The sequence below is a fragment of the Cricetulus griseus genome, chromosome 2, assembly GCF_003668045.3.
Source record: "Cricetulus griseus strain 17A/GY chromosome 2, alternate assembly CriGri-PICRH-1.0, whole genome shotgun sequence".
Lineage (NCBI taxonomy): Eukaryota > Metazoa > Chordata > Mammalia > Rodentia > Cricetidae > Cricetulus > Cricetulus griseus.
This window is the reverse complement of record NC_048595.1, coordinates 442,756,613-442,897,661: the sequence shown is the minus strand read 5'-3', so window position 1 is coordinate 442,897,661 and position 141,049 is coordinate 442,756,613. Positions and strand designations below refer to the sequence as shown.

At 49.7% G+C, this 141,049-nt stretch overlaps 6 protein-coding genes across 8 annotated transcripts in view; 1 reads left to right on the top strand and 5 right to left on the bottom strand.

The window, feature by feature from the left end:
- Ilkap (ILK associated serine/threonine phosphatase) overlaps positions 1-4,806 on the top strand; it is a 17,398-nt gene extending 12,592 nt beyond the window's left edge. The window contains exons 10-12 of the mRNA XM_035441136.1: positions 2,344-2,463; positions 4,241-4,322; positions 4,553-4,806. Of these exons, the coding sequence (XP_035297027.1) occupies positions 2,344-2,463; positions 4,241-4,322; positions 4,553-4,693 (343 nt within the window). The 3' untranslated portion in view covers positions 4,694-4,806. The remainder of the gene's footprint in view (positions 1-2,343; positions 2,464-4,240; positions 4,323-4,552) is intronic.
- Positions 4,807-7,739: 2,933 nt separating this feature from the next.
- On the bottom strand, positions 7,740-13,751 carry Erfe (erythroferrone). The gene is made up of 8 exons (XM_027397582.2): positions 13,611-13,751; positions 11,896-12,018; positions 10,875-10,977; positions 10,007-10,266; positions 9,816-9,927; positions 9,637-9,724; positions 8,826-8,904; positions 7,740-7,838 (listed from the first exon to the last, which is right to left on the bottom strand). The coding sequence occupies exons 1-8, from the start codon at positions 13,749-13,751 to the stop codon at positions 7,740-7,742; spliced, it is 1,005 nt and encodes a 334-aa protein (XP_027253383.1).
- Positions 13,752-17,727: 3,976 nt separating this feature from the next.
- Positions 17,728-27,485, bottom strand: Klhl30 (kelch like family member 30). The gene is made up of 7 exons (XM_035439273.1): positions 26,653-27,485; positions 25,064-25,199; positions 23,326-23,412; positions 22,868-23,023; positions 21,106-21,294; positions 20,680-20,825; positions 17,728-19,528 (listed from the first exon to the last, which is right to left on the bottom strand). Exons 1-7 carry the CDS (start codon positions 27,424-27,426, stop codon positions 19,271-19,273), a joined length of 1,746 nt encoding a protein of 581 aa, XP_035295164.1. The 5' UTR covers positions 27,427-27,485; the 3' UTR covers positions 17,728-19,270.
- Positions 27,486-36,350: 8,865 nt separating this feature from the next.
- On the bottom strand, positions 36,351-59,371 carry Espnl (espin like). The gene is made up of 9 exons (XM_035439272.1): positions 59,078-59,371; positions 57,792-57,982; positions 56,292-56,478; positions 54,017-54,199; positions 47,535-47,666; positions 41,622-41,739; positions 40,356-40,459; positions 39,621-39,815; positions 36,351-37,964 (listed from the first exon to the last, which is right to left on the bottom strand). The coding sequence occupies exons 1-9, from the start codon at positions 59,369-59,371 to the stop codon at positions 36,351-36,353; spliced, it is 3,018 nt and encodes a 1,005-aa protein (XP_035295163.1).
- A 1,142-nt stretch (positions 59,372-60,513) lies between these two features.
- Scly (selenocysteine lyase) lies at positions 60,514-82,596 on the bottom strand. Of its 2 annotated transcripts, none has more exons than XM_027397574.1 (12): positions 82,436-82,596; positions 80,388-80,500; positions 77,002-77,102; positions 74,063-74,243; positions 72,254-72,381; positions 71,893-72,057; positions 70,846-70,952; positions 65,302-65,338; positions 64,331-64,414; positions 63,803-63,902; positions 62,470-62,545; positions 60,514-61,660 (listed from the first exon to the last, which is right to left on the bottom strand). In XM_027397574.1, exons 1-12 carry the CDS (start codon positions 82,579-82,581, stop codon positions 61,507-61,509), a joined length of 1,392 nt encoding a protein of 463 aa, XP_027253375.1. In that variant the 5' UTR covers positions 82,582-82,596; the 3' UTR covers positions 60,514-61,506. The 2 variants fall into 2 exon arrangements, with proteins under 2 accessions (XP_027253375.1, XP_035297025.1); XM_035441134.1 differs by having other exon boundaries at positions 71,893-72,141; positions 80,388-80,519; positions 82,436-82,518.
- Positions 82,597-91,074: 8,478 nt separating this feature from the next.
- Positions 91,075-134,434, bottom strand: Ube2f (ubiquitin conjugating enzyme E2 F (putative)). Of its 2 annotated transcripts, XM_027397575.2 has the most exons (10): positions 134,286-134,434; positions 130,263-130,396; positions 119,767-119,796; positions 114,259-114,324; positions 102,516-102,583; positions 101,985-102,055; positions 99,718-99,775; positions 98,434-98,466; positions 95,910-95,972; positions 91,075-92,317 (listed from the first exon to the last, which is right to left on the bottom strand). In XM_027397575.2, exons 2-10 carry the CDS (start codon positions 130,378-130,380, stop codon positions 92,267-92,269), a joined length of 558 nt encoding a protein of 185 aa, XP_027253376.1. In that variant the 5' UTR covers positions 130,381-130,396; positions 134,286-134,434; the 3' UTR covers positions 91,075-92,266. The 2 variants fall into 2 exon arrangements, with proteins under 2 accessions (XP_027253376.1, XP_027253377.1); XM_027397576.2 differs by lacking the exon at positions 114,259-114,324.
- Between the last annotated feature and the right edge of the window lie 6,615 nt (positions 134,435-141,049).

Genomic DNA, 141,049 nt, shown 5'->3' with positions numbered 1-141,049 from the left:
GGTTCTGCTCCCTGCTGTGTGTCCTGTCTGTGAGCAGCTGTGTGAATTGTGCTTTTCTTGGTGTGATAGGCTGTCCCAGGCATGGCTGCTGGAGGCTCCTTTAGGGGCCTCCACTGTCCTGTTGACATTTGCCCAGCTTTAAGAACTGGAGCCTGTGCTGGTTGCTTATTTCAGGGTGTTCATTCTTTCTGAGCTAGCTCAAGGACAGATTTAAACACTGCAAAATAATTTTGTGTGTGGAGGCTCTCCACAACATGAGAAACTGTATTAAAAGGTGTCTCAACTTAGGTTGAGAATCACTGCTACATCATGCTCTCAGTAGCCACAAGAGGGCAACAGTGTGGTACCCATTGGCAGATGACTGGAGGATAAATATAAAGAACAGTGTTACCAGCCTTCAGGAGGCATGACAACCTCATAGAGGCCACATGGGTGAGTCTTAAGTACAGTGTGGGGAATGAATAAGACAATCGCAAAGAACACACACTGTGACTCTCCCTGTTGAGGACCCAGAGTCCTAGAGCCTGGGATTAGAATGAGTTAGTGCTTAACTGAGAACAGATGTTTATTTAGTTTGGGTAGAGAGAACAATTTGGGATGGACAGTGGCGATGGCTGTGTGCCTACATGATGTCTATAATGCCACCAGTTTAAAATAGTTTTTTATGGTTTATGTTGTGTGTCTCTTACTCCCTTACCACATTGTTAGAAACATAAAATGAGTGAAAGACGTTTAGAGAGGGCATGTTTTCTTCTCTGTTTACTGATATCTTTTCTGGCATTTCTTAAAAAAACACGCAACTTTGTACATGATCATTACAATGAAGATAGTGTGCAGCAGGGCCTCTGAGAGCACGGAGAGAGATTATTTTTATTTTACAGCGAAGGGTCTCGCCAGACAGGGAGAGGCTTTCTGACAATGCAGTCCATCAGCACTGTGCACCTGGGCCTGGGCTAAATACTAGTCTCATGTCCTCAGGGACCAGAGCTTATAGTCATATTCATGTTTACACACTGGCTTTGGGATCTGCTCTCCAGGATGGAGCTCCTGCCTCCTAGCCTGGCTGCACACAGCAGTATGGATAGGCTTCACTAAGATGGCTTCCCCACATGCTAGAGAAGTCAGCAGTCTCCTCCTCCTTCAGCAGCCAGATGAGCCCCAAATCCACAACGAGCAGGAGTCATAGCTTGGGAGAACTAGAGTGGGAAGTTTCTGCACACAGCTATGGTCTGAGGGCTGTTCCCTAGGTGGGTGCTCCCAAGCTGAGCACCCACACTCTTCCTGTTCAGTTGTGCTCCTGAGCACTCATGCTGTTCTAATTCTGTCTAATACTATGTGTTCTAGAATGCCCTACTTTCCCCAGGTGCCAGCAGAAGTCTTTAGGGATTAAAAACATTCAGGGTGGTTGAACTGAGTCACTGTGGGTGACTGGGACCCTGAGGGGCCAAGGCAAGGCTGGGCTGGATCCTGTCTCCCAGGAAGAACTGCCTGTCTGGCCCATCTTCCTGTCCAGCATCTCATTTGTGACTTGGGAACCTCAGTGACACTGAATTACCACACTGCTCTGGCATTTACTACATTTTAAGAATGATGGCTTGAGGGTCCATGTGTCACAATGACAGGGTGGGCCAGGATGTTTCTTGGGGGCAGTGGGACTCCACACTGGTTCTCTTGGGCCATGGTGTCTGCCCTAGGTGCCTCTTCCTGTTTACAATTCATCTCTTTCTTCCCTGCTCCTCACCAAAAAGTGTGGGTGAGGATATAGTGAGAGTATGAGTGTGACACTGCCGGTGTGAAGCGAGCACCTCAGCATCTAGGAGTCTCAGCCTCGGTGGTTCCTAGAGCCTAGCCTCGTCAATTAGAATGCAACCCACTCTTTCCTGGCCACTTTAGCACAGGCTGCATGCGTAGTCATTTAAGGGCTTAGGACCCACCCTATCCTATCAATGACTAACTAGGCATGGGAAATTGGGGGCAGGGTATAGGCATTGTAGTGAGATTCACTGTTGAGCCCACCAGCAGTTCTGTTGGATTATGCCAGTTGTCACCAGGACTAGAATGACCTAGGTTGTGTCTGTGCCTCACCTGAGATAAAGAAATGTCAAGCCAGCCGAGCAGTGGTGGCACACCTTTAATCCCAGCCCTTAAGGCAGAGGCAGATAGATCTCTGAGAGGCCAGCCTGGTCTACAGAGTGAGTTCCAGGACAGCCAGGACTACACAGAGAAACCCTGTCTTGAAAAACAAAAATGTCAGGCCCAACTATATCATGATCTCCCAGTTTCTGCTTTTGGGGACCCATGACCTGTCAAATTGAGAGTCTAACATTGTTCCCCTCATTTTAGAGATGGACGTGTCTTGGGCGTACTAGAAGTATCCCGTTCCATTGGAGATGGGCAGTATAAGCGCTGTGGGGTCACATCTGTGCCGGATATCAGACGCTGTCAGCTGACCCCCAATGACAGGTAAAAAGCACATGGTCACCAAAGGTGTTGGTGTACGTGCACAGGGGCTTGTTTCTCTTGCCAGCTTGACTCCAATCTGTGTTCCGTCTTTGCCGGGGGAAGTTGGGGTGGGTAGGCAATGTGCCTGGCCCTGCAGGTGCAGAGACAGACCATGGTTGCAGGTTTCCATGGTGGTGAGGGAACAAATGAGATGGACACTTGCTTTATCACAGGTGTTGTCGAGATCCATGTTAACACATTCAAGTGACAGCATGAAGCAACTGGTTCTGTGCTAGTAATGGTGTCTTGATGAATGGAGGGGGAGTGGGAAGAGTTCTGGGGACAGAATGAGCAGGATCCTGGGTTTCAGCTCATAAATGTAGAAAGTCACAGAGGCAGAGGCTGAGAAGGACTTTCTGTTCACGTGTTGCCTGTTGCAGGTAGATTAAGACCAGGTGCAGGCTTGTGAGGGCAGCACAGGGAGCCTAGCAAGGATGACTAAGGACCAGGCTACAGAGCAGGGAGCTCTCCTGACCCGAGCAGGATAGTGAAGGCTGAGCCAAACTGAGCAGAAAGGAGTGGAAGTAGCTCAGGAAAACAGGACTGAGCTGAAGCAGGGTGGGTGGTGCATAACAGTCTCCTAGGACAGTTCCCAGGCCTTCCAGGAAGTGCCCTGCTCTAACACCTGCCCACCTGTCCCATGTTGTTAGCCATTCTGGAGTCTTAGGGTGTGTTTCTGGAGGCCCCTTTTAGGGTTTTCTTGAGAGCCTTCTCTGCCCTAGATTGAGCCAAGCCTAGAGCTCTGCTTTGCTTTCGTAACTGCCCCAACTGTGTTACAAACACATGTCTATATGATTGATTACTCTGACTTTGACTGGAAAGAGAAGCCTGCTTAGACGTGTCCCCACTGTGTCACAATCTCAGGCTGTGTGCTTAGAAAATATGGCTGGGCATGTGCCCTGTCAGAAGAGGCAAAGTGGACAGGGTAGGATGCAAAGGCCAGAACAACAGCGGCTGCCACAGTGACACGGATGCTCAGAGGCTCCCTCTGGTCATCTCGGGGAGAGTGGGCTATGTTCAGATCAGAAAGGAGGAGTATCCACTCCAGAAATCTTGGGTCCTCAGGAGTGAAGCCCCAACCAAGGATGCCTCACTTAGCTTGCCCATAGTTCCCCATTCTGGGCCTGTGGTGGTAGATCACAGGGTATGCTCACTACACACCTGCGGCTGTCGTGGTTGTCTCTGAGGTGCCAGAAAGCAGCATCTCATGTTGAGGTGGATGAGGAAAATGTAGTCCTTCTTGTGGTACAGCATCCCACCCACAACTAAGTGGAGTTTTAGCTTTCTTAATTTTATTCCTGTAAAAAAAATTTGGCCACTGAGTTGTTGGACAGACACAAAGTTATTGGTTTGATTTTGGGTTTGTTTGTTTTATTTTTTGAGACAGGGTCTGACTATGTAGTCCAAGCTGGCCTGGGAATCCACCTGCCTCTGTCTGCTGAGTGCTGGGATTAAAGGTGTATACTACCAAGCTCAGTTAGTTGGCTTTGGTCTTTTGAGACAAGGTCTTCTGTGGCCCACCTGGTCCCAGACTTGCTCTGTAGCCAGAATGGCCCCTTCTCTACCTCCAGAGGACTGAGATTACATATGTGTGTGCCACTATCTTTACCTTTTATTTTTGTTTTTAGGATACTGAGTATGTTAGGCATCCAGCTACTCTTCCACAAGTTGTCCCTCAGATCACTTCCTTTTCAAGGTCTTCTGCCTGAAACCCCCTTGTTTCTTCCTAATGCTGTAGGTTCATTTTGCTGGCCTGTGATGGGCTCTTCAAGGTCTTTACCCCAGAGGAGGCTGTGAACTTCATCTTGTCCTGCCTTGAGGTGAGACATCTTAGAGGGTGTGCTACTTATCTCAGCTGCTCTTTACTTCTGTAGCCCCTGTGTCAAGAGTAATCCTTTAAGTCTTTCCCATATAAACCCTGTTGGGGGCTCACCAGTCACTGTCCTGCCAGTCTTTGTTAGGGACAGAGCAGGCCCTTCCCTGGCTGTAGTGTCTTGGGAGAACGACAAAGGTGGATATCCTGGTCACCCAGATCCCTTTCCTTCTGTAGGATGACAAGATCCAGACCCGAGAAGGGAAGCCTGCTGTTGATGCCCGCTATGAAGCTGCCTGCAACAGGCTGGCTAACAAGGCAGTGCAGCGCGGCTCCGCAGACAACGTGACGGTGATGGTAGTGAGGATAGGACACTGAGGGCCTGCACATGCGCTCTTGACTTGGAGGTTCATTTTATTTGTACACAGTGTGTGTTCTCCTGTGGGACTTATATGGTTGTAAATAAAGGTTTCTTTTTTTTTTCCTAGTCAGTTGCGTTCCTTTCATTTCCTTTGAGTTAACTGTTTGCTTTAGAATGTGCTCTGGGTCTGTCCTTGTCAGAACCATCCTGGGCATCCTGGACAGGCCCATGATGACCTGTTCTGTAGTTCACGTGTTCTCACCCTCGTTATGACTGCTTTGGGGAAGTGAGACCCTACAATGGGATGATGGAGTGGCACCCAGGCCTTGCACAGCTTTCTGTACAGAACACATGAGCTTTTCCAGCAGGAAATGCTGGAACATGGCCCATAGATGAGGTTACCACGCGGAGTGCCAGTCCCACCAGGCTTCCTAAACAACTACATGCAGCTCACTCTAAAGAGCTGTTGACCTGGCTTTTACCCAGATGTCACCACTCCCACAGCATCAGACTCACTGCCAATCTCAGGACAGTTGAATACTTGGTTCTGCTGCCTGAGGGGAACATGGCAGGGAACCTCTGGGCAAGAGCATGATATGGTCCCCTGAAGAACCCTTAACTTGCCTGCAAACATTTCCCATGTAGGAAGTTGGTGCTGGTCATTTAGTGATGAGCTCTTGCAGCTTCCTCTGTAAACACTGGCTCTGGGCTGTTGGGGTTGCACAGGTGCCTTTCCAGACCTGTTTTTGTAACTATCACCGCCTTTCTCTTCCCCAGCCATACAACCAGTTGGCCAATTAGGGAGGGAATGTGCTATGGATGTAGATGCTACAAGGACCTCAAAACCTCTTGTCTAAACCATAAATAACTTCTCAGGTCTGTCGTGGAAAAGCCATGAATAGAAATTAAACGCAGGGACATCTGTACATTCAAACATTCAGGAGGCCAGCCTGGGTTACATGTAACACACTGTCTCCAAAACCCACTGAAGGCTGAAGATGTGTCTTAAGTTGATAAGGGCTTTCCTAGCATGCATGGAATCCTGGTTTCTACCCTAGGCACCATATAAACCAGGCGTGGGGGTGCATTCCTGTGACCCCCAAAAAAACATGGCAGGGCCTGGGAATATGGAGCTGGAAACGGCTCATTTGGTGAAAATGGTCCCCAGCACCCACATAAAAGGCCAAGCCTGGCCAGGCAGTGGTGGTGCACGCCTTTAACTCCAGCACTCGGGAGGCAGGCGGATCTCCGAGTTGGAGCCCAGCCTGGTCTCCAGAACGAGTTCCAGGACTGACAGCAGAGTTGGGAACAGGCAGATCCTTGGGGCTTGGTGAGATGCTATCTGCATAAAACAAGGTGCCTGGCTCCTGGGGAACACCACCCTAGATTGATCACCCACATTCACATGCTTACATGAGTACATGCCTGCACAGACTACATACAAAAAGGAATAAAACCTTTTTAAAGTAACTGATTTGGGGCCCAGTGAGCTGGCTTCTCGGCAAGGACCTAAATTGAGTCTCCACAAAGTGGAAGGAGAGACCCTCTTTTCTAGGCTGTCATCTGACCTCCATATGGTATGACACTGCACCCTCCCAAATAAGTGCAGTTCAAAAAACTAAGTTAAAGAGGGCCCCAGGGAATGAGGCAGCAATCCTCCTGCTAGGATACTAGGACCCGAATGTCCTGGCATATGGAAGAGAACACCACCTCATCAGAAAGCATAACAATTTAATTCAGCAAATTTTTGTAACCTAGGAATCATTCAGTGCCCCAGAGGCTGTGACCCATGTCCCTAAGTGCCACTGTCTGACTGGGAGACACTTGGCACCGTGGCCTTTCCGAGTTGGTAAGAGCATCCCCTGCCACCTTCAGGGGGAGCCCCAAGACTAGAGGCATCTGTCCCTCGCTTTCCAGAGCTCGCCCTTCATTGTCACGCTTTGTGTGCCCCATTACATAAATACATTCTTCCAGGCAATATGACACAATAAATACTTTTAAGTTGCTGTGTAGCACAGTTGAGATATGCGCGTTATGTGGCTTTCTCAAGGATAGAAGATAACTTCTGTAACATGTCTGTGCCCACTGGATACAAAGTGAAATCCAGAGAAGGGTGTGTCTACCCTATGTCCTTATCAAAGTGCCAGGGAGTCAGGACCCAGGCCAGTACAGTGCTTCCTGGTAGGGTGGGTACCAGCCCTACTGAGAATCGGGCCAGGGCTGCTCATGGACAGCCCTCCATTCCCCTGTTGAGCTATGTGTTGGCAGCCTACTTTGAGAAGAAGTTTGGTTATAGAAGGGCATTCAGGCTTGCTGAGGTAACATCCTGAGGTTAGCCAAAAGATGAAGCAACTGGCAACTATCCACAGGCTTGAGTACTGCTAGGCCAAGAGATCCCAAAGCAGCTGGTGGGATGGCTGTGCTGTTGTCAACTCTTAACCAGGGAGCTACTGGGACCTTGGAGGTCCCAGTCATCTCCACTGCCTGTGTGGGGCCAGTCCAACATTTTGATAAAAATGTGGAGACTGCACTGAGACAAGCTGTAGGCTGGCAGCCCTTCAGTTTCTCATGGGAAGACCCAGGAACCTAGGTAGACAGGGTGTGTAGTCCAAGAAGGCCTGGGCTCCCCTCCTGAGCACTAAGGACCTACAACCATTTCCCCATAGCCCTGCCCTATACAGGATGAGCTGTTCCAGGTAGTGGCCTGGGTAGAGCTCCCTACAAAGTGCTGAGGATGCTGGGCCATAGGAAGGAATTTGGTGCTGTCTAGAGACACAAGGGTACCAGCTCTGCACCTGCGGACCATAGCAAGTGCTACAAAGTAGGCTGGATGGTCCCACAAGAGCCAAGCAGGGCTTAGGATACCCACAAAATGCTGTTGCTTCTGGGAGAGCCTCCTTTCCTCCATCATCTTTTCAGGAATGTCTAGGATGATTGTGCTAAGAGGTGATACAGTGGCCAGGGTCTGGAGAGGTCCAATGGGCTTCCTCCTGCACAGAGCCACTGCCACCTCACACTGTAGACATCAGACCATTCTGCTTGGTGAAAGCCCACAGTAGCCACTCACAGGCCCAGGAGGATAGCACTGAAGTGGGAGCCGCTTCGGACCGTGAGGGAGGAGCCGCTGGCATTGTCCAAGAAGACGGAGGTGTAGTGTCCTGTCTGCAGGGAAGGGAATGTGTCAGATACCAGGCTGGCCCTGGGCAGCCTGTGGTGCTCACTCACCATGGTCATTGTCCACACTGGCCTACTCTGTCCCATATGGGAGAAGGACAGACCTAAGTCCAGAGCCAGTGTTGACTAGTCCTGTGCCCAGAACTAGTACATCTGGCTCTTACTCTATTGCTCCCCAGTGCTTCATGCCTCGGTCTATGGGAGCAAGCTCCTGCCCAGGGCCCGGGTGGGGCTTAAGAGGCTAGCAGGTCCCTGTGCCACATAGCTTGTCTCCCAGGCCTTCCTGCCATGGCCTGCAGAGCCATCGTGAGCACTGCTCTGACCTTGCTGCCCCACTATGGTGCACACATCAGAGGCATAACATTCTCTGGAAAGTGCCATGGTAAGGACTGAGATCCACCAGGGATAGTTGCACCTGAGGCCCACATGGTGCACACCCTTAAGAGGTCAACAGAATTCATGCTTCCAGCACTACAGCTGGCTTGAGCCAAACCACCCATCCCAGAGCTCAGCAGAGCTGTGTGAGTGCTCAGCCATCATTCCACACACCTCTCTGCACTTGCTTTTTAATAAGTCCACTTTGTCACCTGCATCCCTACCGATAGGCAGATCCACAGTGGCAAGAGACTGCCTGCCACTGAGGTTCCATGTAGAAAATAACTGTCTTGGGCCTCCCATAAATCCCAGAGGGCTCAGGTGTCAGGTTCTGTGCCCACCCTCCCCCTGGCCCCATGGAGGGCCTAGGTGACTGGAAGCACCTGTCACATCAGATTCTTGGAAGGTCTGAAAGTGAGACTATTGCCCCCCCAACACATGTTGGGGGGCAAGAGCTGGAGGCAGAATGGGACCTGAAGCCTGGCTCTTCTCAAGCCAGCATCAGCACTTGGGTGTGTCCAAGGGCGCTATACCCAATGCTCCTGAACACCTCCCAACACCCCCCCATACCTCTTGCATGGTCGGCACAGCCCCACACACCTGCAGATACAGGATGCCATTTACTGAGATGGTGAAGAGCTCGCTGCTATTCTCCAGCCCCATGACAGTCTCCAGGGAGCTGCGCCCAAGACAGAAAGACGGTCAGCCTGTCCCCAGGCCACACCAGCTTCCCTCACAGTGCACTCAGCAGCTGTCATTCAACGATCACCACCATATGCAGTAAAGTACCAGGTACAGAGCCATCATCCCTAGGAGAGGGGTGTTTGAACTGGGTTCTCAGGAGGAGGAAAGACTGGAGCCATGCAAAGGGCGCAAAGTCCTGGTTCTCTAATGAGAAACATGTACAGACCAAGATGGAAGGCGGCAGGTGTCACAGAAAGCCAACAGATCCAGGAAGTCCAAATCTGCGACTTTCGCTGTTCATTCACACACACTCCAACTCACAGAGTAGTGCATGCTCTGTGCCTGGCCTCCATTCCAGGTGCCAGGCAGAGAAGGCCACAGTCTCTGTTCTCCTGGACCAAGCTAGGCACACAGGGTGGATACCACCAGCGATGAGCAACTTAAGTCATGGGGGGGATTTCCACAGATGAGGCCTGGGAAAGTGACTAAAGAGGGGGCTTGTGGAATTCCCCCGAAGGCCCCCTTCAGATAAAACACTCCCTCTGTCCTCTGAATGAGTCCTGGTGTCAGGAAGGGTCAGAAAGGAGGCAAACAGCAAAGGGCCTGTCTCATAGGTCCTGGGAAGGAGGTAGGGCAAGATAGGGTCGGGGTCGCCCATGCCTCGACAGTAGTAGGAATAGAGGAGGCTGTCTACACTGGCGGGGTCCAGGCTGCAGCGCCCACTCACGCGTTGTGCTGGCAGAGAGACTGGATGCAGATCAGCAGGCGCAGACGGTCCCGAGGTCGTGATGCTCCTCTTGGCTGCTCTGTGAGTGCTACAGGGAGGCCAAGTCCAGGTGATTGGTCACGTGGGTGCTGACAAGGCCAGGGCAGCGGGCACCCCACCAACCACGCCCCGGGCCTCACCCACGTGCAGAGTGGCAGCGAGAGCATAGAAGCCAGCCACTGGTGCGGTGTACTGGCCGCTGGTCAGGTTCAAGCCTGAGCCTCGGTGGAAGGCTCCCTCGACGTCGTCCGGCTATAGGGCACACAGACGTGATCACTGTGGTCACGCGGGGCCCCGCCCTGCTCCACCCAGCCGGGCGCACCCCACTCACCAGGTAGTAGACCCCGAGCTCATGAAGAGCACGCCGCTCCACCTGTGTATCCCGGCGCAGGCGACAGTGGAACGCGGCCTCCACTCGTGGCGCCCGTGGGCCCTGGGCCAGGGTCGCAGCCAGCAGCGCCAACACGGGCCCTGGGTCCTGGTTGTCACCATCCTGGGTGGTCGCAACTCGGGAGGGGCTGGCGGAGGCTGGTGTAGTGAAATCGCTGGTGCAGTGCTTGGGCTCCGTGCTCTCCCGCTGCAGCACTGCTCCTGACACAGAGCGGTCAGTGGATCATTCTGTCCACCCGCCTGCGGCCCCGGAGCGTGGGGACTGAGGCTGGCAGCCCTGGTGAGGTCCTGGGGACACTCCTGCCTAACCCTGCAGGACCGGTTTCCCTTCACACGGTCTGCCTCAAACTCTAGCTGGTGAATATCCACCATCCTTGTCCTCTAGCCTTACCTGTCACACCCGTATTTTTGGAAAAGTTGTGTATAAATACCTATTGTGACTACACTGGGGGTAACGCAAAGGTTCTTCAGGCCCTGGAATTGTGTTTAAAACCAAGTAAGCCATGAGATGGAAGCAGAGAAAGGGCTCCTAGCAGTTCCCTCTGGTACAGTCAACTCCGGGAGATAGTGACAGCCACCCCCCAGCCCTGGACTGGTCTCCTAGCGTGGAGATTTGGGTGGTCCCCAGTGAAGAACAATAAAAGGCAGTCTGTCTTCTTCCATGAGGCCTCTGCCTGCCACATTTCTCCCACCCCCCAACCCGCCCCATGGCAGGTAGGGCTGCCAACTGGCGAGCAACTTAGCCTATGTTCTCTCAACACTGTCCTCTAGAGATGCCCTGCGGGATTACCACAGGGTGGCACCCTTACCTTTCAGCAATAGCTGGAACTCCTTCAGCAGAACTTCAGATGGGATAAAGGGACCTGGGGGGCCCTGAGGACCTGGTGGCCCTGGGGGTCCTGGCAGGCCAAGCTGGAAGGGAAGGTAGGGGAGAGAACATTTGAGGGAAGGAAGGGCATGGCTGACCCCTCTGCCAGGTCCTGCTAGAGAGAGGCAGGCAGGGGAGCTCCCCGATGGCTCTGGGCTCTTCCCTTCTTGGTTGAGGTCCTTTAGGCTCTCATGTCGCTCTGTCATCAAGCAGGGAGTGAAAGCCACAGGCCCAGAGAGGGTGAGGATGGAATTATGCAGGTAAGAAGTTCACTTGGGGTGGTGCAGGGCAGGCTCTGTTTGCAGAACACTGTGTTTGCCCCTCCTGGTGTGTTCCCAGAGAGAGGACCACTACTCTAGGCTGCTTCTGGGGACCTGCATCTCATTCTGCAATGGGACACACCAGCAAGTCTCCAGTGCACTTGATTCTGGGGCCCCTGAAGGAGTTTGTACTAGTTTGGGTGGGGACCGAAGAGAAGGGAGGCAAGCTCCTGCATAGAGAAGCCTGGGCAAGGTCAGATGACTAAGGGTGCAGGGCCAACCCACCACCTCTCAGGCCCAGACCCTGGGCAGCCAAGGCTGACCTCAGTAGAGAAGGCCAAAACACAGTAAGGCCCAGCCTTGATCCAGAGTCACTTCGAGGAGCTCACTGTAGGAGTCACCCATCAGGTCCAAGTGCCAACTTCCTGCCCAGGCCAGAGCCATCCTGTGAGGGCCTCCCTCTTTCACTCCATCAGTCTGAAGCTACCCTGACTCCCAGACACGTGTTGGGCAAGCTTCTCTCTTTGGACATGAGGGGAAATCTAGGGAGGGCCCTGGCATCCTAAGGGGTGGATGATTGGACCCAGGCTCCTAATTCCAAGCTTGCTGGACCCCGGCTTTGTACTTGGTCTTTCCATGGCATTTGCTGTTGGAGACAGGGGTGCTAGGGGGCTGGTGAGGGTGGTAGCACAAGCTGCTCACCTTCAGCCTCCTGGCCTTGGTCCTGCTCCTCCTCCTACTGTTGATGCCCTTGTCGCTCTGCCTAACAAAGAGCATCCAGGCATCTCGGGGATCCACACTGTGTGCTTGCGCCATGGTGGGCTCCTAGAACACAGATGGTCTCAAGTCGGTCGGTTTGCTCTGTGGTGTTGCTTGGTAGCACGCTGCCCATGGGGATGAAACCTCACCTCACTCCTGGGAGAGCCCAGGCTATAGGAAGGTGGGAGACAGGACTCTGCAGCATGTGCTCTGGGATACATCTTCCTGTCCTTCCTCGAGATATGCTAGAACAATCTCACCATCCTTGATAGTCATTGGCACCCACGGGTGCTCAGGAGGCGACTATGAATATGTGAATCCTGACTGACGGCAGGTCCTATTTTCTCTACTCTGTCAGAAATGCCAAGGAGACCAGCCACTGTGGTCACAGGCCATGGTGGACAGAGGGCCACTGCACGGGACCTCTATCTTTCTCAGCGCTTTTAAAACACTGGCCCAAGGAGCCTAGTTCTGAGAGGAGCCTTATTTTCTGGCAGAGGCCTTTAGCAAATACAACAGTCAGTGGACCTCATGCAGTCTGGGTTCCATGCAGGACTGCCATCTGGGAAGGCAATGGTTCAAGGCACCTTAGAAGTCATGGGCACAGATACAAAGACCGGATCTCAGAAGGACCCAAATGAGTGCCTTGTGGATCACAGGCCAGGCTGCTATACTGGCAAGATGGAAGCTTCTAAGCTTCTTGCTGATCTGATACAGTCAGTGGAAATGTGTGTGCTGACCTTTCCAGGGGACCAGTGACCTGTGTTTGGACTCAGACCACTGTTAGCCATGTTATCTAGAGCCTCAGGAGTTGGCATGGGGGCTGGGCAGATGCCCGGGCCAGTCAAGTTCTAGCTATCAGGGAGCTGGTGACACCTTGGCATTCCAAAGAGGGTCCATGGGTAAAACCCCATTGGGAAGTTGGGGCCCACTCCCTGCTTCCTGTTAATTATGACTTGACCTCATGAAAGTTTTGAAGTTTCATAGCTCAAGTGATACCGACCAAATGAGGGAGCTGGGTGAGGCAGGACTGTGGGATACCTTGCAGAGGGAGCCCAGAGTTGTAACCATCTCCAGATGTTTTAGTTGATTTTTTTTTTTTTTTTTTTTTTTTGGTATCTTGGGTGCTGAGAAAGAAGAACTCTGGCCTGAGGTCTGTCTCCTTGTGCCAGGCCCACAGAGACTCTTTCAAGAGCCTCCAGGGCTGAGCCACTCAAGTGAAGGCTGCCAATCCGCGCTCCCCAGGCCTCTGGCCACACCCTCCCCAGCCTGCATCCCTCGCGCTCCTCGCCCCCTCCCCAGCATTTCAGGTGGAGATCCTGGGAAGGAAGGGGCCTGGTTACATCACTCCTTTCTCACTAGCAGTCACCTAACAGAGTCGTCCAACAAAAAGAAACTAGGTCTGAGAGCCCTGCTCTCTTACTAGTCTTCCAGTTTCGCGAGGAGCAAGTTATCTGCATTCACACCTTTCCCAACTTCTCTTACTGACCTAGTAAAATTCTGCCGCCAACGCCACCATGCAGAGGATGCATCCACACAACCCTGAGCCCCTGAAAGGGGCGTTTGGGGGTGTTGGATACTGCGCAGCCAGGAGTGCCACCTTCCTGCCTTCTCTGGTCCCCTGGGACAGGGAGGTCTGGGGCGCAACCGCGTCTTACCGGTGGGCTGCCGGGAGGCCGTGGATGTGCCTGATTCCCCACGGGCGCGGCGGGCTCCGGCATACCGAGGCCCATGGCGGCGATCAGGCTGGCGCAGGTGAGCAGCAGGAGCGCTCCAGCGGGGTTGCGGGCCGAGGCCATGCCGGCGGTGGCGGCAGCAGCGAGCGCCCCGGGTCCAGTCCGCGCCTTATAACGCGCTTGAATCCCCCGCCTAGCGAGCGCCGCCCTCGCTGCCGTCGCCCCCTCGCGGCTCGGGCGCTCTCAGCAGGCACAGGGAACCCCTAGGGGAGGCGGGCACCCGGCCCAGTTCGTGCACGCCTCCACCTGAGGCTAGCTTCTGACCTGCAGCAACCCAGGGCCAGTGTCTCCTAGGCCTGCACCCTTAAGACCCTCTTTTTCGGTAAAGGACACCCAAGAAACCCATTCCACCATTGTGTGTGTCCTCTGAGCGTCCCAGGCTCCCTTCCATTTCTCCTGGTGCCCTGGCCTTGATGACATGGTTTGATTGTATGGAGTGCCTCATGGCTCCTCCCTTTCAAGTTGGATAACCTGGAGCTCTTGTGAGGTGTTCCTGCTCTTCCCGGCAGAGCCTCTCAGACTCCATATACAATGCTAACAGCTACAGAACACTGACCCAGTCTGGCAGGAAGGACAGACCCCTCCAATGCCCTAAGCTAGGTGTGGGGGCATCCAACCAGGACAGATGTGGCAAACCCTGAAGGCCTGATCTGGGAGAAAGCCATCTCTGCCTGGGTGGCTCTCCTCCAAGGAGGCACGCCCACTCTGCCTTGGGCTGGTATCAATGCAATGGCTTGAAATAAACCAGCACATCTGGGTTTCTTTGTTTTTTGTTTGTTTGTTTGGTTGGTTGGTTGGTTGGATTGGTTTGGTTTTTTATTGTGTGTGTGTGTGTGTGTGTGTGTGGTGTGTGCGCACACGCATATGCATGTACATGTCAGTATAGGTGCCCTTAAAGGCCAGAAGAGGGAGCCTGATGCAGGGGAGCATGACCCTAAGATGTCAAGTGGCCCTACTCCCTTCACAGAGAGGTCCCCAGCTGTAGGGCTGACATCAGGATCTGTTGCCATGTGAAAGTAGTTATTTTTCCAGTGGACTGTCCTAGTGATGTCATGGGTTCTTCCAGAGGGCCCAGATCCAATCGGTTCTGGTACTGGCATGGCTTCCTGGACCCTAGCTCAAGATAATGACGCAGCCCAGTCCAGGCCCATGGCCTCAGATCTCTGGGCTTTCAGGAAAAGCTCCTGTACATTTTCAGGATCCCATTAGAAAGCCAGGTCGTCTGGAGGACAGGAATGCACCGCAAAGTGCACAGGGCACTAAGCATGGAGTCCATAACCCACAGCCCCAGGGAACAGCACCCCTTATTCAGAAGTGGGGCCCTTGAGGGTGGTGCCTGCATCTGAGTGAATGTGCTGAATGAGTGGCCGTGGGACAGGGCAGGCAGGCAGTGACCTCCCCATGTGCCTTCTTGCTTGGCAGAAATCTAATCCTCATTCTTGGGCCCTCATGTCATGGACTTGTCTGGGCTTCCTGGCTGTTCAATGAGCCAAGCTTTCCCAGTACCCGGCTTCCTCCAAAGGAAGGCTGTTGGCTGATGAGGTCATCAGGATAAAATCTCCCTTTACCCCAAGACAATGGGAGTCCACCTGAGGCCAAGGAGCTGTGTGGCCTCTAGAGCACATGCAGACAGATGTGGTGTCACCTCACCTACCTGCCACATGGATGGACCATCAGTGCTCAGATCATATGACTGTCCCCATCACATAAATGAAGAAAAAGGGGCGTAGTGCTTGGGAGTGTCATGGAGTCACCAAGTGACTCCATGGCCCAGCTGCCATGTCCTTCAGTGAGCACCTCTGTAGGCTCTGAGTGCTCCTAAAGGCTCTAAATGCTCCCAGGGTGTGGTGGTTTGAATAAGAATATGGCCCCCATAGGCTCCTAGATTTTAATGCTTAGTCACCAGGGAGTGGAACTGTCAGAAACAATTAGAAGGATTAGAAGATGTGGTCTTGTTGGAGGAAGTGTGTTACTGGGAGTGGTTCCAAAAGCCGGTGCCAGGCCCAGTCTCTCTGAGCCTGCAGATCACGATGTAGCTCTCAGCTGCTGCTCCAGCACCACGCATGCCACCATGCTCCCTGCCATGATGAGAATGGACTAAACCTCTGAAACTGCAAGCCAGCCCCCATTAAATGCTGTTCCTGTGGGAGAGTTGCTTTGGTCATGCTGTCTCTTCGCAGCAATAGAAGCGGGACTAAGGCCTGGGGTCTCTGAGGGTTTCTGAGAACTCGGAGGGCTCCTGTAGGCTCCTTGTGTGTCTAAGCACTCTATCTCCTCACTAGAAGCCCTCGCTAGCTTCAAACATCTAGTCCTTGTTTCCCTAGGGACTCTGAGGAATGGCTCTTGGGCTGCCTGGTGGTCTTCCCCTGCATTACAAGTGGGTCTAGCTACTGGAGGGTCTCACCAATGTCCAGTGTGCCAAAGATTCTGTGTGTTGTGCTGGCGGCTGTCCCCTTTCCCACTCACTCTGTGTCCTTAGGGAGGCTTTAGTGGACCATACCAGTAGCCTGTCTCCCCTCCCGAGGTTCTGGTTGGTTTGGCCAATGGGTGGCACTAGCAGGAGATAGGGACATCTCCCCTGCAATGCAGACGCCGCAGCTACAGCTGCGGCTCTCAGCACCATTTTGAATGTGCACCTGCCACTTCCCTGGTCCCTGGGAGCTGGCAGTGGTCAGGATACCCCATTGCTGCTAGCTCCCGGCATTTCCACAGCCCTGCCTGGACTCACTTGAAGCTGGCCCCAGTTGGGAACCCCCGTTATTAGACTCTCAGCTCCCTAGCTGGAGGACCTTTCTTCTTGGAACACTAAGCATGCCACTGATCCAGTCAGGCCAGAGGAGGAGGGACAGCTGAGGACCGTGCCCTGGACAGCGTGTGTCCCGGCTCCAGGACTTCTGCAACTCACACTCCAGCCATGTATGGCCTTTCCAATTCTGCATTTCTGATGAGATCCAGCTCCACTCTTTCAGCCTTTACCTTTGAATAGCCTTAGGATGGCATGCTTAGGAAACACAGTAGGACATCCCTGTGAGGCTGAGTCCTCATGAAAGACCCCCGGAGGCTCAGGCCCCCAGGATGTCAGCCCAGGACCGCGGCGACCCCAACGACCCCAATCACCAGGCAGAGGCGAAAACTTGATGCAAACAGCATGAGGCTTTATTGCAGTTGTTTAACGAGCTAACCCCATGTTAGCTCAGGCCTTCTATCCACCCACCATGGCAGATGGCTGGGGAAAGACCCTGAGAAGCCAAGGGAACAAGCGTAAGGGGAGTGTCTAGGGGTACACACAGGCTCAGGATTGGTGTGCCTCCAGGCTTGGAGGACTTGCCCTGTGTTGATTGGTCAACTGGTTGTTATGGCCCATAGGCCCTCCCAGGGCCTATGCTCTGGTTGCTATGCTCTGCATGTCATTGCTGTGCACTTGTCCATAAAGCACACCCAGAGCCATAAAGCATAGCACTACCAGCTAACTTCTGATTGGTTCCTTGCCACAAGGCAGGAGGCATCTGACCTCCTAGTGACCAAGGCAAGCTCAGGCAAGAACGCGTTAGGCTGTTATGGCCGCTGAAATGGGGAGCTGGTCCCTTCACTCACAATGTTTGCACCAAATCCATCAACCATAGGATGAGAGCTGCATCCTGATCTACAAACAGGGGAAAGAGATTGTACCTGAAATGGGCTTTTGAAACCTCGAAGCCCACCCCCAGTAACACACTTCCTCCAATAAGGCCACACTATAGTGGGAAATTACCAATACGGAGTCAGGTAGAAATATAAGGGTATTTAACAGGGAAAAGCCTTACTTACAGAGCAACCTAGCCAGCCAGCGTGGCAGAAAAAAGAAACCGAAAGCGAAAACGCAGTCACCCTACGTCCTCTGACCACTCCCATGCAAGCTTGTGAGGGCGTGGTCAGGCACACCTGTAGCCAGCCCCTAAGTAGGTGTGGCTACAGCTTCCCCTACACCACACCTCCTAATCCTTCTAACCCTTTCAAAGAGTTCCACTCCCTGGTGACCAAGCACTCAAATATAGGAGCCTGTAGGAGCTCTTCTTATTCAAACCACCACACCCTGGGAGCACTCAGGACACAGGGCTGGGTTCTGTCCTGTTAGAAGTAAACACCCATACACCCTGCCCCATTTGATCTCTGAGTCAGCTCAGTGGTCCCAAAGCCAGGCATGACGTTGGGTCTAGGGGCAAAGTGAATCCTGACTTGCAAAAGCAGGATGGAACTGAGACCTGCCCTCAGAACCCAGGGGTGTCAGGAGCCACTCTGGTCCCTTGGGCTGGTCCTGGAGAAGGACTCCGTAGGCAGTAGGAACTGGGGACCACTCAAGGCTTCAGTGGGTTAGTGGTTGGTGGTGTCCCAACCAATTCCCAACCTGAGGTCTAGGTCTTCACCACTCTGTGACAGACAGAACATGCCACTCACACACAGTGAGAGTCCTTTATTGTTTGGTTACAAGTCTAGGGCCTTGTTCTAGAGGAAAGGAAGAGGGAGAAGAAACAAAGGAAGGAAAGATGGGAGAGAGAGAGGAAGGGAGGAAGGGAGGAAGGGAGGGAGGGAGGGAGAGAAAACATGTGGCGACTGAACCACACACAGCCTCAGTGGGACTGAGGTCTAAGCCACTCCAAATCCTATCCTGACTGACAATAGAGCCCGTTAGATAATAGTCCCCGCCCCCTCATCCCAGCAGATCACGGGAAGCAAGAGTCTGACACATCCAGGAGCCATTTCCAGCAGTCCCTGCAGACCAGGGTGGAGGGAATCAGATATTTACATTACGATTCATAACAGTAGCAAAATTTCAGTCACGAAGTAGCAACGAAATAACTTTATGGTTGGGGGTCACCAGGCGAGGAATTGTATTAAAGGGTTGAAGCATTAGGAAGGTTGAGGACCACTGTCCGAGGGCATCCTCCACTGTCTCACTGTCCTGTCCTGTGTCACATCCCCCTGCCTCCTAGTGTCTCCTCGGAGGCTGCCTCCTGGTGTCAGAGGTACCCATGGTGGAGCAGGGGCCACCTTCATCCCAGAAGCAGCTCTGTAAAGACAGTACCAACATGCGGAGGCTAGGGATGGGGACAGCCTGTCCCTTATCCGGCCACCCCATGTGGGGCCATGTGGAATCCCAGGAAAGAGGGGAGAGAGGAAACTGGTCAAAGAACTGTGGGGGGAACCCAAGCTTGAGGTCCTGGCTCAGTGTTCTGGGTATCCCATTCAACCCCTCGTTTGTGCAGCTTTCCCCCAAACCATGGCTGGGTAGAGCAAGAGGAGCTGACACTATGGAGACTGTTTGCTTGGCGGGTACAGTCCAGGACCTCTCAGCTTCCTTCTCTGAGGTCTTCAGGGACAGCGGGGCTCTCTCCTCCACCATGTTGGCATCAGGGTCTCACTCTCACCACTGGTCACAAAGTTTGGTAGCACCAGAGACCAGAGCTGTGTCCTCAGCTATGACATCTGATATGGAGCCCAGCCCAAACCCTGGAGAGGGCAGCAGTTCACAGTGAACAGAAGACAAGCATAAAAGGAGCCATTCTGCTGGACAATGAAGAGCTGACCCAGGAATGCCTGCCTTCCTAGTGCTCCTGGGTGGCACTGGGGCTGAAGGGCTTCGTCCACTTAGAGATGTCCAGAAAGATAGTAGAGGCCCCATGGTAGAGCCAGAGACGGGGTAGGGAACCGTGGCGGGCCCAGGCATCCCTCACGGTGTCGTAGGCCTCCATCTCCACATGGTAGTCGCCATCCATGCCCTGCCAGCGGCCACCTGTCACATACAGCGCATCACCCAGAGACACCAATGCGCCGTTCTCGTGTAGGCTGTGCTGAGACTGCACCTGTGGACGGCAGCTGTCAGGGCCCAGTGGGCAACTGGGGGATGGAAGCAAGGATGTCCTTGGTGGGGCTAGGGACAGCCACCTGACCCTGAATCCCAGAGCTCGTCTACTGCCCACTGTGGTTATACCAGACGCTTTACCAGTGAGGCCCTGGTCTCTCTCCAACCTAAATCTAACAGGATGGCTCCTTCGGGCCCTGGAATCACAGGATCCAAGTGTGGTAATGAGATCTGAGCCCAGAGCCGCCTTCAGTGGGGTCTAGGTTGGACCTTGGCTCCACTGCAGCTCTCTTGGAGGGGAGAGATGTACCAGAAAAGACCCATGTTGCCTCTGCATGAAGAAGACATCAGGCAGCTGTCCCATCTACAAGCCCAACAAGGTCCAAGTAGAGCACACTGTCCAGGAAGCTCAGCTCAGTCCAGCTGTGGCTCAGCTAGGAGGCTCAGAGAAGCAGCCCCTAGTAGGGCTTGCTCTCACTACCTTAATGGGACCTCCAGTCAGTGAACACTGAAGCTAGAGTAGGGCACAGTGGGCCCGCTGTCACCAGGCTGACTGGTGGCTATTGGGGGGGGGGGCGGCATCATTTCATCAGGCTCCTGGAACTACGGATCCAGATAGGTAGACTGGTCCGGGGCATCCAGCCTGGGACTGAGGGAAAAGGCCAGGGCTCCGGGCCCTTGTGCTGGTGTCTGGACACGCCCACCTCCCACTGCTTCCTGGGCCTGACGACTAAAGAAGAGGGACAAGGTGAGATGGTCCTGGGGGCTGGCTTGTCCACACTCTTAGCGCAGAATCCACCTGCTTGACGTCATCTCCCACAGGGTGGGATGCTCATCTCCCCATGGCTAACAAATGGTTCTTCCTTTCTACCCACGGCTGCCCCAGGGGCACTCACCCCTGAAAGTGGACTTGATCCCTGAGAAGGGAGACAAGAACTCAAGGGAAAGAGACTTGACAGTGACCACACAGCTATGGTCTGTGTCTCCATCGTGCCCGGCACTGTACCCCGCTATCTTCTAGAGAGAGCCTGGAGGCCTGCCCTGCTTCTCTGTCGGCCTCTTGGGCACTCTTTCACACCTCTGTTCTGTTGCATCTCTGGGGTGTCAGGAGTCCAGCAAGGCTTCACCAGGGGCAGGCATGGGGAGACTCACCTTCTGCCACAGGTTGGCCCCCGGGTCATACACGTAGACCTTCTTAGTGTTGTCACCAATGAGATAGAGGGCCCCGTTCAGAGCAGCACAGCGTGGAGAGGACAGGTACTTGGGCAGGAACGGTGAGGCGATCACACTCCACACATCTGCAGGGCACATGGATCGACAATTTCACCAGGAGGGGGCGCGGCTCCTGACTGGGGAGGGCTCCGGAGCCCCAGCACACTCACTGCCAGGGAGGGAGGTGCAGGAGGATCCCTGACCTGGTCACCCTCCCCCTTCATTCCCAAAGGCTTCTGGGAGTCCCTGGGCCTCTGCATCTATCCAACCCACACTTCCCCCGTGGCTGTCCTCCTGCCAGGTCCATAGGCCCCATCTGAACCTTGCCACTTTGGGAATAACAGGCCATCCGGGAGGCCCTCCCACCTGTCACAGGGCTGTAGCATTGGAGAGCCAGCATGTTGTACTTGCAGGCACTGGAGCCCACCAGGTAGAGGCGGCCCTGGCAGCTGGCAGCCGAGAAGTTGCTGACATACTTGAGGGCCGGGCTGACAGGAGTCCAGCTGTCCGTATAGGGGTCATAACGTTCCACCTCCACAGCATCCAGGGCGGTGCCTGTGGAAGGATGTCCTTAGCTGGGTAGGAACTGGGCACTGGGATCTAGGAATAGGAGAGGACCCTGAAAGGACAGGGTTGAACTTTCAAAGGTGGCAGGGATGGCTCTAGAGCCCCAGAAAGGGAATGAAGGAGGTATAACCTGGGGAGGTAGTGAGCTCAGTCGCCTTCATAGGCAGGGCCTTCCCAAGACCACACCAAGAAGTGGTATGCCTGTGTGATGGTGGGCATTGGTCCCTAGAGCAAGTCCTAGGAGAACAGGTGTATGGCATAAGACTACAGAAATATGGGCTGGAGAGATGGCTCAGAGGTTAAGAGGTTAAGCGGTTAAGACTGCTCTTTCAGAGGTCCTGAGTTCAATTCCCAGCAACCACATAGTGGTGCTCAACCATCCGTTATGAGATCTGGTGCCCTCTTCTGGTGTGCAGATATACATGGAAGCAGAATGTTGTATACATAATAAATAAATAAAATCTTAAAAAAAAAAAAAAAAAGACTATGGAGCCGGGCATTGGTGGTGCACGACTTTAATCCCAGCACTCGGAGGCAGAGGCATATGGATCTTTGTGAGTTCGAGGACAGCCTGGTCTCCAGAGCCAGTGCCAGGATAGGTGCCAAAGCTACACAGAGAAACCCTGTCTCGAAAAACAAAAAAAAAAAAAAAAAAAAAAAAAAAAAAAACCCAAAAATCAAAAAACAAACAAAAAACCTACGGTAATAGCCCCCAGTGGAATGGATGTGCCTATTGTAATAGCTTATTATGGGATACTTGTATCTATGAGACTCTGGGGACCCAAGGTGCCTGGGACTCGGTCTATGTGTGCCCTTTGCTTCCTGGTCAGGACCACAACAATTATTAGAGAAAACGGGAGCGCCCTCCATCATGGAAAGTTAGGCATTAGGAATGGCTTCAGGGTCAGACTGCTGCCTGTGACTCTTTGGGGACACCTCTGGGTCTTATTTTAATATTCATCTAACCAGTATGCTCCCCAGAAAAACTCTTTGCTATGGCATTAGAGTGTCTGGCTGATGAAGTGGTCCCTGTGTCAGGCTGATAGCAACATGGAGGTCACTGTGGGTCATTCACACTCAAGACTCCTAAGTGGCTAAATGCCAGGCAGTCGTGGCACACACCTTTAGTCCCAGCACTTAGGAGGCAGAGGCAGGCAGATCGCTGTGAGTTTGAGACCAGCCTGATCTACAAGAACTAGTTCCAGGACAGCCTCAAAACCACAGATAAACCTTATCTCGAAAAACAAACAAACAAACAAACAAACAACAAAAAAAAAACTTCAAAGTGGCCCTGATCTGAGGTCTGAGTCCCTGTTTCTAGGGTGTATGTGATTATCCCTGATGGCTCTGGGGCTCTGAGTCCTCCAGGATAGGAAAACAGGGGCTGGCTGGTTCCTGACTACCCAGGATGCCCCAGCTAGGCATTCTAAGGACTGTTTGCTTGGGGCTCACTGACCCCATAAGGCAGAGAGCTCTCCCCAGCAGCATCCCCAGTGAGGGTATGGGTGGAGACTTGTGGCACTAGGAATGAGGGGCTTGGTGATAGGAAGGGAAGCCTCACCGCCTATGGCATAGATCTCTCCATTCAGTGCTGTACTGGCGTGATTTGTGCGGGCCTTCAGCATGGGAGCCACAGGTTTCCAGACAGCTTCCTTCAGTGGGAAGCACCAGGCTTGGGTGGTCGACCAGGTGTCTGTTTTGGTGCCCCTTGAGCCACCTGCCAGAGAGAGGTTCAGTATACATAGTGATGGCTCCTAGTACCTGTCAGTGGGCTCTGACTTTTTATTCACGTGCTTTAAACTTATTTTGGTTTCTGCTTATTTGAGTTGGGCTGGCCTCACGCTTGCTATAGAGCCAAGGATGACCTTGAGTTTCTGCTGCCCCCATCTCTGCCTCTGGAAATTCCTCTCTTCCAGATGTGTAGAAAGGTCTGGAAGGTCTTGGGTAGGAGAGTTGGTTTGAGGGGCCGGTGCTGTACCAAGTTGATCAGGGTATTCCTAGGAGCTCTGGGTCACCCACCTGTGACATAAACATCACTGTTGAGTGCTGCCAGGGAGAAGCCCCACTTGTGGTAATCGGGGAAGTCCGGAAGTGCCATCCATTGCCCTGGTGGGGAGAGAGCCAGATGGTCAGAGAGGCTGTGCTCCTGCAGGCCCTCTGGGCCTGCACCTGCCCTGGTGCCTTTTTTAGGAACAGACTGCAGAAATGTTCCCTCACTAGTGATGAAGAAAATGGGGTCAGAGACAGCCTGGGGTGTCCCAGCTCATCACATTCCTATAGCACCCCTTAGAGCAGACAAGATATCCAGAGAATGAGCTACCAACCTTGCAGCAGGTAGAGTGAAGTCCAAATCCTGGCACCACTTATGTGAACTTAGACAAGGCCCAGCCTCGGCTTCCCTGTCTATGGAATAGGGGCGAATTGGGCCCGAGAGATGGCTCAGTCAGGGCTCAGTCAGTAAAGGCTCTTGTCATCAAGGTTGATGATCTGAATGTGATCCTTAGATGACACATGGTGGAAGGAGGTAACTAACTCCTACGAGTTGTTTCTACTTGTGCACCGTGGCGTGCACACACACACACACCATAAGTAAGTAAGTAAGTAAATAAATAAAATAAATAAAGATAGATGGATGGATGGATAGATAGATAGATAGATAGATAGATAGATAGATAGATTGATAGATTTTAAAAGTGTGGTATGAGACGTGAGACCCATGGGAAAGGCCCACCAGTAGAGATTGTTAGGTTGTTGTCGCTGTTGTGAGGGACAAAGCCATGAGGAGTGCTTTGAGAAAAACCATCATGAGATCATAGGCGTGGGAAAGTCAAATCCTATGAATGGACTTGTTGCAAGTGTTTGTGGGAGACTGGGCCTTGGGGAAGTCCCCTGGAAAACTGTTGACTGTTTATGACAGTTTGGGAACATGTAGAATTCTAGGACTCATGATGAGCCGAGCCTGCACCCTGGACAGGAACGGAGTGTCCCCTGATTCATGTCTGTGTCACCCCAGGGTGAGGGTGGCCCAGCAATCAGCAGACCGTTGTTGCCAGCCAGCTGCTGTCTCCTGACGTCAACCCCAAATCCCCACTTGTCAGCCTCTGACCTGGACTGTGCTGGCTTTGGACTTCCTCCAGCCTGCCAGAGCTGATGCAGTGGGTGCTGGCAACCTGCCTCAGTCCTGGAGCCAACCAGACCACATCAGCATTTTCCAAGCTCTCCTGGGCAGACAGCCTGTGGGGTGCCCTACTACCCCTCCCCTGACCCCACTAGGAACCCATTTCACAGGTAAGAAAAATAAAGACACAGTCAGAGAGGTTAAGTGATCTGTTCTAGGGAAAGACTGGATCCCAGTTTGGGCTGGCCCAAGCCTGAACTTTAACTCCTGGGCTGTCTGCACCCTCTTAGCTCCCATTCCCCGCCCCCTAGAGCCTTGGTTTCCACACTGGGTGCACAGGGCAAAGGAACCTAGAGCAATCAATGGGTTAGGACATCCACCCTGAGTAACACTGTCTGGACTATGGGCCTTAATCCCAGCCCCCGGGGCCTAATAAAAAGCAGAGGTGAGGCATCTATCAGCGGGACTATCTCAGTCCATTGACTGAGAGTATTGCCCCTTCTTCTCTGCCAGCCCCCCACGCAGCCACCAGTCTGGAGGCAGGGCTTGGGCAGGTCCCCCATTCTCTGGTCACCTCCCTGGCTCTAACCCAAGGTGGCTGCATGGCTCATGTCCAGGACAAGCGTGGCAGGTACTTACTGGCCTTGGTGTTGTAGAAGGCAAAGTTCCCGGTGTGGGCACTGGGTTCTTCACCACCTTCCTCATCCTCCTCCAGCGCCCGCCCGCCTACGACAACCAGCACCTCCTGCATCTTCTGTGGGAGGCCAGGAAGCTCCTGCGGGTGGGAACCAGGTCAGAGTGGCCTGCCACTGTCTGCCCAGCACAAGTCCGTGGGTGGTGTTCTGTCAGTGTCTGTGCTTGAGGTTAAGTGGGCCTTGGCATGTGTGTACACATACATGTGTGTGCATCTGTACATGCATGTTTGCATGGGCTGGACATAGTGGTACACACCTCTGCCCCGTGAATACCCCCACCCCATGATCACCCCACCCCATATACACCCTCACCGGTGCACACCCCACCCCATACACACCCTCACCAGTGCACACACCGACCCCATACACACCCTCACCAGTGCACACACCCACCCTATCCACACCCTCACCAGTGCACACCCCCACCCCATACACACCCTCACCAGTGCACACCCCACCCCATACACACCCTCACCAGTGCACACACCGACCCCATACACACCCTCACCAGTGCACACACCCACCCCATCCACACCCTCACCAGTGCACACCCCCACCCCATACACACCCTCACCAGTGCACACCCCACCCCATACACACCCTCACCAGTGCACACCCCCACCCCACCAGTGCACACCCCCACCCCATACACACCCTCACCAGTGCACACCCCACCCCATTCACACCCTCACCAGTGCACACCCCCACCCCATTCACACCCTCACCAGTGCACACCCCACCCTATACACACCCCCACACTGTGAAGAGCTATGTCTCTCAGTAGTCACAAATGGCTTCCCCAGGTGCTCTGGATTACCCTTGGGGCAATCACAGCTAGAGCTGTCACTCTGTCAAGACCTGCCTGCTGCCAGCCCATTGCCATCACTGTCAGGGATGGAACTCCATACAGGTTCGGTTGGAGCCCCCTCAAGAGCACTTGGTGACAGTTTCCAGGCCCCACAGTGCAGCTGTGTCACTGTCCTGGATGGTTTTCCCTCATCTTTCTCCTGTCCAACTCCTATGCCTCCTCTAAGGCCCAGCTCCAATGCTGACTCCTCCAGGGAGTCCTTCCTGACTGCCAACCCTTGCCAAGATGCCCCTAGCATTGGAGGTGGGGGAGAAGGTATGGGGGTGAGGGGAGGGAGAGGGAGAGGGGAATTACATGTGAAACAAGCCTGTTCCCTAACTTGAATTAATAATAATAATAATAATAATAATAATAAGAGAAAAAAAAGATGCCCCTAGCACCCTCCCTGTGCTGGCCTTTCCACTGTGCATTAGGTCTGTATTCAGGCTCAACCTCACTCAGCGGTAGGCTTCTTAAAGATAGAGACACTTTTTGGTTCTTCTCCTGGTACTCAGAGCAGGGTGCACTGGAGAGCTGAATGGTGATGCTCTCTCAGGAGACCAGCCTGCAGCAGGGAGCCATACTTGGTCAGGCACTTTGAGGGTACACACTCTTTCTCTTCTCCCTGAGCAGGTGGGAACTCTGGAGCTCCTTCTCCACTTTTTAGGTAGAAGCCCCTCACTTACCCTCCTGTGGCCCTGGGACAGGGCCTCCTGGCATGCCTCTGACTCCTGGATCAGCGGCTCTGTGGCCAGCAACTGCTGCACACAGGGCCTTGGCACAGCATCCAGGTGCACCAGGCTGAGAAGCTCGGGCAGGTGGGCAGACCGCTCCTGGGGGTCATGGCGCACCCAGCGCAGCAGTGCCTGGAGCCGACTTTGCTCTGGTTGTACCTGCAGCAGGTCACTGGCCAGACAGGTAGCCAGCCTGTCTCTAGGCAGCTGCAAGAACTCATCCTCTTGGGCCACTGCCTCAAAGTTCTCCCGTAGGAAGGCCCAGGCTTTGGCAGCCACACCTAACAGCCCCTGCTGCTCCCCAAACTCGCAGATGCCCAGGCAGTTGGTGGCATCTAACTGCTGCTGGAGGTATCGGCCACAGACTTTCTGCACAGTGGGGAAGTGGAGGCGCGAGGCGGTGCGGGTCAATGCCTCCACATTAGTCTGGGTAATGGTCAGCCGGCCTGTGTACACGAAGTCCACCAGCTGTCCTGCCGCAGCTGGCTCTACGTCTCGCAGCTCCACACGTGCCGAAAAGCTCTCGGCAAAGTCTCCAGCAAACATGGCGTGGAAGTAGGGGCTACTCAGAGCCAGAAGGCTGCGGTGACAGGGCAGCTCCTGGTCACCAACCAGGAGCGTGACATCGGCCAGCTTGGGCAGGGAACGCAGACGCTGCAGGCCATCCAGCATGTCTTGGGCATGTGAAGGCAGATGGAAGTCCAGGCTGTCTAGATTCCGCACCATGATGCAGTTACCACAGAGACCTGTGTGGCCTGCACTCTTTCCTGGAAATAGTTCCTGGGGCTCGCCTGAGCACCTAAGTAGGAAAACAGGGTCAGTCATGAGAGCTACAGTCTCATCCACCTGTGATTCATTGTATGACTGTCTGGGCATCATCCGTCCCACCCCTGGTAAGTGCCCACCTAGTGCATGTTGCCAGTGTGAGGGTCACTTTGAGCATCCCACATCTTGCTCTATCCCAAGTCCTCAGCCCTAAGGGCAGCCAACTGTTGTTTCCACTTTATAGGGAGGAAACTGCGGGCTACTTCTGATGGCCAACCAGTTAGGGTAATATTGGACCATGTAGGGAACACAAGCCCTAGCCTTCTATCTTCCACAGTGTAGACCTCCAGGGCTAGGGAACCCCTCTCCTCCAAGCACCCAAGAGGCTTCATCTGTCAGGCCCGGTGTTGCTGGACAGGCCACTGGAGGTATTCTGCACTGTTGCTTTTCACAGCCTGTCTGCATGACCTTGCTGGGTGACTTGGTTGAGCCACGCCCTCTCTGGTCCTGTTTTCTCAGCTTCTGATGGAGAGACTAAGTAAGGGTGAAGAGGCTTTGGGTCATTCTCCTGGGTAGTTCCTATGTACAGTCACTTCCCAGACACTTCCTGTGCTCACATTTGGCTCCACAATCACACTGCCAGGTGAGTGGCATTATTTTACAGAGAAACTGACGCAGAGAGTTTGAGTCATCTACCCAAGACCACAGAGCTAGGAAGCGGGGGAGCCAGCAACGGAATCCAGAGCCAGGCTTGCAACTCAGTTTTAACTACTGAGTTTCCCATCACTTTGTGTTCATAGCCTGGCAGCAGACCCACTTCTAGACTTAACTACATACATGTCTGGTATTTTGCCCCCAAGGAAACCACCAAAGAAACGGTCAGTGGTCATAGTGGGTCATGCCTGCAATCCCAACATTCAGAAAGCTGAGCCACAAGGGTCACCAGCAAGTTCAAGGTCTGCTTGGGTTACAATATGAGACCTTGCCAAAAATATTCTTTTAGAAAGAAAGAAGGTAGTGGGGGAAAGAGAAAAGGGAGAGAGGGAGGGGAAGGGGGATGAAGGAGCCAGGGGAGGTTCTATATGGAGGAACCCATCCTGAGTCCTCACAGCTGAAAGCTGCACAATGCTAGTGTATCGCCCCAGGGGGTACCTCACACAGCCACCACAGTGCTAGAGGATTAGCAAGTCTGATGGATGCCTGGAAAATGAGGGAATCAAGGGACAAGTCCTATCCAGGGAACTGGCAAACCGAAGGGTCTGTGGCTGGGGCGGGCTGGGATCTTGAGGCCCATGCCCCAACCCCTGATGCAATCTCTTTCCTACAGCACAGAGTCCTACCCAAGGACCATATCAGGAGTATTTTCAGGGGATAGCCTTGGCTCAGGCCCACAGAGGGTAGCTCCAGAGACCAGTGGCTTCAAGACCCTCATACCCACCAGGAATCTGTCCTGTCTAACCTCTTAGGGAGGCCTCTGACTAGATTATGATGTATTTATTAGCTGGGGCCTGTGTAGGAAGGGCCAGGCCCTAGCCAACACCACAGTCTTTGCATTCCGGTCATTGCTGGGCTCTTTGGCTATGGACTAAAGCTACAGTGGTGCAACCAGGCCTGCGCACTGAGCACCTCTCCAAGGGGCCTCAGAGATACCTGCTGACACCTGCTGTAGTTCCACAGAGGCTGGAGGGTAAAGGGAGTTTAGAATCTTACCAGGGCTGCCCATGGGAGAGAGGGCAGGATGGCAACGGCTTAAACCTAGTCTGGCTTATGTGACTGTCTGCATTCCTACAGTCCAGATTCCCTCTCTGAGCCCATCCAACCCCAGGAGCCCCTTGCCTGTAGAGAACTCTACTAAGCCTAGCTGGCACTAGCCTTCTTATAGGGCCAACCCATGATCTTACCTGTTAGTAGGCTTCTTTAGGACCCTTTGCTGAGATCATAGACCAAAGGGCAAGACTTAGGCTGAAGCCTGACCCACAAAGGAAGCCTGCTGGGCTGGGCTGGGCTGGGCTGGGCTGGGCAGGCCACGTGGGAACTTAGGGGTATTTTTAACCTCTGTATGGGAGGGAGGGGGAGAGCGGAGTGGGAGATTGGAGGGGGAGGGAGTGAGGTCACACAGCTCTTCGAAGACTGTCTTCTTTGAAAGCCCACACTGTCTATGTCACACAGGAGACCTCTGGGTACCCGAGTGCTACAATGGACAGTAGGGATCTTCTTGGGCAAGCAGGTGTTTTGATTCATATCCCAGGCAGTCAGGCTGGGCTGGGGGAGCCGAGAATGGAGACAGCAGAAGCCTGTGCTGGGGCCTGTGGGGCCCACAGAAAACTACTCAGGGCTGACACTAAGGACCCTCTAGTACTACTTCATCACTGTACTGATGGGGACCCAGGTAGCCACAGTCCCTCTGTGGAGTGGGACGGTCACATCACGAGTAAGTACAGGTTGCTCAGTCTCCAAGCTTGAGGTCCTCGGTGGTGGTGGGCGAGGCTTCAGCGGCAAAGGCAGTGCTCAGGGTACTGAGGAGACTCCCTGACACCTGGGTGCATGGATGGGAGAGACTGGGATTCTCACCACACAATAAAGGAAGCCTTGGCCTTGGGCTTCCCCAGGGTTTCCCTCCATCCTGAGCGTTTCAGGCAGCTAAGAAACAGGAATCATCAACAAAGCAGCCGATGTTTGCAACCTTCCAGGTAGTGCTTGGTTCATGGAGACACACTTTGGTTCAGGGACCCAGGGAAGGATGAGAGCCAAGCTTCGAAGGTAAGGGGCTTCAGTGCACTGGTGGGACAGGTGAGCGACCGGCCTGGGACTCACCACCTGGTCCCTCCTTCCTTCTTCCATGGACCTTGGTCATCTGTACACCACTTTGGAAGGTCACTAGGGATGGAACTGATGCTCTCACAGACAGGGTCCCAGATGTCACCTTGAGTGACATGACAGCCTTTCTGGCAAAGTTAGACAATTAGAGCGCTGGGGATGCATGGCACCTATGTGGTCAGCACAGCGCTGGGGAAGTTCATGAGCAGACACTATAACTGTGCACCAGGAGAAACAAGATCACCACCCGGGGAGCCACACAGGGCCTGCCCAGCTCCTCACATCGGCCGTTCCTGTGTACAGAGGCTCCCTGGCTCTGTGATTCCCTCCCAACTCGGCCCCAGGACCTTCTCCTTCACCCTGCTTCTGTGCCACAGAGAGATTCTCTCTCTCTCTCTCTCTCTCTCTCTCTCTCTCTCTCTCTCTCTCTCTCTCTCGCTTTGGTATTTAGCTTCGTATGGTGTAGGGGACCCTCATGAATGTTCTCATCTGCTATGCATTCAGGGCCACCAAGGGGAAGGTACTGAAGCAAGGTGACGCCTTTGCTCACTGCCCCATTTGCAGGGTCAGTGCTTGCCTGCTCTGTCTGGAGGGTATGATGGACAGGAATTGTATCGCAGGCTCTGTTACAGGGAGCTGGCTATGCCAAGTGAGCAGGTTTCCCAGCAGACCATGTGGGCATTAGAGGCCCAGAGTATTATTGGATGACAGACCTGGCAGGAGACACAACACTAAGAGCTCAAAATGACTGGCTGCTTCCAAGAGCTGGGACTTGAAGGAGACGCATGAGAACTATAAAGATATAAAGCAGAACTCTCCAATAGTAAACGACAATACCCCTCACAGACTGTCAGCCGTGAGTCTGGCGGTGTACACATGGCTGTCTGTCTGTCTGTCTGTTTGTCTGTCTGTGTGCATGTCACTGCCTTGCTCACTTGATGCTGAATCATGAGTTTTGAGGAGATTGATTTGAAAACATGGGTTTAAGTTTCATCTTGACTGGGGAGACGCCTTCCTTCCCAAGGCGGGATGTGACACTAGGCACAGCTCCTTTCAGGTCATCTTCCATTTTGGACACTGTGGTGAAGTGTATCAGTTATGTAGTTAGACTCCGAGTGTGAATTCACCGAACTAAAATGTGCCACTAAAATCTTTAAAAGGTGCGGGTCACGCCAGAGGGACCAGGCCTGGAGGGGGCACACTTGCTTTTGCTGGTGTGTGGATATTCCTGTGGCTGTGAGGTCAACCCAGGATAGGGTCCCACAAGTTAGACTGCTTCCTACACTTGAGGTTTTATGTTCCGCCTGGCGCGCAGTCCCCAGGAGCATGTGAGATTGACTTGGGGAGGGGGTTGCTGGAAACATACTCTCTTCTCTTTCATCAGTTAGCCATTGTGCTCCATGCTGCTACTGACCCTGCTTCAGTCCCGGTGGAGTGGCTGCAGCACTTTTATTTTATTTTTTTCATCTGCTGAATTATGTTTTTTTTTTTAATTTAGAGACAAGCCTGCTTCACATGTCAATCCCAGCTCCCTCTCCCTCCCCTCCCCCTCACCCCCAACAACACTCCCATCCTCCCTCTGCTCCCCAGGGAGGGTGAGGTCCTCCATGGGGTATCCCCCAAAGTCTGCCATATCATCCAGGGCAGGGCCTAGGCTCTCCCCTATGTGTCCAGGCTGAGAGCATCCCTCCACATGGAATGGGCTCCCAAAGTCCATTCATACATCAGGGATAAATACTGGTCTACTACCAGAGGCCCCATAGATTGCCGAGGCCTCCTCACTGACACCCACATTTAATGGGTCTGGGTCAGTCCCATGCTGGCCTCCAGCCATCAGTCTGGGGTCCATGAGCTCCCCCTTGTTCAAGTTAGCTGTTTCTGTGGGTTTCACCAGCTTGGTCTTGACCCCTTTGCTCTTCACTCCTCCCTCTCTGCAACTGGGTTCCAGGAATTCAGTTCAGTGTTTAGCTGTGGGTGTCTGCCTCTGCTTTCATTAGCCACTGGATGAAGGCTCTAGGGTGGCATATAAGGCAGTCATCAATCTCATTATCCAGGGAAGGGCATTTAAAGTAGCCTTTCCATTATTGCTTAGATTGCCAGTTGTGTCATCCTTGTAGAACTCTGGAAATCTCCCTAGTGCCAGACCTCTCCTCAAATCTATAATGCTCCCTCGGTTATGATACCTCTTATCTGGCTGCAGCACTTTATCTCAGGCCGTGCTTTCCATGTGTGAACAGTCAGGCTTCTCTGTTCTTGGGTCAGAAGCACCTTGCTGGATCAATGCTGCTCTGTTTAACAGTGACACCTCAGGTCAGAATCAAGCTCCTTTTTTATGCTCCCCTGCGGCATCTGTCAGCTATTGCTGTGGAACAACTTGTCCCCAAGTCTAGTGACTCAAAAGAGCAGTGCCACACAAGCACCATTTTGAGGTGGTCCTCTCAGAATTTCCTACCAGGCTGTACTAAGAAGCCTTCAAACTTTGGTCCTCTAAAGGCTGCTTTGGGGTAGGGACCCCCCAGGTCTCTACAGGGTCTCTCCTCACCTGCTACTGGCTTCCCTGAGGTGTAGAAAGAAGTCACCATATAATTGGAGTCACACTGCCTTCCACAGTGTAATCATAAATGACACCCTCGGTGTCTGCTGTATTCTGGGGGTATGAGCTGTGACTACCAGAGGGCAGGGCCGCTGGGGGCCTTCTTGGAGGCCTCACAGCTCCTCAGAGGCTCCATAGCTTCTGGATCAGTTACTTTTCGTGTTGTGGTGAAGCAACTTAAGGATGAGAGTTCACTTTGGCTCACAGTTTGAAGGGGCACAGCCCATCACGGTGGGATAAGCGTGGCAGCAGGAGCATCAGACAGCTGGTCATACTGTGTCAGAACTGGGAAACAGAAAGCAGATAGTCACTAGACCTTGGCTGTGAAACCTCAAGGCCCTCTCCCAGTGAGCTACTTTCTCTGGTCAACTTCTACTTTTAGTGGGTTCCACATCCTACCAAAACAGGATCACCAACTGGGGACCGAGAGTTCAAACTCATGAGTTGATGTGCAAACCTTTGTCTGTGCTTCTTTGAAAGGAACTTTACAGTTGATGACTTTTGTTTGTTTTGTTTTTTGAAACAAGGTTTCAACTCTGTGTAACAGTATTAGCTGTCCTGGAACTTATCTTGTAGACCAGGCAGGCCTTGAATTCACAGAGATCCTACTGCCTCTGCCTCCTGAATGCAGGGATTAAAGGCCTGCGACACCACCACCTGGTCTTTACAGTTGCTGTTGTTTTTAATCTCAACTTTGCATTAAGCCCTCCTTGATCTGGGAGTACTGACATCTTACTATGCATGCTCTGGTCACCAAGGGGGGGTAGTATTCTTTTCTTTGGAGGGGGTGAGGGGTTTCAAGGCAGGGTTTCTCTGTGGCTTTGGAGGCTGTCCTGGAACTAGCTCTTGTAGACCAGGCTGGTCTCGAACTCACAGAGATCTGCCTGCCTCTGCCTCCCGAGTGCTGGGATTAAAGGTGTGCGCCACCACTGTCCGGTGAGCGGTAGTATTCTTTTATTCACCTTGGCATGGTTTCTACTTCTCTGTATATTCTTTCTGCACACATTTACACACTAACAAAAGGGCTCTAACTTACCTGAAAGCCTTGTTCTGTGGCGTCAACCTCCAGGGTGTATATGAAGGAGTTCTGAGTCCTCAGAGGGGTTTTGCCAGCAGGACAACAAATATATGAGTCCATAAGCGTGAGTGTGGCCTTGAGGGGCCAACCTCTGCCTATGTGGGCATCTGCTCCCCACAGGGGAGCTTTTAGAGAGCCAGAATCCGCTAGCCTGATAGGTAAGGAATCAGAACTATCAGAATGTCTTTGAAAATCAGCTACCTGTCTTCTCCCAGGCCAGAGAACCAGAATCTCTAGGCAGCTTCCTGTTGAAGCGATGTAGATACAACAGTTGCCTTCCCTTTGGGACACAAACCTAGGTTTGAGTCTCCACTGCCTCTCTTGCCTGGCATCCAGTCTAGTTCCAGATCCCTCGAATCGTCTTTGGTGTCCCTGAGAGTCTAAGTCTGGCCTATCAGATGAGAAACTGAGGCCCAAAGGCTGTGAGGATTGGGTGTGCCCACTTATTGACTAGGAAACACAAGGCTGGGCTCTGTGACTTCTGCCCTCTCGTTCCACAATCCAGCCTCCTTATTTGTTACACTCTAAAGGAGGTGACAGTAACTACCTTACAGTTGTCCTGCCCACTAGTGTCTGCTCATGGAAATACCACAGACTAGTGAGCATCTGAGTTTATGGGGAGTCTCTGGGCAGAACCCCTCACCCACCAACCCTTCAATCCCACCAGGACCTGGGATGGCAAGCCAGCATCAGCACCACATCCCTGATCCCATGGTGTAGGGAGGAGTCTGGATTCTCTTGGGGTTCATAGCTTGCCCTGATGCTGCCTGCAGCTGCTCTGAGTGAACCGGGGTCTGAGTGTCCACTCAGTGTCCAGGCTCTGTGGACACAGGCAGCTTTCCCAGGGGCTGGAGTGATAAGCAAGTGAGCACCAGCCAGGAACAGGAACTTTATTTAGCAAACACACATCCAGCTGCAGCTCCTGGTGAGGCTCTAGAAGCAAAGGAAGCTAAGGACTGGGTAGGGGGATTCACCCAGTCACCCCAGAGCAGGTCCTAGGGCTGGAGGCAACTTGTAGCCAGGACCTATGCCATTGGCTTCTGTGGCTCTTCCAGCACCAACACCCATTGTTCACACCAATTTTTTCTCCCTGGAGGTCCCTTTGTGTGGGACGGCTACCTAGTCTTGAGTCTTTGAAGGCTCTGCTCCAGTCAGCAGCCTGTCATCCAAGAGCCCCAAGGTCAGGGCTTCCTGCTCCCCCCAGTGGTGAGCTAGGGACACTGCAGGAGACTCTTGGAGATGGCCTGTCCCCATTGTGCATGCTCCAAGGGGCTTGGGTTCAGGTCCCTTTCCCATGGCCTATTGGAGTCTTCCCCAGAATCCCCATGGGTTCCAGCCAGTTCTCCTGGGCCCCACGAGCTGGGTGGTGGCACATCCTGCAAGCCACCAGAAGTTGGAGATGAGCCGTTCTAACAGTCAGCCGTCTGGAGGCTCCCTCTCTAGCACCTGGCTGCAGTGGTTCTCTACAGTACCTGGAACCCCCAGAGGTGTTTGGCTCCTCTCTCTGTACCTAAGTGGGAAAGAACTTTATGTGGGTGACACCCAAATGCCCACATGAGCACCCCTGGTATGCCCCACCCTTGCTGTGTGCTATTCCCAGGTTCAGAAGCTCAGTTTACCTTCAGAGGGTGCCAACCTCTCTGCTCAGAGAACTCCTCACCTCTTGGTGGATATGCTTGGTGGCCTTGCTCTTAGGGACACCTGTGGCCCTGTCACTGCCTCCAGCTGAGGATCTGGGAGGGGCTGGCAGTTAAAAGACAAAGGCCAACAAGGAGCCTTCCCTCGGGGAATCAGGCAGTACCAGAGGAGAGCTGTTGCTTGCATGACAGGCGCAGCTATGACTGACCAGCAGGAGAGTCAACACAAGGGCACTTGTCTGCCTTGGGGATTTGGGGTCACCTCCTGACCTCCTCCTCCCTCCTGCCAGGGAGACTGTTCACTCTAGACACAGCCCCCCCCTCCGGTTTTACAGATAGGAGGTTTCCAGGGGAAAAAACAAGCCGAGGCAGGCCCAGGGCTGAGGCCCAAAGGGAGACTGTGTGGCTGTGGCTGCACCATGGAAACAGGATGGGACATCCCGGTGACTGCTGGGAGCAAGAATGGCAGGGGGACCCTGGTACTGGGATGCCAGCTCCTTGGCTGCAGGGCCATCATACCCACATGGCCTCCTGGGGACCTGAAGCCTGCGCTCACAAAGGACAAGGACTCTGACCTTAAGTCACTGCTCAGAAGAGATGGACACCTATGGCTTAAGAGACCTCTGATCTCCATGAAGACAGACTGGAGTCAGCCAACACCATGCCTGCTTTCATCGGATCCCCCAGGGGGCGCAGAGAATAAAAAAGAGGAAACCCACTACCCCCCACCCCCGCCCCAGAATTCCAGTCACCAGAATTGTCATTCTCCAAAGCTAAACATTTCAGCTTCTTTTTCCTTCCAGAAGGCAAAGCTGCGGTCGATGTAGCCACAGATGTCTCCGCTGTTGAAGCTGTCCCGCTGGGAGTCAGACCCCAGCCTCGGGGCGACAGGTTTGGGGCCGCTGCCCGGGAGGGCAGCGTGGGGCAAGGACCCTAGTGGTGTCAGGCCCAGCTTGCGGCCAGGCTCCGTGTCCCAGGCTGGACCCTGGCTGGAGCCGAAGAAGCGGGCTTTGATGTCCTCGAAGCCGTCGGTCCAGGTACGGCGGCCCGCGGCCACCTCGTCGGTCACCGCCTTGTGGAAGGCGCGCACCGCCTCCCAGCCGTGCGCACCCAGGTTCTCGAAGACCTCGAAGCACAGCAGGTGACGCATCTTGCGCTCCTCGGCCGGCAGGTCGCATTCCAGGAGCTGGAAGTAGCCGAGCATGAACAGGTCCAGCGAGAGGCTGTTGTAGGGTACGGGCGCCCCGTCCACGTGCGGCAAGAACTGCTCTGGGGACAGTGGCCCGCGCGCCCTGCGGCTCAGCCTCCGGAGCTGCCGGGCCGGCACGTGTGCCATGATGGCCTTCCAGGTGCCCAGCAGGTGGGTGATGATGCCGCGCTGCTGCCACAGGTGGCCGAGCCGGGGGCCGTCGCTGGGCGGCGGGGAGGGTGGCCGGGGGCTACCGGTGGCCTCGGCGCCCCTGGATCGCGCACGCTGGGCCTCCAAGGTCCTGCAGGCGGCGGTCCTGAGCGCGGGCGTGTAGGCGGACTTCTTCCAGTGGCCGAGGAACAGCATGACGATGCGCTCCTTGCGCAGGCTGGCCAGGTCCAGGCCCGGCCCCGCGCCGGCCTCTGACGGGGCCTCCTCGCAGCTGATGCCAGAATCGCTGGCCTCCTCCGTGTCGCCCGGCCGGGGCTCCCCGCCCATCGGGTCGCCTTGGGACTGTGGCGGCGCCGACCAGCAGCCTCGCAGACACTGGCCGCGCCGAGCTCCCATCTCACAGGGACCCGAGTTTGAGGCGCAAGGCAGATCCCGGGCAGACTCGAAGTTCCCCCGCAGCGTCCTCACCGACACCCCGCACTCCTGGATCTCACGCTGAGCCTCGCTTCGAGGTGGGCCGGCCATGGCCTCCTTGGCCGGGTCCTGTGGGTTCCGGGCGGGCAGCTTCTCCTCTCCCTGCGTTAGCCCGTTCATGCCCTTCAGCAGCAGGGACATGCTGCGCACCAGGCGACCGATGTGGCTGCACCAGAAGGGCAGCGGCTGCCCGCTGGGCTCGGCCTTCCCAGGCTCCGCTGAGGCTTCGAGTTCTGGTACCAGGGCCTGGGCTTCCTCGTCTTCCAGGCCTGGAGCCCGGGGTAGAAAGTGACTGTTGACAGTGATGCTGACCAGGGGCTCCGGCAGGAGGGCCTGCAGCTGGGCTGCCAACCGGCCCAGCTCGCTCTCATACTCCTGGCAGCGGCGCCGGAGCTGCAGGTCGTTGATCTGCTTCTCCAGGTAGACCAGGTCGTCCTCAGTCAGCAGCTCCCCAAAGGGGCCGAGGATGGCCTGGTGTGTCTGCGAATACCTCCAAGTCGCCTGTTCTGCGGGGGTGGGGCCTGAGGTTCGGCTCTGACTCTGGTCCTGGGCACAGGAAGGCTGGGTCAGAAGCCACCACAGCCTTCTAACACCTCCTGATTCTGGCTGTCAAGATGCCCAGGCCCTCCATTTAACCCTGAGCAGCCCTGCCTGCCTCCTCACAAGCCTTGGATGGACGCCATGGTTCTAGGCAGTACATAGTTTGCAAGGGGCCAGCTTGCAGGCCTCTGCCTCGTGCAAGGTATCACTCTGAACCCCTTAGCAACCCTTCTTCATATCCCAGAACCTTGTAGAACCTTGAGCCCACTCTTGGACTCCAAGGGATTTCCTGGCTGCAGCCCCTCCCACCACTGCCCCGCTGTGCCCCCAGTTTCTGAAGATGGGGCAGGAGGTAGACACATTTGTTGGAGACAGCCTGCAGCAGGCAGGAATCCTTAGCCCCTGTGGCTGGAAGAGATGTGGCTGTACAATGGAGTGTTCCTACTTTGACTGGCTTTAAAACTGTTGCCCAGTTGACCCGAGGACAGTACTGTATGGACAGTTCAGCTCTACACCTGGACACAGTGCAATCCACACGCCTTTAGGGCAAGATTGCAGTTCTGTTCAGTTGGTCAGTGTCTAGAAGCCTATGAAAGCCCAGGCCAAATTGCAGCCCTTTTTGTCTGCTCACTCACGGATACCTTCTAGACAACTGCAATCTCCTCAGGCCTCCTCCTTCCCCCCACCACCCACTCACTGCACTCCAGCAGTCCAGTCTCTGCTGTTCAGCCCTGATGCCTGCCATCACCTCAGAACCTTTGCCCTTTGCCTAGAATGCAGAAAACCCTAGACCCAAACTTCCATGGGCTCCTCCTCATTTCCTGCTAGCTCCAGGTCAGGGTCACCTGCCCAGAGAGGGGCCTCTCTTGAGCATCTGCTGCAGCCCCCACTTCACACTGCTTTGCCCTTCCTCATGGGTTTGCCCCCCACCCCACCCTCAGTGAATTGCTTTCCCATTGGTGTCTCTGCAACAACCTAAGCACCAGGAAGGTAGGGAGGGCCCAATCTAATAGGTGACAGAACCCATGGGGCCCACCCCTCTGAATCCATAAATGCCTTGTTTGGAGCCCTGTGATCCAGTTTTGAACCACAGTATGGCGGAAGAGGAAGCTGAGGCCATGAGGTATCAGGAGGAAGACATCTGTTTTGGATTCCAGGTCCAGCTGGAGCATCCCAGCCTTCTACTGGCAGCTTCCACTCCTGCGTGGAACTTAGTGGCCCTGTCCCTACCTCCTTACCCCACTCTCTCACCTCCCACCCTCCTATTCCACACCACACCTCTATCCCACTCTCCTCCCCCCCCACACCCTACCTCCCAGTCTCCAGCTCCACTCCCTTCTTCCCTCTGAGCCCTACCCTCTTCTTGGAGCCTTGCCCTTCTCCTCCTTAAGGCTCTGCCCCTCCCTCTGGCCTGGCTCTCCTCCCCCGGCTCCTCCCCTTTCCCTCCTTGCAGCCTCTCTGGCTCCTCCCCTTTCCCTCCTTGCAGCCTCTCTGGCTCCTCCCCTTTCCCTCCTTGCAGCCTCTCTGGCTCCTCCCCTTTCCCTCCCTGCAGCCTCTCTGGCTCCTCCCCTTTCCCCTCCTTTCAGCCTCTCTGGCTCCTCCCCTTTGCCTCCTTGCAGCCTCTCTGGCTCCTCCCCCTTTCCCTCCTTGCAGCACCTGATCTTCTGGAAGATGGTCTGCACCGAGGCGTGCCTGCAGTTTCCGAACCATCACCTGCCGCTTCCACTCGGGGATGGGCCGGCCACGCTCGTCCTGTGTGGGTACCAGCACGTCAAGGTCTCCTGAAGGCAACCCATCCAGCTGCAGAGTGGCCAGGCCATCATGGGAGTCCCGGGCTTCCATCTCAGGCCCCTATAGAGACAGGCAGGTCACATGTCCGGAGGGGACCTAGAAAGGTGAGATTCCCCGACTCCTTACACCCCATGGCTGAAGAAACGCTAGGACTCAAAGGAACAACTAAGCTCAATGATGCCCTATAAAGGTGAGGCTCTGAGGGTGAGGATGTGGCTCCCCTCCCTCCCGGAGGTGGGACAGGTGGCAGGTATGATTTGACATGGCCTAGATGCAGTTACCTAAGGCATGCCATATGGAAGGTAAAAACAACTGTGCTGGCAAAGCCTGGCCACCAGTTCTGTAGTGCAAGACTTATCAGAGCCTTTACGGAATTGTGTGCTCTGAGAGGGCCAGCACCACCTGGCAATTTTCAGAGTCCTCTGAGACCCAGGGAAAGTAGGGGTGGACAGGGAGGACTCAGTGGAAACTCCAGAGGAGCAGGCTCCAGAACCTTCCTACATGTGTCTGGTTGCCTTTTGCGACAGTAGCTTCCAACCCTGAGGCCAGAGGCCAGGACTCTGGGACGACAGAGATGGAGAGTGAAGTGCAGACACTTACCTTAAGGGCAGCTGGGAGACTGGTGGTGACCCTCAGAGGGGCTGCACAGGCCATTGGCTCCCTTGGGACAGGCTGACCAGGCCAGGCTGGGCTGAGAGTTACAGCTGCTGAAGACAGCAGGAGTCAGAGGGGCTTCAGAAGGGCAAGAGTGGGGAAGAGCAGATTCCAAGCCTGGAGCTCCTGGACCCAAGACAGCCCTGCTTGGAGCCTAAGGCTCTGCAGTACTGCTCCAAAGTCCCCCAGAGGTCAGCGGCAAATGCTTATCACTGGGATTCTCATAGAGACCTTAAGAAGGCTTGCCCCAACCGGGAAAGCTCTGGGAAAGCTCGTATGTCACCTAATTCTGTCTACCATAGCTCCTCCAAACCTCTCTGCAGCCTGGGTAGAGCTAGGAGCCCACAAGATCTCAAGATCCAGGGACCTAGACCAGCTCTGTCAGACCCTCAAAACTGTCCTTTTACCTGTCCCCTATGCACTATTTACACACACTGTGCCATGACCCTGAGCAAGAAACCTCTGCATCCCCCCCAGACAGGCACACAGCATCATTCACTTAGGGAGACAAACACACAGACATAAACATAGGTAGATACACACAGGCACATGTATGCTCACACATACAGGTCGACACACACAGACAAGAGACACACGCATGCTCTCACACACAGATTGGCACACACACGCTGACACAAACATGCTTAGACACTCATGTGCAGATACACAAGTGCACACACAGACGTGCATGACAACATACATGCACACTCATGTAGAGACATGCACCCAGACACAGACTCACAAACAACACAGACACACGTGCCTGCACAGGCAGACACAAACTTTTACACGTGAGCATGTAGCTTTAGCCTGACTGTGGGTTAAAACAAAACCTCACTGCTGCACGGGGCACCTGCTGTCATTTTGATAACAGTTGGTCACAGTCCTCTAAGGGTGCTGACCTGCAGTTGGCAGGCCCGTCCCATCTCCTGATGCCCAAGGATGCTCACTGGCCTGCTGAGGGCTCTGGCCTGGGTCTCACTGAGACCAGCCTGCTTTTACTTCTGCTCAGGTTACTGTGATAATGGTACCCAAGATAGAAAATGTCAACTTTGGAGACTTCAAAGGAAGCCTGGGAGAAGCAGCTCTGGGATGGAGTGACCCTATGTGCTGAGCTGCCTGAGCCCAGCTCCTCCAAGAAGGTCCTCCCACTTGGGTCCTGGTGCCCTCCACACCTTGCCCAGACCAGTTCTTCTGCAGCCTAGCACTCACACGGGGGACTCCTGAGTCCTGAGTTGGCTCTTCTTCCATCTTCCTCGGACAGCCTTTCAGTCAACAGTGGAGGAGGTGGAAATGGTGGGGGTGGGGGTGTCATCAGGACTGGTGGCACCTGGGGGTGGACAGACCTGGTCAGTGGAAACTCAGGTGAGTCTAGACAGGTCTGTCCCAGCTCTGCTGGGCAAGCATGGAGGGCCTCTTGGGGCATGTGCAGCTCAGAGAGGGCCTGAAGAGAAGTATGCAAGAATGAGAGGCCCAGGACCCTGTCCCTCTTGTGTCTCCCTGCCCACTCACGCTGGGTGGCTGGGTTTGAGTCCTCTGAGCAGCCTTACTCCAGGGCTTAGAGGTTAGGTTAGTCATGCTCACCTCTCAGCCCCACACAGATGGGAGTATGTACACATGCAGGCATGCATGTCTCCCTGCGACCAAGATTGACTCCTGAGACTCAAGACTCCCTCCTTGACATGGGCCTGAGGATCACTTGGGGTAAGGGATTCAGTAGGAACTGGTTAGGAGGTGGAGGGCTGTGGCAGGTCCCTGCAAGCCTAGCAGCCTCTTTTCAAGTGATATGTCAGGGCTTGAGCTCAGGTCACATAGCGCCTAGGGAGCCTGAGCAAGACCCCTAGGTTGTATCCAGGGCTGTTCTGCTGTCTCAGAGAGCCTGGCCTTGGAGATCAAATTACCCAACCTTCCCCAAACTACTGTACCACTGGTTGGATTGCCCAGTCCCTAAGAGGACAGACATGCTGGTTGGGCAGAGAGGCAAGAAATTCTTCTCAGCCCCTAAATTGGGGTGGAGTGGCTAGGACCATATATCTCAGGCAGAGGTGCAAGCCAGGACCTGCATTCAGTGAGCAAACCACACCAAAAGGGGACCATCAAAGACTGGAGAGACAGCCCCTCCATGTTTAGGTTGGGTCACCTAAGGTCAATTGTCCTTGGCCACCTCTACTGTCCTCAGGTCCCGACCACTGGGTGAGCCATTGACATGAATGTGCTGCCCGGCACAGCCCTGCTCAGTCTCAGCTGTAGCACCTGACCCAGGGAAGCTTGGGGATTCTTGTTCCTACTGGCTTTGGTTAGGGAGAAGGGATATGAGGCCTGAAGAGTGCTTGCTGGTCCCTCCCCATGTCCCTCCAAGCCCTCCAATCTTGGCCTGGTGTTTTGGCTGACAGCTGATGTGGAAGGATTCTTGACCTTGTCTCTAGGATGGCGGGCTCCTGAGCTCTGTGGGCCAACATTGCGTCAATGCCCTTCTGTCATGCTGATGCCCAGCTCCTGCCTGCAGTTAACTGGGCACACGACACACATAGCATTCCCTCTGGGCATCCACCCCACAGTCACACCTAAGCCCTAGCACTTCCTTCCAAGAGACAGAGGAAGCCAACATAACTGTCAGGCCCTTAAAATGGTGCTAACGAGACACCACCCCCCCCCCACCCCATGAGCAGGACAGGGGCTCTGGCTTGAACCAGCCCTGATTCAGAACACATGGCCCTCCGCCAGGTCTCTATCAGGAACTGTGCCTGCCTTCAAATTTTACCCACATCTGCAGTGGTGGCCTTCTGCTCGCACCCCAGTGTGGCAGCCTGCACTGCCCAGGCAAACTCTTGGCCTCTTTGAGCCACTTCTCCCCCATGGCCAAGGTGGATCTGTCCTGCCCTTCAGTCCCACACTACCCAAGACCCTCAGCTCACCAGGTCATAGGGAGATGAAAGCAGCACCAATCACCATGTGCCCTCTAGTGCATCTCATTTATCCTCGGGCTCTGCAAAGCCCAGGAGCCCACACGTGGAGCTGCAGGACTGGAACATCTGTCTCCTTCCGCCCTGGAGGTTCTCAGATGCAAATGCTGGGCAGCTGAGCACAGGGAGCCGTGGATGTCCCAGTCCTGGCTGTTGGGGGCTGTTGAAGCTGTCGAAGCTGTACCCCCAGAGTAGGAGGTATCGCATTAATATTTGAAGGCCCAGGTGTCAGGTGGCCAGCAGGCTGGGGCTAGGTATGGGATCCCTTACCACAGAGCCTCATGCTGCACAGTAGAGGTCTCGGGATGGACCTTGGGGAGGTGGAGGACCTGAGGTTACCCAGAGGGCCGGCCCTACTTGCAGGGCCTCTCCCAGCATGCAGTGACGGAACGGGGCTTTCCAAGGTCTCATAGCTGCAGCACACAGTTGAGGGAGGGGCAGCAGAAGCTCTGGGGACAGCTCCTGAGCCTGACGAGCCTTGAGGGCTGTTACAGGGGTGACCCTGTAGGACAGGAGCAACTGAATGCTCTTGATTTGATATGGGGCGCTCAGGTTCAGGGTTCCTTGGCTGAAACACAAGCCCACTGAGGACATGACAGCCATCCAGACCTCATCTACTCAGGTGGGGCCTGGGGGCAAGGGAACCCTCGCCTGGGAGCCTCAGCTCTCCTCTCTGCCATTCAATCTCCTGCCAAGAGGATAGGCAAGAAGTGTCCTTGCCCACCTCACCCAGGGAAGATGGGGCGAGGGCTTAGTGGGGCTGGCAGCATCCTCCTCAGGCTAGGAGGACAGAACAGGTGGGATGCTGGCCTGGGCTGGGAGAATGGATCTCCAACTTCAGAACAGCCCCAGAGCTTGAGGACTTCAGGACCTGGGGCTCACTGGGCACTGGGCCCTCCTCACCACTGCACAAGAAAGGGAAGCCATGGCATGGCTACAGATGGGACGTTGAAGGAGAGACATCATGGGGAGTGTCTGACTGGACCTAGACAGGAAGCCATGAGTCCTGACCCCTCTGAACCCGGGCAGGAGGGAGCCTAACTATGGTGCCCTCCAGGCAGTGGGATCCCCCACAGCCTTGCCTCTCAGTCTTGACCATGGACCCCCAGGGAATCCTTGGTATAGGAGCGGGGAGCAGGGTGCCAGGCTCCATCCTTTAGTCCTAATGGCTGGGCATATCATGTCCTAGACAGCTGTTCTGAGGATAGCAGTCCCTCTGGCTTCACCACCTGCCGTCTCTTTCCTCGTTTTTGGTGAGATTTGAGCATTACTGAGCCTGCCATGCATTAATCATGGAGGGCAGCTGTGTCGAGCTGGGTTACAGGCCTGTAATGCCACCCGGGCTGAGAAAATCATGACCTCAGACGGAGCTGGACACCATTCACCACAGCTGAGATTCCATTACTGTGGGCAGCCACCTCCACTCTGCCCCGAGACAAGACTCTGTCTGGGGATGTCTCCAGCCCTCCCTGGTTCCTGCATGTCTATGGAAGGGCCCTGGGACCCTCTGCAGTGAGAAGAGGGCGACTGAGCTGAGGCCATCACGACAGATCAAGAGAGGAACATTGCTTCTATCCCCAGACAAGGCCTTCAGATCTGCTTTAAGAATGAGGAAGTCAAGGCTGGTGCCTTGTGCCCAGGAGGACCCAGACCATACTGGTGGGAGTGAGAATAAGGTAGGCGAGCAGGGCAACCTAGACCATAAGGGATGAGGGCAGCATTCCTTGGGCTTGGAAGTCTGCACACATATCATCCAGGACTGCCGCAATGCCTAACACCTCTAGAGCACCCTTCAGACTTCCGCACCAGGGAGTCAGGCTACCCACTAACTGATTGACAGGTGGGCAGCAGGCTACCGCCTCAATAGCCATACAGCCTCTGTCCCACCTAGGAAAGGAGGCCCAACCTCTCACTGTGCAGAGGGACGCTGAGATGCAGAGAGAAGCAAGGCCTGAATCCCCCAGTGCCTCGTGCAGGCCCCACCCTCAGCAAAGGGCGTGCCCAGGTCCCACAGAGCCCTTATGTGAAGTGGTCGTTGAAGGTGCACCCCTCAGGGAGCAGCTCTGGATACTGAGAGCCTAGCACTCAAGTTGCCTCTCCTGGGCCCACAGTTCCCCCGAGAGCAGCTCAGGACAGTGGGTTTCACCATCTCCTCAGGCCCACACAGGAGAGAGCCAGGGCAGACGACCTCTGCATATTGCATTTCCATCAATATTGCATCAGGTGCACTCCCCCTGCTGCCGGCCGGCCTGCCTGCAGCTGACAGCCTGTCCTCCCACACAAGGTGGGAGACCTAGAGAACAACTCAGGCAGTGGCAGAGTTGGGCTTCCCTAGATGTTACCAGGCACCATCAGAAGACACCATGGTGACCAAGCTCTAACCCTAACTATGAAGTTCTAAATGGTCCACACAAACTCAGCGGTCAGGGTTTCAGGGCCTGGGTGGCTGCCCACATATGAGCAAGAAGGAAGATATTTGGGTACAGGAAGTGGATGGACCATATTAGGCCTATGGGGATTCCATGCAGACTCAGGAGTGCCAGGTTCCATAGTCCCCAGGCAAGATGGTGTCTTGTTGCCTTGGATCCTATATAACTTCTCAGACACAGCCAGAACCAGATCAACCCCAGGAAGGCAAGATGGGCTTGCTACCCTCAATCCAGCAGGACAAGGGACTATGCAGAGACCCTCTCCCTGAGGTGGAATAAGGTCCAGGAGGGGCTGGCCATGCCAGGCTATAGAGATGGAATGTCAAGAGCTTGCATGAACAGAGAGTTCTGGCCTTGGAATTCACACCACACCTGGGGTGGGGGCTACAGGGATTTTTGGAAGATGGATGGGGCCTGGTCCATGGGAAGAGGTACTCCTGCTATGGGGGCCACAGGAGCAGCCACCCTTCCCACCCCCCTGATCTCAGCTGCTACCCAGTACAGGGAAGATCCCAGTGAGGAAAGGAACCTGGCGTTTTCAGTGGCTGGGGTATCCCTGGGTGCAGAATGTACAGCCCTGCTCATTTTCCAGAAATCAGCATGTCACCACTTACTCAGCCCCAGCCAGGGCAGGAACCTTGCATTGACAGACACAGCCTAGTGCTTAGTCACTGGCCCATTTCCAAAACAGCTGAGTCCCAGGTTTTGAGATTTCCGCCCCAGGAGGAGCCCCACTTGAGTCCTTGTGGACCACTTGAGCTGCACCACACTGCAGTGGTCAGGCTTGCTGCAGTGAAATTTGGCTATATGACCCATGATGTACCTAGCACAGGCCAAAAGGCCAAGGAGAGTTCTGCTTCAGTTGGTTCCTGACACTCTGAGGGACATTCCCATGGGAAGAAAAACCTGGAATCCCCTCAAGTGAACCCAGGGCTCACCTCCTGGGCCTCAGTGCCCCCACCTGAACATGGGCAGGACAGGTCATCTTCCTCAAGGGGTGACACCACTGAGAACTGACGGAACTCATCATGGTCACTACCCTGGGCTGCATGGGGAGGGAAGGATTGAGGCAAGGAACGCACTGGAAAGAGTTGGATCCAAGTCACCAAACTACACCCACAAGGGAACCCTCCAACCTGCCTCACTCCCCTATCTTCTCCCTCTGGCCATCTGCTCACACCAATCCACTCCTCTGTGAATTCCCTTATCTGGTCAGTCAGCAAACTGTTGGGCTCTGTCCTGTGCCGGGAACAGGGACCAATTGGAATAGTGAAGGATTCTGGCTCCAAGAGGTGGGGACACAGAGAGCCACACATAGAGTAGATTGAGCCTGCTACCTCTGGAGAATGATGGGCTGCATGAGGGTTACCTCAGCCACAGTTGGGTCTCACTTCCACCCCTGAGCATGCTCAGCCTGAAGTAATGTCTCCAAGACATAGACATGGTTTCTATGGTCCACACGACAGACATGGCTTGTCCAGTCCTGCCTCAGCCCCCATCGCAGCCTAACCTCTGTCACAGGACCTTCCCATGCATGACAGTTCCTTCCCTGGCCAGTGTCGCTGCCTGCTCTCTGCTTCCCCTGGCTTACTGAGTCACTGGCTGGGTTCTTCCAAGGCCCTTGTCCCTGGCAAGTGTTTGAGGTGAGAGAAGTATGTTAAATGAGCATTGTAGCCAGCTGCCAAGCCCTCCTCCCCAGCCCTCCAGGATAGATATGGCCCGCAAGGTTTTACCGGCCGAGACATTTCCCGCAGATACTGGGCGCAATCCTGATGTCCGTGATAGTCCGCCAGGTCCATCGCTGTATAGCCGTCTTCATCACGCAGGAAGGGGTCTACGCGGTGGGAGAGCAGGGTCTGGCAGCACTGTGGAGAATGGGATATTCCATGACACATGGCTCACTGGGTGCCAAAAAGAACATTTAGGCCACTTCCTGGCTGCAGGCTTGGTCACTCAGTTTCCTGCCAGTGACTCTGCCCTTTTCCTCATAGGCTAATGTAGGCTGTGGGCACCTATGGTCCAGGTGACTGCCTCATGCTTCAAGATGGCCAGGAACCTCTAGCAGGCAATGAAGATTAAAATGGACCTAGGCTTGTAGCTCTCAGTCTTGCCTGGTTACGGTGATAAGAAATCACTCTAATTACACCTATTTACATAGCGTCCAGCACACAGTCAGTAAAAGTGAAGGATTCAGGGAAATATGAGAAATGATTGGCTCCAACAAATGGGTCCAGGAAAACCACCATGATGATGACTTTCAAAGAAATAAAGCCGGAGTGTAAAAATTTAGGCGTGGTATTCTAGACAATGAAAGTGATGTGGGGCTTGAGATGTGGCTCAGTTGGCAGAGCACCTGCCTGTCACGCCCCACGTTCCACCCCTAACATCTCATAAACACGTGAGCACACCTGCAACACCCGTGTATGGAGGCGGAGGCAGGAAGATCAGAGGGTCAAGGTCATCCTTAGCTACATAGTAAGCACAAGGCCAGCCTGGGCTACATGAGAACTTGTCTCAAGATTAACCCCCCCCAAAAAAAAAAAAAAAAACACACACACACAGTAGATTGAAAATGACCAACGGGGCATAAAGAGATGAATACAACCAAGAACGCAGGCTGAATAGCTAGACAGAGAACATTGGTCAGAACAAACCCATGGAAAAAAAGTATACTGAATGAGGCCACCAAGGCCCAGGAAGACAAATGCCACATGTTCTCTTGTACATGGACCCAGCTTCAAATCTGTGTGTGTCTAACTTGAGGCACATACGTAGGAGCCTGGCAGCTAGAAGGAGCCGGGAGGGCCCACATACAGAAAAGGTGGGCAGGGTAACAAAGTAAAGCAGAGCCTTGGAACACTGAGGGTTGAAAGACAAGCAGGGTGTAAGAGGGAAACGACGGTGGTGGATGGAGAGCCACGCGGAAGCCACCTCACAATCCAGTTGAAAATGCAACTGCAGGGATAGCAGCATACATGTGGCATGCAGGAAGAGGGGGATTCTGGGAGTTAAAGGCGTGAGGGTGAGCGTGGAGAGCTGAGGGGAGGTGGGAGTCAGCCAAAGCTAGGATGCACGAAAGTGCCTCACGGAAACCCTGGTTAGTGAACTAATTTCAAAATGTAGCTTTTAAAACAACATAACAGAGACACTGCAGACCCAAAAGGGAAACAGAAAACCTAGTGGACATGCGCCGTCGTCAGGACAGAAAGGTCTGCACCATCATCAGAACAGACAGACATACGTCATCATCAGGCTAGGCATGCCCCATTGTCAGGACAGACAGACATGCACCATCGTCGGGACAGATGTCCTCTAGAGGCCAGTCTTAGTCTCCAGTCTACGGTGCTATTGAGATACAGTGGGACTTAGAAGTGGTTGGGCCCAGAAGAAGGATATTAGGCCACTGGGGAGCCTAATCCTATTCACTCCCTCTCCCTCTCACAGAGCTGAGCTACACAGAGCTGAGCCCCTTCCCACGTGTTCCTGTCATGATGTTCTTTGTGGTCCCAGACACACAACAACAAGACAGAAAGACTGTGGACTGAAGACTCCGAAACTGTGACCCAAACAAACTTTTCCTCCTTACAAGCTATGCAGACTCTGCGATCGAAAGCTGACTAACACAAGACAACAAAGTCCAACATACATATAACATGAGCCCCAGAAGGAGAGGAGAGACAGAGTGGGCAGAGGTGCTGTCTGAGAGATCATGGCTGAGGATCTTATAACAGATGGCAAATGCCAGAGCACAAATCCAGCAAATCCCAGGTGGTATAAATAAAGGCCCTCCTGCCTACTGTTACCTCACGGTAGGTAGGATGCAGAAAGTACAAGTGAGGGGCAGAGGACAACTTCAGGACACAGGCCCCTGGCCTTCTAATGGACAAGGATGATGGTGCAAAGGATGATTAAAGCACAAGAAAGATTGGAAATCACAAAGTTTATTTATTTATTTTTCTCTTCCCCCAGACAGGATCTCCTATAGCCCTGGCTGACTTCAACTTTGTTAAGCAGCTGAGTCTGGCTTTGAACTCCTGATCTTCCTGCTTCCACCTCCAAGTCCTAGGATTGCAAGTGTACATCACACCACAGCACACCATAGCTGGCTCCCAGCTCCCAGCTTATTTCTGGCATTGGTATCTCACTACTGATGAGGACATAACATTTGAAGGCAAACACACAAAAAGAACAGATGATTCCCAGTCACAAAGCCTCACTGAGGGAGCCCTCAACAGACACACCAGACTGCAGGACAGCAATTCCGAATAGGAGCTTGGAGTGGGAAGAAGATGTAGATTTATGGGTTTGTTTCATTTAAAAAGAGAAAGCCTGTGGGGTTCCGAGAGCTGAAGAAACAGAACTGTTGAGGATGGCCCTCCCCAACCTGCTTTCTCTCACTCTCCCAGCTTCTGACACTGGTCTCCACCCTCTGTCTGAAAAGCTGACAAAGCCACTGTGTCCCCAGCTGGAGGCCCATGTCCAAGCTAGGAGCACACAAGGCCTTCCTGAGAGCCCCATGTGCACCAGACTCCGGCCCTATCTCCCAGTCACTGTGGGAGCCTCGGCATCTCCAGGTTTGCAGACGGCGAGCGAGGAAGCCAAGAATTCTTCCAAGGTTATAATGATGACTGCAAAACCTCCATCCACCTGGTTAGCTAGCTCCACGGCTGCCCTGCGGACAAGCATCTAGCTGAAGACAACCATCTGGATCCTCAATGCCAGCACACCCTGGGCCTTCTGATCCCAGCTCTTCTTAATACCTCACTCACTATTCTAACACAAACACTATGTGCGATACCATCGACCTGTACACGTCGTTTCTAAATAATTAAAAACCCTGCACTGGAAACCTGGAGGGCCAGATGGCTGAATCAGATGCAGCTAAGAAAGGCAGAGAAAGGGAGGAAGGCCCCAGCTGCCCCCTTGGACTTCGTGCAGGGTTCCCTGCTCTGCTGTGACTCTGACCTCCAGCTCTGATGTCCTGCACAGGGCTCCTGCCCACAGGAAGGCAAGGGAATGGGTAGAGATGACTAGTGGCTGGCGACTAGGGGTCAGCTCTGCCCAGCTGTGAAGGCTCTCAGCATTGCTTATCTGTGCACACAGGGTCACCTGGAATTATGGATGCCTCATTAATTAATGATCTAAATAGCAATCTTCGCCACAGGCTGACTTCATAGTTGTGCCAAGATTACACGAAAGCTTGTTTTGTTGTCACTGGATTTTGGTGTTGTTTGCTTGTTTGTTTAGTTTTTCCTTTTAGAGGCAGGGTCTCCCTATGAGGATGGCCTCAAACTTGTGACTCTTGTTTCTGTCCCCCAGGCACTGGGGTGTTAGGTATGCACTACCATGCCTAGATGTGGTGATTGATATTTTGTTTATGATCTAACAGATGAAGCTTGCTTGAAGATCAGACTGCAAAGCTAGCCACACTAGGTAGCCACAGAGGCCAGGCAGTGGTGGCACACACCTTTAATCCCAGCTCTCAGGAGACAGAGGCAGATGGATCTCTGGGAGTTCAAGGCCATCCTGGGATATGCGAGAGTGACTCATTCTAAAAGAAAAACAGAGCTCACATAAAGGTGACCCCAGCACTTGGGATCCCCCGTCTTTAATCCCAGCACTAGAGATGAATGAATATTAGGCAGGGGGACACAGAGGACAGGGCAGTCTGAGGTTTGGTGGATCTCCCCTTCAGTCTGAACCTTGGTAGAGGTAAGAACTCTCTAGTGGTTGGCTGCTTTGCTTTTCTGATCTTCAGCCTGAACCCCAATATCCGTCTCTGTGTTTTTATCATCCATGCTATACCCAGGTTGTAAGTGGGACGGTTTGATTTACCTGTGTGCAGATTCACGATACATTTAACAATCAGAAAGTCAGGCTGTTGTGGCCGGGATGTAGCTCAGTTGGTAGTGTCCTTGTCTAGCATGCATGAAGCCCTGGGTTCAATTGCCAGTACCAAGCAAGCCAGGTGTGCTAGTGCATACCCAAGGTCCCGGCACTCAGGAGACACAAGTGGGAGGGCTAGAAGCTCAAGGCCACCCTCGGCTACTTAGTGACTTTTAGGCTACTCAAGACTGTTTAAAAAACAAAGCCCGCACTGCTTCCGGTATCTTGGCTGAGAACAACGGTAGTGCCAAAACCAAAAGGCAAAATGATAAAAATAAGGGTCAGACCGGTGAAGCTCCAACATCGTGCCCAGCAACTGGCATCATCTTTAAAGCTAGGATGAAACCAAATGCCTGTCCCCTCAGTGTATACTGTGGAGCTATTCCTAGAGAGGAATGTGAAGTCCAGTCTGGTCACAAGCGGGTCAGATGTGTGCATGCCCACTCAGTTCTCACTGAGGGAGTGAGGCGTGTCGAGGAGGGCCCTGGCTCAGATGGTCACAGACTGGGTTTTCACAACTGCATATTGAGTCCTGAGCCCTGAGGAGGTTCACCCGGTGCAAGTGTGTCCTTCACTGTGTAGGGCCTTTCTGGCAGAGCCACCATTCGTGACCCCGTCACAAGCCTAAAAGCACTCCAATCACTGTAACCAACTAAGCCAGCCCCAAGTTTCCAGGACCCACAGAGGGCTGACCCCCACAGAACCCACTGACAATGACCAACACTTCTCCTCATGTGTCCGTTGAGAGAATGACTGTGAACAGGGAGGGGGTGGACACGCACTGCAGGGCACGAGACCCAGTAGATGGCTGAACCTCCACAGGATAGGGCATTAGTGAGTGGGTGTCCCCGGGGTTGCTAAACGATCTTTCTGGAGTTAGATGGGTAGAGAGCTAACAGTCCTTCGTAGCCACACATCTGGCCTGAGGCAGCGTCACGCACGCTTGTCCTGCTGTCCCACCGCACAGTGCCCCCCTTCAGACATGAAACACACCTGTCCTCACGTCCTACAGCAGCCTGCAACGGCTTCCTACACCGCATTATGGCCCTTCTGCCCACGAGTTCTCTCCTGCATGAGCCTTGCTTCCCGCAGCCCTCTTCCCAGCCTCCCCCTCCACACTGACCTCACCCAGCCCCCCCCCACTCCTTCCCACGTGTGTCCATGTGACGAGTTTACTGAGACTGTTCATTCACGGTCCTCCCACTGGGCACAGGTGAGCACTCCCTAGGGATTCTGCACCAGTCCTCCTCAGGCTTCCCCCAGGGCCAGTTAAAACCAGAATGGGGTGGTTGAAGTAAGCTGTGAGCATATCTGAAAGTTCTCTGGAGGTTAGCTAAGCTGGAGAAACACCACCCACCTTCCCCTAAAAAGGATCTGGGGTGCTTGGGACCTGCTCACCAGTGGGCAGAGCTCAAAGTATCTGTCACCAGCTGCCTGGAGGCCTAACAGATTCTCACGGTGGGGTGGAAATGACTCCCTTCTTCTAGCGCACTGCCCCCTGTCATTCCACCCAGACAGGACAGAGAGGGTCCCCAAGGACTCTGGCAGGCTTCTCTATTCTCCAGGCTCACCCTGCCCAAGACAGAGCTGGAGTGAGCTGAGCAGGGATTGTGGGAGAGTAAGGTGAGCGAAAGAGAGTCCCTGCCTGGAAGGCAGGGGAGGTAGAGAAAGCCCCCTGGGTAGCTGCCATAGGCTGGGCTGGCTGCCTTCAGTGACCCTGTGGCTGCACAGTGTGGGGTTCTTTTGCTTGGCGTTGCTGAGGTGGTTCCCTGCTAGGAACAGCTACCCAAACTCTGGCCCATGCTGGGACACTGGGCCCACTGGACATGTGCTGTCTCCAGTGACAGTCCCCATAGATTAGTCCAGTCTGCCTGGAGAGCTGCAGGGCAACCTAGGCAAAAATCAGAAACCCATGAGGCCTGCAGGGAACAAGGGAAGGGAACAAGTGGAGCTCAAGTTTCTCAGGGCAGGAAGGGTGGGGGAGGAGAAACCTGCATGGAACCAGACCCAGACAGCCACCAGCTACCGCAGCCCTCAGAGCTTGGTACCTCCTGACCTGTGACCCTTGCATGTAGTGGGTTCTGGAGGCTCATTCCTGACAACGGGGCCACCTGGACCAGCAGGTCTAAGTTACGCATTCTACATTAGCCTTTAGCCACACATCACCAAGCCTAGCCTGGAGCAGGGACCGGGGGTTTTCCTGCCGGCTGCACCCCCCTTTATTCCCTATAGAAGGGTAGTGCTGGCATGTGTTTCAAAGGACGTCTGGGAGGACTCGATGGCACACTGACAAGGGCCAGCTCAGAGTCCTAGGCCCCCTCAAATATACCTCCATGTGTCCATTCTCAGCTGCGTCATGCAGGGGAGTTCCTCCCCAGGAGTCTCTCACGATGGGAGCACCCATGAGCAGAAGCCGGTCAAGAATAGGTGTGTGGCCACCCCGAGCTGCAAAGTGCAGGGCCGTGGCTCCTTCGTTATCCTGTGCTGTCAGGCCAATGTCTGTGAATGTGACCTGGTGGGAGAACCCAGGAAGATAGCCATCAGCTGAGGAGGGACCTGGGGTAGCCAGCCTCGGGGAGGAGGGACGGGGGCACTCAGAGCAGAAATGGGACTCCCAGCTGTGATCCCCAGTGGGCAGTGGATATATTCCCAGGAAGCCTTGAGGCAGAGCTGGCTCATCCCACGTGCCCTGTGACCCATGTGACATCCCAGACCAGGGCAGGTTATGTGAGCACAGGACTTGAACTTTGGAAGCACACACACAAGATAAATGCCACAGCAAGAGAGGAATGCCACATGGGCATTTAGCAATAGGAGGGTAGAGAGGAAGATGACACAGGCAGCCATTGCGGGTCTCAGCTCCTCTGGGAGGGTGATGTTAGAGGCCTGGGTGCTATGGCACCTTCCCCCATAGCTCTGGTCCAGAGCTATTCACATTGCCTGGGGCTTGTCTTGTTGGTGGGGGCCTTGAGTGAGGCCTGCCTTTGTCTCTGGCCTCATCTGCCCTGTAAGGGCACCAAGGGGTCTGCCCCACAGCACCCAGCTGGGGTCCTCTCAGGCTGTGTCCATTCTCTCATGGGCTTGCCTACTGAAATGCGAACTTTGTCTGTGTTCTGTGGGGTCTGCAGGAAGCTCCTTAGAGGGAACTGTGATGTTTCTGCTCTTTCTGCTGCTGGGAATGGGGTTAGTATTTTCCACAAAGACAGGGTTCCCTTCCCACTGAGCTGTCTCAGGACCTACAGCCCACTGTGTTTGTCAAAGGTCTCGGGGTAAATCACCTGGGCCCTGCCACAAGCCACCACCATGGCTGCTTCTCCAATCACATCCCACTGGCTTACATTCAGGTGGCAGGATAGCCAGCTTGAGACTCAGACTGGGACACAGCACAGGGGAGGGTCATGGTCTCAAGTGAATGAGTTAGATCTACAAGAAAGGCCATGGCCAGAGCATCAAGGACAAAAGGTATTGGGGAATTGGGCAGCCTGGAGGCGAGGCTTTCTCCTGGGGGAGCTGGGGTAGTGAGGTGACACACAGGTGACACACTAGTGGTCAGGCAGGTGCTACGAGGGAAGCTGAAGACAAATGACGCAGCCCCTGGGACCTGTGGGAGGTTGGGTGTCAAACCAAGGTTGGGAGACCATTGCTCTTTTTGTGGCTCCTCACACCAACTGCCAGGCCCAGGGAATCCAGCTGACGGACAGGGCCAAACCTCCAGATGTTGTGTGGAAACAGCTGCTATGGTGCCAGCCAGATGTTGGTCAGGTATTAATACCAGGGACACGCAGGGGTCGTGGAAAGGCACAAGGCACAGCATGAACAAAGGCCTGAGAGGAGGCTGAAGGGAGCGCTGCAGGAAGGCAGACCCCATCCCTACCTCCTTCACTGGCAGCCAGCATGTCTTTCTGCCGTGCAGGTGAATTTTGGCACCGAGCCCTTGTCCACGACCTAGGGTCGCCTCTCCCTTTCCCAATCCATCCCAGGCCCAGAGGCGGGGCTTTCCTGCCTTTGGGTGTAAAACTCTCTCCTAAGGAATGGCCTTGAGTCCTGCTCCCCACGCAATGCTCATCAGGCTACTTCCTGTCCATCCGCAGCTGTTCCTCCTCTGCTTCCTCCTCCAGGGGGGCCCCCAACTCATGGACACTATGGAATCTCTAGTGAACTCTTGAAACGCCTACCTCCCCTGGGAGTGGCTGTTTTTTGTTTTTTTCTTTAAAGGTGAGAAGGCCCTGGCCCACTCAGTCACTCTGGAGTTTGGGATTTCCTTCCTGGGAAAGGTGAGGGTCTGGCCTGGAGCTCTGAGGCAACAGGGCTTGAATGTGTTTGGGTGGCTCGGGCCAGGTGCTGGCGTCTGTGACAGGGCACCTGGATAATCACCAACACCAAGTGAACTCCAGAGAGGCACCCAGTTCCTAGGACGGGGCCCGAGAGCTCTGGGGGCTGCCACGTCTCCTATAGTCCTGCGGGCACCCGGGAGCCCGACCTCGTACTCTGGGTGATTTGTGTGACCTCAGTGCCTTGGAGTCCCCCTTCCAGATCTATCCAGGCCTAGCTGCCTCTAGGGTCTGGACTTTCTGGACGTCCTGTTCCCCACAGTGCCCCCTTACCAGCCAGACAACCAGAGAGTAGTGGCCACGGGCAGCTGCAGCATGCAGTGAGCTCATGCCATCCAGGGCACGCAGTCGCACGTCGGCCCCACAGTCTTTCACCAGGAACTGTGCCAGATGCAGGTGGCCCTCCTGGCAGGCCAGGTAGAGTGGAGAGGCGCCATTGCGGGTCTGCTGGTTCACACCACTGTGATGGAGGGAGGCTCATGAGGCCTGCACCAGAACTGCCTGGAGGAGGCTGAGCTGGGGCAGCATTTGGGGGACTTGGGCCTGGGTGAATCCTTGGTTCCCAGTGACCAGCAGCAGAGAGCGCCAGTGTCCTACCCCAAGCTGACATCATCCTTGGATGTCATAGACTTGTCCTTGATCCCTGACCCCTGACCATATAGTCTGAGTTTTCCTAATTCCAGCTTCTGCCTCAATGGCCTCTGTTCCCCACTCCCATAACCAGTGTCCTTTCTTTCCCTCTTTCCTTGCCTGGGTCAAGCTTGCTCATATCAGTCATTTTAGACAGAGAACGGTCACAGCCTTAACTGCCTTCTCGGCCATCCCTGTAGAGACACAGAATTGACCCCTAACTCCCGAGGGCCCCCTCTACCTCTGTGCCACTGCGGCTGGTAGTGTCTGCTGCCGCCACCGAGCAACCCTGCCGGACACAGCTCTGTATCCACTGAGCAGAGCCTTCACTTTGCCCCAGTGCTGCGCTCACCCAGGGCTGGATACAGTGGCCTCCCTCAGGAGTAAGGCTTGGCTCTTAACTGCTCCCAGCTCAAGCATGTATCTTCTAAGGCTCTGACTGCACCTCGGCCTCGTCTCACATCCTCTCCTCTGGGGCCCTGGAGCCAGAGTGCCACACAGGCAGGGGAGGCAGGGAAGTAATGGCACGCTTCCACAGACACCCTGCAACTCACTGAGTGACTTTGGATCCACTCCACAGGGGCACCTCTACTCATCATGGAGAGGCCATTACAAGCTTCAACGGGCAGAAGGAGAAATGGAGGCTGAGAGCTCACTGATTTGCTCAAGGGCAAGAGTTCAGGTCTCTTTCCTCTCAAAGCCCCTCGGCCTCACTTTATTCTAGCAAGGTGAGCTTTGTATAGACCGGAAGACAATGAAGGAAGAGAAATTGGGAAGCCGCTCGCCTCCGTGGGTCTGGCCCTATCTTCCCCCCTCCACCAACCACAGAGGGTGGGGCACAAGGCCTTGGATTTGTTGATGCTGGTCATGGTGTTCTCAATGAGGATGACTGAAGGCAGGCGCTTCTCCCAGGCACCATTTGGGTGCAGTCCTTGCAGCCCCCCAACTGGTGCAATGCTGCACCTATGCTGAACGACCACCCCCCCCCCCCGTGCGGAGCCTGCCTCCATGCCTTCTGCCCCTGCTTATCCTCTGGAATCACAGGGCCTGCCTCAAAGGCCACCAGCAGGTTGTCTTTTGCCTCTCCTCTATGCAGGCTCCCTCAGTGGCCAATCACTATGGGCAAATTGACTGGTCTCTCACCTGCTGTGGGCAGCTGTCAGGAGCTTCACACAGGTCAGGTCACCACTGACAGCAGCATGGTGCAGTGGCAAGGCCCCCTCCAGCGTCTCCAGTGTGGCCGCATGGCCCTCGTGCAGCAGCCACTCCACCAGGGCCGGATGGCTAAACCTGGCAGCCAGGTGTAATGGGGAGACACCTGAGGCATCTTGGTCCTGCCAGGACACAAGCAGGACACTGAACCCATGCAGGCCCCAGTGCAGCCTGGCTGGGCACACCAACATGGCCAGAAACATGGCCTGAGGCTGGTCTCTTGGAAGACCCCTTAAGGCCTGCAGCTGGCTCCTTTCCCGCTTCCTCTGCCTCCTACTGAATGAGTAGCTTGACTGGGGAAGAAGCTAGGCTAGGCCCCTGAGATCCCTCCCCACCCCAACTGCCTACCTTTCTGATCAATTGAGTCCCCGCACATTCTGCACATGCTCAGAAAGGCTCCCACTAGCACAGTGACTCTCACCACAGGTGTTCCAGGACAGAGGCCTCTAGACCTCTGCCTGCCCCTCATCCCTCCTCAAGATGGTCCCCAAGGCATTTCTTCTGAAGGTGTCAAGCAACTAGCAGACCTGGGCATTCCCTGAGGGTGCCATTATCCAGAGTGAGTCTGGAAATGGGCCAGTGCCTGTTCTCTGGCCTCAGGGTTATTGGAAGAGTCAGTGAAAAGGAGTGTGAAGGCTGGAGCAGCTCTACCTATGCCATGTGTCCACCCAACTCTGGTGGCTTTCTTGTGCTTCCAAGAATGCAGCCTGGCTGACGACGCTGAAGTCTCTTGCCTGCACCAGCTCCAGGCATGCAGCAGGAAGGAGGCTGGTAGCTCTGATAAGACATGTTCTAGCAGGATGGTCACCTGACTTGAGAGTTTTCTCACTAGGATGGCTGTCAGCCTGTGTCCCTAGGGCTCCAAGGTCCTGAGAGTCCAAGGTGCCTCTTTACAGATCCACTTCTTGACCCTTTGGGGAACAGGTTCTATTGATCAGGTCTAATCAGAGATGGGATCCTGAACACAGGCAAGGCCATTATTGGCAGCCCTAGGTGCTTCTTGCAGGGGGAGGGGTGGAAAAGCCCAGGTGACTTTTCTGGATACATATGAGGGTGACTGATGTAGCCTTGGTGTTCAAGGGTTTGTGCTGTTTTTTTTAGGGGGGGGGGATGAGAGACAGAGACAGAGCTTAGGACCTTCCAGGGATCAGGCCTTTTGGACTTGCCCCAGCCAGGTTCACGGACAGCAGGCCTACAGCCACCCTATTGTAGCTTACCTGCAACCCGCAGCCCCCGTCACGGACCAGCCAGCACAGCTCGGCCAGGTTGCCAGTGGCTGCTGCATCGTGCACTGGTGTGGCTCCGTTGTGTGCCTGCTGGTTGCCTGGCAGCTTGGCCCTCTGCACCAGGAACTTGACACAGTCCAGGTGGCCAGCCCGGGTGGCGTGATGCACCAGGCCAGCCCCCAACTCATCAGTGATGCCTGGGCTCAGGGCACCCGCCTCGAACAGTCGCTCCAAGGTGGCTACATCCCCGTCCTTGGAGGCTACCAGAGCCTGCTGCTCCTCCATCCTCAAGTTGGATTCTTAGTGGTGGCGGCTTGTATGCAGGCCCAGTAGGGCTTCCTGTTTCAGGCATGGACGCTGCTGAGGGCTCTAGTTACCTGATAAGCAGCTCACTGGGCAGATGGGAGGCAGCAACGGGGGAAGGGGGGGGACTGGCCCTCAAAGCCTGGCCCAAGCAACGTGGGCTCAGGGCCTGGAGCTTTTGAGCTTGGAGAGTGTGGCCCTGGAGGGAGGGATATGCAAATCAGGCCATCAGGTGCCACTCAGCTGGAGTCCTATCACCTACAGAGCGAAGCAAGAGGATGCCTTAGCAGGGTTCTTGGCTTGGGATGGGTCTCCAGCACCCAGAGGGTGTTCACAACTACAGTCAGCTCCAGCTCAGAAACCTGTGTCAGCAAATATTTTAGTGTGAGACTAGCAGGCTACCCAGGAGGCTTCTCAATTCTACTTGAAGAAAGAGTAGACCTGCTGTGGTAACCCTTAGGGTCTAAATACCATCACCAGAGGCCCTCAGGTCTCCCCTTCCTCTCCCCACCTTCTCTCTCTCTCTCTCTCTCTCTCTCTCTCTCTCTCTCTCTGTGTGTGTGTGTGTGTGTGTGTGTGTGTGTGTGTGTGTACCTCACACAGGGTCTCATTAAGGGTCAGGAACTCACAGAGTTCTATCTTCCTCTACCTCACAAGTGCTAGGACTAAGGTGTGCACCACTATGCCTGGCTGAACTCTGTATTTGAACCCTGGTCCTTAGCTGTTCTCAGCACTGACACTGGGTGAGCGTCCAGTGGCTGCTGGATGGCAAAGCCTCTAAGGTGAGGATGTCCTCATAGCCCCACACTGAAGGGGAGGATGTTCTCATAGCTCCACACTGCCCTCTCGGCCCCAGCATTCTTGAGATCTGCACCAGCCTTGGTCCTTGCTGGGGAAGTGAGGACGAGCATGGCCTCTCCCTGGTGCCACAGGTAGATGACGATCAGGGACCTCTCTCAGTCTATCAGAAGTCCCTTCAAGCACTTGGTGTCATTTCACAATGACGCACCAGGAACCTCCTTCCCTTCACCTCGGACACACAGACACACCGACAGGTATTCATCAAACTTGTGAGCAGAAAAACAGAGAACCTCCCACCACCACCAGAAAAAGCCCACAACACCTCAAGCAAGATCAGACATATTTTATTAGTTCATTTAGTCTCTGACAATTCTTTCCACATCTTGTGTCATCCTGTGGACCATAGACCCACATGCTAAAAACATTCTTCAAGAAGATATGCCTATATAAATATTGGTACAATGTGTGCCACACACCCTCAAGATGACAGAAACTTTGCAAAGAAAATTGCAATTAAAGCTGAGTGAGAAATGATTGGATTTCCCACTTTGGCAAAGACTAAGAACACAGCAGCCTCCCATCAGCCACACTGGAGTTGAATCCCTGAGTAGAAGGGAGGGAGAAGACCTGGGGCAGGGTGACCTGTGACTTCCAGGAACAAGAAGGGCCTGCCAGGCATGAGGCCTCATCTGGGGGACCATCAGGCCAGGAGCCAGCAGGGAGGCAGGGCTGCACCCGGCAGTGGGGAGGCTCTGTAGGAGCCCATGGGAGGCCACGAGTGAAGACAAAACCAAGTTTCCTATTTTCACAATAGCAGCTAAGTGACAAGGGACAAAGACTAGATTTTATCTTCTGGCCAAAGTGATTCCTGGGGCCCGGTGTTCCTGACTGGCTGCCCCACGCGTGGAACATTCCCATTCCCACATAGCCTTTGGCAGAAGGTGACAGGGGAGTCCTATGTAGCTCTGGTGTCCTGAGTCTGGAAGGATGAGGGCTGGGGTGGGATTCTGTGTGACAGGCAGCTTTCATCACTCTGACCGCAGAGTAAGACAGTCATCTCAGTGCAGTCCCCTTAAGAGGGGACAGTTAGGGGCTGGGGACTTTCACAGGGGGTTTCCTATGGACAGAGTGGCCTAAGCTCAGCTGGCCACTGAGGAAGAGCGGCTGCTAGCCCGAGCCCTCCAGATGGGCCGCCGGCCACTGAGGAAGAGCGGCTGCTAGCCCGAGCCCTCCAGATGGGCCGCCGGCCACTGAGGAAGAGCGGCGCTAGCCCGAGCCCTCCAGATGGGCCGCCGGCCACTGAGGAGGAGCGGCCGCTAGCCCGAGCCCTCCAGATGGGCCGCCGCCTGCTTCAGGTCCTCAACAACGAGCTCCACTTCAGCCCTGGTGGTACTCCGGCCAACACTGAGCCGGAGTGCATTCCGGGCCACGGCCACGGGTATGCCACAGCTCAGGAGCACTGGGGATGGCCTGCAAGGGAGGGACAGTGCCAGCTGCGGCTGAGAACTTGCCCTCTTTTGTGCTCCCACCTCTCAGACAGCTCCTCAAGCTTAGGGTGTGCTGTGTCCCCTCGGTGCCTATCCACATGGCCTGCTGACACTTACCTCTTAGAGCCCTCCTGTCCCCAAACAGTCCTCTAAGCCTACTCAAAGGTAAGGTCCCCCTAAAATCCTCCCATTTGTGCTCCAGATGGGGAAGCATACTGCTTCCTAAGCGTAATACCTTCCTCCCACCATCATGTTCAGCTCTGCACTGAGCCTTGGCTCCTGGGGCTTCCTGGTATTGGGGTCGTGGAGAATGTTCCCTGAACGATGTGTCTAGTGCTTCACTGGGGCAACCCTTGTGCCCTTCCCGTCTGTACCTCCCACTTGCCCCTGCTCTCCAGCTGGCCTCAGTCTCCCTGTTCCTGATGGAGCCTCGGCCACCAGGTGCTGGACTCCAGGCATTGCCTGCCCTCCATAGATCCTTTCTCTCTTCTGTGATGTGCTGATTCCCCTAGAGCCTGGTCCTTGTCCCCCTCTGCTGCTGGCACAGGGACCCTCTGTATCTCCCTTGGCATGCTCATGTACCATCCTACCTGCTCTGGATCCAGTATGGATTGCTGGCTGCTGTCCCAGAACCAAGTTCATTCACCCAGCTCCGCTCCCTTCCACAGGCACCCATGCTGCTCGCAGCCAGGAGCAGAACCCTTCTCCCCTGCGTGAGTCTGCAGCTCAGAGGCTCGGCCCTGAGTCGCCACCACCTCTACCTGAGAGTTGAGTGCAGCTAAGAATACTCACCGGTCTTCATGATCTGAGTGGCATGAAGCTCCCACACTGGCCAGCAGTGTCTGGCACTGTGCAAGCACCATGTACCCTGTGAAGACAGCATGCGTCCCTAGATGCCGGACTTGGGTCATCTCCCATCCCTCCCAGCCCTCTGGGTCTGGTTCCCTGACACCACCCACTGAATCCCAGTGCAGGCAGAATTCCTGGAAAATGAATTCCTTTTCCCTCCAGTGATAGAAATGCTAGCCCTCTTTGAAAACGGCATTCTAACCATCCTCCCCTCTGGGACTCTGACAGGCTGCCTTGCTCACTGGCATGGTGCAAAGTAGCACTAAGGTCAGCCCCCTACTGCTGTGGTCACGTGGGGCTGCTAGTGTAGTTAAACCAAGAACCTCTGTCACACTTTAATCAACACAGGTCCTCACTAGGCACTGGTGCCCCTGAAAAAAGGGGGAGATGGCTTCCTCCATCTGTGAGGAGGGCAAGCAAGTCTACTTCCACCCACCAAGTATACACTTCAACTGCCATCATGTCCCATCAGGACAACAGGCTTCTCTGTGACTCAGGGAGATGAGGGGTGACACCCTCTCCGAGGAAGCCAAAAGCCAAGGGCTGGAGAGATGTCTCAGCGGTTAAGAGCACTGGCTGCTCTTCCAAAGTGTCCGGGTTCAATACCCAGCACCCACATGGTGTCTCACAACCATGTATAACAGGATCTGATGCCCTCTTGAGGCCTGCAGGCATCATGTAGACAGGGCCCTCAAATATGTTTAAACAAACAAACAAAAACAAATAAGTCTTTGCCGGCAGTGGTGGTGGCCCATGCCTTTAATCCCAGCACTCAAGAGGAAAAGGCCAGCCTGCTCTACACAGTGAGTTCCAGGACAGCCAGGGCTGTAGATAAACTGCCTCAAAAAAAAAAAAAAAAAAAAAAAAAAAAAAAAAAAAAAAAACTTCCTTCAGAAGCCCTTGAGTGAAACACAGGTCTGGGTCCTTGGCCTGAGTCTCTCAGGGAATAGAAGTGTTACCCTTCCAGAGAGCTCCTGCCAGGAAGCTCTGGGGGAGAAGTCACCTGAACTCCTGACTTTGCCTTCAGCCAGCTGTCTCAGCGGCCTCTGCATTCTCTTCCCTTACAGTCCTGAGCAGAAGGAGCTTGTCTAGCCTGGAATTATTTTCTTTCTTTTTTAAGACAGGTTGGCCTGCACACAGTCTGCTGTCAGCCCTGAGCTGAGCAGTCACCCAGGAAAATACCCCATTAACATCAGCTGCACTGTGCTGGGAGCACTCCAAGGCGGGGCAGGTCCTGGCTCAGACACACAGGGACCAACATCAGACCGGTAGTCACCTTGAAGCTTGGACCCCTGGATGGAAAAGTTGCAGGTGTTGGGAAGCCTCTCCACCCCTGGAAACCGGCTGTTCAGATGTATTCTCTTACCAAATTCAGCCTAAAAACCAAACCACACCACACACACACACCATGAAATAGTCAGTGGTCACTTCAAAGTCATCCTCTCCCAGCCACAATTTGATATCTAGCCTTTTTTGGAAACAGAATCTCAACATGTGTTTATCTTGTTATAACAGCTATGGGGACAGACTATGGACCCCAAAGCTAGGACAAGTAAACACACGCTAAGCACATCCACCCTTCACCCTTAACCATGTGACTACAAGAAAGATACACACTCTTGCTGGGTCCAGGGGCCCTCTTTAGGAATTCTGATGCCAGCTAGCTTCCAGTACCCTGTTCTGCTCCCTTCCCCCAGGACCCACTGTACTCTCCAGGTCCCCAAACTGAGTTTCCTTCACAGGGAGATAGTGTCTGGTCCCAGCTCTGCCACTGCACTCTCCCATGTGGGCAGGTCCCTCTCACCTCCAGCCTCTCCTCCAGGTAATCTCGGATGTCCCTCATGTGGGCCTCATACGCCTCACAGTTTTCACTCACCAGCTCAGCAGCCTGAGGACACAGAAGTGTGAGAGTTAAGACCAGACACTTGAAAAGACCCTTTCGGCCACTGCTGTGCCTCTGCAGGGTGTGCTGACCAGCGACAAGCACTGCCCAGCTGCACCACATGCTCAGGAAGGTCACCAGGGGCTCCCTACAGGCTCCAGGTGTCATAGACAAGACAGCAAATAAGCCCTGAGGGAACCTCAGGTCCTAAGAGTATCATTCCATAGAGGGACAAAACTAGATGGCAGGCTCACTCTGGGAAGGGACCACAACAGGTCCCCAGGTCCCTGAGGAGTCACCAAGGAATAGGAAGGGTGTTTCCACCTGCGGGGAGAAGACAGTGTGTCTGTTGGATAGCTGCCTACCGTGGTGACGGTGATGCCTGCAGGCCCTGGGGGGGCAGGGTAATATAAGAATATAGGTGCCTGGTGTAAATGCAATTAGATCTAGTTAGGGCAGAGAAGACCTGCCGTGACATGTTAGGGTCATGCTAACTGCTGTATAAGGGGCCTACAGACACCATAGAGATGTCCAACAAAAGACAAGGACTACTTGTTCAGTGCTGTGGGCCATGAAAATGGACAAGAGACGCCTGGGCACACTAGAGGAGGAGGAGACAGTCACAGCTGCCGCCTCAGACGCATGTGGCAGTCAGCGGACAAAAGGGCTTCAGGGCTGAAACCAGAGTCGTCTCACTGGCCTAGCTTTCCCCCTTTGACTGCTAAGCAGGAACAACTCACCCTACCACAAAAAACAAAGGTCCCACCTAATCCTCCTGCCTCCACTTCCCAAGTACTGAGACTACACGAGTGCACCATGCCTGGCTCTAATTCTCCAGCTGCACCCAGGGAGACTTTCATTAACCAGTGCACTTGTGGGGTCACCAGCCTTACCTTCCCCAGGCCAGCAATCATGGGTGTGTTCTCCGTCCTGCAGGAGACAAAGCATGGTATAACGTAAGTGAATGTCCTAGGAGGGGAATGAGCCATTGTTCGAAAGTGCCTCATTTTGTCCTTCCTAAGGACAGGAGCAGCCTTGGACCCCAACACACACACACACTCACAAACTCATGCGCGCACGCGCGAGCGCACACACACACACACACACACACACACACACACACACACACACTCACAAACTCATGCGCGCACGCGCGAGCGCGCACACACACACACACACACACAGAGCCTGGACAGCCACGGTCCACTGTAGGTACCACATGCTGGCTCACCACAGGGACAATTCCACCTGAACCCTTTTCCAACACAGAGAGCATGCCACACCTCCTCCAATGTGCCAGGTCTAATGTGGGTGGGGACTATCCCTTATCTTAGAGAGCTTAGGGACCAACAGGAGAAAGGGGTGCACAGACACACAGGCAGACACAGAGGCAGGAGGGAACAACCCATAAGCTCTCACTAGCTGAATCTGCCAAACTGAAAGTCTAACTCTTCAATATGCAGGGAAAAACCAATGTTCACTTATTAATTTTGTTGAAGTTTTGGTTGAATAAAACTTTCTTAACTTTTTATAAGTATGTTTTCAAGTTGTTATCTGTCAGTGGTTTATCACCAGAGGACATTCAGTTGCATCCTTGCCAGTATTCCACGTCACTTCTTATCCTAGCTCTGACAGGCAAGGGACACAGGGGCATTTCCCTAAACCTAGCATCTGAACACTTCCTTGCATAGCTAGAAGCTGACTAACCTCATGGGGAGATCTATTTATTCTTGTGATGGTTAAATTGTCAACTTGACACTAACTAGGATTATCTGGGTAGAGAATCTTAGTGAGGAGTCATCTAGAGCAGGTTGGCCTGTGGGCTTGTCTCTGGGAGGGTTTGTCTTCACTATGCTAATTGATGTGGGAAAACTCAGTCCGCCGTGGGTGACACCATTCCCTGGATTTGGGTCCTGGACTGTACAAGAGCGGAGGTGGTGGCACACGCCTGTAATCCCAGCACTCAGGAGGCAGAGGCAGGTGTGAGTTTGAGGCCAGCTTGCTCTACAAAGCAAGTTCTACACAGAGAAACCCTGTCTCAAAAAAAAAGGTGTGGAGCAAGCTCTCTGCTCTGGCTCTCGGTGTGCTGATGAGCTGGTTAAAGTTCCTGCAGCCTTGACTTCCCTGCCACGCTGGACTGAACCTGGAACCCTGAATTCAAATGAATCCTTTTTCCCCTAGCTGGTTGTTTTGGTCAGGGTCTTTCACAGCAGAAATGAAACAAGGACAACTCTAGATGTTGTCGGATCTGGCGCTGAACATATTTTCCCGGTAGGTAGCCAGGCTTTTGGTACTAGCTGTTTATAAAGCAACAGTAACATGTGTTGCCATGGGCAGATCTTACACAAGTGCTGGAGATGGGACTCAGGTCCTGTAGCCAGCACTTCAGTGACTGTGACATCTCCTCAATACCAACAAGGCCTCACTTGTGACAAAGCCCAGCTCATCTAGATTCTCTTTAATGGGTGATTTGATATTTAGTGCAAGGACATGCTGTCTTGCCTGTTGGGCAGGTTCCCATTATTTCTCTTTTCTTCACTAATAAAGTTTTTATATTTCATGTTCTACATTTAAACCGCTTTGAGTCAATAATAGGCACAAGGTTCACATTTTTGCCTATAATGTTCTTTTTGGTCCTGCAGAATTCTATTCACTAACATTCTGCTATTTTCTCATTCAAATTACTTCGTTGTTCTGTCTTTGGCTATGGAATCAGCTTAAGACTGACATAATAAAATGAACCAGAAACATGGTTTTATAATGAAATGGCACCGTCAAAGGCTGGCTTGCCACCACTGACCTCATGTGCTTCTATGTCACCTAGGTATGTCTACAGTGTCACTGATCTGTGGTGCCAGGCATTTGACAAGAGCTGAGAGAGGCTTGTATACGTCTGTCTTTACCACATCAGATCTTTTCATTCATGAGCACAAGAGCACAGGAAATTGTTTTCCATGCCCTGTGGTTCTAGCCTCAGCACACAATTCCTGAACATTCAAGTGATTTATACCTGAGTGTTTTTTATTGTAAACGGCCTCTAATAACCACCTGTTTTCTAGCAGTAGACATACATGTCACATTCCGGAAGCTTCGTCTTATACTGTGATCTTATTTGGTCTAGAGGTGCTTTCCCTGGAGGCTCTACAAGGCAGCCTCATGCCCTGATCTGGGACAGTTCATGGCTTCCACCATTTCCTCTTCCCGTCTGCCTAGAACTCCCAGAAGAGCTGAAGCAGCAGGCTTCCAGACACATGTTTTCAGTCACTGAGCTGCTAACAGGGGCTGCAGGGTGAGAGAGAAGAGCCACTTCCAAGCTGAGAAACTCCCCTCCGAGCCTACCATTGGAGAGTTTTTAACAGGAATTGGAGTTGATCCTGTCGAAGGCTTTCTCTGTAGTAAATGAAACAATGGTGTGATTGTTTTTATTCAGAGCCTGTTGACAACAGTGGATTACATTGACTGTGCGCTCAGCTGGCCTGCCACCCCGTGCTGGCATCAGGCGACACCATCTTTATAAAAATCCCAGTGTCTCTTCCTCTCTCCTTTTCTGGGAGAAAACGAGCAGATATAATGTTCCCTAGGCATTTGGAAGGATTTTCCATGGAAACCATCTAGGACTGGAGATTTCTTTTGGGGAGTTTTAAAGCTAGATTCCATCTCCAAAGAGTCATGGTGCCATTCTGGTCATTTCCTGGCCATGGGGCTGCCCATTCCTCATTGAGGTCCCATGTCTGCAGGGTCTGAAGTGACAGCTCCACTCCTTCAACCCTGATCGAGCAGCTTCTCCTTTCTTCTTTGTCAGTCTCCCTAGAGGTTTGTCAATTTTGGGTTTTTCCTGTTTTCTTCTTTTGGACCAGATAGCCTGAGCTGCCCATGTAGCTGGGGCTATCTGTGATTTCCTGGGTCTTCTGCCACTCCATCCCAAACACTAGGATTGGGTTTTTGTTTTAAAGAAGCCATCTTGGCTTTTCTGTTTTCACAGGGGCAATTTTCTTCACTTCCAGGGCTCATTTTGGTCTCCATTTTGCTCTCGAGTTCTTTGTACAGGAGCTTAGGGCCCGACCCCACACTTTTCCAGCTGTAACTGTGGCTTTCTCCCCCTCCAGCTTCCTCTCTGGAGAGCAAAACCACTGGGCTCTGGGCGGCCGTTTCTTCTTTCACTTCTGTCATGCTCCGCTCACTGTGCTGTCCAGTCCCGGCACAGCCTCCCGGGGGACTCAGCCTTCTTCCCCCCCACACCCCATCATCTTTCTGTCTGTGCTCTGGAGTCCGTTGTAGCTAGGATTAGAATGCCATCCCTGATCCCCTCGCTTCCCCTTCACTTTCAGCCAGTCTCTCGATATATTTGAAGTGTCTTTTTAAAAGGATTTAAGTTTTGTGAATATGTGTGTCTGGTGCCTTGGGAGCCAGGAGAGAGCACTGGACTTCTTGGAGCTGGAGTCACAGGTGGCTGTGATCCAGCCAGTGTGGGTGCTGGGATCAGAACATGGGTCTTCTGCAAGAACACCAAGTGCCCTTCACAGATGAGCTATCTCTCCTGCCCATGACATTTCCTTTATGTGTTGTATTTAAACCATTTACATTTGACATCATTATCACAATGGCAGCTGTGATGGTCAGTGTCAATTGCCACCTTGATAGGGTCTAGAGTCTCCTTGGAGATAGGACTCTGGGCATACCTGGAGATTATCTTGATTACATTAATTGAGGTGTGAAGACCCGCCCACTGTTAGTGACACTATTCCCTTGGCTGGGACGCTGGACTTACAAGTGGAGAGAGGCGGTTGAGCAGCAGCACGAAGTCATCACTCTTTGCTTCCTGGTTGAGGGTGAGCTACACCACGCTCCTGCTGCCTGGACTTCCCACTGCCATAGACTTCATGCACCCCTGAACTGTGAAACCTTCCCTCCTTCCCTCCAGCTGCTTTTGCCAGCGTGTTTTATCATGGCAAACAGTTAAATAAACGAAGGCAGCAGGGTTGAACCTGCTTTCTACCAATTTTTTGTGGTGTACTCTAGTTAAGAGTTCTACCATTGAGCTATGCTTCCAGATCCTCCTGCTTTTTTAAACTCTGCTTTTGTGGGGTACTGCATGTTTTTTAAATTTTAATTTTGGGCTATACCTATTCATCTCTTTGAAGTTTTTTTTTTTTCTCAGAGGCTCTGGACATTAACTATATGTATTATATTAATATATCATATTGTGCTGGCTAGTCTTATGTAAACTTGACACACACACTAGAGTTATCTGAAAGAAAGGAACCCAATTGAGAAAATGCCTACATAAGATTTAGCTGTAAGGCATTTTCTTAATTAGTGATTAATGGGGGAGGGCCCAGCCCATTGTGAATGGTGCCACCCCTGGGCTGGTGGTCCTGGGTTGCATAAGAAGCAGGCTGAGCCCATTCCACAGAGAGGAATACTCCCTGAGCCAAGACACACAGGGGTGGGCCTAGACCCTATCCCAAAGGATACTGATGACCCTCTATGGAAGGCTTCACCATCCAGGGGGAGCAGAAAGGATATGTGATAGGTAGAGTTTTAGTTGGGGGGGGAGGTAGGGAAGGACGGGAGGGAGAAGGGAACTGGGATTGTCATGTAAAACAATCTTGTTTCTAATTCAAATAAAATAATCTGAAAAAAAAATAAAAAAGAGAGAGAAGCAGGCTGAGCAACATGAAGGCCTGTTCACCAGGTGTGGGGTTCCAGCTTGAAGGTTTTCTCTCAGCACTGTGCAAAACCCTTCTCTGGTCCCCATGGCTTTCAATGTGAAATTCCTGTCGTTCAAAATGTTTTCCTCTTATCCATCAGATGTCATCTTTCTCTGTTGCTTTCAAGACTTTCTTCCATTGTTCCACTCATAAATGTCTACATTTCTTTGGGTTTATCTTGGGCTAGTGCAAGTATTGCCTAGTGTTTCTTCTTCTTGATTGGCTGGCTGGCTGCAGGCTTTAGATGGAGGCAGTTCTTGCCCTCCCTTACCACTGTTCACAGATAGCTGGTTCCGGGTGTGGAACACTTGCCACAAGGAGCCGCCATTACATTGTTCCCCCCCCCCCCCGTGCCACCTCTTCTTAGACATTCTAACAAAGACGGTGCTGGCACTGATTTTGGGTTAAACCCCACATATGCAATGGAGACCCGGGCTCTCACAAAGGAAAACAGGGCACCTTTGTGCCTGCGGAGCCCCGACTGAAGAGAATAGCAGAGCATGGCAGCACACAGAGAACCCAACACCCAGGAGTATTTATGAGAGAGGGGAACTCCTATCACGTGCTCTGAGTCACCCGAGACACTGCAGGACTGAGATCCACTGTAGCAATTGATCAATTCTGACTTGGGATGATGTGGACTGTGCTTCTGAGAGACAGAAACGGCCAAGAAACCGGACAGTAGAGTGGCCAGCCGGGCAGAAGCTTGTAGGCTTTCAACCTTACCCTGGCCTGAAATTCCGCTCTTGTCCACCTCCAAACAGCATGGGGTACAGGGGGGTAAGTTTACCGACCCCTCGTACATACAGAGCACCAATCCTGGGACCGTAGAACTGGAAGGAAAAGCCAGTCATTTACTCACTGGGAACTGCCTGGTGACCTGTTCCGTTTGTGTCTGAGTGCTAGAGGCTCAGACGTGGTCCTGCTTTTTCCTTGTGGCCTGGGCTGTCTATCTGCTACCACTTCGGTATATGAGAGTCCCAAGAACCCCCAAGCGCAGGGCAGAGCCCCAGCCTGAGGGAGGGCAGGTGCTGGACTCATGGTCCAGCCCTGTGTTGAGAAAGCCCTACACAAGGTACAACAGGGTTGTGAAGGGAAGGAGTGAGCACAGGAGATGGCCAAGGGCTTTTCCTACGCATTTCTCTCTGCCTCCCAGCGTTATGAGGCAGAGGGTTAAGTGTCACAGTGTCAGGCCAGCTTGTGTGCTCCTAAGGACAATGCTGCAAAACAGCACAGAATGTCTTGGTTGGAAAGCCAAGGTTTTTGCTATGACCCTGTTCCTGAACTGCACCTTGAAGAGTCACTGAGCCCAAACCTTCCTGCTGGGAAGTCATAGTTTAGCCAAGTTAGAGGAGGCCACAATTTCCTGGGCCCACCTCTTCTGTGCTGGTGGTGCCCTCCACATGGGCAGATGAAGTCTTTCTATAAGATTCCCCCGGCAACCAGCACTCGGTGTGTACCAAACCCACTGCCATCCATACACAGAGCCTGCTATGTCCTCCCTTGGCTCTATGTGGTTGGGCTGTCTTGCCATCTATGCCATGGCTTGCCAGATGTCATCCTAGCTGTCACTGGCCCCGCCCCCCACATGCACTGGAAACTCCTGAGGACAAAGCCCTTTCTGCATTGCCATCACTGCATCTCAGCACCTGATCCTTGACAGGCGCCTGGAGCTCACTAGATGATGACGACAGCAACATAACCAGTATGAACAGCAGTGCTGGGTTGCGCTCTGCTGTTAAGGAGCAGGGAGGGTGGCCCTGGCACACATACCTTGTGGCCCACGATGGTCAGGAAGTCCACAGCCAGGTCCTCTACATCCACTCGCCTCTTTCCCAGCGCCTGAGCCGCGTCCGTGTGCACCAAGACTTGAGGCAGGCCCGAGGCAGCCCGGCTCTGGTTCAAGGCCTTAATTCGTCGACTGATCTCAGGGACAGGCTGAAGTGGGAAGAGAGGCAAGCAGCGGAGTGGGTGGGTGGTTGTCCCCGATTGGATGGGGACAGAATAAATGACATGAGCTGCCTAGGGCAAAGCAAAGCCACAGATGAAAAGGATGGAAAAAGAACAGGCCAAGTGGACACACAGAAATACCTTCTTCTCTAGGGCCTCCTTGCAAAGAAAGGAGCTGACTCACCATGATGACACCAGTCTCGTTATTGGCCAGCATGATGGTCACAAGGCATGTGGTGGGGCGGACAGCTGACAGGACATCCTCAACCTCTGCCTGCCCGGTCACCTTCGACACTGGGACAAAAGTGACCTCTGAGATAAAACACATATACTAAGGTTAACCACGAAAATACCCATATATATATATATATATATATATATATATATATATAAAAAGGAATGTGTTATCAAAGTTCAGAAAACATTAGAAGAGAAATTTAAGGTACTGTCCATTGAGAAACTCAGGCCTCGGGCTGTTCTCACAACTGCAGGGCTTGGGTGGTGAGTAGCAGGAGGCTGGAAGTGTCATGGCAACTGGCAAAGCCTTTCTTTGGTGACACATTAGCAGACATGCCCAGGGAGAGATACCAAAAGAGTGCATTTTCCAGGGACAAACGACAAATGACAAAGGGCCCACAGAGAACTGGAATACCAAAAAAAAACAAAAAAACAAAACAACAAAAAAACACAAAAAAACGGGCATTGGTGGTGCCCACCTTTAATCCCAGCACTTGGGAGGCAGAGGCAGGAGGATCTCTGTGAGTTCGAGGCCAGCCTGGTCTCCAGAGAGAGTGCCAGGACAGCTTCCAAAACAATACAGAAAAACCTTGTCTCGAAAAACAAACCAACCAACCAACCAACCAACCAAAAAACAAAAAAAGAAGAAGAACTGGAATAGGATCTATCCATACTCTGCCACACAGTCAGTGGAGTCTAAGTGCTGGCTGTCCATCAGCAGATACTCGTAAGAGAAACCCAGACAAAGACAGTCAGCCTGAGCACCTGCTCTAGCCTCTGCCTCTTGGGATGGATTTATGCATGGCCATGACTGTGCAGGATATGAGACCAAACATGCTCCCCCTCAAAAAAAAAGAAAAAAGAAAAAAAAGAAAAAGAAAAAAGGAAAAGAAAAAAAGAAAAAACATGCTTTTATTGCCATCACTCAGGAAGTAGAGGCAGATGGATCTCTGTAAGTTCAAAGCCAGCTAGGTCTACAGAGCTAATTCTAGGACAGTTAGAGCTATACAGAAGAATCATGTCTAAAAAATCAAAAGAGAAAAAGAAAGAAAAGAGAAAAAGCAAATCCTTTTCAATATGTTTTTCCACATGGCACATTCATTAAATGTCCCTTGGCTAGAATTTGTAGGAAAATTCACTCATGTTTTGGAAAATTATTTAAAAGATAACTAACATTGGAAAAACTAATTCTTGTACAGTATGGTAAAAAGACTGTCAGACAGCAGGCCAGTGCTAATGGGCCAGATACAGTCAGGTGGCATAGGAAACCCAACAAAGGAATCCATCTAAAGGCGACTCTCAGAGGCCGGAGCTGCCTCCCTTTCAATATGTAAAGATGCTAGACTTAAAAACCACAGAGGTACAGCAATGACTATGGCAGAAGAGACAGACAAGAAGTTCTGACAGGAACAGAGACTGCTGATGGTGATGTCAGATGGTGACAATGACCTGGAAAGCAAAGGCTAAGGTTGATCACGTCTACTAAGAATCTGTCAGATTCGGTTCTGTATGGCCCAGCAATTCTGCTCCTAGGTGTAAGGCCAAGAATAGGAACTGCCCACACAAACACTCACAGTGCAGCTCATGGCAGCATTATTCATAATATCTGGAAGTAGGAACAGCTTCTGATGGGCCAATCAATTGTGGTACACACCCTGATCAGAATGCCACTCATCCACAGGATGAGTGAACTAGGCTCTGTGTGGCCTCTCTGTCCTCCGCAGTGAGCACCGGGCCAATCCCCATAGTCACTGACCTGCTATTTGTTCTTCCATGAGATGCTCCAGGGGCAGTCGGATTGAGTCATGTTCCACTGTGCAAGTGATAAAATGAGGCCTGGCCCCCTCCTCAGGGATGTATTGGTCAATCATCTGCCCCTTCAGGGTCTGCTGTTTGTGGAAATATCTCACCATAGAGTGGATTACTAAATTATTGGACTGTGGAGACACAACAGAGAGTTGTCACCACAGCTCCCAGTGGAGACACAACAGAGAGTTGTCACCACAGCTCCCAGTGGAGACACAACAGAGAGAGCCGTCACCAAAGCTCCCAGTGGAGATGACAACAGAGAGCCATCACCAAAGCTCCCAGTGGAGACAAAACAGAGAGTTGTCACCAAAGCTCCCAGTGGAGATGACAACAGAGAGAGTTGTCACCAAAGCTCCCAGTGGAGACACAACAGAGAGAGTTGTCACCAAAGCTCCCAGTGGAGATGACAATAGAGAGAGTTGTCACCAAAGCTCCCAGTGGAGACACAACAGAGAGAGTTGTCACCAAAGCTCCCAGTGGAGATGACAACAGAGAGCCATCACCAAAGCTCCCAGTGGAGACACAACAGAGAGAGTTGTCACCAAAGCTCCCAGTGGAGACAATGAACCTCTCACTTATTTCTCTCTTTTGTGCCTGAGACTTCACAAGGAAAAGGCCAGAGCATCACCCTCCTGACAGGTCTGGACCTGTGGAGAGCCTCCAAACTCCAAATACTCTAGAACTCACTTCAAGTGTGCCTGTTTTTTACTAAGTGTGAACCTTCATATCACATAAACCCGTCAGGAAGGAGAATTCCATCCCTAGTTGGAGGACTACAAATTGGAGGACATTCACGCACAAACACAAATAAGATGAAAGAAAAAAAATTTAAGCATCAAAAGTCAAATTAAAATTAAAATACACCTCTGCCTCCTGAGCTCATGGCATTCCACATCAATGCCAGGAGACCCTGCTGGTCAGCAGGGCAAGGGTGAATTGGCGGTGACTTGCAGGGATCCGGGGGCCAGCAGCACACTCAGCTTCCCTTCCACCTTCTTTCGTCATCCATCACCGGCCAAACTCTGGGGTACATTAGTCCCAGTGATTAACATTTAGGGGGTGTAGCTCTGAAGGAGGTTGGGGTTCCCCAGATTTGGGCTAATTATGAACACCACTGCTATGAATGCTTGCCAAGTCCCTATCTTGGTACACTGCCTTAGTTTCCCGGGGAGTTCACCTCCGTGTGGATGACGGGCTGACAGGGCATGGAGCTTGACCTCAGTGGGCTAAGTTCTCATAGTAATTTCCAACTTCCACTCGTGATGGCAGCATGCTCTGGGAATGTTTGGCACAGTAGGCCCTGGTGTGTGCTGGCTGCTGGTCGCAGGAGTGCATTGCTGTTCACACTTCTGCACTGGTCACTTGAGGCCCTGGATGGCTGCGAGGGTAAAGCCCTGGGCTTCTCTTGTGCTCTGTGTGTTCAAATTGCTGACTCATTTGCTGACTGTATTATCTACCTGTGAGTAAGTTGTGCGGGTCCCCACCTGTCCCGAGTGCCTGTCAGCTCTGTGTGATAAACACCTTTTCCCAATGCTCTTTCACTTTCCTCTGTGTTCTTTTGTGATTCAAAGTTCATTTGTTATTTTTGTTGTGACAGAATTCAATGTCTTGTTTTGGCTCAAATTTGTGATCCTCTTGCCTTGGTTTCCCAAGAATACGTTCTCCTTTAAGGTAAATGCTATCCACATTTGCATTCTGTTGTCAGATACTGCAAGGTGCCTAGGCACAGCTGGAAACTTACTAATGTCACTTCTCAAGCCCGTCTCTGCAGACTGAGAATCAGAAGTTGTCACCTAGTCCCTGTGACTGAGCAGTTCAGCAGAGTTCCCCAAGATCACGCTTTCTTCAGCCCTGCACCATGCCCACTCAGTCACAATGACAATCTTATACCCTACTGTTATGCCAACGACAGCTGTTCAAGCCTGTCCTGAGCAGGCAGGGGGTGTGGCCACCTAGTCACATGGCAAGTGCAGTCCACTCTGCACACTGTTTCTGACCAATTGTCTGTCCTTGTCCAAACTATCTGCCTCTTACTGACGTGGCTGGGAGACTATCCAGTCTTGCAGAAATCTTGACTCTTAGTTTCCACATGAGTTAGTTTCAGACAGTCTACTGACAGGTGTCAGAGTTTTCACAGAGGCCGCACTGAGTCTACAGCTCACTTTGAAAAGAAGCCGTGTGTGTCCTCCAGTCTGTAAGTGTGACACTGTCCCTTACTCAGAAGGCCGTAAAGGCCCCAGGTAACATCTCTAACCTCCCTGGGAAGCCTCACCAGTTCTCTTCTACTCCATCTATTTCCTAAGAGGTGAACTTTTTTTTTTTAAAGCCCTGGCAAAAATCACAAAACCCAATTCACTTTTAATCTAAGACCTACGATGGCTGAAGCAAACTGTGACCCAGAGCCAACAACTGTCCCTGTCCCTTGCAGTGTCTTCTTCTTTTTTTTAAAGATTTCATTTATTTATTTATTTATTTATTTATTATGTATACAACATTCTGCTTCCATTTATATCTGCACACCAGAAGAGGGCACCAGATCTCATTATAGATGGTTGTGAGACACCATGTGGTTGCTGGGATTTGAACTCAGGACCTCTGGAAGAGCAGCTGGTGCTCTTAACCTCTGAGCCATCTCTCCAGCCCAGCAGTGTCTTCTTTTTAGGTTTCTTTTGAGTTCATTCTGTCAACTTAAAATGAGTTCCTTTGGGACAGGTGACACCTCAAACTCAGTGATAAAAAAAAAAAAAAAACTTAGTAGGAAATCATAGGAGAGTCCCAGAACAATGTGAAAGAGAAAGCCCGAATTTCTGACTCTAAAGTGATGACAAGAGCAAACCCCTCCCATACTGTGCCTTAAGGCTAAGAAGGCAGAGGCCACAACTATACCTCGGTGCCCCCGGAAGTGAAGATGATGTCCTGAGGCTTCCCGCCTATCATCTTGGCCACGCTCTCCCGAGCTGCATTTATAATGTCCTTGGCCTTCCTACCTTGAGAGACAAAAAACAAGTTAATTACTATCAACTCCATGTTTAACAGGGCAATCACACACAGGGGAGCTGAGAACTGGGGTGATTCACAGTTCTGGGTGAAACACATCTACCCAGGCAAGTACATATCCTGCCACCTGGCAGGGCCTCCGCAAAGGGGCTACACTGAGACTTAGCAAGTCAGTGGCTACCACGAGACTTAAGGATCTCGGTGAGAGCCAGGGACAGCCTGGTTGAGAGTGAGGGACCTAAGAAAGCTTTGCTTTCTTATTGGATGCTAGAGGTGGGGCTATGCCCACCTTCCCATTCACGACGGGACAAGGGGAGGAGATACAAAACAACAGAAGTAGGCAAAACTGAACTCAAGATTTCACACACCAAGCCAGTCAGTGCTTCTCTCAACACTGCAGGCCAGCCTTGGGAGACATAGGAGGAAGGCTGAGGGCATCTGCCTTCAATAAGGTGTCCTAGGTGCCACCCAGTTTCACAGGACAGTGAGTGTGTCAGGAAAGGTATCTACAGGGCTCTCAGCCACACACCAGTGGTTCCCGAATTTGATGCTGGATCCACGCCAGTCTCCCCATGCTGTACAGTCTTTGTCTAAAACCCCTCCCCACTTCCCAGCTCACTTCCAGCTGTTATTGGCTGTTACAAGCAAGGCTAAGGTACATCTGGAGCACTCAAACTCTTCCCACAGAGCCTCAGTGCAAGCTGCTCTAGATTTTAGAACCTAATACTATGAAACACTGAAACATGTGTGATGAGCTGGCCGAAGTGGTTTAATTAATGTGTTTAATCCCAGCATCCAGGGTATGTGTGTGGGGGTGGGGGCAGGTGGATGAGGGCCAGCCTAGTCTACAGAGTGAGTTCCAGGACAGCCAGGGCTGCACAGAGGAAACCCTCTCTTACAAACAAGAAATCATCTTCACCTGTCTTTCCCTTCATGGCATTTCTACTCAAATGCCAACAGAAAGCAGCTGGGATGTCACTCAGGCCAGCAACAGTCTCCCAGCTGCTTGCCCAACTCCCCTGCTACCCTTCATCTTCCTGCCCTTCTCTAGTGTATCCTATCAGAAGTTTGACTACACCACAGGAGACACTAGTCTAGGAATGAGTCAACAGATAAGTTAATGAGTGGCTAGCCTCAGACTTGGGAGTCTGTGTTACCAAGCTGCTGGTGAGCTTTTAACAAGCACTGGTATGAAACCCTCCAAACCCCCTTAGGAGGAACATAGCGCTAGTAAGACCCGGAGCTGGAGCACCTGTGTGAGTCAGTGTGGGTGATCTTAAGTCCCCTCCCTAGATGGCATTCAGTTCATAATTAACCACTATTAATATGTTTCAGTCACCCTAACACACAGCACAGGCAGGGCTGTGTGCAGGGTCCTGGCCAGCCCATTGATAAACATTAACTAGGAAGGCAATGTATTAGCCTCCACATCTATAAAAATTTGTGGAATGCTGTCTTCTAACTACTGACTTGAAGCAAATTATTATTCAAAACTTCAAATTTAAACTCTGTATTACAAAGTCAAACTCGAAAGAATGTCATTATACAACCCAAGCAAAAAATTCAAACTTCCCTTTTTTGTCTTTATTTTTTCAAAATATTTTACTTTATTTTGCATGTGTATGGTGCACACTCCTGTGGAAGCCAGAGGTTAAGTCTCTTCCTTGGTGCTTTCTGTTTTCCTTGGGTGTTCCTGCTGAGCTTGAGGTGGGGCCTGGAGCCTGCAGACTCAGCTAATCTAGCTAGTCAGCTTGCCCTGTCCCTGCCTCCTGAGTGCTGGGATTATGGCCATGCTGCCACGCCTTCTTGGTTTTCATACAGGTTCTGTGGATCTGAACTCAGATCCACTGAGATCTCCTAAGCCCTCAACTTTTCCTTTCTGACAAAGGTCAAGATACACATGTAGCCTTGATGGCCGTAAAGCATATTCCCAAAACGCACGGGGATAGGCTGCTGGCCGTGTAAGAGGTGTTTGATAGGCACAGGCTTACAAACAGATCTCGGTGAGATCTTCATGTGGGGAAGGGTGGCAGAGGAACACATTAAAGCCTGAAAGGTTATAGCCCTCAGGGTGGCAGCAGGGCTCATGATGCCATCAGGGACTTTTCAGGAAAAATCCAAAAGATGGCTGCTCAAGATATGAAAGAACTGACTCCTGCAACTTGCCCTCTGACACTGAATTTGCAATGTGGAATGCACGTGTGAATTTGCAATGTGGAATGCATGTGTGAATTTGCAATGTGGAATGCACGTGTGAATGAATGAATGAATGAATGTTAAAAACTGCCAGCTGTGTGGTGGCTCCTGGCCTGAATATCATACTGGGGCAGAAGACATGGTGATGGTGTCAAACACCTTTAATTCAGGCACTCAGGAGGCAGAGGCAGCAAATCTCTGAGTTCAAGACCAGCCTGGTCTACAGAGCCAGTTCCAGGACAGTCAGGGTTACACAGAGAAACCCTGTCTCAAAAACCAGAAGAAGAAGAAGAAAAAAAAAAAAAGGAATCAAATAGGAGGGGCTGGAGAAATGGCTCAGCTGTTAAGAACACTAGCTGTTCTTCCAGAAGGCCCAGGTTCAATTCCCAGCACTCACACGGCAGTTTACATCTGTCTGGAACTCCAGTTCCAGGGCTTTTGATGCCCTTACACAGACAGACATGCAGACAAAACATCAATGAACATAAAATAAAATACATTATAAAGAAAAAAAAAAGAATCAGATCAGAGCTGGACAGTGGTGGCTCACACATTTAACCTCAGCATTCAGGAGGCAGAGGCATGTGGTTAGAGGCCAGGCTGGTCTACAGAGAAACCCTGTTTTGGGGGGGGTGGGGAGAAAAAAAACCCAAAACCCAATAAATAAATAAATAACCAAATAAACAAGAATCCAATTAGGTATATTATTGTAACATGGTGCTGATTTGCATAGAAGACACTATGTAGACGTTAGTGACACACGTTTTAGGATTATAATGTTTTTTATTTGTTTGGTTTTTTGAGACAGGTTTTCCCTGGTTGTCCTGGAACTCACTCTGTAGACCAGGCTAGCCTTGAACTCATAGAGACCTGCCTGCCCCTGCCTCCTGAGTGCTGGGATTAAAGATCAAAGGTGTGTGCCACCATGCCCAGCTTTTGCTAACTCTTGGGAATTCTGTCAAGCAATATAGGCATTGCAGTAACTAGATTTTACATGATGTCCCTCTACACATGGGAAATACGCTCTTTAAAGCGAGAGCTCTGGCTCTCTTTAGTGTCAAGGATTCTTCTAGAATTACCTGCCACATAGGAGCTGCTGGGGTTGCCCCAGGCTTCCTTCATGGCCTCTGTCACAGCCTGGATGACTGCAGGCTCCAGAGGTGTGGTGGCGTTGTAGTCCATATAGACCTTCCTGGAAGAAACAGAACCGCCTGTGAAGGAAGGGAGTCAGAGTGTGGGCAGCGGCACTCTAGGGGGATGGGAGACGCCATGTTCTCAAGTCACCCAGTACCTGGTCCACACTAGATGGACATAATCTCCCCCAGCACAAGGCTAACTGCTGGAGGGCAGCACATCTGTAGCTCCCCTCCAGGAAGGAACTGCCGCTGGTGGGGAGCCACATATTCCCCTGGGAATTGCCTGATGACTTCCAGCCAGCTGCTCCGTCCTCACTCCTGGAATGGCCTCTAAGAGCAGCAGGTGTTCATGTCCTCTCCTTCATGGCTCTCTCCTTCTTCTTGGCTTTCACCAGGCAGTCTCCCCCCTGGGGCAGGCCTGCACTTTTTTCACCCCACTCTCCACCCCTATCTAAACTCCTTAAAGTCTTTGCTTCAATGTAGCTGCTCCACTGCTCTACTTGAAGCTTGGCCCTCTGTGCTACCCCTCCCCCCCACTTCCCTTGTAGCCCCATTCATCATCTGAGCCACAAGCTTAGTGTCATCTCTAGGGACTAAGACAAGGGTAGCTCCAGGAACAAGGAGCTTCGTCATCTGAGCCCTGGCAAGGTTGCCACACAGCAGGGGCTTCATCCACAGGATGACACAGAGTGCAGAGCCCCAGAGACCCTAAGAAGAGACACCTGCTGTGTCACCAACCTTCAGGAATCTCTATGGTAAACTATCAGGCCTGAAAGTAGTAAGTATTTTACACGATTTAAAAATCAAAACGGTGCTCAAGCCAATGCGTTCATGACCCCAAACACAATAACTAACTGTGCCCACTAAGCCAAGGGGGACATCAGAACAGGTAGTCTGATCCTCTATCTTTCTTTGCTTTTAAGTCCCACAGAGTCGCCTAGCCCTGCAAAGCTTGGAGCCTTGGAAAGTGTGACTGACCACCCAAGGGTTGGAATCAGTGGGCTTGCCATTGCTGCAGGGACTTTGCCTGTGCCGCAAGCCTGTTTCTTCCTATAAATAAAGACCCCAAAAGTGCTGCACACCCACTGGTCTGCCGAGATGGAAAGCCGACTGTGGCTTCTCCATCTGTAGTTTGGCTGAACGATTTGATGGCTCACATTTCATCAGTGAGGCTGCTTCATGGAGAAAGCGAAACTGCTTAATGAATGTCTACCGAAGGCTGACGCCACGCTTAGGCCTTTATGAGACCGGTTCTCACTGTGTAATCCAGGCTGACCTCCAAATCACAATCTGCCTGTCTCAATTCCCAGCGCTGGGATTTATAAGCATGTTCTACCACATCCAGATATCTTACATCCTTGACAACATAAACGAGAGGGCAAGCCTATAATACCAGCAGGAGGAGGCAGGAAATAGCAAGGGGCAGGGAAAGGAAAAGAAAGAGGAAGAAAACGAGACGAGAGGGGGACGGGGAAAGAGGAGGCTTATGGTATGACACACTCCTGGGTGGGAGAAGATTGAACCAGAGCACCCCTGCACAGCATCCCTGCTCCTTGTGCTCAAGGGGAGGTCTTCACAGCACCGCAGACAGTCAGAGCCTGCAGCCTCCTGCACCGTCCAGGAGCCTTCAGGGCTCACTCCCCAAGGTTCACTTTTCACGTCGGGGTGGCCGTCCCCAAAGTCCTCACCTGCCCCACACCCACGCTGCCCTACTCTTTAAGCAGCAGTGATTCCTTTTAGATGCAGATAATTATGATTCGGTTGCCCGCCCCAGCCTCCAAGACCCCATTCTGTGGGAAGGAGGCCGGAAGCCCCTCTGGCACAGCTGTTGTCCGCGGGCCCCCTTCTCTCCTAGCTTCGGCGGTAGCCCGCCCTCTCTCGGGTCGAGTGGCCCGACTTATCTGCTTGTCCTTCGATCCCCTGACCTCGCCAGTCCCTCACTGAGGTCCCCAGGTGTCCCCTGACCCCGCGGGCTCCAGGAGGGAACTTACCTGTCTGGTGGGCTCTCCGCGCGGCCCCGCGCGCTTCTCCGCACCGCGTCCATCCCCTGATCGCCGGAGGGTCGAGTCACCCCCGAGCCTGAGTGTCTGGGGGCGGAGCCTCGGGTCCCCGGGTATCCGCATTGGCTGCGCGCCATGCTCCGGCCAATCCGGGAGCCTCACGGGGCCTCCGCCCCTGACTGACTGATTGGCTGTCTGGGTCAGGTGGCGGTGAGGCGGAGCTGGGGACAGTTATGTGGCCACCCGGCAGCCTGTGTGTCTAACCGACCTCTGCAAAGCGCGCGCGCTGCTCCGGACTTGGAATCCGGGTGGGGCTACTGGCGCCGTGCTCAGGAGCCCGGGAGCCCACCCTTCCCGGGGCTGTCAGCCAATGAAAGAAGGTCCTGTAGCTTCACCTGTCGCCACAAAGTTGGTGGAACAAAAAGTGCTAGGATGAGCGGAGCAACTAGGGGTGCCGCAGGAACCGAGACCGTGCACCTGGAAGGGTTGGCGGTCAGTGCTTGTAGACCTAAGTGCTTGTAGACCTAAGTGCTCGGATTCCCCAGCTCCGCCTTCCCGGATAATTTGATTGACTGAAATTGGAAAGCCATTGGCTAATGGGAGGGGGGTATTAAAATTCTGGAAGGAGATGAAAGCAGATGAACCAGATTCAGTTCCCAGAACCCACACGACGGTGCACAACCATCTGTATGTAACTCCAATTCCAGAGGATCTGATGACCTCTTTTGACCCTTATAGCCACTGGGCATAGTCATACACATAATTTTTTTTTTTAAAGGAGTAGGATGACAGTGACAAACAGGACACTACTAGTGGATATCTGGAAGTTACTGTAGTACCTGATCTTTGGAACTCAGGAAGGGAACAACTACTCCAAACAACTAGATACAGAAGCCCCAAACCCAAGGTATGGTTGTTTTGTTGTTTATTTCAAAACAGGGTTTCACTGTGTAGTAATTCCTCCTGTGCTGGGATGAATGGTACATGAAATCACCTCCCAACTCGAAGCATATTCACTCTGAAACCCATTCATCCGTGTCAGCACCTCAGAACTGAACATCTGTCTGCTTAGCTGAGTGCTAAGGTGGTATACACGCTGATGGCATCCCAGAGTGGTCCCCTATAAAACTAGATGAGATGCAGCTCTCCCTTTCTCTCCGATGAGCTGAACCATCCTGGGCAGGTCTTGCCTTCACTTTCCGTCTTTAACATTCAATTTATCACCATAACAGTGATGTTTTCACACACCTGCACCAGGTCTCAGTGCCAGTTTGACACATTCTTAGAACTTGTGATGTTACATCAGATATTATAATGGCACAATCACAGCCCCTGTTAGCCACCCTCAGGCTCCAAACTCCTCCTCTTTGGTGGTGTCTCACATGTTGAAGATGGTGGCCTGTTGCTGTGCACCTGTAGGCCTCAGAGTGTTTACAAACGCTTAGGACTCCCGGCTCAAGCAGGGCTCAACCCCATCCCTGGGGGCTGTCAGTGGCGACAGCAGGGCTGGTCGCTTCACGTGCTGCTGCAGTTGGCGGGAGAAAAGTGCTGGGATGTACAGTGCCATGAGGAGGTGCCACAGCAGCTGGGACTGCCTCAGGAAGAGGCAGTTCTGTACTTGCCTGCTAGGAAGAGACTGAACTGCACCCGCAGCTCTCCGTCTTGCTGATCTTACAGAAGAGTGTGGGCGAGGTAAGCGCACCTCACAAAGGCTCAGTAGGTGGGACAGAACACTGAGGATGGCTAACTGGGGGCTGCCTCTCCACTACTTTCCAGAGCCATGGACACAGGATAGCTTTTCACTTTATTTTTTTTTATTTTGTTTTATTTTTTTGCAAGACAAGGTTTCTCTTTACAACAGTCCTGGCTGTCCTGGAACTTGCCCTGTAGACCAAGCCATCTTTGAACTTACGGAGACCTGCCTGCCTCTGCCTTCTGAGTGGCTTTTCACTTACAGTTATCTTTCAGTGGTGCTTTGTAGACCTCAGGGCACAAGACTTGTGCTTCTTCCGATTGTTTGAGTTGCCAGGAATGCACATACTAAGAAAGCTCCAGTGTTTATCAAATGGAACACTATTTTATTCCACTTTTTAACACTGCTATGCAATTGTTATTTCACATGTTATTGGCAGTGTACAATGACTGCTTGGTGCTTTGAACATTGGTCAGTCATGTGCTTTGCCACACAGGGAAAGCATTACTGTCCTTACTGAATTCTCATTCAAACCAACAAGAGCTGTGCACATGGACTCATCAAGGGAATGACCAGATTTGTTAAGAAATGGCACATTCCCTTGGGAAGGAAAGCTTCAAAGAGCACCCACGGTGTTCTGCCCTCTGGTGGCTGCAAAAGTGAGCTGCATGTTTCTAACAAAATTGTGGCATTTCAAAGTGAGAGATACTACACCTCTGTTCTCACTGAGGTCTGTGGAATGTCCTGGTTTACCAAGGCCTTTGCCTCTCCTTTGTGTGTATGTGTGGGGGGGCGGTTTGAGACAGGGTTTCTCTGTGGCTTTGGAGGCTGCCCTGGAACTAGCTTTTGTAGACCATGCTGGTCTCGAACTCAGAGATCAGCCTGCCTTTGTCTCCTGAGTGCTGGGATTAAAGGCATGTGCCACCATCACCTGGCTACCTCTCCTTTTTCTTTTGCCAGTTTTGTTGCAATCATGGAGAGTGGCCTTAGTTCTTTGCCAATGAGTAATGTTGATCATCCTTTCAGGTGCTTTATTGGCATCTGCTTATCTGAGAAAAGGCCTACTCAGCCAGATGTGGTAGCATGCAACATAGTTGTAGTCACATCTGTTCGGGCTGTCACTTAGTGTATCTTATGTAACTTTCAGCAGCTGCTATGGGTATCATGATACACACATATGAATAAAGTCTGCTAGTGGCAACATTAAAAATTTATTTTTAAGTATGTGTCTATGTGCATAGGTATAGATACATGAGTACAATTGTCCGCGGATTCCAGAGAAGGGCTTTGCATTCCTGAAGCTGGAGTTGCAGGTACTTGTGAGTCACCCATTAGGAATTGAACTTGGGTCTTCTGGAAGAGCAGTTCATGTTCTTAGCTGCTGAGCCATCTCTCTGCAGTTCCCTAGCAACAATTTTACCACTTTTGATGAAGTAAGGGAGTCTTCTTGAATGAGGGGGTGGGAGTACGAGAGATAAATCCCAGGGTGTTCATTACACATGCTAAGTGCTCCATTCCCAACCCCCTCCTCCCTTTTTAAATTAAAATTTGAGAATATTTGAGTCTTTTCAAGTTTTTACAGTATTACAGTATTTACATTTTCTGTCTTCTCTAACAACTCCTGCTTCCTCACACGCTGACTTTCAGCACCACTATGCTTGAACATCAGATGGGTGATCTCTACTTAACCATCATCAATGACTTCTAAAGCCTCCATCATTCTGTTTTTTGAGGAAATTTTGAGTCTCATTATGTATTCCTGGCTGGCCTTGGACTTTCAGAAATGCTCTTGCCTCTGTCTCCTTAGTGCTGTCTCCAAGTGCTGTCCCCACTGCACTTGTATTGAAGGTTTTAGTCAACCTTAACAAAGAGGTTAGTAATTCTTTGTTTTACAGCATCTGAAGAATCAAGCTGCTTTTCACTTTCTTTCCAGAAACAAGGTTTTCTGAATAGACTTTCTGAATGCACCTTTCAGCATTTAATATCATGTATCTTCCTTGGGCCTGTAATGGTTTCCAAAGAGACCAGCTTTCATTCAAGTTGGCATCCCCTATAGGCAGTGCCCATTTTCTCAGGCTTTACATTGTATTGTTACAATCTCATGGGGGCCAGAGAGTGGAATGTGGTAGTAAAGATGTAATTGGCCCCCATAATCTCACAGGAAGTGGCATTATTAGAAGGTGGGACTTTGTTGGAGTGGGTATGGCCTTGTTGTAGGAAGTGTCACTGTGGGGACAGGCTTCGAGGTTTCCATGCTTAGAATACTGGGGTCAGTCGACTTCCTGTTGCCTGCAAGATATTGGACTCTGAGCTACTCTAGCACTACATGTCTGTATGACACAATGCTCCCTGTCTTGATACTGAACTGAACGTCTGAAAGTATAAGCAAGCCACCCCAATTAAATGGTTTTTTTCATGAGTTGCCATGGTCATGGTATCTCTTCACAGCAATAAAAACATTAACTATGACAGATGGCTTTTAAGTGTCTTGGACATATGTTGTATTAGGAGACTGTGGGTTCTGAGGCCTGGGTTTCAGGTCAGCACATAGGTGCTATAGTAGTGCTATGGCCAGCCTCTGGCTGGCTGCCTGGTCTGTCTCTCCTGGGAGAGCAACCACAGATCTTCATGATGGAAAGCAAGAGCTATGACTGGCAGGGAGTCACTCTGGAGGGCTCTTTTCCATCCCTGAGTTTGAGATTGCTGTTTAAGATAGTAGTAAATTCGTTTTCCAGGGTAGCTTTGAAGCCAGCCTAGGGATGTCAGCAGGCCTGGTGGTTTGTGGTGGCCTGGTATGTATCTTTTATTGCTACCATTATTTAAAAGGTTTATTCTGGGTGTTACCTGCATGTGCACCACTGCACACTTGACAGACAGCTGATTCCCTCCTCCCATCCAGAGTCCCAAGGGGTCATCTGGCTTGGCATGTACTTTCACTTACTCAGCCATCTTGCTAACAATTTTGGGCAGGGCCAGCATAGCCCTTAGATTCATTTTCCTATTGCTGAGCAAGTAGTAGCCACTAACCTCTGCCCAGTGTGCTCAATTGCTAGGATTTTCTATTCTACCAATTCATGGAAACATGGCCTTTTACTGGGCCTGTGTGAACTCCTGTGGCATATTCTCTGCTCTTCCTGGCTAGTTCTTTCCCAGCTTTAGTGATCCCCAAGGACAGATATGGCAGGAATAGCTAAGGCCAAATGACCCTCTGGGTGGGCTGGGCTTGAACCCTGTGCAGTCTGTCTAGTGTGGGCTCTGCTGAGTGCCACAACCTAAGACTCAGTTCCCTTGCAAGCAGAGAAGCTATGGCTGTCATAAGCCAGAACCTGTTGGGTCTCACTTAAGGGCACCATCACACTGTCTGGCAAACTGTGTGTCATGGCCAGATGTCTGCTTGGCTAGGCCAAGTGGTCCATCCCGTCTGTTTCTCCAGCTACTGAGCAGGAACCTAGTCTTGGCTGCAACATTCATCTGGAGGGCCTGACTGATCTCCATGTCACTGATCCCACCCTTACCATATGGATTGTCATTTTGGCTTGCTTCCTCCATTGCCTTTCACTTTAGCCTATTTTTTCCCCTGACATTTTTGGTCTAGTCAACATGTTATTTACGGGGAATGGGGGGCCTTAAATTTTTTCAGTCCTACACTTCACTTCTATTCACACTGATAGATAACTCTAGGTGTCCAGGTAAGATTTTGTTGTTCTCTTCCTAGGTACCTCACTCAGGCAAAGCAAACTACACAGACCAGACTAACTCCCTGGTTGGTGGCATATCCTCTCAGTCACTGCCTGGATGGTCAGGGGACTCAGCTTCTGGACAATGCCTGGTACACACTCCATATTCTCTACTTTGCTCAACAGAGAAGAGCTATACACTATATAACTTGCCCAGGTTATTGCAAATGGCCAAGATGAGGCTCCAGGTGTTCATTAGCTCCAAGAGGGACAGGAACACTTAAGGTCAAGTGACATTCCCACCCTGTGTTTCCTGATGGCTGGAAAAGATGGGGCCCCTCACAAGTGCCCATCTTCATGTAACAGCAGTCAGAGCACTTAAGCATATGTGAACTGATGCCGGGCGGTACACACCTTTAATCCCAGCACTTGGGAGGCAGAGGCTGGTGGATCTCTTTGAGTTCGAGGCCAGCCTGGTCTCCAGAGCAAGTGCCAGGATAGGCTCCAAAGCTACACAGAGAAACCCTGTCTTGAAAAACAAAACAAAAAAACCCAACCAAAAAAAGAATTATGTGAACTGGATCTGGGCAGAGCACCAAGAGGAAAGCTGAGACTTGACTGAAAAGACTAGGTATCATCTCAGGACATGATGGTAACTATTTTGAGGCCAGGGATCTCAATGGCTGTTTCCTATAAGACTGGCACAGTGGACAGGGGCCCAGTCACAACAAACTCTGTATGCCAGGTATAGGAGGACTTATTTTTGAAGGACAGGAGAAGCTGTGGGATAGTCAAGGGTGTTTTAGAACCTTTCCTACAGGAGATGTAAAGAATGTGGGAAGACTGCTCCTGTACCCAATGCTTTCCCATGGCATGGACATCATGCTTGTTCTTTTAGTCTACCAACACAACTCTATTACCAGTCTGGCATGCCCACATTGAGGGCAACAGGATTCATGGAATCACTGGACCTTGCCTATGTCCCCAGTCCATTCTAGAACTCTTCACCAGTCCTCCCAGGACATGGCCCTATCTTTTTAGATACTAGTGTAAGGAAAGTTTCTGGAATGGGAGAAAAAGGCTGTTCACCACAGCTCTGCCCAACATGGACCCTAAGTTCCCATAGTTACAGGCGATTTTCAAATTCTTCCTAGCAATGTTACCACACTAAGCACATTTAGAATAGTGGAACTGTAGTAATCTGGATCTCTTAGATGGGATATTTCTAAGTAGGTGAAGGTGAAAATTACCCTGTGACAGACAACGAGGAAGTGCCTACTGGAGACTGCAGCTGCTGGCTTCCAGCCTTCTAATGTTTTAAAATTTACTTTTTTATCAATGTGTGTGAGCATGTGCCATAACACATGTGGCGTCAGCTCTCTCTCCACTTTTCCATGGGTTCCCAGGATCAAACTCAGGTCTCCAGGCTTGTCCACAAGTACCTCTGCCACTGAACTGTCTTGCCAGCCTATTAAATGGTATTTTTACAATAAAAAGTCCTGCTGGCAAGATGGCTCAGTGGTTAACAGCACTGGTGGCTGCTCTTCCAGAGTTCCTTAATTCAATTCCCAGAAAACTCATGGTGGCTCATGATTATCTATATTGGGACCTGATTCCTTTTGGCAAGCAGGAGTCCATGCAGACAGAACACTCAAAATACTTAAAATGAATAAATAAAATATATCTAAACAAATAAACAACAAACATCCTGTTGTCTATTCCACAGGAATCTTGGTGATTTTTAAGGTTTAGAGATTCAACTAAAGGTTAACCAGAACACGACCCTTCAGATTTCACAGGGGAGGAAATGCAATGAGTGGCTTTGGGTTGCTCAGAGCTTTCATCCACACAAGTGAGTGGAGCCAGGGTAAAAGAGTGGTGCTTCCTGGGCAGAAGTTCCACAGAGTACTGTACTGACTGTACAGTACTGACTGCTCTTGCAAGTGCTGACTGTTCAGCAGGAATTAGAGTGTCCGTAAGATTCTCAGTGCTTGCACATGACAGAAAGGGAGGTCACCCACAACCAAAGACCACTCCTTGGGAAACGGTGGGTAAAAACCAAGATGAGCTGGGTGTTGTGGCACATCATCCTAGAACTTAGGAGAGCGAGGCAGAAGGCCAGTTTGCACCACACAAAATTAATAGAAAGCAGAGCAAACAAATGAGCAGGACTGGGAGGAAAAGAGGCACAGCAGTTTACAGCCAAGACCTAGACTTTGCTTAGGTACCCCTGCCTCAGCTCCTTAGAAATATTGCAAAATGAAGGACTTGCTGGGGTGAGGTGTCTAAGGAACAATCAGAGATGTGACCCACCCACAAGTGCTTCCTTCTCTGAGCTCTTGAGAACACACAACTTACATTAAAGTCTGAGCAGCTGTGTCCAGAGCAGAGACAAGACCCAGGAGGCAGAGGTTTGATAGCCACAGTGTATTCAAGTTGCCCAAGAGTTTCCCTTCCTTCCCCAGGCTAGACCACTCCTACCAGTTTTCCAGAGGTCTGGCCCTGCCTCATCACAAGCTTGGGGATCACATTGCCTTGGCAGAACTAAAATTACCAGCTTGTTGGGGTCCCAAAGACTGTTAGAATCCTGTTTTGGCCAGGGTGGGGAGATCAAGAGGCTAGCAGTCTGGAGGTCAGGCACAAGCTACTACTCACTATGAGAGGTGAAGCGAAGGGTTCTGTGAGTTGGGGAGAGAACTATTTCTAAGGGACTTCTACTTAACAGAACAATACAGTATTGGCCACCTGGAAACATCATGTCACAAATTACCTGACCTCTAATAAAATGCTACTGTATAATGCCCTGAGTTAGCACCATTCTCAGTGCAGCCCGAGGCAGGCTGGTCTCCCACACTGGGCACACATATGCCTATCAGAATGACAGGGACTAGTTGTCATTTCTTCCACTGGAAGCATCCCTGTGAGGAAGTCCTATCTTTGATGCTAGGCACCTTGTTATCTGGGCAACAAGAGTGCCAACAAATACATGATGGCTCTAGTGCCTGGCTGCTGAGTACCCAGTGACACCATTCTCCCAGGCTTTGAGAGGAGGATGCTGGGGCTCCTGGATACTGGGGTACTACCATTCAGTCTGTTGGGCCCCATCATGCCTGTTCTGTTCATCTAGGTATGTGACCTGCCAGATGAGGCCACCCCTTGTGGCTAACTGGCACAATTCATGATGCCAAGTGGGAAGGAAGACTAACCTTGCAAAGCACACCAAACCCAGAGGATGACAGGCAGGAAACTGACAGTGTGAATGCTAGACAGGCAATGAAACCAGACATGCATTTATTTTGCATTAGATCTCACTGGTTTAAACTCCTAAAGCTGAATAAATCCACCAGTCTCTCTACAGGGCGGAACCTGAAGTGCTCTACCCTGCTGCTGCTCCTGCCGCCTAATCTGCCAAGGCCTATGAGACTCCCCTTCTAGAGCTTGGAACCACAGGCAAGTCGGAGGACAGTCACAGTGCAGTCTTGGCAGCACTGAGACTGAGCTGATTCCCCGGGCACTTCCTTTTGCTGGACAGCAAAGACAGAGCTCTGTTAAGGAAGCCCTGGCTCATGCTATGACAACTGCAGAGTCAGCCACTGCCCTTGCTTAGGAAGCCCAGCCTGCTGTGTCTGGGTAGCCTGTGAGGGAAGCCTCCCTGCCTTTGGTTTTGGTCTTCCAGGTCTAGGTTTTAAGTCTCCAAAACATCCTTGTCACATGTGGGCCTGAAGGAAGAGCTGATGACTAGGAGCCAGATTCCTGCTGCATCTGGAGAAACTGAGTAATGTGCCTTTCATGGTCTCTTTGTATTTCTCTTCAAGAGTTGCTTGACCCAATATCTTTGTGTCTGCTCTGTACAATGAAAATACAAACTAAATGAGAATAGAAAAAATAATTAAAGCATCAAATTGTACAAATTACAAATCTGTTCCAAAATATACTTACATTAAATAAAATACGCATTTCAGTAAGATCTACAGTGAATGACTATGCATTCTGGGAAGCTTCACATCTAGGCAGGGCCAACATTCGTGGAAGAAGCTAAGAGAATGTGCATCCAATCACAGTTTATAGCGGGTTTCTTATTGCCAATCTGCCAGTCACACCGAACATGTCATTACATCACTTGTGCAGGACACCGATTTTGTTGGGGGGAAGGGAAGCAAGCGCTATCCTCAATGGTGAGTTCATTACAACTTCGGAGGAATCCCACAGCCTAGACAGCAGAGTTTCAGTAAACATGTTAAGGGAAGCAGACAACGCTCTCGAGGCCCAGACACATTTTCTTGCTGTATTGTGTAGTCAGGAGGATGGTCTTCTTCAGGACAACATGGTCGCAAGACTAGGACAATCCCAAGGGGCTGACAGGGAGTATGAGGATGGGGAGGAGGGCTACCTCGAGCTGCTTCACATCAGAGACAACTGTGACAGTCCTCAGACCTGCAATCTCTCCTCTTATCATCTGGCATAGCGTTTGATGTATTCATCCACTTTGTCACGGAAATCCTCCTGCAGAGGGTGAAGATACAGCAGAGAAGAGTGAGAGAGCAAAGTGACACTTCAGGAACACAGAAAATCTCCCCCAGAGTGAAGGACCCTGTGGAGAAGTCTGGCTTCATATCACCAATGGTGCCATCTCTCCATGACCCAAGTGCAAACTGTGAAGGAAACAGTGCAGTGTGTTGGGACAGGCACAGCACAGGTCAGAACAGTGGAGATTCTAAAGGTACCTCACACCACACCCTCACTTGTGCCAATAGGAACATCAAGTCTGGAAAAGCATGTTCACGCTCCCAATGCCAGCACTTCTGCAAGCAGTATGAGTCACCTCACTGCTCTTTTGCTGGGAGGCCCTGCTGGTCAGAGGTTGCAGTCTATCTTGGCCTGGCAGCTCTCTCTGAGCTCAGCAACATTCCCTCCTCCTATTCTCTACCTGACCTTATTTGGAGACTGCCTCTAGGCCTGGACACAGTTCCCTGCAGAAGCTTTCCCTAGGGGCTAAGAGCATTATGCTTCCACAGACAATAACTAAGACTTGTACTAGGAGCTTTACAATAGGAGTGTGCTTTTTAATATAAATTAGGTGACTTCCCCAGCTACTGTACCCAATCCTGTCTCCTATACTCTGGAATAAAGCTGAGCTGACTCAAGTTATCTCTCCGAGGGCTATCTCCATTGTATTCACAGGCTGGACAAGGCCCTGCTTGCCACTTCTGCCCCCTTGACTCCCATGACCCAGTGGGGACCATGGGAGAGGAGGGGACCCACACTCTTACACAGATCTTTGTTTCTAGATCCATCTTCCCAGAGTAACTTCCCAGGGCCTTGCTGTCCATTAAAATGTGCTTACCTTCACAGTCCCACCCTCCCTGGAGGAAAGGCAAGTAGGCCACAGAGTTTACCATTCTTTCATGTCAAGAAACAATGGCCACTGGGCTCCTTGGATGACTTACTCAAGTCAGTCTGAGTGGGAAAGTCTTCCTTCTGAGATTTGGGCCACTACCCTAGGTTTTCCCTAGTCTGTTCTCTAAAAGGTTAGGAGCCAAATTCCATGGGACTGAAGCTCTCAATCAGCTTACTCTAACAATTCAGCTATAGGCCACTGCTGTTCCTACTGCACAGCTATAAGCTTGTGTTTCCCAAGTAAGTCCTGAAGCATGGAGGGTTCCCCTGCCTGTTCTCCACAGAATTGAGCAGAATAAAGGCAAAGAAAGGCCTGGCACGCCCAGAGGGCCTGCTGTGCTCTCTTAAATTTATGCCTCCATCCAACTGCCTCTCTGCCATGGGGCCCTACCTGGCTGGCTCTGTCAGGCCCCTGCTACATGCTGAACTAGAAAAATCATTCTTTCAAGGCCAGGCATGTTCTCAGTTTGAACACTATGGAGAAGTCAGGGACTTGCCCCCAGTCTAAGCAGTGATCTGACTCTAGGTGACTGTGCTGCTGTCTCCCCACACCTGTGCACAGAGCTGTGTGCAAAGTTCCCACACTGGCCATTCACTCAAAATACAGGAATTTGGGGAGGGCTGTGCAGAAACTCCAAAATGTCTTCTAGATCCCTTCTAGTTTCCAGAAATCACCTTAGAACGTGGAATGGAGTCCATCCTACCCATGCCCATCTTTAGTGCAGGACAAAAGACTTCTCTTCCATCTTGGCTCCTTCTGTTCTGTTCATTTCAGAGCAAATCCAGTGCCAGACCCACAGGAGGCCTCCTACTGCAGTTCCTGCTGCCTCTAACTTCCTCTTTCATTTTTAAGAACATTAGACTTTAGAATGAAGATTATGCATGCTGGAACCCAAGAGTATAGCCCCCTGACTAATTAAAGTGCGTACAACCAGTTGGAGGAGGTAATAAAGTGAGGATACACAATAAATAGTGGTCACCAAAGGATCAGAGAGCCTTCCTAGTCAGGTATGGCAGCATGTGCCTACAGTCTTAGCTAGTTTCGAAGTAGAGGCAGGAGGATATCGTCAGCTCAGGACTTAAGGCCATCCTGGCAAGACCTCATTTCTAATAAAAGGAAATAGGGATTTAGGAATGTTTGCCTAGAATGTACAAGGCCCCAGGTTCAGACCCTAGCATTGCAAAATGAATGAATGAACAAACAAATCTCAGGAATGAACAAACAAATCTCAGCCATGAGTGGTGATGCTCGCCTTTAATCCTAGCACTCAGGAGGCAGAGGCGGCGGATCTCTGAGTGTGAACCCAGCCTGGTCTACACAGAGAGTTCTAGGCCAGCCAGGGCTACATAGTGAGACTTTATCTCAAACAATTAAGCAAATTAAGTAGATAAATAACAGGGAGAGCCTCTTCGTTGCTTACTGAGGCCAAACACCTTGAGCCATCTCAGCCCAGGTCATACTAGATGCTTCTCTATATTCCTGCTCAGGATACATGTGACTGCTTCTGGTCCTTAGTAGGAATCTCTTGAGCAGTCAGTCATTCCAGGTACCTTTCCCTAACAGTGCTCCGTCCCTTGTCTTCCCTGAGGTTCTGATGCTCCGATTCATGGACCAACACATAGGCCCCACAGCGCAGCCACAAGAGCAGTGATAGAAACTAATTGGCTTGGTACACTTAAGCTGGCTCCTTCTCAGGGAGCTTGGATATTTGATTAATAGGCTTGTTTATCAGAAGTACTTCACACCCATCTGAAGTAGGCAAGACAGAAAGTGCTTGATGGACAAAACAAAGTTCTGTCCCTGCATGTGCAAATGACTAGCTAGAGTCAGGCCCTCAGCAGGCACATCAGAAAAAAATTTTTTTAAATGCAAACATTCTTCTGTGAGAATGGCTCAAAAATAAAAGCAAACTATTCAGAGGTACAAAGCAAGCACACTGCCACACTTGATCTACCAAGACGCTTACAAAGCAGAGTGCAGCAGCGGCCTTCCCAGGCAGTGTACAGTGAAATACACCAACCTATATAGGCATGGACTTGTGCCCTGATGAGACTCAAAGATAAACAACCAGCCCACTAATCAAATTAAGGACACATGATATCTTTGATCCAGATATCTGGTTATAGGACTAAACCAATTATCAGTATATTTAAGGATGCAGTATGTTTACTGACTTGCTGCTTATAGCAGGGAAACATCCTGTGGGGAAAAATTTCCTAGGAAGGAGCTTTTGATCTGATCAGAAAGAAAAAACAAAATAATGAAGAATAAGTGTAATGGACAAGAGTCCATATTTTGGGTAAAAGCAAACATACATGATCTCAGTAAAGGGTGTAGAAAAAGGCAGGTGGCTTGATGTGACCCATCCTTCCTCCCATGTCCCTCAACCACTGTGGTAAGGTTTTGCTATTGTTCTGCAGTGCTAGGCAAGTACTAGGCTCACAAAGTTTTACCCCAGCTCTACCTTATTGCTGATGAGGTAATGTGCCTGTTGTATTAATCATACTGAAATTTTACTATGATTTTACCTGTAATAAAAGCCACTTTTCACTATGAGCAAACCCCACATTTACTGCAACATAAATAAACTGCTTTAAATGGCTGCCCCACACCCACCATTTATGTCCTCACTTACCCAATTGAGAGTCTCCTTTTACCTAATGTGTCTACCTAGAAACAGCCCGTTTGCCAGCTCACCTTGTCTCGTAAATGATGTTCAGCAGCTTCAATATTCAGTGGATCATCAAAATTCAAAAGATCCTTAAAAAGAAAGCAACTCATAATGAGTGTGGGGAAGAATCTGCTTTCCCACTGCAGCACCTCTTCACTTTACAGAGAGTCTTGGGAGTCAGTAACTGGCACAGCAACCTAGAGAGTACTCCAAGCACTCCAAATCCCTCACTGCAGTGTCAAGGATGGAGGCAGTTTTCAAAATGCTGTTGAGAGTTGAGCAAAAGTCAAGGGTATGTTTATATACAATTATCCCCACTCTGAAGAACTGGAGAAGATAGCAATCACTGGTGAAGGCAACTATTCTCTTAAAAACTTTTAAAATTTTATGTGTATGAGTGTTTTGCCTGGTTCTTTCTTGCCTGTGGGGGTACATGTGGGGAATAGATATGTCTAGAGGCCAGGGATCTCAGGGATCACTCCTTAGGAGCCTCCCACCTTGTCTTTTTGAGATAGGGTTTCTTACTGGGACCTGGAACTCACTAAGTAGGCTAAGATGACTGGCCAGAAAGCCCCAGCAATCCTCCTATCTCCACATCTCCAGTGCTGGGATAACAAGCACAAACCATTATGCCCAACTGTTTTACATCAGTTCTTTGAACTGAACTCAGGTTCTGATGCATGTACAGCAAGCACTTTACTGTTTCAGCTATCTCTCTAGCCCCACTGTTTTCTTTCTTGTGGTACTTAAAAAGTGTTTATTATATCATGTATGAGACAGTGTATGCACACATGTGCATGTGTTTAAAGGATAACTTTTGAGAAATAGTGGGTGCTGAGGATTTAACTCAGATCATCAAGCTAGCGCCTCTATCGGCTAAGCCATCTCACTGGCTTTCTTTTCTTTTCTTTCCTTTTCTTTGAGACAGGGTCTCTGGCTAGCCTCAATTCACTATCTAGACCAGGCTGGCCTCAAACTCAAAGAGATCCATCTGCCTCGGTAGCCCAAGTGCTAGAACCAACACCACCACACCCAGCTCCATTTCCTTTCAAAAGCAGTAGTTTCTTTCTCTCTCCAGCTTTAATATCTAAGGCATCTCCTCAGTATACAGAAGTTTCTCTTCTCTGACCCTGCCTAATATTCTTATTTTTTTTCTGACTTTCCAAACTCATTAAAAAATCAACATGGAACACTATCTGGTATCCCCAAACTGAGGGGAGCACAGACTCTTTCTACCTCTCAATCAATACACAGTCCTCTTGAAAATCAGCCCAGATAGACTGTTCATATGGTGAGTCACTGCTTTTTAAAGAGCACCTGAAATGGTATATTACAGACAACCATATTCCTCTGCAGGAACATTACCTGCAGTACAGCGTTCCTAACAAGGAAAAAATGTAACTGTGAATATGAAAATATCAAGTGAGGTATGTGGTACATGTTAATTACACGACACAGGAAGCTGAGGAAGGAGGACTGACATGAGTTCATGGCTTGCCTGAATGATATACTAGGTCAAGACCTACAGAGTGAGATCTCATCCCAAAACAAAAAGAAAATATTGTGCTAGCCAACACCCCCCCACACACACACCCCACACCCACACACACATACCCACACACCCACACCCACACCCACACCCACACACCCCGCACACACACGCGTTTGGCAACTGGGCAGACAAAGATGCACTCCAAAGCTCTGTCAGGGTTGAGAAAAGTGACAGCAGAAGGCCTGGTTAGCTGCTGTCCTCATTGGCTCACAGTTAAACTGAAAACACAAAGGATCAACAGACAGTGACGCCCAGAGGGAGGGGCTGAAGAGAAGCTCTGGCTGCTCTTCCAGAGGACCCTGGTTTGATTTCCATACCCACATAGTGGCTCCCAACCAGCTGTAGCCTCAGTCCTACAGAATTCAACATCCTCTTTTGGCCTCTGTGGACACATGACACACATGAAGTGCATAGACACAGATACAGGCAAAATACCCAAACACATAAAGATTAGTAAATCCTTTTAAAAGGCAGTAAAACCCACCTGCTGGCAAAATTTTTAATTAGGCTCTGGGGTTACACTTTGTTATGTCACCAAAGAAGCCGGGCCCCACATCAAAATGATTGAGCACACTGGAAAAACTAAGTGGTAGAATCCAGGCCTGGCCCAAAGGTAGTGTCTTCACAGGGAGACAGGGAGAGCCTGAAATGCCTGTACATGTGGCTTCTCTGTAAGTGTGAGCTGCCCAGAAACATTGCAACACTGGGCAGGGCCTCATAGGTTAGTAGAAGTTCTGCTATTTGTCCTTTTGTGGATGATTGAATACAAGCATGCTGTGCCACAGATGACAGGAGGAGGAGCAGATATGCTCTAGAAGGCAGAAAAATCTCCAAATATGTCATTCTGAGGCCCCCTAAGTTCCTGTGTCACGGTGCAAAATTTGGTCATAAAATGGAAAGGAAGGGTGGCTTCTAAGACTGCACACTTTTTAAGCTTGTGTTTCAAACCAACAACCAGAAAAGCAAGAAAAGGGAGGGGTATTTAATAATATACTTACAGTAAATAATGAGTTTAATCCCCAAACAACATCCTGAAAGAGAAAAGAAAACAATCCTCAGGCTTTTATCTACTAAGTCTTTTAAACATGTAACCAAGAAATATGCATTGTATGCTATCAAATACCCGTCATAGTGCTTTTCTCAAGACTGAAAACAGGAACCCTTTCTTCAAGTCTTACCTCTGACCACCTTTATAACTGCTTTCCATGCTCAGAAAGATGCTACAGACCAGACTTCTGAAATTTACCTTAACAACAAAGCCTGATGCTTTGTACAATTACTGCCTCTTAGGGTTGGGTGACAAACTACTCACTACATCTTCTTAATCTTCTTTAGAATTAAGGGAGACCCATACCTTCCAAATTCACTAATTCCCACTGTGATAACACTAAAAACCACCGTTTATCTATATTCACAGATTTGATCTTCAGATGGGAGCCATGACAATCACAGATTCAACTCCAAAGTCTTGTTCTTTTAAGCTGATTCTCAGGAACATCCCATAGTATGTGCTAGTGGAAATTTTATTTACTGTTCCCTGCTTTCTCCCACCTATATGTCGTGGCACATCTGACCTTCTGGTGTGAGTTGGCTAGTGACTGGCACTGGAGCTGAAGATAAGTATTAATCCTGTAATAAGGGTTAGGCACTTGACTGGCAGCAGGCTACTGCCCCAAGCAGTAGAGACACTACAGAGGAAATGGCAGCCATCCCAGAGTCTTATAAAAGGAGCAGATGTAGTGAGTGGCGAGCTGGAGGAGACTACCTCTAGGTAATGGGACATCTGGCAGAGCTAACTCCAGAGGACAGGACATGGGGAAAGACAGGGTGCTCCATGTGTCAGACCACAGTCGAAGAGGAAACAGGGTGTAACTGCATTAAGTCTACACATTCTGACACAGATAAGGGTCAAACTGTTTTCCTGTACTTCCCTCCCCTATGGAGGCTATTCAGTAATATACCCAGCATTTCACAATCTTTCTGACTTACTTCCTAGTAATCTTCTCACTTTGAGGTTTCCAGATACCCAGAAAGGATCAAGATAGCTCCACTGAATGAACAAGACCACTATGCTTTCTCTTGTGGTTCTGAAACCTGCAGTCTGACTCTTTCAATGGAGCGGTGCTGGTCAACAAGGACTCTGATCCGATTAGGATTGGCTAAAGCAATACTTGGTGGAGCAGACCCAAAAGGTGTGTGGTGGGGATTGGAGGGAATAAGGGTGCATTTCTTACAGGAGGGGTTGGTTGCCAGAGGACTACAGAAGAAATGCTGACTCTTACCTTCAATGTCCTAGTGGGAGCCCAGCCAGTGCCATCAATTGAATGTTCTCTTAGTAAACTGAAAGAGAGAAACATGTTAATGAAGAGCTGAAGCTATTTACCATAAAGAAATGAACTATCTCTTCTTGGCTGTTCAGTCTTCTGTCCTACTGAGGACAGCTTTCACCTTCAAAGTTGTATTTCAGTTACAATGTCTCCTGTTATTTTGTCGATTGAATGTATACATATTAATCCTTCACATGAAATTCTATGCAACGGAAAAGGTTTTGTTTTTGTTTTTGTTTTTAAGACAGTGTCTCAGATGTAGTCCTAGCTTGCCTGGAACTCACTATATACTCCAGGCTGACTCAAGCTTGTGTCAGTTCTTCTATCTCTGCCATCTGAGTGCTTGGGTTATAGAGATGTGCCACCAAACCAATCAAAAAAGCATTATTAAAACAGCATGCACACACAAAAAAAGTTGTTTAGTCAGCAGGAACAGTGACAGCAAACAAAAATGATAGAGGGCTAGAGTCTTTATCAGGCATAATCCAAAACTTAATTACTCAAAAAGGGGGAACTATTTTATCTGTGAAAGAAGGAGCCATTTGCTCAAAGTATATAGCATCTACACCCTCCAATGCTGAGGCTGGGTCTCTCTTCTCTCCCACACACCCCAGCCTGTAGCAAGCCACAACCTCATGGTGGTCCTGCATGTTTGCTGGTGGCCAGTGCAGCTGAGCACCTCATAGGCTGATGAATTCAGTCCTCCTGTAATCTGAGCCCTCTGTCCAGTGTCAGTGCTTTCAAAATGAATACTTACATACAAGAATAGTAAGTAGTGCAGGGATCCTCTTTCAATTCTATGTTTATGGCTTATTATTATTTGTTTTGTTTTGAGACAGGGTCTCAATATGAAGTCCTTGCTGGCCTGGAACTCAAGAGATCCAAAAGGCATGTACCACCACATCTGACAGTATTTTTAAAGCTTTGGCATGGGTTGATGGCACTGACTGCATTTCTCAGACAAAAAAAAGATCAGACAAGAAGCATCCAGGTATAGTTTATCTTCCTTACCCAGTGGCTAATGCTGACTGAGAGAATAGAGAAAGAGAAGCATGCTAAGAACAGCCTCAGATCCCAACACTTTACAACTAACATGAGAAGCCTGCTTCCTAGGGCAGCTGAACATGAGACAGTGCCTTGATAGCCTCCCCAAGTCCTCCTGTGAGAGAGGATCTGCATGACTGCAGTTGGCCTGGACCACACTGTAACACAAATTGGAATAGGCCTTGATAATAAAAACCTCAAGTCAGATATTAGAGGGGGGAAAGCTGAAAGATCAGAGAAGTGAGGCAGCCAGCCACTCAGATGGCTTCAGACTAACTGCTGCTCAAATTGCCTAGCCTGCAATGAGCTCCTGTCTCCTCCCGCCTTATATTCCTCTTTCCACCCAACCATATGCCTTCCTGTCTCCATCTCCTTAGTGCTAGGATTAAAGGCCTGTGATGCCAAGTGCTGGGATCACCTTTGTGTGAGCTCTGTTTCTCTCTTAGACTAGATCAATTTTGTGAAGTCCAGGGTGGCCTTGAACTAACAGAGATCCTTCTGCCTATGTCTCCTGAGTCCTGGGATCAAAGGCATGTGCCACCACTGCCTGGCCTCTATGGCTAACTAGTGTGGCTAGCTTTGCACTCTGATCTTCAGGCAAGTTTTATTTGTTAGATCATAAACAAAACATCACCACACCAGACAGCCACCATTAACACCCTGGAGTACTAAAACAAGGGTCCAAACAGATTTAAAAAAAAAAAAAAAAAAAAGGGCTCAAATGCTCTGTCCACTATGAAAAGAAGTAGCTCCTCCAGTTCTTTTCCTCAGAGACCAGTGACCTTCCAGGACAGTGGGAACTGCTAAGCCTTGATCTTGTGCCACTGTGAGAGTAGGACACAGTCTATAGCTGAAGAGACACAGGGAAGCTACCTACTCTGAAAGGGCCATTCTGGAAAGTATCTTCAGTGCAAGTGTTTGCTGAGGTCACTGACGCTAGGCTCCTAGTTTCTCTTTCCTCGCCACTACCCTCCTTGTTAGTTAACATCAGCCATAAATTGGGACTGTTGTTCACTAAAGGAGGCAGAAACAAAGAACATCATACTGCACAGTGAGGGCCCTGGCAATAATAATGAGCTACTTCAGTTTGGTCCAGGCATAACTGTAACCAAGAGATCCCCTTACAAGAGTGCATTTGAAGAGGCTCACACATGTACAGAAGGGAGGAAGATACTTACCTTAGACATATTTCCCCTGTTTCCGTGATGTTGGGGTGCCAGATTTTAGTCAAGCATTTCACCCTGGGAGGCTGCAACACAGAGAGGTCACAAATCTCTCCAGTCCACACCTGCAATGTGTGTGAGTGTATGTGCACACGTGTGCTCGTACACACACACACACACACACACACACACACACACACCCCACCCCACCCCTCAGTCTCAAACTCCAACCAGGAGCCTAACTTGCTATGCCTAAGTCACAGACCCACACCTGACCATTGCTGCTCCGGACACAGCAAATCAGTCTAAAAACGTGTGCCCCCTCTCCATTTAAATTCCCATGAAACAGACGGGCAGTACACCTGCACAAAGAACACCTGCTGGACAAATGAGTTTCTGTACTGAAACTCTCATACTGCTGCTAATCCACAAGAGAAACACAAATGTGTTTGTGTTGAGAGCATGACTCCCAAGCCAGTGTCCCCCATGTCTCCATGCCTTATCCCTGGTATATGTGGGGGTGAGGGTTAGGCATATGTTACTCACCACCATGTTGTAGGCATCAGGAACTTCAGTTTCAAACTGAAATTTTCCACCCTGGTAGTAACCCTCATCTATTAAAAACACAAAACAAAACAAAAAAATCTTTAAATTAAAAAAAAAAAAGGAAACAAAAGCAAACACGAAGTTAGGATACGGCAAACACAGAATGAAGAGGTTAAAAATAGGACCACAGAGTCCCCAGGTTCCTTCAGCAAAGCTGCACACTGCAGAGCTTTGTCCTGTCCTAACACTGCCACTATTACTACCTGCTCCAGGGGAAAGGTGCCCTCAGAGAAGGACAGGGTATTCTTCAGGAAGACTGGCTCTTTTTGCAGGGCACCACAGCTAGTGTGACCCTCTTAGGCCATCTCCTGCCTGTGTGAGCTCCCTCTTTCCTGGCCAGCTCCCAGACTCCCAATGAGGACGCCATTTCCATGGGGAGGCTGATGAGATCTGACTGCTGGTTTCCAAGCGAATGTGCACGACTTCCAATCACTCAGCACGAGCCTACTCAGCACCCATTCCCTGCTAGCAGGCTCAGGACTCAGCAGTGTGAACTGGAGTTATAACCACTGCCTTAGTGAGTACTTGGAGAGGCTTCTAGGAGAGAACAGGCCCTTAGGAAATGGGTGCTGGCAAGAACCCAGGAGGGATGTCTACAGATACCACAGCACACAGTCTCTCTTGCCTACTTGGACCCAACCCAGCTTCAAGGGGCTGCTGCCAGCAGAGGGGGCTGCAGCCTCTCCATCTAACTGTGGTGTGAATAGCACTGCCTGCATCTTGCAGATGCAACAGTAAGGCCAATTGCTTCATTTATTTGTTTGTTTTTACATAAAATAGAAACTTAAAGCAAGTTATGTCACTAAAAGCAGGCTTCTTTTAAGAACTTCTTTTTGAGGCTGTAAGGCTAGTGTGACAGCTCAACAAGCAAAGGTGCTAGCTACCAAACTTGAAGACCTGCGTTCAACTGCCAGGACCAACAAGATGGAAAGAACCAACTCCTGCAAGCTGTCCTCTGACCGCCACCCAAGAACCTCGGCACATGTACACACAAAAACTAAATTAAACAAGCAAATAAACAAAAGCCAACTTTGAGGACAGCACTATGTTATCTAACAGTTAAAACAGCTATTACCGGATCTTAGCATTCATACTCTAGCACTATTTGTCTTATTTCACAGTCCTTGCCAAATGTTAGCATGGCTGAAATAGCTTGGATTACTGGTTCTTTTCACTTCTTCCCAAATAATTGGTGTCCAGTTCTTGTTAGCAAGAGGACTACCTTTGGGCCACTGATGTAAAAAGCTCCTATTTTAGTTAATGTGCATGTTTGTGTAGGTGCCCACAGAAGGTGATAAGAACCCCACTCTACCCCCAGCTGAAGTTATATACAGTATGTATAAGAATTCAGGCATTATGCTGACCCTATCCCCTGGCAACTGGCAAGGTACACTCACCGGCATTCAGGCAGATACTTAGACGTCTCAAAGGGCCCTGTGTTGCGTGGTTACGTCATGAATTACATGGCTCTGTAAGGACTCTGTACGCATGTGCAAGCTGTCCCTTTTAAGCGCCTCCCACTTGTTCACCCCTTCTTTTCCCTTCTTCCTTTTGCTTCCCTTTCCATCCCTGTTCCTAGTTGGCCAACACCTACCCCTCCTTTCACCCCTTCTTTTCCCTTCTTCCTTTTGCTTCCCTTTCCATCCCTGTTCCTAGTTGGCCAACACCTACCCCTCCCTTTGCTCCCTTTCCCAATAAACTCCATGTCGGTTTGTTGAATTCTGTGGTTCAAAACAACAGTATGAGCCCAAAGCAGTGCTCTGATCCTGTGGAAGAGCAGCAAGAACTCGGCACCCTCAACTGTTGATCCTGAACACCTTTACCACTCATTTATTTAGTGTGTGTGTGTGTGTGTGTGTGTGTGTGTGTGCGTGTGCGTGTGCGTGTGTGTGTGTGTTGAGAAAGGGTTTCCATGCATAGCCATGGCTGTGCTGAACTCACTCTGTAGACCACACTGGCCTCAAACTCACAGCTTGGCCACCACATCTGGCTAGGTTTCCATTTCTAAGAAATCAGCTCTACTTCATGGATTCAGTCATTGGTGTCATGCTTTTAAAAGGTCTTTCACAACCACGATTAGATGAATGCCTTAGTAATAACAAGTTCAGTCACTGGGTTCACAGAATATGGTGTTTTTGTTTTCTTCCCTCCCAACTGGCTGCTTAGCTAATCTCTTTCTTGTTTGATACATTAATGTGATGATGTCAGTTTCACAGAGTTAAGAACAGCCTAGGTGACAGTAAGGCACAGCTTCAGGAGTGTTGTCTGTGAGCCTTTCCAGAAACAAATCATGAGGACTCAGACCTGAGGAGCCATTCATTTCAGGGTGGGACTAGGAAGTGGGACCTGGGTGGAGCAGACAAAACGATGTGTGAGGCTCTGGGGTTGCTTCTTGCCCTGGCCTTTTCCTGTACTGCTTTTCTTCCTGTTTGCCACTATGTGAGATCTAAATAATGGACTGCCACCCCTAAAATGGTGAGCAAACCAAATCATTCCTCTTTTTAAGATGTCTCTGTTAGGTCATTTACTTCTTGTAAATATACCTGGATTTATGCCACAGCAACAAGTCTTGGGAAAAGACACTTGTTTGGTAAGTTTAGCTCCAAATACGAAGACTTTTCATGTAGGCAGCATCTTTATTTATGTACACTACAGTACATTCATGTGGCCCAAAGGTTTGGCTGACCTTGTTCTCTTGTAATCTGACATCAATCACCATGGTACACACTCTTGTGTGTGTGTGTGTGTGTGTGTGTGTGTGTGTTTCGAGACAGGGTTTCTCTGTGGTTTTGGAGGCTGTCCTGGAACTAGCTCTTGTAGACCAGGCTGGTCTCGAATTCACAGAGATCCGCCTGCCTCTGCCTCCCGAGTGCTGGGATTAAAGGCGTGCGCCACCAAAGCCCGGCGGTACACACTCTTTATGTCAGGCTTTTTCACTGCAGACCACATAGTCCACTCTAAATTCTCCCACAGTGATCCAGTACAAGGCTGTGCAGTAGCCAACCCCTTTCCTGCCACAATGTCTTTTTTCATTAGCTTGTGTTGCTGGAGTTTCTTTCCTGCCAGGTGCCACCTAGCCCAAAGATGCTTTGCTCCAATAAACACATGAACGCTGTATTAGTTATAAACCTGATGACCGATGGCTAAGGCTTCTTAGCAGCTAGCTATCTCTTAATTATTAACCCATTTCTATTAATCTGTATTTCCACATGGTCTTGGCTTACTAGAGAATGGCCAGACCTGTTACTCCTTTGTGGTCTGCATGCCTACCTTTCTCAGAATTCTCGTCTCTTAGTCCCACCTATCTTCCTGCCTCTACTGGCCAAACAGTGGTTTCTTCATCAACCAATAAGAGAAACACATATACAGAAGGACGTCCCCCATCAAGCTGATTTATTTCATTGATTGCAATTATTCTGATTTTGTTGTCTACCAGCTACAAAAATGCTAGTGTTTCTAATGTGCTTTCTTTCTCATGTTCCTTCTGCTCCACTGAAGTTTTTATTTAACAATTAGAATGTCTTAAGTAACTAAGACCTACATTTTTTTTCCTTTTCAATGAACTCTTAGGAAAACAATCTGCTTCCTAGTCAGCACTTCCCTATTCAAAGCTGCCATCAGACCTGTGACCGCTTCACTTTACCTCTGGATTTGCACCATACAGTGCAGCCAAGGAGAGGGTTACACTGCAGAAGGTCCAAGTTCAGTTCTGCCCCAGGTTTTAGAATGACCACATTTGGTGAGATCCCTCTGACTCCCCTCCTACACCTAGCTCCACAGCCCACACAGCACAAGGAGAAGGAAGAAGCCTCCTCTCCTTAGAGTCAATAGCTGAAAACTAACTACACTGTATAGTGTACCATTGCTAGCAGAGTGTGCCAACTCGTACAATTAGCCACAGTTGCTGAAGCTAAACACAGTTTACTTCTTGGTAAGTGGAACTGAATCCTGAAGTACAGTAAGAGAAATCCTAGTTCCCAGCCCACTGTTACAGTTAGAGGACTTAACCCTTACTGGAGCTTTGCAACCTGCTACTGCTTGCCTTCAAAGAATCACACAGATGATGACTAACTCTGGGGAAGAAAGTCTCTAAGGTTCCATGGACACTTGGACAGAACCAACTTCCAGACTTACTCTACCCCAGAATGAACTATGTACTTTCAAGGCCCATAGGTCACAGCAGCTCTACTTTGCTCCTCACAATTCACCAACTTTCCCTACTTTACCCCCCCCCCACACACACACAGCCATTGGGATAAACAGGTTCAGAGGGCTGGAAGCAGCAGCAGAAGCCTGCTGTGTCTCCCCATCTCCACAATGCTTCCTCAAGGCAGAATGGCACTGGGTATACCATTATCCCAGTTCCTGACTTGGGTTCAGAACTATGAAGAGATGATTAAAGTTTCATTTAGAAAATTCAGTCTCAAGCTGGATGACCTGTAATCCACCACACAAAAGGTATAGGCAGGATGATCAGAAGCTCGCCATCCTTGGCTTCATAGTAAAAGACCAGCCAAGGCAAGCCTTAAATAAAACAGAACACAAAAGGAAATAAACGCTGGGCAGTGGTGGCACATGCCTTTTATTACAGCACTCAGGAGGCAGAGGCAGGAGGATATGAAGGTAAACCCCCCCCCCCCCCGTTTTAGTAGCCATGACCAGCTAAATATGTGCTCGCCTGACCTTACCCCTCCTGTCCTGGTCTCTAGGTCAGATGCCCTCCTCGGGGCAAGGAACCAATCAGAAATTAGCTGGTGGGGCTGTGCTTTGCCGCTCTGGGTGTGGTTTATGGACAAGTGCACAGCAGTGATGTGCAGAGCATAGCAACCACCCTGGGAGGGCCTATGGGCCCCTAGACACTCCCCTTACGCTGCCCTACAAGAAGCCTGTCTTGTGGTTTCTCAGGGTCTTTTCTCTAGCAATCCACCTTGGTGGATGGATAAAAGGCCCAAGCTAATGGGGTTAGCTCATTAAACAACTGCAATAAGACTCTTTGCTCTTGGTGATTTGGGGGTTCAAAATTTGGGTACAACATTTGGGGGCTAGTCCAGGATCCCCCAGAATCCACTACAACCCCCTTTTCGTTTAGTCACGTGGTGCCACACATGGTAACTTTCTGTTTTCCCCAGGGAAGTTTTCTGTCTTTTCTGTCTTTGGCTGTTGAAGCTTTGGTCTTTCTTTCTTTCTGTTGTTTCTGGTTATTTCTGTGAAGCCTCGTGGGTCGGAGAGGGATGTGTAACTGGCCAGTTAGGCAGGTTTGTTATCTGATCTGTTGCGATCCTCAGCCTGCTTGCCTGCTTCAGCAGATCCTGAGCTTTATTTTGTGTTTTATTTTATAGGTACACTAGCAAGACCTGTAAGTAGGGGATGGAGGATTGAGGGGACGCTCCAATCCCTCGGTCAGGGCAGAGGTTCGGGTGGCAGCTTCCACAGTCTGTAAGAAGGGGAGGCAGAGGTCCAGGTGGCAGCCCAACTGATCTGAAGTAAGGAACCCAGGAAAGGACCAAGTTGTCCACCATGTGGCTAGCCATCTGAGATTCTAAATAGGGCCCTAGTCCATTTGTAATGTGCTGTACATTCCAGTGTTATGTTTGTGCTGTATGTTTGTTAAGCCTTTCTTTGTCCTGACTCTGCTAATGAGTGAATTACAATACGGAGTCAGGTAAAGATATTAGGGTATTTACTAGGGAGATGCCTTACTTACAGAGCAACCAAGCCAGCTGGCAGGGAATGGAGTAAGTAGAACAAGCCAATGATGAAAGGGAAGTAGGGGCTACCATGTGAGCACCCCTCACTCTTAAACCTTCCCCACGTCACCCTGACAACGCCCTCATGGCGTGGTCAGGTACACCTGTAGCCAGCCCCAAGCAGGCGTAGTTACGGTGTCCCCTACACTCTGCCACCTAGGAGGTCCAGCAGAACAGCTGCCACTGTGTCTGTCTGTCTGTCTGTCTGTCGGTCGGTCTGTCTGTCTGTCTGTCTGTCTCTCTGTCCTTACCAGCCCACACACATGACACGGAGCGGGAGTCCCTCTACCATGTGCCAGGGATTGGAGTGTGGTGTGGCGGGGTCCCCTGTCCCCTCGCACATGGTGAGTGCTGCTGCAGCCCTCACAGCTGAGCCTGGCGGTAGGTACAGGCATGTATCTATCTCTCTTTCCATCCTTGCCTGCCTGTGAGGCATACAGGATAGGGGTCTCTCTCTGACCCAAGCATGTGGTAAACAGTGTCAGGGCAGGTAAGCTGAGGGGGGTCTCTTTCCCGCCCCTGCGTGGGCAGAGGGTCTGGGATTACTGGCAGCACCGGCGCGGGGTGGGTGAGCCCATCTGGCCAGATCCAGACTTACTAAAGAAACAGAAAGGCCTTAAAGTTATGAAAACCACAGGGCTGGAGAGATGGCTCAGAGGTTAAGAGCACTGACTGCTCTCCCAGAGGTCCTGAGTTCAATTCCCAGGAACCATATGGTGGCTCACAACCATCCGTTATGAGACCTGGTACCCTCTTCTGGTATGCTGATATACATGGAAGCAGAATGTCGTATACATAATAAATAAAATCTTCTAAAAAAAAGTTATAAAAACCACAAGAGGGAAAGGGAAATGTGAACTGTTTGCTATGGTTTTTCAGATCTACAAATACTAAATTTTAAAAATTGATAATGAGTTAAAATTTTAACCATATTAGGTTGATTCTGTTTAAAAAAGTTGTTTATTTCTCAAGAAAATTATATGCTTGTTTTAAAACGTTTTATCTGTGTTTCCTGGCATAATCTAAGTTCTGTTACAAGCATACAGCTAAAACGGAAATGGTGCAGGTTACCACCATTTTGCAGCTAGCTATGGTCTACAGGCTACACAGAGAAACACTGTTCCCAAACCCCCAAATAAATATTCATTCACAAATATCAATTCTACTGGGGAAAATGCTAATAGTAGCCATCTTCATTACCAGAGATCACTGTACATGAAATGTTATATCATGTTTAATGGCATAAAAGTCTGTAACATATTACTTAAACTATAAGTTCCTCCAACAAGACTTGGTAAGAGTCTTGGTAAGAGTCTACCTCATGCTCTAAGTACTGGGGACATAAGGGACAATGTTTGCCTTTTGGAAGCTTACATTCTGATGGAAAGGAGGATAAGTAAGTTGTACAGTGTAGGGTAAACACAATAATAGCAAGAAGGAGGGGATGCATTTTAGAGAGGATTCAGGATGAGAGCAAGACTTAGAAGAAGGAGAAATGAGGTAGAGAGCAGTAAGGGTTTAGAGCTAACCATGATTATTGAGAAACATAAAAGGGGGGGGGGAACCTATACTACATAAAGATACACATGGACCTGAAAAATAGAATGCTAGCTATTTTTTAAATTTCCCCAAACTTACCATTTAAATGCCAGTTTGGACACTTAACATACCTTGAATACATTAATTTTCATTGCATTTATTTACTTATTTTAGTGTATTGTAGGGTTAGTATTAGTATGCCCATATGCACAGAGATGTGAATGTGAAGTCAGGTCAACTTATAGGAGTTTCCTTCCACAGTGTGTACTCCAGGGATTGAATTCATGTTGTCAGCAAGTGCCTTTACCCAAAGAACTATTTCACCGCCCCTCACTGTATATTTTTATATATTACTAAATTTTTTTTTTTTTTTTTTTTTTTTTTTTTGGTTTTTAGAGACAGGGTTTCTCTGTGTAGCTTTGTAGACCAGGCTGGCCTCGAACTCACAGAGATCTGTCTGCCTCTCCCTCCCGAGTGCCATTTATAACAATGGTACTAGATGGCCAGAGAATTCTCAGAGAGAATGAGGCTTAGGGAAGAGGAGAAATCAGCATGAAAGAGATGACATGCCTGTCCATCAGGCGACACAGTGGACCATCACAAGCAATCATCACCCCAGAGTTCTTGGAAGGAGCAGAGAAAAGAACATGACTGTTTCCTCAAAGTCAGAAGACACGGCTGCAGACAGCTTACCCCGTATTTCTAGTACACAGAGAAGGGAACTGCCTTCTGGTTTTTAGGGTTATTTGAAGGGGTCACCAATGGGGGAAAATCTGCTCTTAAAATTTACCCTTTTCTCACAGTGATTAACCTCACAGTGAAATTAAAAATCACTATAAAGAACCAGGGATGAAAGTACAAACGAGACTCTAAATCTCATGTCTGAAACTGTGACGCTTCATGGTAAATCACACGCAAGGTTCTGCATGATCACTACATATGCTAGACATGAGCAGGATAAGCAACCATTCCAAACAGTTTCTGCCTCAATAAAACCCTACAATTCAAGTGAAAGGCACATCTCTCAAATGACTTAGAAATTCCACTCAGATGGAAATGAAGGGAAAGGCCGGTCAGTGGTGGCGCACACCTTTCATCCTAGCACGAGAGGTGGGTCTCTGTGAGTTCAAGGCCACCCTGGTCTACAGAGTGAACTCAAGGACAGCTAGGGCTGTTACAACGAGGAACGTTGTTTCAAAACAAACAAATTTAAAAAAAGAAATGAAGGGAAGAATATACGAATTAAAAAAAAAAGGCTTTCACACAAATAAAATTCAACTATGGTAAGAAAATCAGAGGACCAGTGGTGGGGTGGGAGGGGGGAAACTTCAGGATGTAGTAGCACTTCTCATCTTTGTTAGGGTTGTGAAGATGACACAACATAAACATTTTGAAACTCTAAGTCACACAACTCAGGTCAGCACATTTTACTGTTTGTAATTTTATTCCTTAGTAAAACTGATTTTAAAAGTAAAAGTTAAACAGCTCGTTATGGTGCACACATTTAATCTGAGCACTTGGGAGGCAGAGGACAGCCAGAGCTACACAGTGAGACACTATCTCAAACAAACAAACAAACAAACAAACAAACAAGCAAGCAAGCAAGCAAGCAAGCAAACAAACAAACAAAACGTAAAAGTTAAGACAAGAATGGTGGCTTATGTCTACAACCCTAACACTCAGGTAGCTAAGGCAGCAAGTTCTTGAATTTGAGGCCTGCCCAAACTATATAGTAAGCCCCTGGCCAGCCTGAGCTACATACAAACTCTGTTTTAAACAAGTGTGGAAATAAGAGAAACAAATCACTACCAAGTTTATGGCCTTGATAGTCTAAAGTCTCCAACACCACATCAGGAGGGTAAATTCCCTGGCCCAACTGTTGGGAGCTGGGCCAGTTTCTAGGTTTTGTTTTGCTTCATTTTACTTGTGTTCACTTAGTACTACTATTCTGTCTCATCAGTAAATTGCTTTTCTTTTTATTCCCATAAACACATATCTATTCCTAAGCATGAGGGACCAGTACAAAATTATGGAAAGTGAGCACAGATGCTGGAAACAGGGTAGTCCTCCACCATAACCATCTATGGCCTATATCACATGCATGACTCGGTTTTTAGATATAGTTATAAGACTGCAAAATGAATCAGCTTCAGAGTCACACCTTCATACCCAGGCATGGAGCTACAGCTTCCCTGTTCTGCATCTATACATTTTTTTTTTCAGCATTAAGGAGCACGACTATAATATTCCCCCCAGAAGTCACAATTCTAGGCATATTTTTAGAACGGGCAGATCTTTGCCATAGTCATATTCAATCAAAAGCAAAGTTTTCTACTCTTGATTCTGATGGTCATAATCAGAGTCTACATTCAGCAAGCAGAGAACATGCTAAGCATTCAGCTCAATGTATCCCCAGGCACTAAAATAAAAATCTTTTATCACCTGCTGGATTGGTGAATACTGAACCTAGAACAGTTGTTTCCTGTCAGAGACAACCAGGATAAAGGTGTGGTCATTTTATCTAAGTAATCACATTCATAGGATGTAGCAAGAATAAATAAACAGGCAAAACAAGGAGAGGGGGGAAGAAACACTCAGAGGAAATCACAGAAACACAACCATGACACTAACCAGTCTGGAAAGAACAGGTGTAAGCAGCCAAGGACTGAAGAGGTGTACTAGAGGAGCCACTGGACAGACAGAGCCCAGCCCACTACAATACATAAGCCTGAGTACTCAGTAAACAACAGTCTTCATGGTGACTCTGGGATAAGAGAAGGCATCTGTGTATTCAGTGCTCCTTAACACAGAACACACATGGTCCAGAACCTACTCAAAGACACCAGGTATGCAAAGCACCCCACATCTAAATATGGGGTAAGCAACTGGCATTACACCAGTTACAATGTCCCAGAGCACTCTGTAAAACCATCACATAGGTTTAAGACAGAGTTTTGCTTGGTAGCCCAAACTGGCCTTGAACTTGTGAACTTCCTGTCTCAGCTTCTTAAAGTGCTAGGATTATAAGCATGCACCACTGCAGCTAGATATAAATGGAATTACAAATTATCAAAAACATTCTAAACAGGATATTATTATAAACACTCTCCTTAAGGAGAAGGCCATGGTTTATTCATGGACTCATTATCACAGACCAAAATTCTGTACCTCTCAATTTTAATTAGTTCATGACTCAATCTCAGTTCCTCACTCCTTTCCCCACCTCTCCCAAATAAGACATCACCCTCTTTTTCTTTTTAAAAAGATTTATTTATTTATTTGTTTATTTATTTATTTATCATGTATACAGAGCTTGCCAGAAGAGGGCACCAGATCACATTACAGATGGTTGTGAGCCACCATGTGGTTGCTGGGAATTGAACTTAGGACCTCTGAAGAACAGTCAGTGCTCTTAACCCCTGAGCCATCTCTCCAGCCCCCATCAACCTGTTTTTCTACAACAAAACTTTTCATCCTTTGTTTTCTTATTTTTCTGTGCATCTCAGCTCAAGTAACAATATGAACTTAATAGTTGCCAAATGATGCCAGAAACATCTGTGGACTAATTGCCCCAGAACAGCTCTGAACATCTACTCAATAACCCCAAAGGTCAGACCACTCCAGCCTTAACAAGTGTCCCATTATTTTGTCAGTATGACCTGAAGACAAATCATACCTCTCCCTTTTCTCTGCATCATAATCCTTTGAACAATTTACACATGTCTGAAGTGAATAATGCCCTCCTCTGGACACTCCAACACTCACTTCAGACAGCAAGTGCAGAGGGAACACAGCTTATTCAGCTCCCATCCCAGTGCCTCCTTCAAACAATTATGGGCTGTTTCCTTGGAGAAACCCTAAGAACTGATTCCCTTACTCTTCCTACCCCACCTAATGGAAGCAGCATGAACTGGTTACCAATGGTTGGGGGCTGGAAGCCAACATGGGTTATTGGCAACTCTTGTTCCAGCATCTTCACTTAGGAAAGTCTGACCAAGGAGATATGCCACTGCTTGAGACTAGGCACTTATAATCAGGACAGTTGGTAATCTGTCTGCTAGAACCTGGACCCAAGTGGTGTGTATCCATTTAATCCTGATATTGTCCTGTTTGACCCACCCCCCTCTGTAAATGGAGGCTGCAGCTGAGCAACTAAGCAACTTCACCCAGGTCAGGTTCCTCTAGAGTATTATCAAAGCCCACACTCAACAGTAGGCTGCAGTCTGGCTTTTACAGAGTCATTTGCTATCTGGCTGCAAGACATAGGCCGTAACAACATAGGGCACGGGAGATCTTAACTTTTAGATACTATCCAGAGAAAGACAGATTTGGGCAGACCTTTACACTTGCTGTTTGAAAATTACATAAACACTGAAGTATGCAGCAGTATTTATTACCTGGGCTTACAGTCAGCTGAAAGCAATGAAGCTTGTTTGGATCAGGAAAATGTACTTTACATGTACCTGAAAAAGAAATAGCCATTAGGAAGGTCTGGAGTGAGCAGCTGTCCACACTCTGCGCTAATCTTTGAACACACAGAAGCCAGTGGTTGCTGATTCACAAGGTAACTAGTGGGTCGCTATACTCCAATGGTTTTGTTGTTGTTTTTGCCATTCTAGTCTTACTAGTTAATTCCAAATCAAGGTATTTACTGCAACTTTTAAATGTTCACTAAATAATCTTTTTATTAGAGAATTATGCTATTTACTCTGAAAAAAACAATCTCTCAAAGATATTAATGTATGTAGGTAAAGGCTAGCTAAACAAGGAAAAACTGGGAAAAGAACCAGGTCAAACTTTTTCTGTTCAAGGAGATTCACAAACATGCATGCCCATGATCAGAAGTAAAGTTAGAAAGGAAATGCCTTAGAGTTAGCTGCCACCCAGCATTTACAGTAACACTGGAGGAAAAAAAATCTCAGGGATCCACCTGCCTCTGACTCTAGAGTGCAGGGAATACTCATTTTTAAGCCTATCTGGGAGGCAAAGGAAAGCAGACCTCTGAGTTCAAGGTCAACCTAGCTTACATAGTGAGACTGTCTCAGGAAAGCAAAAAACCAAAACTTCACACTTAACTGGTTAAGTCAGCTTGCTCTGTGGGAAGGATGGATGCTTTGCTCAGTCAGTAGCAATGTTCTGGGCCTTGTAGTCCCCAACCAAGAAGGGCCTGAGTCAGGACAAGCTCACCACCATGAAAAGTCACCAAAGTCAAGGATATAGTCAAGGGAAGCTGTCTATCGCACTGTCTGCCTCCTTTACAAAGGACATGGGACAGCTATCGCTTATGAAAGGTCTATGGATCTGTAAAGAATACTCAGGAAATTTCCCTATGTTCATGTAACTCAGAAGATACAAGTATACATATCTTAGTGTACCTAATTAAGGCTATTGCTTACAAAAGCCCCACTTGTTCAGTTCTATACTGATAAATTTTCAACAAAAATAGGTTTCAAATATAGTGAGAAATAACCTTAAAGACCATCTATAAGTCAACATACCAAAAAGTTACTTGTACAAATGCATTTATAGCTACATTATTCACAAGAGCCAGGAAGCAGTACCATTAGCATTTGAGTAAAGAAAATGTACATACACATAATAGATCCTCAGAGGGGTCCAGTGACTAGTCTGAGATCACAGGCTATTCATTTTGGCATTTAATAAGCATATCATATGTAAAAACATTGAGATAAAACACAGAACAATTTAAGACTGAGATGGACTTTCTTTTTATAGTGGGGGAAAAAACCCTCGGTCTACAGGATAAGAAGCAGTTTCAGAAATACCCTACCATAATCTTTACTTTAGAAATAAAGAGACTCAGGCTGGAGAGATGGTTCAGCAGTTAAGAGCTCTGGCTGCTGCTCTTCCAGGGAACCCGGGTTCAATTCCCAGCACCGACATGGCAGTTCACAACTGTTTGTAACTCCAGTTCCAGGGGATCGGATACTCTCTCACAGACACACAGACAGGTGAAGACACCAATGCACATAAAATAAAAATAAATCTTTAAAAAAATAAAATACATGTTTAAAAAAATAGAGACTTGAAGCAATAGGTCAAGACTTTCTGCAAAAATCACATTTAGAACTATGTATACTAAAAACAAATTTCATTACCTTATCTTTTCAAAATTATTTTTTTTTTTTAGACTAACAAAGCACTGGGTTTCAACATGGCATCTTCATGCATCCTTATTCATTACCCTCACTTACTCTTCTTCCCCACCATCCTTTCCTCCATTCCTGTCAAACTGGTTTCCTTTCTTCCTCTTGTTACTTCCAGCTTCCTTTTCCTTTTCCATGGAATATATTACCTCATTTTTCATGTTAGTCCCTTCCTAGTTTTGAGAGCTCCCCCTTACAGATATACTTGTATAATTTTACATCTAGTTTTTGCATATGAGAAAAATGGAGCTTATGAGCCTCCCTTATTTCTCAAAGATCCCCAGATGTATTCATTTTCTTGCAAATGACTTCATTTCTCTTTACAGCTACATAAAATTCTATTATGTGTATATACATTTTCTTTACTAAACACTACTTCCTGGTTATTGTGAATAATGTAGCTATAAATGCATTTGTACAAGTAACTTTTTGGTATGTTGACTTACAGAATCCTTTGAGTATACACCTAAGAGTGGTATAACTGGGTTATATCTAAGTTTTACTTTCTTTCTTTCTTTGTTTTTGGAAGAACTTCCATGTTGATTTCTACAGTGATCACACAAGGTTATTCACATCAAGAGTGAGTAAGGACTGTCTTTTCCCACATCCTCGGTAGCATGTCTTGTCATTTGTTTTCTTGATGACACCTATTGCAACTGGTTATATCCCTAAACAGTTTGAATTTGTAGTTCTCTGATGGCCAAGGACGCTAAACACTTTTTCAAGAATTTATTGGCCATTTGTATTACTTCTTTTGAGAGCGGTCTAAAATTTACTAGCCTGTTTATTGATTGATCTGGGTTTTTGTTGCTTAGTTTTTACAGTTCTTTGTATAGCCTGGATATTAATCCCCTGTCTGATGCAGAGGTGGCAAAGATTTTGTAAACCATTTAAAATTATCAGTGTGTGTAGACGTCTATGTGTGTATACACATGATGTACGTGGGTGCACATACCATGGCACAAATGTGGAAGTCGGTAGACAACTTACTTCATAGAGCTGGTTCTCTCCTTCTACCTTTACACAAGTTCCAGGAATATAACTAAGGTCTCCAGGCTTGCGTGGCAAGTGCCTTTACCCTTTGAGTTATCTCATGGGCCCATGGCAAAGAATTTTCTATCTATTCTGTATACTGTCTCTTCTCAATGGTGACTGTTTCCTTCCTAATTTTATATACTCCCATGTTAATTCTTAGGATTATTTCCTATGTTCCTGGACTCCGTGCTAGAGAACCCTGTCTAAACTATCTTGAACTATTTTATCTTAACCTTATTTTGAAAACAGAAACAGCATCCTTTGAAATACAGGTAAGAAAAGATAAAGGCTTAGTAATTTGAAATTGGTTTCTCCATTTGTTTTGGCATCTTTTTTTCTTTTAATGAGAGTTTAAATGTGGAATCTCTGAAATGGATTAGCCTTCTAAGAATACATAAATGAGTAAAACAAAGTTTTAAAAAAAATCAATGAAACCACCAAGATCAAGCAAAGCTTAAGAAAAGAAATGCATGCATGCATACAGGCATGCGAGAGTGAGAGTGTGTGTGCGCGCGCACACACACACACACACACACACACCCAAGAGAGTGCAAACAAAGAGCTTAAAATGCTAGATTTAGTCTTCTTTATATACAACAGGACCTATCTAAGGAGATGAGCATTTCCAGAGAAGCCTCTATGCACTTGTACATACAGAGCTCTGAGGTCATTCTGCAGTTACTAATCACACTGCTACATAGAAAGCTATTCTTATGGCTCTGTAAATACTTCAGAAAAGCTTTTAAACAGACAGGGAAGAATTAGTCTGTGGTGGCTTGTTTCTTCTTCAGGATAATGAGTGGCAGATTTGTGGAAAACATGGGGAAAGAGGAGAAAGAAATAGTAAAAAGCAGAACAAATAATGTGTGCAATCTGCTATCTTAGCCATAGCATGGAAAACCGACCACATCTTTTCCAGATCCTTCAAGATTCACAAACACACAAGCTAGTTCTAAGTGGACACTTTCTGTGTTCTCTAATGAAAAGACACTTTGAACATACATGTATGAGCCAAAGACAGTGGAAAGACTAAACTACAAAAAACCAAAAAACCAAAAAAACCACTGTGTGGTCCTTTTACTATAGGAAAGTATCCTAACACACAGGCAGGGAGACAGTCAAACAAGCTTATCTATCACCTGGCTCCAGGCCGCTGCCACCCTGCTTGTCTATCAGACCCACGCACATTTACTTTCCTAAGCATTTTTTTTTTTTTTAAAAAAAAAAAAAAAAAAAAAAAACAGGATTTTTTTTCTCTGTGTAGCACTGGCTGTCCTGAAACTCAGAGATCCGCCTGCCTCTGCCTCCTGAGTGCTGGGATTAAAGGTGTGTTAAAACACACCTTTTCAATTTTCCCTTAGTAGGTAGAATTACTCCTCCCACCCCCACATCTGGGATTGAAATCAGGGCATTACAAATGCTAGGCAAGTACTCTGCTACTGAGCCATCCCCCAGCTTCAAAATTAAACGTTTCAATAAAATTCCCAGACAATACCTTCAGTTCTGAATGAAAGTAACTTTGAGGTCAATCCACAAAATTTCAGGATGTTTTAGCTGAGGTCCATGGAATAAATATATTTTCTATCATAATCCACTCTTCCCTCACACAAATGTTAGACATCAAAAGTGATTGTTCAGCCTGGCCAGGTTGTGAACACCTTTGATCCCAGGAGGCAGAGACAAGCAGAGCTCAGATTTGAGGCCTGTTTGATCTATGTAGTAAGTTCCAGACTATCCAGGGCTCTACAGCAAGGCCTGTCTTAAAACAAAAACCCTTTAACAACTTGCCTCTGCCCTCACAAACTAATTTCACAACCACCCAAGGGTTGCAGGCCACCAACTTTAGGTGCTGGTGGGAATGAAGCCTCTCCAAGAAATATTAGATGGGACTCCACATCAAAACCCAAGTCCTCTGCAATAGTCACACAAACAGAAAACCCATACACAACATTATGTTACCTGTATTAGCAGGCATCCTTAGACTCAGAACTACTTTTAAACCAAATAACACAACAAAAAGTTTTAACAAATAGTAAAATCGGTCAAAGCTTTCAGACTTTCAAAGACATATAAAAGATTGTAAAAGATTTTGGGGAAGATTAGTGATAGAAAAATAGAATCTGATATACATTATCCAAGTACATTTCTGAATTACACAGCTAGACCCATGAGTTGGCAGGAAAGATGGAGCAAGGGAGATATATGTGGGTGAAGAGCTGTGCAGCTGCCTTTCCTCAAACATAAAAACACCTTCTGGACCAAATGGGAGCATACCCCATAAAGCAAGGTGGTGAGCTCACACTCCTCTCCTCTCAGGGAGGAGGAAGAACAGCGGGCAAATGACAAAACATGCTTCCATAACACTGAGACAGTATTCTACATATGCTATTCAGAAGGACTAAAGAATCTCTTGGTTGTTTTTGAGACAGGATTCGTCTACATAGCCACAGCCATCCTGAAATTCACTGTGTTAACCTGTCTGGCCTGGAACTCAGAGATCCACCTGCCTGTCTCCCAAGACATGTGCCACCACACCCAGCTAGAACCTCATTTTATTAGATATGCAAACAATTCTTCTTGAACAAAATTAACATTCATTCCGAACATACACAAAATAGGTTTTTTGCTATTCAAAGTTATTAAAACAAGTTTTCTTCATGTCATCACTACATAGTACTAATTTGACCAGTGTGCTATACTTACAGGGTAAATTAGCTTCAAGTTCTGCAACTTCTGTAAAAACAAAGAGACTGTGGTTAGTATCGATCTTCATATTATCAGTTTTAAAATAGCAATTTCTTCTATGATTACAGAAGAAAAGAAGTAAGCAAGACAATTTGAAACCTGGTATAAAATTAATACATTAAGCCATTTAGTTTTCATATATACAAGGTGATATGCAGAGTACCAACCAATAAATGCAGCAAAAAAAAAAAAAAGTTTAACTCATCACTTTAATCAGAATGAAAGCATGTCACATCAACACAGCAACTGCCTACAGGTAAGCAGTGACAACAGTGCTTTTAAAAAATGGCTCTTCCTAAGCAACAGATCTACTTTTTTCAAACCGTGATTCTATGTCTTTTCTCAAATGTACCTTCAAGTTACCTCCTTGTAACTTACATTTCTTGACCTCAGTCCTCTCCCATGAGACTTCAGACCATCCAATTCACACCTTCAGTAACTTACTGGTGTTTAAACCCAGCATCCTTCCCCAGGTCAAAACTACAGCTCTCCTTCCCAGTATCTTGCTATCAAAAGAGCCAAGATCTCAATCTCTACCATCTGGTTGATAGAAAACAATAGCTTACTCTCATCACTCTTCTACAGAGCACTAGAGGAAGTAGAACCATCAGGGCTGTTTACAGAAGACATATTACACAGAGAAGGCCTGGATTCCAACAGCAAACATTAAACATTAAAACTAACACTAGGTGTGGTGGTGCACACCTTTGATCCCAGCATTCGGGAAGCAAAGGCAGACAGATCTGAGTTCGAGAACAGCCAGGGCTCTGTTACACAGAGAAACCCTGTCTCAACGCCCCCCCCCCCCCCAACACACAAAAAGAAGTCCTAATAAATAAAACCAAAGAAAAGAAGAACAACACACAAGAAACATTGATAATGGACTATTTAAAATAAAAAAGCAATGTCAGGTGTGGTGGTATACGCCTGTAATACAAGCTCTCTAGATGTTCAAAGCCATCCAGTAGTTCCAGAACTATATCCTGTCTTTAAAAAATAAAGAGGTACATAAAAACAAGAGGGAAGGAGAGGAAAAGGAGGAGAGAAAGAAAAACTAAGGGATGGAGGTAGCTAAGGGGTAGAATGTTCTCTATGGGAGGCCCTAGGTTCAATCTCCAACTCTGTACAAAGAGACAAACTGAGAAAGCAATCCCATTTACCAAAAATATTATTCAGAACTAAATTTAATTATAGGGATGAAAGATCTGTACTCTCAAACTGTAATCTACTGTGGACAGAAACTAAAGACTAAACAAATGGGACCCACCACCCAATGAAATTCAGACACTATGCAGGCCCCATCACAATTTCAGTGGCATTCTTCATAGAACCTCTAGAACTGGAAAGACCCACAGAATCTTGAGGATGAACAACAAAGTTAACACCACTCTTTCTGACTTCAACTTATATTTCACAGATATAGTAACCAAAACAATTATCATGGGCATAAAAAGAGAGGCCAACAGAATAGGGGGAAGTTAGAGCAAATCTATTAACACATACAGTCAAATAACGTGCAAAAGCATCAAGACAACATGTGGAAATGAGGACCTCCTGGGAAGAACTAGATGTCCTTACACAAACTATCAAAATGAATAAAAGGCTTAAGCATAAGATGTAAAATCCCCAAGGGTGGTGGTGGAGTAAATTCTCCAACCTGGCTTTAGCAATGACTTTTTTGTTGTAATTTTTTTAAAGCTCAAATAAGAAAAGCAAAAATGGAACAGTGGGACCACATTAAGCTAAAGTACTACAGCACAGCAAAGAAAAGGTGTGGTCTATATAGACAGGCTAGGAGGAAATGTCTGCAAATCATGCAGCTGAGGAGGGCTTAATGTAAAAGATATGGAGCACACACAACAGAAAAGAGTAAAGAATAAAAAATACAAATCAGGCAGAGGACCTGCACAGACATTTCTCCAAAGAGAAAAATGGCCAACAGTCTTATGAAAAGACACTCAGCAGTCACTATGCATTAAAACAACACCATGACTGCTATCTCACATCTTTCCAGTTTGGCTACTACTAGAGATAAGAGGTAACAACTGTGGTGAGAAAACAGAAAATGGAACCCTCATACAATATGCAAAGGAATGTCAATTAGTAGTTATGAAAAACAGCAGTCCCTCAAAAACCTAAAAATAAAGGGAAAAACAAAACTACTACATGACCTAGCAACCCTTCTGAATATATACTAAAAATAAATGAATCAGTACCTTTTAGGAGTGGTTCTCAACCTATGCATACCAGGTGTTTACATTACCCTTCATAACAGTAGCAAAACTACTGTTATGAAGTAGCAATGAAATAATTTTATGGATGGGGTCACCACGACATGAGCAATTATATTAAAGGGTCACAGCATTAAGAAGGTTGAGACCACTGTTTTAGAAAGACAAACACTCCCATGCTCATTGCAGTTATACCCACCCCCCATCCCCGCCAGCCCAAGACAGGGTTTCTCTGTGTAACAGCAACAGCCCTGACTGTCCTCAAACTCACAGAGATCCACCTGCCTCTGCCTCCCGAATACTGGGATTAAAGGAGTGTGCCACCACCTCCCAGCCGACTGCAGTTATTTTTCATGATAGCCAAGATACTGAATAATGAACTGTGGGATGAGAGCAATGGCAAAGGGTACAAAGTCAGGGTTATGTAGGGATAAGTCCAGAGTGCTAATGTGACCACACAGGAAATGGATGTATGAATTCCCTTGATTATTAACTGTTTTACTATGTATACAGCATATAGGTTTGTAAAATCATAATTAACCACAAGTAAAGTATTATTGGGAGGGGGCACAGGATATGACACCCTCCAACAAACAGGCCAGCAAAGCTATCTATGCCTTGGACAGAATGTAACATAGTCTAGGTCTTTGGTTGAGTAAATTCTGAGACTTGAGACAGACAGGAAGTCTCCAAGCTGCTTTAAAGAACACATAAAATTTTAGTTCCACGTAGATGGGGTACAAGAGCATCCCAAGCAGGTAGAAGGCAGAAAGCATATGTATTGGCAAAGCAATAGACCACATGACAGCAAGGTGATAGGAAATGAGGTACAAAAATAAGGACAGGATCATGAAAGAGCCCAAGGAAATTCAAGTTCTTAAGTTTTGCCTCAAGGGAACAACAGTACAAAAAAGGGCAGGAGGGACAAGTGACCTCTGCAACCTGCAGCAAGCACCAGGTGAAGGCAGGTTAGTAAGAAGCTAGAGAGCACCGTGGACCAGACCTGGTTGCTGGCAAGTGAAATAACAGAAATTCAAGAGAAAAAAAAAAAAAAAGTAAAGCAGAGCAGAAAAGGGAAGACAGGTTCCTGGCCAAAAGGCCCAGCATCAAGACAAGCCCTTCAAGAGAAGTAGGAAGGCATGCTGAACGCTGCAGATGTGAGTGGGAATTTGAGTTGAGTGAGGCTCAGGGTATGGAGACCCTTGGGTTTACATATATTAGCACTGTGTGTGAGATGACAGAGCTCTGGGTGGAGACAGGTAGCCCATTTGGTGCCTCTGCCTTAGTGTTCAGCAATCCAGACCAGATACCCAGCAAAGGTGATTGGCAGGAGGAGCCAGGGCAAGGGCAGAGCCCACATCACTTCATGTTCCAGGGTGCCAGAGCCAATGTGCTACTACAATGATATTCTCATGCTGAGAAAAAGGAAATATAAAATCCACAGAGTGGGTCAAGGGGTGAAGAGGATCATTCTCTTGCTGGGGTTGGTAAGGCAGCAAGTTCTATCACTGACCACAAACTTTGAGTCCACTCTCTTGGCAGTCTAAGTCACAGGTACTTTTAAAAAATACTTAAGGGTTGGGTATGGTGGCTCATGCCTATAACACCAGCACTCGATATGCTGAGGCAGAAGGATCTTCAACTTGAAGCCAGCTTGGGTTATACAGTGAGACCCTTTCTCAAACAAAAATAAGTCAATGGAGGTAATAAGTCTGTGAAAGTTGTACTGTCACTATGTTTCTGACTGTAGTGACTCTGAACTGTTTTTGTCAAAGGCTAAAGGCTGCTCTTGCCCTTCCTGGGAGAGACAGGCAGAGAGCTAAGACCACAAATGAGTCATTCACATTCATCATTTTCACATCATCCATGAAACTAAACCGTTTTTGAAGCAAATACCAGCATATTCTATTGTCATCCAGATTCACCTTCTGACAACTGGAACTCTGCCCACCAGGTATGAATTTCAAATGAAACAGATTATGACCAGCAGAAGCAAAAGGTTCAAGAGGATAGTGCAGTGCCACAGGATGAAGAAGAAAGACTGGGTGCGGGAACAGGCATAGTATGGGCAGGAGGACTGGAAGGAACCGAGCAGATGTCTTGACCAATGTTCACTTCTCTTCTGGAAGTGGTGTGGGTATACTGGAGATTAAAGATCCTATCTCGAGCAGGTGTGGCGGTGCACGCCTTTAATCCTAGCACTCAGGAGGCAGAGGCAAGCCATCTGAGTTCGAGGTCAGTCTGGTCTACAGAGTGAGTTCCAGGACAGACAGGACTACACAGAGAAACCCTGTCTCAAAAACAAAAAAAGAAAAAAAAAAGGGGGGGGGAGGGACAGCACTGGAGAAATGGCTCAATGGTTAAGAGTACTGGCTGTTTTCCCAGAGGACCTAGGTTCAATTCCCAGCACCCATATGGCAGCTCACAACCTGTCTGTGTGGGGCTCCAATACCCTTATAAACAGACATACACGCAGACAACCAACACCAATGCACATAAAATAATAAATAAATCATTATAAAAAACAAAAACAAAAGACCTGTGGGGTAGTGATGGCACACATTTTTAATCCCAGCACTTGGGAGGCAGAGGCAGGCGGATCTCTGAGTTTGAAACCAGCCTTGTCTACAAGAGCTAGTTCCAGACAGGCTTCAAAGCTACAAAGAGAAACCCTGCCCTGAAAATAAATAAACAAACAAACAAATAAATAAATACCTTAATCACATCAGTACTTAGAGTGTTTTGCTAATGTGATTCTACTCAATAGCTTTATAGAGCTTATCATGTGTAGCTACATTGTATAAAGACTTAATGACTTTTTAGTAATCTGAGTTCTGTATACTATCCCCACAATCCAGTAGCTACAGGGATTCTAAAACCCTGGATATCCCAGGCCTCAATCACTCGAGTACCATTAAAAATTCTAAGTAGGCTCAGGTACCTGAATTATGCCGTTCTCTAACTCTTGGTCTTTGTGGCCTGTTACAACAAAAATATCTTATGTGTGGGTGGTTTGTAAACAGCTATTTTTCATAATTCTGAAGACTAGCTGGTAAAAACCAAGGCACCAGCAGATTCTGAATCTGGTGATGGCTCAGCACCCTCATAGATGGAAAATTCTTGCTGTGTGTTCGAATGGCAGGAGAGGCCAGAAAGCGATCTAGGATCTCCTTTACTGGCAACTCCACCCCAAGAATTCCCTCCCAAAGGTAATGACCTCCCAATATCACCTCAAATGTTTAGATATGAATGTACAAATCTGGAAGACAAGTCATTCAGAATGCTTTAGACCACTGTCTGTGAAAAGATGACCTAATACCATTATATACATAAACTTAATAAAAAGTTCTAATTTCTCTTCTCTCTCTCTCTCTCTCTCTCTCTCTCTCTCTCTCTCTCTCTCTCTCTCTCCCCCCTCCCCTCCCCTCCAATAAACTTTTCACATTAAAAAAGTTCTAATTTTACATGGCATCAATAAATGTAAGATTTTGCTTGTATTCATCATGTTCAGTTTAACTCACCCAGAAAGGAAGAGGGCTGAGGGGAGCCCCAAACACAGCCTGCTGACCACACTAAGACTCCTCTGTTCCACCTGTTAGAGTCGGCAAAGGAATACAATCCTTGGGACATGGGATTTTAATAAAGATTCCTGGCACTTTGTCTAGCCCAGTGTAGAATACAAAACACCCATCAAATCTGCACAGTGCTTTCACAAGATAACAATACCTCTTTTGCTAGGTGGATCAGCATTTCTGTGAGGCACCTGGCACCTTGCATAACTCAGTGACTGCCTAACTTCCTTCTAAGAAATTAAATTCTTTTACTTTTACTTTCTATGTAAGGATCAAACCAGAAGCCACTGCAAATGTGATCATAATCAGATTACAAAATCTACAGTTACTGCAATGGCTTCCACACCTCATGCACTCACCTCCTCTTGCTTTGGGCAGCTCAAAACATTGGGCTCTAGCTGTGTCCTCCAGATCTCCTACCCGACCTGCATACCCTTCATGGTGGGAACCACACAGCCTGCCCCAGACCTACTTTGTGCCCTATCTGGGCACACAAAAAAAAATGTGGTGCATGTAAACACACTTGCCTTACAAGGTGGCAGGGCCCCTCCTGTTAATATCTTGAGATACTAAGAACTTTTCTCGACAGACATTGGTGGCGCATGCCTTGAATCCCAGAACTCAGGAGGCAGAGGCAGGAGGATCTCTGTGAGTTCGAGGCCAGCCTGGTCTACAGAGTGGGTTCCAGGACAGCCTCCAAACCTACAGAGAAACCCTGTCTCAAAAAAAAAAAAAAAAAAAGAAAAAAAAAACCATAAAAAAACAAAACAAATAAAGAACTTTTCTCATGTGGTCCGGGACCAAGGAAGAATTCCAAAGGTACTATGGCCTAAACTTGTGTCCCTTTTCTTCATAAATGGAAGCTCTATGCTCTAATAAAGTGGCACTTTAATAAAGTAGAGGTCATTAGGCAGTCTTGGCAGAGCTCCCACATGAGATCAGTGTCCTCAGTAAAAGACCATTCTCCCCAGGCACCTCCTTTCTTTCTCTGTTGGGTGAGGACACAAGTAGAGAGCCATTTGTTTATAAACCAAGAAGATTTCACTAGGACTTGACTTGGACATCAAATCAGCTTCTAGAACTGTGAGAAATGTGTGGCTTATGTTACCAATCTGTAGTAGTTTGTTATAGCAGCCTAAGCTAAGATAAATGGCCAGTCCAGTCAGAGATGCACATAGTTCTTGGAAGAACTGAGTTCCAACGTCAAATAGCAAGTATAGGAGCTGAGCCCTTCATTCCCAGGACATGGGTCTCAGCCCTCTAGAGAGCAGTGACACAGCTAACTCATTCACCAAAGGTGTTGTAATGTCACTCTAAAATGCAAAAAACAGTTTCCTCTAACAAAGGCCGGTATTGCTAAGACTGTAGCCCTGAACTTCATACCACTTACTTTTGACATGAGCACAGAAAACAAGCTGGGCACCTATCTATGGCTTCCATGGGCCCTCCTGCCCCCTTATGCTCTCTGGTGTACTTATGGAGGCTGTATAGGTTTCCTGAAGAGCATCACTGGTGTTTAACCTTCAACAGAACACACAATGCTGTGTGTGCTCAGACAGATGCCCACCTACTTGACTGTCAGCAGGACTCCTTGTTAGGCTACCTCTCAGATTCATATGCTGTCCAATGCTGTGACAACCTTGGCAATGTGGCAAGCTCAACCTTACTCACTCACTCACCAGATTAGTGTGAGAGACTAGCATTGGGAACAAACCTGAGCACCTCTCTCCCCTTCAGGAACCACATTACCACAGGGGCATGTGGCAGCCCTGGTATTGTGAGGGCCCAACCACACATTATCTCTCACTCTAAGATGCGTGGCAGGGCATGAGTGGAACCCAGACTATAGTTCACAAGTAAGTTGCAGGGCCCTATGAACCCTCCCCCATTTATAAAAGCACCTATTTTGGGCCTGTTAGTATCTACAATCTTTCTGTTTGGGGCAGTCTTCTGTGATACATTGCCCAGATGCCCTCTCGCTGGGGCTAGGCACACATGGCCTTTGTCCTAGGATTTTATGGCTATATAGACTGCCACCACAGGCTACACACCTTCTAAGACAGCCCCACATGACTAAAAGCAGAGCAAGAAAGCCTGAGCCTTCTGCCAGCCTGGTGACAGCTCTAAGAAGCGAGAAAAGGCTATAATGGGACATTCTCCTCCAAGTGTGATCAATCATCCCTCAGCTTGCTTTCCTCACCTCCCTCTACTGTATTGTCTCAAGTTTTTTAGTTGCCCTGCAAGACAAGCTCCTGCCTCCCCTGTTAGAATGCAGTCTGACGTACTAAGTCCTAGACACAATCACAGTTTTAGACCCTGTCCATACTCATGAAAGACATCTTCACAGGAACCCACTTTTTGACCTAGGACAATCATCCCAATTAGAGCAATCTTGCTAAACTCAGACTCTTTCAAAGTCCCTAAAGGGATTTTTCTTTGGAAAGGTTTTTCACTATGATCACCCTGGAGCTATCTGAAAACTTCCAGGTAAGTCCCTTGGCACAGGATGGGTGGAGACTCTGTCAAAATTCTCTTTTCTGTTAACTTGCATTTCTGCTCTTCGAACTGCAGTGTTTAATCTGTTTCCCTAGAGCCTGCCTCACCCGTTAAGATGTAAGTCTGGCCACCCTGCTCCAACTATTGCAGGCTTCTTAGCCTAAATCTCAGCTCTTCAGGTAGAAAATGAAGCACCATCCTGGCAATTACCCCCGTAACGTGCTTGCTATGGTTTGATCCACAATACCTGCTAGACTCTGAAGGTGCCCAAAACTCATATAAAAACCTAATCCCCCCCCCAAAAAAAAAACTAATACCCATGTGGCATTGGTGGCTTATGCCTTTAATTCCAGCACTTGGGAGGCAGAGGCAGGTGGATCTCTGTGAGTTTGAGACCAACCTGGTCTACAAGAGCTAGTTCCAGGACAGCCTCCAAAGCCACAGAGAAACCCTGTCTCAAATAAACAAAACAAAACAAAGCAAAAACAGACAAACAAAAAAACCTAATCCCCAATGTGGTAGTACTAAGAGGTGGGGGATCTTGGAGTGATTAAGTTATGAGGGCTCTATTCACAGGAATAACTTAGTGACATTTAAACTTGTCTCTTCCTTCTGAAGGGACCAGTGCCCTTCCCTCTTAGGATAGAGCATCCTAGCTGCATCTTAGAAGCAGAGCAGAGTTCTCACCAGAGACCAATACTTGGTCTTTTTCTTTGATGGTGGGAATGGAACCCAGGGCCTGGTACATGTGAGGCAAGTAGCTTTATCACTGAGTTCAAAACCGCTTTCTTAACCTTAGCCTCCCAGACTCTATCTAGATAATGAGAAAGACGCTTGTATCATCTATAAGGAATATAAAAATTTTTTCACAGCAGTACAATCAGGACTTGGCCCCAAGTGCCGTGATGGTGGCAATGTGAAGAAGCTGATACCTCAAGACTTCATTGCTGCAAAATAAAACACACTGCTCTAAGTACTGCAACTAGACCTCCAAACTCCTCAGCCTGACTCTCTGATTCTGGGCTGCCTCTACAAATAGACCCTGAGGGTTGTGAAAAGTCAAATGTCATCGGGCTCACCCAAGTGAGGTGCTCCAGGCTATATCCTCCCCTCTGGAACTTACAATCTCGGTTGTTATGGACTTAGAGACAAGAATGAGATGTAAACATTTTTTACTTTTAACCAATCATCCATAAGCTAGTCAATATTTAAGCTATTTCAAGATTTAAATCCAGGAACTTCTAAGAGACTCTGTTGAACTTGCACAAACCCACTGCCTTCAACCTCTGCACCTCCACATGTAAAGGCCTCTATAAGAGTACATCTGTGCAGCCTTGCCCCTCCCATGCACACAGGAACGTGCAAGCCATATATATACCACCCCCACACAACATACAAAAGGAAGCTCCTTATCAAACATAGTTTTCCTTTACAAACATGAACAGTGACTTATGACCTTAGGATACAATTTTAATAATAATTCAGTGGATTCTAATAATAAAATCATAATATGCATTATTAACAGCTCATATAGTATTTGTGCGTGTTGGTGTGCCTGTGCACTATGATAATTCTGTGAACAGACACCCAGCTTTTCACAGCATTCCTTAGGCTGTGTCTTGTATGAACAAGGAAATGAGCCTAAGACATTACCTGTTCCAGGCTGGAAACTGCTGTGCATCTCACAGGAAAGGGGACACCAGAGGAAAATAACAGCAGCACCCACATGCCTCAGGCCTGCCAAGTCCTACTGTCTTATTCTTTCCACAACACAGCATAGCAGCAGAGCCAACAAAGAATATTCTTGGTGCGTCAGACACCACAGTTCTAACAGCATCTCCTTGCTATCACAATCCCATCCTAGGCCTGGTATAAATCCTGCCACTGTAAGTGACGGTCAATCACATTTCACTTTATTTTTATCTTTTTGAAACAAGGTCTCTCCACATAACTCTAGTCTTGAACTCAGAGATCTACCTGCCTCTTCCTCCAGAGTCCTGGAATTAAAAGCATGCCTGGTTGATACTCATACATTAAAACCATTTTAAACAAGTATTTCCACTCAACAGGCTGCTTTACATCCATCCCCAGAGAGGCTCCAGGCAGGCTTTATTTTGTGACAGGGTATAAAACAGCTTCCATGGAGGATGATTACCTTTAACAAGCAACTTGTCTCTCACAGAAACCCTCCGAGTGGAGTCAGATGTGGAGGCTGATGTCCGGGATCCTTTGAGGCCGTCATCCCGCTTCAGCTTGCTTGCCAGCGTTAGCATTACTGCCACCTTTCCTCTGGAAGACAGGAGAGAGCAGGGTTAAGTAAGGCATGTCTCTAGACAATAACTAGACAGGAGAAATATACAGGTGTTTCTACTTTAGATTTTTCTCTAAAATGTGTAGAAAAATTCTACACATACATATTAACTGGATTCCTTTACAATAAATTTCAATAAGTCATGTGATTCTTTGTAAGTTTAGGCGAACCACAAGTTTCATACTCACTAGACACAAAGTGAGGGCTAATTCAATCATAATCGAGCCCCACCCACCCCCAAACCTCCCAACCAGCGCTCATTCACTACCCCCACTGTTTCAAATGAAGTAACTGTCCCTGCAGCAATGAGATTCAGGTGTGCCCTGGGAGCAGAAGTCCCTAGGGCAGAAGTGACACCTGATGCAGAGTCTTCAAAGGACTGTTGCATTTATTGATTTACAGTGTCAACATCAAGAGCAAATTATAATACCCTAAACTGGACTGTCTTCACTGGCTGCTTCCAGCCCTTGAGTTTCAGGTTCTCCTACTGCAAACTCTCTGGCAAGGACAGCAAAATCCACAGGCAGGTGAAGTAATCCACCTGACTGCCTGCATAAAGGGTGAAACAACTGCCACCCACTCCGTAAGCCTTCCACTGTTAGAGCAGCATTAGAGCAACAGAACGGTTGGGAGAAGGCACAGGCACTTCCCATGCAATCCTCTCCTCAGCCCCAAGAGCAGCATTCCCTACAAGAGGCTTTATTTGTTCTAACTGATGGGCCTGTGTGTGAAGGCATTATCACCCAGAGTACAATTTACATTAGGATGTCAGCAATTCCTACCTCCAGAATCTGCCTTCTGTTTCTATTACACCCTTCCATCAGCCAGACATTCCTCATACTTGACACCCTCACTCTAGCAAGAGTTCAATATCTGCACGTTTTAAAATTCCTTTCAATACTGGTTTGATAATTTTTCAATCTAAAATTTTCCAGGTCAAACTTGAAAACAAGGATATTCCTCTCTTCACTGGTACTTTAAAACATCTCAAACCCAGGTCTTTTGCCTAGTTTCTCAAGCCACCTTTTATGTATCCCTAGTGAGGGTCAGATTTTATTTTGTACCACATATCACAAAAACAAGACAGTGAATATGATCTTCCAAACTGTACATGGCCATACTTAGGACTGGTCACACTGATCACAGTGGCACATAACTGTAACATCAGTATTTGGGAGGCCAAAGCAGGGAGACTTGTCAGTTGGAAGCTAGCCTAGGCTACAAAGGGAGATCATGTGCCAACAAGCAAAATAAAAAACATCAAAACAAGTAGCATTTGTCTAAATGCACCAAACAATTCTTGTATTGCATATTAGTATGAAAAAACTCATAGCATTGAAATCTGGGAAAGATTCCTATCACACACACACACACACACACACACACACACACACACACACACACACACACACACACACAGAGGCGCATGCCCATGTGGGCCCTGGAACAACAGGCATGGAGAGTGAGTGCCTAAGACACTCACTCAGCTACAAGAAGCCCTCACCACAAAAACCTAGTTTTCCTCTGGATGATGTGTTGTAAGTGTGGTCATGGTGCCAGGTTTACACACAGATCAATCATGAAGTGATGGGGCAGTGCAATCATATCACAGTACAATTGGCAAACATATGAAAGCACACTGGCACCTGTTCCTTCCATCCCACTCCACAACGCCTTCTCCTCAGGGGCATCTACATCCAGAGATGAGCCAAGTACCAACACATACATCTTCAAGTCTTTATTTCAGACACAGCTATGGTTCCACTGCTAAGTCACTTCCCCCGGGGAGACTTCAGTCCAAAAGCTACCAGAACAGCACAACACAGCAATGCTTTCCTGCCTTGGCCCACACCTGGAATGATCTTGTCAGAATTTCTCTAATGGGACCATGAGGTAGTGTGTTTGCCACCCTGAAGTCCAAGTCCACCATGTGCTCAGACCTTGGGACATCAGGGGTGCCCGACAGTGCAGGGACCAGTGAGGAGTATGGGATGCTCTACATGGGGAGCATCAGACTTTCACCTTTGGTGTCAGTAAAGCAAATGGTGGGAAAGTGAAAAATAAAAGCAGTGATTAATTGTTTAGTAGGCAGTCCCCTAGTGGTCACAGAGTTTTGTGGAAAATGAAGCCAGGGCACAAGCCACTCCTCAGGGACCTGGCAAGGGTCAGGCCTTCTCCACACTGCTGCTGCACTTAATGCTTTCCTACCCCTCATCTACACTGAGGCCTTCTCTGAGGCCGAGGCATGCTCTGCTCTGGAAGGTTATAGATTCTAGCTTGTGATCCTCAGTAAATTGTGGACTTTAAATAAAACATGTTGTGCAAAGACCACGCATGATAGAAACACTGGTGCTGTCCCCACAGAAAACACAACGTGCACCTTCTAATATTCTAAGGAACGTAAGACTAGAGTAGCCACCATTTTTCTGTCATCTGTGTCACTTTCACATGCCACAGGAGGAACAAAGCAGTCTCAATCGAGAAATGGCCCTGTAATCAGAAAAGTAAATCTATACAAAGGGAACAAAAATAATTAAACTATCTAAAGGCTAGTAGACCACCTGCGGTTGCCTCAGAATTCTCAACACGTCCCACCTCTGGAAAACCTGACTTTAACCCCAACTTCCCGTTTCTTGAAAATCACACTGTGACTAAGGCAGTATTTTTGGGAACAGATCTATTCTGAACAGAATGCTCAGTGTCTAAATTCCACAAGTTGTAATTGGCCCAGTTAGTTCCTCCTCTGGGTGGGACCGGTTTTAGGCCATCCACCAAAGAAGATTCCAGCTTGTTATTTACCAGTCTCATCAAGTCCTGTTTACTCAGCATTCCTAGGTGCTTTATCAGGCCCGTGTGTCTCACCTGTCAGTCAGAGCCAGTCAGCTCAAGGTGAGGCTAACGCCTCACAAACCATTCCAATCCAAGTCCCAATCGAACCATTTAAATCAGAACTACGGGTCACTAGGGACACTTACTTAACCTCCCAAGCCTAAGGAAACAGATGAGGACATAAAAATGTCCACACCCCAGTGCAGTACTGCATGACAGTGCCCAGGGTTCTCTTGCCTACGAGGTTTACTGGCAGACCACCTCAGAAGCCCATCTTTGATTTCGGGTACCGAATGCCAGGTAGTTCCGCCCAGGTGGGGTTCCTGAAGCTCCCCCATCACTATCAGCTCTCTTCATTTCCAACGTTGTCTCTCTCCCTCCCGCGGCCGAGCTCCTGCCCCACCAGCCAGGGAGCCTGGGCACCAGGCCCACCAGCCGCGGCCTCCCTCACTGTTCAGCAGCAGCCTGCTCATTTCGGTCTCACCCAGGTCTCGGGATGCCCGCCCTCCCCTCCCCTCCCTTCCCCTCCCCTCCCGGCCCTAACAGGCACTTGAGGGGAGCCGACTTCTACCCACAGGCCAAGCTCCGGTCCACGAAGCCTTCTGCGGCCACTCGGACCCTCCGGCAGCGCCGAGGGGCGGGCCCAATGCCCACCCGAGACGGAGGAAACGGAGCCCGTCGGGGAGAAGGCCACACCCGAGGTAACTGGCCGCGGCACCGGGTCGGGGGCCGAAGCGGAGCGGGCGGGACCGGCCGCCCCTCCTCCCCGCTGCCTGCCGCGGTGGCGGGCCGCCTTCGCCTCCCGCCTCCCTCCGGGGGCAGCGGCCTCCCCGCCGTGGCCTCGGTCTCCCGGCGGGCCCGAGTTCCGCACCGTGACCTTGCCGCCGGCGGCACGGGGTCCGCCTCGGCCCGGCCCTCAGAGCCACAGGGGCTCGCTGCCCGCCCAGCGCTTCCCGTCAGCCGCCCACCTCACGGCCCCCCGCCCGGCGCCCGGAGAGAGGCGCCGCGGCCGCCGCTCAGTCCCCGCGGCCGGCTCACCTGAGCACCGCGAGTCAGGCGAGGCGGGCCGGCACCCAACACCATGCCCGACCAGCGGCGGCGGCAGGACGCGACAGCACTCACAGCCGCACCGGCTCCCGGCGGCGGGACCGGAAGGGGCGGGGCGGGGCCTGCGCCGCGACCGCAGCCGGCGCTTTAAAAAAAAAAATTCAAAGCTGACGAGAACTTTATTGGCAGCCCCAGGCGCAAACAACCGCGCGCGCGGGTCGGACTGGGCGGCCGACGCTCATTGGCGGAGGGCACGACCTGAGGGCGGGCCAAGGGAGAGCCAAGGCCTTCCGTGATTGGTCACGGTGCCCGTATCTGCGTCCCAGCGTCCGGCCTTCCGCCTTGTTTTCATTCATTTGGCCGCTTGAGGGCCTGGAAATACTAGTGTAGTGTCTGCGGGTGGCGCTATGTCCCTGTGCCCAGCAACGGGACGGAATGCAAATGACCCGACCTGCCTACAGACTGCACTAGGGCTTTGGGGTAGTTAGAAGTGCAGATTACACCACGTGGCCAAGGGCCAAAGAGGCACTTTTCTTGCTCCTTATATTTTAATTTCTCTTACTTGGTACCTTAAAAATTCGCTTCAGGCAGGGCATGGTGGCTCACACCTTAAATCCCAGAGACATAGGAAGGCCTGGTCTACATCGTGAATTCCAGGACAGCCATGTAGAGAGAACCTACATCAAACAAACAAAAATCCGCTTCAGGCCCCAGGATGTAGGGCAATGGTTAGCATATGTGAGGCCCTGGGGTTCCATGTGCATCATTTTACTTGAATCTTGTGGGATAGAAATTCTATGGGACTGAAGATAGTTAGGCAAGACTCCCAGAGAGGTAGGACCTTGGAAAGAAGATATTTGTGTTGAAGGGACCAGCTCCCCATTTCCCAGCCAAAACAGCCGAACGCGTGCTTTCCTGACCTTGCCTTGGTCACTAGGAGGTCAGATGCCTGCCTCCTGGCAAGGAACCAATCAGAAGTTAGCTGGTGGCGCTATGCTTTATGGCTCTGGATGTGCTTTACAGACAAGTGCACAGCAATGACATGCAGAGCATAGCAACCACCCTGGGAGGGCCTATGGGCCATAACAACCAGCTGACCAATCAACACAGGGCAAGCCCTCCACGCCTGGAGGCACACCAATCCTGAGCCTGTGCGTCCCCCTGGACACTCCCCTTATGCTGCCCTATAAGATCTCTATGCAGACGCTTCGAGCTGTCTTTCTAGCCATCCGCCATGGTGGGTAGATGAAAGACCTGAGCTAACATGGGGTCAGCTCGTGTTAAACAACTATAATAAAGCCTCGTGCAGTTTGCATCAAGCTTTCGACTCCGCCTGGTGATTGGGGTGACCCCGGTCTTGGACCGAGGTCCTGGGGGGCCTGAGCCTCCAGGGGTCTTTCAGTGTCAAGGTTTCATTTTTTTTTTTTTCCAGTGCTGGGGAATGGATCCCAGGAAATCTCACATGCAAAACACACTACCTATGAGCTACATCCCAGACCCTAAAGTTTCTTTGTAACATGGAAAAAAAAAAAAAAAACCCAGAGACAGATATTGGAGTTCAAACTTCAAGCTGAAGAACAGAAAGGCAAAGTAGCAGGCCACTAGCTCTTACCTCTGCCTTAGGCTGAATGGGCTGAACCTGCCGCCTCTCTTCAGCATGGCTTAAATTAGAAAGAGGCTCAAGAGATGAGAGACGAACTATGGAGAGCACGTTAACTGGTTAATTATAGGGCAGAAAGGCAAGGGGGGGGATGGAAGAACAGAGCAGAGAAGGGAAAGCGGGGAGGTGGACTGCCAGAAACAGAGAGAGAGACAGGAGAACAATGCTTTGGTTTAAAAGGGGGGGGGGGCTCACACGTGGGCACTGAGTCCCTACGCAGCCCTGTAATGAGTGAGGTAGCCGTGACATGGCCACACAATACAGGGCCCTTTAAGCTGCCTAGGTATCTGCCTGAATCTTTCATTCCCACCTTTACTTATTATTTAAAAGGTGGGGTGTTAGACATGGAAAGTTAGGGAATAAGGATGTCCAGTTCTCAAAACTACTTCCTGCTGACATGGGGGGCGTTGACCATCTTTGGGGGACCTGGGAGAGCTGGGATGCTGGGGTAGCTGGTTGTTTCATCGCAGTTCAGGTTGTATGGAACTCCCTGGTGCCTTAGACCTGACAAGATGTTAGCTGCTGGACTGAGTGGGCATGCCTAAGCTAGGTCACGTGGTCAAGATGGTGGGCCCCAGGTTATCCCACATGGCCAAGATGGCGGCCACCGAAAGCATGTTCCCAACTGGTGGCAGAAGTGATTTTTTTCTCTATGAGTAAGGCAGAAAGATGTGTGAAACCAACAGGACACCAGAGTCCAAATGGCACAACACCCAAAAAGACCACTATAGGTCTGCTAAATGAATGCACCAGTTTATGGACAGTGCTAGAATACAAAACCCGAGAGATCCCTCGTGGATCTATATATGTCGTGGCCTGGCATGTCTCAGTCCCCAACCGCAGAAGCCATGAGGTCCAGCCTGGGTGGGGGAACGTGGACTGGGAAATTCCTAGCAACACAATAAAGATTGAAGGAACCGGCTTCCCTTTTGGCAGCCATAACAGCCGAACACGTGCTTGGCATAAACCTGCCTTGGTCACTTAGAGGTAGCACACACCTTTAAGCTCAGGGTGTAGGTGGCACACGCCTTTAATCCCACCACTCGGGAGTAAGAGGCAGATGGATCTTTATGAGTTCAAGGCCTGCCTGGTCCGGCAGATCGAATTCCAGGACAGGCTCCAAAGTCACAGAAAAACCCTGTCTCAGAAAGAAGTTAAGCTACTGTTTAAGGAATATAAGGTAGCTCTATGCAGTTTTAAGTTCAGCTGTATTACAGAAAGACTTTAACTAGCCACCTGTGTGCTTCTTGTATGCTTAAGGAAAGTAACTAAAACAGAAAAACAGGCCTCTAATGCTTCAGAGATCTTCAGAATATGGCATTTAAATTGTTATCTTTAAAGTTTATAATGTCAGACAGACTGCCAGATCCTGACAGTGACCCAAAGTCTCCAAAGAAGATTACGAGGCACCCCAGTCTCAGATGTGATACCTGCCGCCTGCCAGAACCTGGCCGAGACAGTGGACAAAGCTGCTGGACACTGGAAAATTGATTACACCCCTTTGCCTAGACAAAACAAGGTCAGTCTTTTCCATGTCTCTCTTCCACAGAGAGGAAAAAACCTCTCACAGTATAGGCCTGGCGAAGATTGCTGGTCTTTGAGACACCTGCCTCCAGCGGTAATGGAGAAACTTGGGTATGGCTAACTGTATATAGACTGGCTTCTGTCACTTTTTAGTAGATTCGGATAAAATATACCCTTCTCAGATCTCTGAAATATTACTGGTTGTCAGCTTGACAGCATCAGGCAGTCAGATCCACTATAGACTAATAAATGTGTTAGCTGATAAAATAGTGACTATCTACTGTTCAGGTACAAGCTCAAGGTTTTTAAGTTTATTTTGGTTGTCATTCTAAGTACAAACTTAAAGGGATTTTCATCAGGCCAAAGGCACCTCTGTCCAATCCATACCTGGCCCTCTGGACAGAAGAGAAATGTACATGCTTATAGCCCAAATCTATAGTTTTTGCTAGTACTCAAAGTTATAAATATGTTCCTGCTGTTTAAACAGATATCCAAATATCTGCTTTTTCTGTACTGTGGGCTTCAGTAAATAAGTTTTAACCTCTGTTCCTAGTTTAAACATGTCTTAAACAGGTTTCTGCTTCTGGCAGACATCTGAGTATCAGTTGCTGACTACAGGCTGTTCTAAGTAGACTGCGAGCCCTGTACTTGCTGTGGATGCGAACCAGTCCAGCTGATATGGACACCCCCTGTCTCTGCAACAGTGTCTGCTAACCAGAAGCCCCTGATAAATTCCCCACTGCCTAAATTCCTTTTTGCTTTTGACTAGCATTTCAACCTTCTGGAGTCCCTAACTTCGTCCCAAAGTCAGCAGGAAGCAGTTTGGAAAAGAATTTCGGCGCCCATTTTCCCTGGTTAAAATGCTAAGTCAAAAGGAACTCCCTTGCATGGGGATGCCAGTATCTATCACTCCCTGATGGGGATGCTAGAGAGACAGCAATTCCATGATTGGAATTTACAAAAAAGAAAATGGGGGAATGAAGGAACCGGCTTCCCTTTTGGCAGCCATAACAGCCGAACACGTGCTTGCCATAAACCTGCCTTGGTCACTTAGAGGTCAGATGCCTGTCTCGTGACAAGGAACCTTAGTCACTTAGAGGTCAGATGCCTGTCTTGTGACAAGGAACCAATCAGAAGTTAGCTGGTGGCGCTATGCTTTACGACCCTGGGTGTGCTTTACGGACAAGCGCACGACAATGACGTAGAGAGCATAGCAACCACCCTGGGAGGGCCTATGGGCCATAACAACCAGTTGACCAATCAACACAGGGCAAGCCCTCCAAGCCTGGAAGCACACCAATCGTGAGCCTGTGCGTAAGCCTGTGCGTACCCCTAGACACTCCCCTTACGCTGCCCTATAAGATCTTTTGGGAGCCAGTAGGAGCCGTCTTTTCTAGCCGTCCGCCATGGCGGGTGGGTGAAAGACCCGAGCTAACATGGGTTAGCTCGTTAAATTACAATAAAGCCTCGTGCAGTTTGCAGCAAGCTCTCGAATCCGCCTGGTGATTGGGGTGACCTCGAACCTGGCCTGGGACCCCGAATACTTGAGTTTTCGGGGGTCAAACAAGATAAAGACCAGACACAGGCATCTTGTCATCTTTGGAGAGCTCTCAGTTCCATGGTCTAAACTGGAGTCTCCCATTTATTTCAGGATTTTCCTCAACTGCTTTCTTACCATTTTCTTGTGATAGCAGAGACCATTTCTCCTTCACCTCTCCTAGACCCTATCAGCAGAGACCTCAAAACAGTCTCTACTCACATAGACATAGCCCTCTGCCCTGGTGTAGGCCTATTCAAATGCTTAGTTCTGTAGAGATGCAACTCTAGAGGACATTCTCCACTGAGGCTATGCCATTCAACAGCAAATCAGCTAGCAACTGCAATACAATGCAGACTAGAGCTCCTGGATACTGGAACCAGAGGTCTGGAGCCCGAGAATTCTCTAATAGCATAACTTTTGGCTCCCAACATATATATGAGTGGTGCTATGGTACAAAACCCGAAAAAACCTCATTCGTGGGGAAAAAATGAAAAATCATTTATCTATTTGCTGGCCACAACCGGTAAGGTACCATAAAATGTATTTCCCATGGGTGAGGCCGTAAATGGCACAGATCGCTGTTGGAACTTGTCAGCCTGAGAGCTCGGCCAAAGGCAGAAAGCCCGAAAGGGGTTCAGCAGTCCAAAACTGAAAAATGGACCCAGTGGTCCGAAAGAGGCTAGCCGTCAAAGGCTGGAAGCTGAAACTCGCCGCTCCCAGAGCAGGGTGCTGGACCTGACCCGTGGGAAATGTGGGGGTATCTTACTGGATTGCAGCAAACTGGCAGATGAGTGAGTTTCAGAGATCTTAGTTTGAAAAGCGGCCAGTTGAAGTTTACAGAGTTCCGGCATCTCAGGCCACCACAGGCAGGAGAAAAGGCCTGGAAAAACCGAGAGATGGAAAGTGGGTCATCCGTTCGGATGCTAGGATCCCTAAAATTTCCTGAACCCATGGCGGGAGAGGTTCCAGGAAGAGCCTTAACCAACACTGGGTGCCAAAATATTAGATTTCTGCTTAAATAAGAAAGAGGTGCAAGAGATGAGAGATGAACTATGGAGAGCTTTAACCAGTTTATTAGAGGGCAGAAGAGCGAGAGGGGGAGAGAAAAATGAAAGCACAGAGCAGAGAGAGAAGGGGGGTCAACCGCCGGGAACAGAGAGGAGAATAATGCTTCGGGTTTATGGGGGGCGGGCTAGTGCATACCCACTGAGTCCCTATGCAGCCCCATAATGAGTGACGTAGTCATGACGTGGCCACACAATACGGGGCCCTTTTGTAGATCTGGGTGGCCTGGTACTCACAGAGATCTCTCTTTTAATCCTAGGATTAAAGGTGTGTACCACCACCTCCTATCTTCTGGTGAAGGGACCAGCTCCCCATTTTGGCAGCCATAACAGCCGAACATGTGCTTGCCTGACCTTGCCTTAGTCATAAGGAGGTCAGACCTCTGCCTTGTGGCAAGGAACCAATCAGAAGTTAGCTGGTGGCGCTATGCTTTACGGCTCTGGGTGTGCTTTACAGACAAGTGCACAGCAATGACTCACAGAGCATAGCAACCACCCTGGGAGGGCCTATGGGCCATAACAACCAATTGACCAATCAACACAGGGCAAGTCCTCCAACCCTGGAGGCACACCAATCCTGAGCCTGTGTGTACCCCTAGACACTCCCCTTACGCTGCCCTACAAGGTCTCTATGCAGACCCTTCGGGCTGTCTTTTCTAGCCATCCGCCATGGTGGATGGATGGAAGGCCTGAGCTAGCATGGGGTTAGCTCGTTAAACAACAATAAAGCCTCATGCAGTTTGCATCAAGCTTTTGAATCCACCTGGTGATTGGGGTGACCATGGTCCTGGGCTGAGATCCTGGAGGCCTGAGCTTCCAGGGGTCTTACACTGGCTGCTGGGATTAAAGGTGTGTGCCTGGCTTCTATGGCTTGTGGTTGACTTTGCTTTCAGAATCCTTAGGCAAGCTTTAATAAATCATAAATATATCACTGCATTTCTTTCTAAATGAGGCATTTGGGCTGGGG

Excerpts from the sequence above, each read along its gene's own strand:
- Klhl30 (XM_035439273.1), bottom strand. The coding sequence starts at position 27,426 with ATGGTGCGGAATCTAGACAGCCTGGACTTCCATCTGCCTTCACATGCC. Across the intron at positions 23,024-23,325 it reads CAGTGATGTTTATGTCACAG|GTGGCTCAAGGGGCACCAAA; the intron begins GTGGGTGACCCA and ends TCTCTCTGGCAG. Across the intron at positions 20,826-21,105 it reads ATGCTACAGCCCTGTGACAG|ATGTGTGGAGTGTGATCGCC; the intron begins GTGGGAGGGCCT and ends TGTGCCCTGCAG.
- Espnl (XM_035439272.1), bottom strand. The coding sequence starts at position 59,371 with ATGGAGGAGCAGCAGGCTCTGGTAGCCTCCAAGGACGGGGATGTAGCC. Across the intron at positions 57,983-59,077 it reads ACGGGGGCTGCGGGTTGCAG|GACCAAGATGCCTCAGGTGT; the intron begins GTAAGCTACAAT and ends GTGTCCTGGCAG. Across the intron at positions 39,816-40,355 it reads GTCTCCCAGCTGCCCTTAAG|GGGCCTGAGATGGAAGCCCG; the intron begins GTAAGTGTCTGC and ends CTGTCTCTATAG.
- Scly (XM_027397574.1), bottom strand. The coding sequence starts at position 82,581 with ATGGCGCGCAGCCAATGCGGATACCCGGGGACCCGAGGCTCCGCCCCC. Across the intron at positions 77,103-80,387 it reads CAGCAGCTCCTATGTGGCAG|GTAGGAAGGCCAAGGACATT; the intron begins GTAATTCTAGAA and ends TTGTCTCTCAAG. Across the intron at positions 64,415-65,301 it reads TGATTGCTGGCCTGGGGAAG|GCTGCTGAGCTGGTGAGTGA; the intron begins GTAAGGCTGGTG and ends CTGTGTCCTCAG.
- Erfe (XM_027397582.2), bottom strand. The coding sequence starts at position 13,751 with ATGGCCTCGGCCCGCAACCCCGCTGGAGCGCTCCTGCTGCTCACCTGC. Across the intron at positions 12,019-13,610 it reads GGCCTCCCGGCAGCCCACCG|GAGCCCACCATGGCGCAAGC; the intron begins GTAAGACGCGGT and ends TCTGTGTTCTAG. Across the intron at positions 7,839-8,825 it reads ATGGCATCCTGTATCTGCAG|ACAGGACACTACACCTCCGT; the intron begins GTGTGTGGGGCT and ends CCTTCCCTGCAG.
- Ube2f (XM_027397575.2), bottom strand. The coding sequence starts at position 130,380 with ATGCTAACGCTGGCAAGCAAGCTGAAGCGGGATGACGGCCTCAAAGGA. Across the intron at positions 119,797-130,262 it reads AGACAAGTTGCTTGTTAAAG|AAGTTGCAGAACTTGAAGCT; the intron begins GTAATCATCCTC and ends TTGTTTTTACAG. Across the intron at positions 102,584-114,258 it reads TCAGCTGACTGTAAGCCCAG|ATGAGGGTTACTACCAGGGT; the intron begins GTAATAAATACT and ends TGTTTTTAATAG.